Source organism: Ornithodoros turicata, unplaced genomic scaffold (genome assembly GCF_037126465.1).
Source record: "Ornithodoros turicata isolate Travis unplaced genomic scaffold, ASM3712646v1 Chromosome12, whole genome shotgun sequence".
In the NCBI taxonomy this organism is placed as follows: domain Eukaryota; kingdom Metazoa; phylum Arthropoda; class Arachnida; order Ixodida; family Argasidae; genus Ornithodoros; species Ornithodoros turicata.
In genome coordinates, this window is record NW_026999301.1 from 465,098 (window position 1) to 609,276 (window position 144,179).

Below are 144,179 nucleotides of genomic sequence, written 5' to 3' on the forward strand. Positions count from 1 at the left end.
TCAATCTCTTTCTATTTTATCAATGTAAATACCCAATAAGCAATAAACATCACATATACAGAACGGCATTTTCCTTGCTCACTGTCTAGCCTGTGTTTGTAATATACTTGAAACAAACGCAGACAATTTAAACAAAAGTACCTCGGTTGAGACTCTTTAGATGGCGACATGGACAGGAACCGTTTTATCATCTGCCGTGAATAAAACAATCATAGTTGTAAATCAACAGCTAACCTTTATCTCAGAGTCCGTGCGATATACGTGCATTATCTGACTGCATCGAACCCTTTGGGGCGTTACTTGAACGCAAGAAGTGCTGAAAGCAGCGGAAAGCACAATAAGATTTTGTAGAGGTACTGCTTTATACGGTACAAGTCACGGTACCTCATAAATTAACCATGTACCCCATAAATATGCTTTTGCCTCATACATACAAAGCGATATCCTTTGTCTAGCCCAGTACCTCTTAAAGCCACTGCGGTAAAGCACTGATGTACCTGATGTTTACCAGGTACAGCTCGATATAAGGTACGTTATAAAGTACCGATTTTGCAGTGTACGGGTTTTCCATTCACTTTTCAGTTCCCTTAAGGTCCAACCGCATGAGGCTTTTTTCGAGTGGCAGAACGCCGAGCTTTTGTCAGCGGGAAGCGGCGCTGTCGAAAATCGCCCGAAGCTAACCACACACAGTGTTTCCACAACGGCGGATGGACGGGGCGTCCCATACGAACGTTTTAGTACTCTCTCAAGAAAAGGAACCACACATAACTTGATAAACATTTCTATTACAAGTGACACTAAAAATTGAGTGATATATATATCAGCGAGCAGGATACAGCACTGCGCACTCATTGAGCCATTTGTTGTGAATGCCGGTTCCGTGCTATTCACAAGGCAGCCAAATACACGGAGCGAACTCAGCATTCCAGTTGACATATTCAGCAATCTGTTGCACACTTCTCTTTGCGTTCTGCATGCTGGACGATCACTCAGGTATTACTTTTTTAACATCCGCAACAATTTTCTGCCGAAGCATGCCGAGCGCGATCCACCAAAGCAATCTCAGCAATTCCACGTGCCGCCATCTATGTAGGTCTCCCAAAAACTGGAAGGAGCGGGTAATACGAGGGACGTTCAAGTCAAACCGGGACTTTTCATTTTTTCGCAAAAGTAAAATGAACTTACAGGCGAGAAATTAGTTTTATTTTTCAACGTAATCTCCAGCTGCACTAATGCACTTGTCCCAGCGTTTCACGAGGGCTTGGATGCCAGCAGCGTGGAAATCCTTACCGACGCGTAGCAGCCATGATCGGACCGCATTCTTGACCTCGTCGTCGTAGCTGAAGTGGCGGCCCCCAAGGAACGCCTTCAGTGGCCCTAAGAGATGGAAATCCCTGGGGGCGAGGTCTGGACTGTAAGGGGGATGTGGCAGCAACTACAAGCCAAGTTCCTGTAAGGTGCGTGTCGTGAGATGCGCGGTATGCGGGCGTGCATTGTCCTGTAGGAGGACTCCTTTGGTGATGAGGCCCGGCTTTCCGAAACTGGAGGTGTTCATGAATGATAGTGTTCAACGTTCTCACAGAAAGGTCCGTCTTTCGAGCCAGTTCGAGACATGTTATCCGTCGATCCTTGAGGATCAGGCGCTCCACAAGTTGGATGTTCTCAGGAACTCTGACACTGGACTCTGAGCCGCCCCGGCCGGGATCGTCCTGCACTGATGTACGGCCGTCTCGGAATCGTTTGCACCACTCAAACGCTTTACTGCGGCTAAGTGTATCGTGGCCATACTGAGCCTGAAGTCTTCTGTGAATTTCAGATGACTTTACGCCTTCATTGACGAGAAACTTCATGACAATTCGCTGTTCGATGTGCGCGCTCACCTCATTGTCTAGCACGTGTCTTCTGTTTTGCACAAACTTTGGACCACTACGTGGTGAACGCGGAGGCCTGTCGCGAGTGAAAATGATGTAAAAAAAGTAGCGGGAGCCATTTGTACACTCAGGATACAGAAAGTCCCGGTTTGACTTGCACGCCCCTCGTACATATGGCGGCCCGTACAAATTTGGCTCGTGTTTGTTATTGATTGATTGTTATTGATGATTATCGCCTTGGTGTTGGTGCACATAAAGAGAGGCTGAGAAATAGCAATACCACACAGTGCAAATACCGCAAATACATCAAAAACTCGCAACGTACAACAACACAACACAATACCGTTACATCGTGTAGTGTTGCTATGTTCCTTTAAGGGAGCTCTGAAAGCCATCTAAAAAAATTTCTGTTCCGAACGCGTTGTGGAAGCAGGTAACCTAACTTGATGATTAACACGAAAATTTTCTCTGTACGCGACGTTTTTCATAGAAAAAAAGACACTTGAACATCGCCGCGCGTGTACCCACTCGACTCGCTCCTCCAGGTCAAACGAGGAGGAGAATGAGAAAACGCCATTGGTGACGTAATAAAAGTTGAAAGCGGCGACCGCGCTTCAATCCGAGTCAGTGCTGGCTGGTTTACTTTTCTTTCTTTCCGTTTTCTGTCCCCCTGCTTTCTTCCTGTCAAGGGATGAATAAGGGAGGACCTCGATATTCCTGGTCGTTCTCGAAATTCATGTTCTGGAAACAAGGAAAACCAGGGGAAATGCCGCGATTAAGAACATAACATCACTATTTAACCACTAAAATTCAGGAGTTTTCTATATGTGTCCAAGTCGTCTTAGCGAACGAAAGACACACTTAGCAGCCATTTGGCTTAGCAGGGCGGCATGTTGGTAAGTTAGTTGTGTGCTTGCAATATTATGGCTGGGTTAGTCACAGTTTGCCGTTGGCAGTTTTCCGCGCGCGACATGTGCATTTTATAGTCGGCTAAAATTTACGCTAGTCACGTGTTGTTTCAGTGCACGCTGATATGTGGGCGGACGCAAACTTAACCGGCGTTGTCGGTCACTATATGGTGGCTAAAACTGATGCACTGTATGGTGACAAAACAAATGGCGCCGAGCACAGATGAATTCAAACTTGTGTGTCTGCGTCGTCCACATTTGTAGTCTGCATCGGCTAATTCTCGTTTAGCTCGATGATTGGTAAGTTGACCATAAATTGTGGTGGAATAAATGGGAATAAATGGGAATGTGGTGGTCTTATGTTCAACTCCTGATGCCACGATGTACCGGCGACGGCATATTGCGATATATTTCACTGGATTGTATCTGACAACGTATGGGCAAGAACACTCCACCAGCTCAATAAGGAATTAACTGAATGGCTAATAAAGTTGCTAGTCGAAGTGACGGGCACTAGTGATCATAGCGAATTAGTGATATAGCGAATATTAATATAGTGACATATAGCGAACGGAATTAGTGGTCATAGCGATGCAGCGATCATTTCATTCCCAGCTTTCGTGGACAGCGACGCCTTGCGCCCTCTCGCGACCATTGAGTGAAACCTGCCGCCAAGACAATAGAAAAGTGCTGTAGCAGCTGTTCTATCCAAGGTATCGTAATATTCCCGAGGATACACGTTCAGACATCTATTCTAAGCTTATACAGACGAAAAATATCGCTATACATGAAATACATTTGGTTCCCCAGACATCCCGCTTTTCGGACCATGAATACATGGGAGGTATAGGGATTTTCACGCAGGAAACGATTTCATCGCTTAATATCTCTGGTAATGTCTGATGCACTGTAATATTGCCGTGGATATGCGTTGTAGGGTACCTCTAGATTCAACATTTAGAAGAAGTTTCAGAGTTACTCAATCGTCTGCGGTTCCCCTGCATGGCAAACTTAACCCAAATGCCAAAATTCAGAAACAGTCAAAGTGGCTTCTCCGCGTTGCAGCGGTGTGTAGCAGGGAAGTTACCTTTACGCGTCAGTTGAACTTTTCTCTGCTTATTTAGATTTAGTAACTGCTTTTGACCTCATTTCTTGAGTTAGATATAATTTTGAGAGCAAGATTGGTACGTTATGCGCCCGCGGGTGGAACACGAATTTTGAAGCGTTATCTCTTGTCATATTAATTATTAAGATGTCGCTGTTCGATGAATTCGTTTGTGTTAACGCATTTGAGAAAATTTTAGCAGTGTACTTTTTGTGTGTCACCAATTGCCGTTCGGTTTTAAGAACATCTGACAACACAGCAGTGCATGCTATATTGCACACACTGATAATAACTTCCCAAAGCATTCCCATAAGTGCGGGACACAGCTTCTTAAAGTTGGCTTGACCGGCGTACTCGCTGCCCTCCATTGAAGCAATGCATCCCATCTGGTTTTGTTAGAATATCTGTTGACCCTGAGCTTTACAAAGGAATCCCACACATGGGTGTTGTTGTCAGAGGCCCTTCGATGGTGTACAAGTGGAATGGAAGCGCAAGAACGTCACAGTTTTGTTCCTGGAGGACTTATTTTCGCCGTGTTGGCTTCGTGGCAGAATGCATTGGTGTGCTATTTTTCTCGTACTTGGCCAAAACAATGGGTTCTGCAGAAAATGTTCATGTCGGACATGAAAGGTGAAGTTGTCTGTTACGCTTTGCAACTGTGTGCGCAACTGTGGGCCGCTCCAATGTTGTTCCCACGACAAAAGAAGTGTTGACAAGCTCAGTATGGCCTGCGAAGCGTCTGTATCTTCATTCCTGAAGGTGACAGCAACGGGCGGTGGTGGTCCACTGGTAACGATTTTGGTTATAGCTTTCGAGGACCGTGGTTCGATCCGCGGCCTGCTTAGTGTTTTTTTTTTATTATTATATTCATGTATTTTATATTTTTTATTTTTTTGTAGTGGGAGTTATGAGAGTATCGGCAGGGCAAGAGCGTCAGAGTTTTGGCTTAATGATGCCGTACTGGCTCTATGTCATACTGCATGCTGTTCGTTTTGACTTACTTCACCGTTACAGGAATCTCCGTTTTGCACAGTGCCGCGCGTTTTTGTTATAATGTAGATGATTGTCAATCCTCTAACATGAATTTCGAACTTTTGGCTTAAACTTGCTTTATTCCCCAACTCGCCAAAACTTTATTTCTCAGCATTGCGCAACGCCGTAATCTCCTTACGGGTTAACTCGTTCTAGGTACCAAAATAATGAATATGTTAAAAATACATGCGTGCTTATTGTCATATATACAGGGTACGTGACGCAAGACCGACTAAATTTCATTAAATCCGCGATTGACTTTTTTTTTCGCCAAAGTCGTTGAATATATCTATTCCCGACGGGATCTACTCAATGGTGGTGGTGTATCAGTAAATAGCGCAGCCGTTAATTAACTTACGTAATTAATCTTTGTAATTAATGAAAATACGTTGACTGCGTGATTGCAAAGATGTAGAGTAAAACTCTGGAGGGTGTACCCCACAAGAACCGACACGACAGCGCCTTTTGTGCTGTATTAAAAATATGCGAAAATACAAAATAATTGAACATTGTGCGGGTTTTGCGGCCAATTTCTCCTCTCCCTGTCTCGGTGTCACCCCTTTTCAACTGACACCAGGTTGTTCCTGAAATCATGGAACAGCCCGCTTTGTGTCCAGAAGTAAGCGTGATGGGAATTAGTGATGCCATTTCTCAGTCTACGTTATCATAAAACATGCCGTCTTTGATCTTCTTTCCGTCATTATCTCTTTTGGTCTGCTCAGCACCTTCCAAGGCAGTTCGCGATTTGATGTGACAACTGTCACGCAATAAAACTACCAATGTACCACAGAGATAACAAAAATAAAATCACCGATTCTGCTGCTCGATAAGTGTGTACGTTCTGCCAGAAAAGAAAAACGACGATATCGACCAGGTCGGTAGGAAGCGGGGGTGCCCCATGTTTTATGATGTCAGTGTTGTCAAAGGTTGACAGTGAGAGAACGACAGGAAAAAGCGGCCGCCGAACTCGCCCAACGCTCGACGATAGGGCATTTTCTCATAATCTTTAAAGGCACAGAAAAGTACTACTGTTTCGATTCTTGCTGACTAGACTTCTCAGGGTTGTGCTCTACAAATCTAGAATTGCGCGTTCAACTTGTTTTCAGGAATTGTGAAGATTCATTATAAAAGTAGTTTTTTTTATTTTTTTTACCCTTTCTTTTTTGACCCTTGTGGTTGTTTTTAGGTGCCCAAACAAAAATAAAGTTATTATTATTATTATTTACACGACGAAAGAAGTAACGGCTGCTGAGTGTGCGTTCCAAAGCGGTTGCGTCTTGGTCTCTCACGATGCCAACATTTTGGGCTGGTGGTTCAGTGATGCAGATGACGATTCTAGCTTTCATGTTCCCTTGTTCGATCTGAGGGTCATGCCTTTCTTCTTTTTTATAAAGATAGTTTTAAGATTACGGCAAGGCAAGATCATCACAATTTTTATCCTGGATGGCCTATTTATTAGGCACTATGACATAACATGACTAGTATGTGAAAGGTAGACCACTTTTCATTGCATCCGAACCTACTACAGTCGACCCGCGTTTATCCGGACGGCCTCCTTTCCTGTGAAAATGTCCGGATTCCGGGGGAACCGGATAAGTGAAACACGAAAATCAAGAGTGATCCTAAACGGACATTCACCATTGACACATCTTTATTGACCATTGCACAGAAAACTATCCATTGTCATCTGCTTCATTCTAATACACGCATTCATTACTTGCAAACCATTGCTAATGGCATTAACTTGCGAAATATTGTTTTCTTGCTCCGAAAATACTAGCGCTGTTCTCAGTGCCACCCGCGGAATTTCAACCGTCACAGCTGGTGCCCCCCGCCCCCACTTTCATCATCAGATTCTTCTTGAACACAATCGGAAGCGACAATACCGACGATGTCGTCATCTGCGATTGCGGCGCAGGGGTCCTCGTTGCGGACCTTCTCAGTCTGAAATGACCAGACTGCTCAGTGTAACGTACCAAGTCGGACAGGGAGAAAATTCTTCATAGCAACACCCTCTTTGTGTCAGTAAAAAGGAGGCCACGACCAGGGTCCTCAACCTCCCTTGACTAGGTGCGGGCCAAGTGTCCTTCCTGGACAATGACCGGAAAACTGAATCCGATTGTTGGGTAGTAGTTACTTCTGTTCCCTGGAATTCTACCCTGAGTCCGGAAGCTGAAGTCCGGATAAACGAGGGCGAAATACATGGGGGAAAATCTGTTCCATGCTTTTTTGTCCAGATAGCGCAGAATCCGGATAAACGAAGTCCGCATAAACGCGGGTCGACTATATATCGTTATAGGAAGTCCCCTCACGAAGAAATTACGAGTTGACCTTTCATGTCGTCACACTTCACCCACCTTCCGTATATCCCCCCTCACCCCCTCTGCAGAATGCCAAGGTGTTAACATTTCAGAACAGCAGCAGACAGAGCACCTTTAACCGCCATCGTTACAATAGCAAGGCGCGTGGGGTCGAAATTCTTGTTTCTCTTTTTAAATTGTATTTGTTCACCCTTAACAATGTGCTCTCGTGCGCACTCACAAGGCTTCCCATGCATTTTAACCAAACTGTCATGTCAAGTCATGCACGTCTCACGGAGAATGCGGATTAAGCATTACAGTGCTTCCGACGGGTGAGAAAACTTGTACTTGAATCCGCGTTTTTCCTTACCGCTTCTCGCATAATATAAAGTGTCTTCATATGGGACTGCGATAACTGTCGTTGCTTGCTAGTTGAAGTCTCTTATTTCAGGTTATTTAGGTTATCAATAGCAAGCGCATAAAAGCAGTTTTAGCAGACCATTTACAAGGTTATCATGCTTGTCGGTGCCAATTTGCAGTTATGTAGGACTCAGAATCTTATTCACTGGCAAGCCACGTTCAGGCAAGCCACATTATGAACGGTTTGCTAAAATTTCCTACCATGTTCACCCCATTCCACAATAAAGCGAGTAGGACGCCCACAAAAATTCCAGAAGAATATCGATTATCTGCGGGAAACATCACGGACGTTTGCGCGACTCTACTCTTGGTGCGGCGAAAGGAAACTTTGATATGACGTCTGTTGCTCCCTACCATCTTATCTCCACAGTTTGCGATTGCACCTTTCTTCCTTTTTCTCGGTTTCTCGTACTTATTGGAGCAGAACTTACCCAACACCTCCAAGATGAGGAGAAGGCCCGCGCCCTACGTCACACAGGAAGGCCGGCTGTTATTATTGTGGATGCTGCTATGAAGTAAATGAAAGAGCGAACGAGAAGAAAGCTCGAAGCAGATCGCAAAGTATAGGAAAGGCCTCCATAGGTGACGTAAGCGTGCAGCCCGACGCTATCTAGGAGCTGTTGGTTTACCAATCACTTTTTCTGTCGAACGTGACTCTGCTGCCACCTATATAGTTGTTCTGAAAATAAGCACTCTTCCGCTTGTTTCTTTGTTTATTTTCATTTTTTTAGGGGAGGGCGTTGGTAGCCGACAAGCCTTCTTGCTGGTGTCAGGAAGAGACTGTAACACGCAAAATTTGGAATTAAGCATTGAAAGGTCCTCATGATAAGGCCGAGAACAAACTGAAGTGTATGATACAGTGGTAACGGAGTAACAAGGTACAAGTAACAAAGTGAAGTGCAGTTACTGAATTCGTCTTAGTAGCCCATGGAGTTTTTTTTTTCATCATAATGTAGGGTAATTTCTGAGGTTTTCTTCAAAAATGTGTATTGACAAGCCTTACGAGTGCAGGTCATCCCGTTCCACACGCTACGAGTAGCAGCCCAGAATTATGAGCAGCAGTACAGCAAAGAAAGGATTGGCAAAAGTTATCAGAACTGATTATCACGTTTTCATTCTGCGTTAGGCAATTGCTGCTGATAGCCAGGCTCCGCGCGCGATATCTGATGTTCCCTTTCTCGTCTGCCCACGCCTCTTTCCATCTTCCTTCTTCCTCACCTCATACTTTTCTTTCAAGTTGGCTTTCCTACATGCTCTTCTGCTATCAGGCAGAACCTGCATCAAAGGAGGTGTCCCTGAATTCTGGTCATGTGAGGCGTGAACTGAAGCAGCGCTTAGTGCTGCACTGTGTTTACACGTATTGCGAGCAACAACACAACAAGAAACAGTCACCACGATAACGAACAGCATACAAAATACAGACACGGACAGAACAGCGTTCAACTGGAACCTGAAGTTTATTTTCATAATACATGTGCTCCGGAAGGTCGCTTTAGGGAAAGAAAGGTCAAGCGGGGAGAGATTGACCGATTTTTGGTTGACTTCGCTCGGGGAGTTCAATGAGGATGGCCTCTACAATCTCACGGCCACTACTTTGGCACCACGATCGCTTTAATGACCTGTGCTCTAGCCATCAGTGACATTGCAGGCTCGTCGTGATCGTTCATAATCTTTTCGACTGCTGCCTTCAAGCAATTCAGCTTGAAGCTGCCAATTCAGCTGCCAATTCTTGCAAGACGCTCCATGCTTATCAAATAGGATACCTAAAATTTTTACTTCATCGACAACCCTAAGCCCTAGATCTCTGCTTGGGTACTCGCCCCCCATGTACAACATTTTCGATTTCTCTTTGTTAATTTTCGCTCCACTTCTTGTCTCATAATCTTCTAAAACCCGCAATGTGTTCTCCACGTCCTTTTCACTCTGAACAATCATGGACAAGTCGTCTGCATAGGCGACTATTGTCTTTGTCTGTGCTGAGCCAGGTATTCCCACTCCCTTGTTTGATGAACACTGATAGAGCTCTCGCAAGAGGCGATCAAATACCAGTGCGTACAAAAGAGGAGAAAGAGGGCAACCCTGCCTTACACCTCTTCTAATAGTAAATTCCTTCCGTAGACAACCGTTGATGAGCAACCTGCTCTTGCATCCTCTATACATCGTTCCTATTGTGCTTACTATTTCATTTTCTGCTTCGACTTGTTCTAGCGTTTCCCTCGAAAACGCATGTTTCAACCTATCAAAAGCCTTTTCTTGATCAAATGCCATTAAAATACTTCGTACGTCCCTCTCCGCTAACCACTGTATTACATCCCTGATTTCCGAAAGTTTGTCCTGTATTTTTCGACCACCGACTGCTGCCCCCTGAAATGGCGATATCCAGTTTTCCATGTTTTTTTGTAGCCTCTTTACTAGAACCTTTGCTAGAATTTTGTAGTCTACGTTTAAAAGTGTTATCGGCCTCCAGGCTCCCAACTGCTCCTTTCGCTGGGGGTCCTTGCATAACAAAGTAACGGTTCCCTCCATAAACTCATCTGGTAGTGATCCCTGTTTTAGAGAGTTATTAAGCACCTTAACCAGAGAGGGACCCAGGAGGTTCCAATACTGCTTGTAGAACTCAGCAGGCAACCCATCGGGTCCTGGTTCTTTTCTGTTTTTCAGGCTACGGACAACCTGAACAACCTCCTCACAGTTCAGTTCAACACCCCTGTTGCGGGTGTAATCGGAACTGAAACGGTCCGACTCTGTGAGGTCTCCCCCGTACAAGTCTGAGAAGAACTCTCTGGCCATTTCAGCTATTTGTCTCTGACCAGTGATTCTGCTGCCGTTTTTCATTAGAGCCTCCATTGGTGGCTGAGCCGAAGAAAGATGTTTGGAGAGGAGCCTTCGGGAGCACCAGGCTTCCTTCTCAATTTTATTTTTCGCCGCCAGGTACCTTACTGCCTCCCACCGCTCCTTCCTCAGGAGTGCCAGGTGATCGTTGGCAGAAGCAAATGTCACACCGGAAAGAAAGCCAGTGCCGGTTTGTTGAAGTTGGCGCAGATGTGCCTGAAGTCTGCATGTCAAAGCACGCTTCTCATGGGCCTTTTTCCCGCCCCAGGCTCTCAGACAGTTCCTGATGTCATCTTTGAGTTTTACCCACCAAGCAAATGTACTGTCACTCTCCCGGACCGCTCTCTCAGTTAAGGTCTGTATGTCCGCATGAATTTCCGGACACTGCAGTAATTTGGTGTTCATGCGCCAGGGGTGTCGGGAGCCTGGAAAACCCACTTTTGTCAATTCAACTAAAACTCCCTTATGATCAGAGATGTCAATGGTCTCAATCGTCTGAATATTTTCTACGTTACACAACAAGTGACTGACACATAAATTCTGTCTAGTCTACTTCCCCCAATTTGTTGAGTCGTGTGGACCCATTTCCTCCTCCTCTAGCCAATGTCCAAGCGTCTGCCAACTTAAAAGCATCTATAGCCTGCCGCAACTCTGCAGCTCCAGAAACGTTGTTATGTACATCCGATGATGTATCTTTTGCATCAATTACACAGTTGAAATCACCTCCCACAATGAAACCGTAAGCTCCAATGAAATAGTAAGGAAGCTCATCTCTATAAAACTCCCCCGACTCATTTGCTTTATTTGGCCCATATATATTGATAAGTCTAAGCAACGTGCCATCGTTATCTATATCTACGGTTACTATTCTCCCGTGCAGGTCTTTCTCAAACTTGGTAACTTTGACCTCTCTTGGTTTTAAGAAGATAATGCCGACCCCTCGTGAGTTATGGGTTCCGTAGCTCCAATAAGACAATGTGTTGAAACATCTGCCAAATTATTTTGCCTCCAGCTGTTTGTGCCAATGCGATTCTTGAATGAATATACAATTCACGCCTAAAACCCTTGCTAGGTCTATGACTTCGTTTTGTTTCACTCTACTTCTGAATCCCCTTACATTAAACGTTAATAATTTGAAAGTCATTGACGAAGTCGGGGAAGGGTTCAAGAAAAACACGCCGGAGAACAGCAATATCATCTAGACACACACCTTAGACGCATTTACCCGCCCTATTCCTCCTCTTCGATATCCTCCTCCTTTTCAGAGTCATGCCCCTATCATTCCTGTTACTACTGTCACTCACACGCCCTTCACTTTCAGATACCAGGGGGCTTAATCGCTTCATCGTCGTTACGGTCGTTACAAGCTAACGAGTGGCGGGAAATTCAAAAAGGCGGGCGGGAAATTTAAAAAGGTGGGCACGTGATAAAACACGTGCATAGCGCTCTTCGCGCGATACGTGAAGGCCGTGGTATACGTCACGCGCAATGTGTCACGTGTCCACCTTTTTGAATTTCCCGCCACTCGTTAGCTTGTAACGACCGTAACGACGATGAAGCGATTAAACCCCCAGAGTAGCTACGCTCTCTCCACTGTGCGACGACTCGTTATTTGACCCAGGAGACGCACAAAGCGTTGCGGTGGTTGATGCGTCCGACACATTCCCTGGGTCATCACTAGAGCGATTTTCGAGCACCTCAACTTCCTTTATGTCCACCCTACTACACCCGTCTACATCCTCCGACTCCTCCGTACCCTGGCTTTCGTCATCCTCAGCATCTTGCTTGTTCTGATGCTGAAGCTGATGAACCACTGCACTTTCCTCCTGAAGTGCGCGCTGATTTTCTTTATCTTCTTTTCCCGCGATATTCTCCTGCATTTCTACCGAATTTTCACCACCATCATCCACATCTACGGAATTTTCCACATCCTGAGCGACACCATTGTTCCCCTCCATGTCCTTGTCCGTGTTTCCCAAACAAGGAAAATTCTCGTTGGAAATCCACGGAGTGTGAACAGGATCGGGAACTCCTCCCCACACCGAAACTCTAACGTCGGCTGGGACGTTCCGTTTCCTCTCCTTTCCTGCCTTACACTTCCCACATTCTCCTTCATAGTAGGAGCCACACCACCGGCGTCTAAGGGCCTTACAGTCACGAGCTAAATGGTCTGTCGCGTCACACTTAGCACACCTTCGTGTAACCCCGTGGTACAGACATTCAACACGGGTCCCTCTCACCGTCAAAAAGTTGGGAAGTTCCCCTCTAAGCTCCACGAGAGCGAAACGCGTACCCGTCTCGCAGTCCTCGTGGTCACCACCGTACTTCTCCCTCTGTGTCTTAATTACAACACCGTAGTTCCCCAGCTCCTTCTCTAAGTCTGTGTCAGGATAATCAATCGGGTAACTGAACACCGTGACCCTCCTCATCTTTGCTCCCAAATAAAACCCATCAACTTTTTCCCCCCAATCACAACCGATCCCTCCTCCTTAAGCAACCTCACTCCTTCCAAATCATTCATTACCACCTCATAATAACCTGGGGTCAAAGACCGAAGAATGGATGGCGCTGCGAGCGGCCCTTGGAACCCAGTCTCGCCGCATGTGGACTAAAAAAGTGGAAAGAGATGGACACGTGCTGTTTAAATTGCTGTCAAATTTGCATGTCTCTACCTCGCTCCCCCCCCCCCTCCCCTGCGGTGTAGAGTACAGCCATGCTCCCAAAAATGTTTTTATTCCGTTTCACAAAAACCCCACCTCCGATATCCTTCATATTTGGTAGTGACATAGCCCAGGCTATGACCTACATGTTTCCGCGAAACACAAGGTTCCCTTTCAGCACAATTCAGGGTAGCACGGAACAAACTCGGAATGCCGGGAAGCTTGATACCTTGAACTTTGACACCATCAAGATGTAAGAATCGTGTGCAGTAAAACAGAACTATACACGTTTTAAGCACTGAGTCGTCCAGAACTGGTTTCTTGTATACAATATCTTCCAAAAACGACAATACAGATCGCGTAACTTCTGAGGTATAATCTGGCTGGACGCCGCCATTAAGAAGGCATACCAGCTCTTCGTCCCAGTGTATTTCCTATGCTTTTTCTCGGTAACCACCGCGCAGATTTTGACGCGGGTGGTTTCATCATAATGAGGAAGACGAGATGAAGATATTTACGCTACTAGGTTTCTCATACATGTCGTATGTATTTTACGCCGACGTCACGAATGCGAAAAAAAATACATAATTTTTCTCCTCCCTCTTTGAACAGGTTTTATTAAACTTCTATAGCCATTTCAAAAAAAAAAAAACTTTCCATTTACTTTCTCTGGGAATATTTCAGGAATCGATAGACATCAAATTTATATGTCTACCACTTTCCGTTTTTATAAAAAAAGCATGAAACGTGAGTAAGGATAAATACCGTCTCTAAGCCCCGTAAACCGCGTCATTCTGTGTCGCCCTCTAGCCGTAGCACAGGAAAAGCCGCGCGGAACATTTTGACCATATTCATCCACCGACCATGCGGCGCGGACGCGCACCGTAGTGGTGGCTGTTACGAATGGTGTGGGAGTGTGGATGCTCATTTTGCAACCTATTTTCGAGTTAGGTTGTGCGCTTGGTCTCGCTGCGATGGCTCGAGGATTTGTGTACGGGAAGCATAAGCGGAAGAAGAGGTTCATGGCGGATTTGGGTCGCACAGGTATTCGTGTTCGACGGTATGGAAATTCATCTGTTGAAGGTTCAAATGAATTATGTAATGTCGCATGTTTGAGTGAAAGTCCTCCTGATACTAGCGCGTGTTCCGATTCGACGTGTTCGGATCTCGTATCTAGTCAGACTGCATCCATTGATGCTGACGATATAACACTTCCAGCTGTTGTTTCTGATCCGGTCCCTCCTGTTGATGTAGGCGATAAAACTCAAACTGGTAACTTCGTGCTTGACGGGCGACGTATTGTCGAGATTGAGCATTTCTTTTCATCTTTGCAAGCTTTGTCTGTACATAGTCCATTTGGCTGTGGCCTGGGTGATATGTACATCATATCGGAACAACGGCGAGGTCTCTGTAGTTTTTTTCTGGTTGAAGTGTAAGATGTGTCTCAGGGAAGATGTTGTCTCGACGGAGAAATCACCTGGACAGTGTGTCCAACGGCGCCTAGACGTGAATTCGGCCGCTGTAAACGAAATTGTGACCATTCAAGAAGGAAATTTCGCCATAGTATGAAATACAGATATTGTATTAACAGCCATATAAAACTTTAGTTCAATCTTGTATAGAGTGCGCATCTGCTCCAAACGAAGCAATAAAAAAATCAATCAAACGACCGCTGCCGTTTCGATCAAACGGTGTTCGATCAAATGGCTTTCGACCAAATGTCCCGCGTTCGATCAAACGGCTTTCGTTCTTGCGGAGGCGATTTCTCTGGGGGACATTTTTCTCTGGGGACGGTTCTTCCTGGGGACATTTTTTTCCGGGGAGGAAAATCCGGCATCTCGGGCGAAACTTGATTGTATGAAACGACTAATTGCATCTGGATTGCCCTTCAAGAATAGTGATTTTCCTAAATTCCGCATAAATTTGGCTGACATGGTGTCCAGTTCTTCAGCTTTTCCACGACCTAATTTCACGTTTTCAAGTTTGGATTGAATTAACTGAGACCTCAGCATCCAACACAACAAAATCTGGAGTAAAAATTTACACTTCAGAAGTTATTCTAAAAAAAGAAAAGCATATATTATCCTGTCCCACATAATAAGGAGGCCGAACTGCACTTTTTTGCAACACTCAAACAAGAACCTGTTATGTTGTCAGGTGACCATTGTTATTATTTTTCTACTCTGTGTCCTTCTATTTTTTGTCGAGTCGTTCCTCTTGGCGTCCAGAAAAAAAAAAAAAAGAAAAGAAGACTGCGTTGGGAATATCGCGACTCCCGCTGCGAGGCCTTGCCGCTAGACCATTCCATATCTTCTTTGGTTGGTTTCCGTGTGGAGCCGAAGCCTTTATCGCCCTTCACCTTCTTTGTACGGTTTTGCAAACTGGCCCACCAGAACAAAGAGAGTCCCCTGTCACTGAGGTTGTCGACTGACATCGCTTTTCTGAGCGGGTGTAAGGTGAAAGAAAAAGAAGGGAGAACATGGGGGAAAGGAGCCTTTCAAATATGTTATTGAAGTTTCCGGGTAATAATAAGAATTCTGTTCTACGACGGAAATTTTGAAAAGTCTTGCTTACTCACCAGAAATATACATATCAAAATGTCATTTTTGCATGAATAATAGAGTTATTATCAATGTAAATTGCAGGTAAGCGAGTGCAAAAAAAAAAGGACTATCGTTTCGAGCACTAGATTTTCCAGACTGGCACTGTAAGCGCTGTGTGTAGGCAATGTTTATCGCCTAATTTACAGCCGCTGGAAGGTCCAGATGAGAGCCTCCGAGATACCGGCATCCGTACTATCCCATCACACTTGTACGTCGGCATACAGTAAGTATGCACTAGTAAAACAATACGAAGAGCAACTAAAAATTCCATAATCAGTCAGTACCGGTGCCAGTAACTTTTGAAAACAATAATTGTAGCATGAATATATAAGAACAAAAAAATAAAAATAAAGTACTCATATAGCAATAGGAGACAAGCAAAAAGACGTGAATGTCTCGAATCGAACTGCGGATCTTTCGTGGCAAAGTCCGACACTATACCTCTAGACAAACAGCGCAGGAGGCGCGAGCCGCCTTATACTCGCGAGGTCAACCATGCACAATGGGGATTATTTCGAGAGTCGGAGGCGATCAGCGTGATATGGACGGCGAGCGTGGCGCCATCTAGAATCGTGAATCGGAGTTGCTCCCCGACTGGTTTGGCCTCTTAATGTTCCTTTTCCACTCTGGCTGATCCGCGGAAACTCTGGACACCTTGGCAGTGACGCGTCCATCTCCTTCCCCTTTTTTCTTCCACATGTGGCAAGACTGAATTCCGACGGCCGCGCGCACTGTCTTCCATTCTCCCTTTTTTTGAGGCGCGGTATGTTTCTAGGGAACTTACTTAGGGAACTTACTTAGGGAGCTTAGTTTGGCTACCGCATAGCCTACTGCATAGCCGGCAGTGTACACGCGATCCGCACTGTACTTAATGTCCAAGTCGTAAACACAAGCCACCGAATCAGAACGCCGCTGAACTGAACGTGCACGGAAGACTGTGGGAAAAACGAGTCAGAAAGTCTCAAAGTATATTGCTAGCACACGATTTGCGGTAGGCCGGCATTCTGACCTCTGTCATCCAAGGCAGGAGGTGTCGGCAATAGCGGACGCCAAAAATCCTGTTAACTCTCTGGCGTGGTTCTCCCGAACAAGATATATATCGTGTGCTCCGCACACCACATTTGTTGCGCGCTATTCCGAGTGCAATTGTGATAAGAGGGAACCTTTCATTTTGCGGACACATGTAGACCATAGCCTGGGCTATATAACTACATAATATGAAGGAAATCGGAGGTGGGTTTTTTGAGAAACGAGAGTAAAAAAGGAAGAAAATTGTGAGCATAGCTGTACTCTGCACCATCTCGCCGAAAGGGTGCAAGGTACAGACATGCAAATCTGATATCAGTTTAAAGAGCACGCTTCGACCTACACACCGCTACTTCATATATCTTGATGGCGTGCATAGAAGGAGCACAGCATAAAGACAAATATGACCAAAGTCTCAACTTTGCAGCAACTTTAGCGATTTTTAATTGAAGATCAAAATAGAAATGACTCCTTCTGTTTATGCAGCCTGAGAGCCGTTATACCTGACATATTGCTTAAAAAAATCGATAGTTTGGGACCGTCCGCAGGCGAGGAATAAAATGTCAAAATCGCTCCGTCAGAAAACTCCTCCGCCGAGACAATGTCTCTCGGATTTTTTTTTCCTTCTCGCGGAACACATTGGGCCAAAATATTTATTGCTCCTCTGTGCATGCGTGTTGCGGTACAACATATATTTTTTCAAGGGAAATCGGTGATGGTGTCCGGACCACCTTGCCTGAGATGAATAATACACAGTGCATAATTAGCCATGGCAGGTTTGCATTCGCGTACACTGTTAAAAGAAAAGGTTATAAAAGGGATAAAAAAGGTATAGATCAGGTCTAAAGTACGACATTTATACCTCATTACCACTGTCTATACCCTGTTTAAACCATGTGTAAGGTATAGATCACTCTGTCTATACTTTCCACGGCGGTTGAGGGTATAATAAAGTACTTCTCCATGGAGGAGGAGGAGGAGGAGGAGTGTCGTTGGGAGGAACCCGAGAGGTCTGCCTGCCTGATTAGGCGGCATGTTTCTCGGGAAGGGAAAGGTGGTGGAGAGGAAAGGGTGAAGTGGAAGACCGAGCGGAATCCGCTCGGGGGGAGGATAGCTGCGTCCATCGGCCGACTTCAGGGGAACTGTGCCGGCATACGCCTATTACACATCTGAGGGAAACCCAGGAAAAACCCCAGACGGCACAGCCGGCCCGCGGATTCGAACCGCGGACCTCCCAGTCTCCAAGCGCACGCGTTACCGCTGCGGCAGCTGAGGGTGTAACAAAGTACTTCTCCATTACGTTTATACCTTCAGCATTTTGTATACCTTTTCTTCCACAACATCTGGGATCACATTAATTTGTGACAGTGATTATATCATCTCAGTTAAACAATCAGTTAATTTAGAAACATAGCCACTAGTACAGTAGCATTCTAATTAAGTTGGGCAGTGACACCTGGAACCTATTATTTGTTCCCAAAATAAATAAATCTACACGCCCTCACTTCTTAAGTTGCTTCTCAGCGAATGATGGTCTCCATCATGCGGAGCAGCCGTGTGTTGCATATGTATCTGTTCTCCAGCTAATGCTAACTGCTCCTGGAAATATGTTTGCTAATATTTGCTGGTGTTACTTCTTGGTTTCCAATTTGATGCTAATTATTGCACCATTCTTTTGCTCTCCTATTAAAATCCATCCTTTGTGAGTTTGTGCGCGAGCGCCTCCACGTATTTTCTTGTTTTGTCATCGTTCCTTTGGTCCTTTTTTTTCAAAATTTGTGGAAAGATCGGCTGGGAAGCCGGCACTTGGATATGACGCTGAAATAAATCGAATATTACCGCTTTCGTCAATTATACCGCAAGGTCTTCAAAATATACCCTCTAGGAGGTATATGTTTATACCCTGAGGTGCAAATAATATACATTTAGGGAGGTATAAAAATAGTATACCTTGAGCAAGGTATAGCGTTTAGACCTCAAAAGGTATGCGCCCTGAGATTAAGCCGTTTATACCTCAAAAGGTATAAATTTTTCTAACAGTGTACTTCGCTTGCGTTGTATTCCCTTTCCCCTTTTCCTGACTGAACCATACTAATCACCGAGGGCAGCAATGCCAGACGAGAACAGAGAAATATAAATCATATCAGGTTTAATGACATATATCAGTTTGAAATACATATAGTTATCACAGGTTTTGACGAAGGGTACGTGATAACCACAAATAAATAGGGGTCAATGTCTAGTTTAGGTCCGCCACTCGATTTCACCCTTGAAATTTACATACCTGAATAAAATTATCCAAAGGTGCACCACATTCCATTAACAATAAGCGGCGCTCGGTTCCACAAATTCTTCCAGAGATCATTCCCTGACGCAAACTTTCGGCGTCGGAGGCACCTTGCATGTACATGCAGCCATCGTTTACAAATGTGTGCATTCGCACGTCTCCTCTCTTCTCCCTCGACTCCTCGCTCTCACTCTTTTCCAGGGAATTCGTCTGGCTACCGGCTGGGGAAGGAACGTGCGATAACAGATATCATGTTCGTTGATACACATTTTTCCAGATAGCTGTGAATCATGTTACTTTTCGGGGTGGTTTGGTGGCGCTGCTCGTCACACGTGTGCGGCCTTCCGAAGGGCATGAAGTGGTCGCTCCGTACCGAAAGCGCGCCCTTTTTGAACATCTTGCGAGTGCACATTCGAGGAGGAGGAGGGATTGTCACCGAAGACAATATGCGGTCGTGATAATAAATTAAGGTTACGGTTGCAACGAGTGAAGGTCGACTTTGCGGAACCGTGCCGCCTGCCTTTCAACACAAATATTTTCGCTTGCGTAGTTCGAACATGACATTCCACAAGAAGCTGTATCTTTGAAGTTAATCCTATCAGTTCATGGACATGGACTGGACAGTTCCGTCAGTTTTCAGACATTTTCCTTCATTATGCAATATCGCACGTCACTCACTGTGTATTTTCCTTACTGTTGTTTCAGAAGACTCGCATTTTTCGTTAACAGGAATGGCTATACTTGCACGTATTGCTGCATTCGAGGATGCACGGTTTATGTTGTGGGCGTTCGTTTGGCACTCTTGCATCAGGTCCCCGTTGTTATTTATTAATAAATTTGTCATCTGGTGACTAGGCTTCGTATGACTCTTTCATTAGTGCATCCATGCATTCTGCACGGACGAAACCGAATAGCGCATATACACGTGTGCACATGCGGATTTCATGTTACCGTTCACCCTGTGTGTGTGCGCTTCGTTACCCCGTTGTCTGTTTTTTTTTTTTTTTTGCGCTTTTCTGGTTTGCAATTATGGTATGGAACTGGCGAACGCTTGGATTTTTTTATAGCTTTTACTACGTTTTACTTTTGTTCGTATAGTTGTGATGTGCGTGCGTGTGCATGTGGTAGGAAGTACATTTCCGCGCACTCCTGCACGGCGCAAAAAACTTCCACATCATTTTTTTCTTTTTTTTTTTGTGAGGATGACATCTCACCCCACCGAGTACTGTGCAGTCCCATGGTGGACCACGAGGCGTGGAGCTTCCTCCCCCTGCACGTAGAAAGTAAGGAAAAGTACAACAACCTAATGGACGTTTTGGAATATTCAGAATGCTTTGAATACTGTAACACGCCGCTGGAGCGCATCAATTACTTTTTATTTCCTTCTTTTTGTTTCTTTTGTAGGTGGGGGGGGGGAGGTATCGGGAATGCTGATAAAATCGCTGTACAGTGCTATCAGCCGGTTGACTACGGGTGTGCACTATTACTGGAAGTACCGCATTATCTGCATTTTCTCACATACTGTATATAAGTTGCGTGTGTCAATAAAAATATTCACTCTCTCTCTCTCTGGTTCTCTTGGGTGAGGCTCACATTTCGAGCGAACATTGTTCTTTGCGCTCTGCGACCAGCTTGTCCTGCGCAATGAGTAGGTCGAGCACGTTGGAGTCTGGATTACCATATTGCAGATGAAGCTGGACATGTAGTGTGATGGCTTACTGTTGACGCACGATGAAACGATGTTCGTACGGGACGTGCGAGAAGACGTAGAGCATGTTGGTTCAGTAACAAACGCGAAGAAACACGGACGGACAGAGATCCTCAATTTGCATGTACAACAGTGTAATAAACAATTTGAGAACAGACCAATTCGCGTTTGAGTTTGATTATAGAAAACAAAAGGCCAACTCCCAATGCAATTTGCGTCATTGCGACGTTCACGACAGTGATATACATATCGCTGAAACAGATCAGTGAACAGATCGCTGAAACAGATTGTTGGACGTATAATCATTCTACGCGTCACTTTGTGCCGCCAAGATATGCACTCTAAAAAATGAACTTAACCACATAGCACGCTGGAAGCCGAGCATTGTTTCACAGTGATACCTCTATCACTCTAGATTTGTGGAAAGCTTGGGATGCACGCCTTTTTGTGACAATTAACATTTCTGCATAAGTGTCACAAAAAGGCGTACGCCTCCCGTTTACAACAAATCAGGGGAGACAACGATGTCATCCGGGGTGATGGTTGGCTGGGAACGTGCTATACAATGAGTTCATTTTTAAGATCAGCTATACGTAATAAGCGATGCTTCAACAGTAAAATAGTAGTGAGCTCTAGGAAAACGCAGAAGTTTCACGATAACGTTTCCGAAAACATGATAAGCCAATCCCCTGAATATTTTAGAGCGGCTGAAATCACGTTGTTGACACCTGACTGACTAAGACCGATACGGAGTTGGAACCGGAGGGCGCTTACGATTTTATAAAACTCCCTAGTGTATCAGGTCGGCGTCAACGAAATACTGATAAAATATATCGTATCGGAAGCAAGATCTTGCAGCCTCATATATATATATATATATATATATATATTTATTTATTTATTTTTCCGTTTACGCGTAAACTACGTCATCAATGCCACTGAAATGTGCTCATATCAAGTGGAAGGACTTATCAGTATACTTGCAGTTTGGGCCAATGTCTGCCTGTCATGCAAATCATAAAGATGTTATTTAAGCTAGTGTGACTGAGGCTAGCGTCACTCACTCTACGACGGATCTAACACGAAAGTGGACTAGCTTCGAGTTGTACGATTTAATGAAGAATGACCTGAAGACCATCCACCTTCTACAGAGTTTTGGACTACTAGCAAATTCACGAACGTGTCCACTATGCAACACCCCGATGAACCTCAACAGTGATACAAACAGTACTGATGGCTACACATGGAGATGCCCGACCTCCACCCAAGAGGAACGACCACGAAAAAAGGCCAGAAGAACACGATGCCAAGGGCAAACATATGTGCAGAAGTGGTCGTTCTTCAAAAGATCGCACCTCTCCCTTTGGTACAATAGCCTTGTTCGCCTACTTCTGGGGTTCAATTATCCAAGTCATATAATAGAGAGAGAGCTCAGAGTAGCACATCACATCAGACCATCCCCGATTGGGCTAGGGTCTACCGTGAAGTGGTTATCAATGCTATGATAACCCACAGCGAGCCCATAGGTGGCGAAGGCAAAGTGGTTGAACTAGATGAAAGCAAGTTCGGCCACAAGAAATACAACAAGGGGAGAGAAGTCGAGGGCCAGTGGGTCTTCGGTGGCATTGAGGGTGGCTCAAACAAGAGCTTCCTGGTGCCCGTGCCTTCACGCGGCTCCGATGTACTCATCCCCATCATCCAGCAATTGGTAAGCTCATTCACTCGCTCGTGTATAGTCTTCGTTGTGCTTGTGTAATGGGTTCCCCTACGTGCAGGTCCCGAGGGATACAGTGGTGATGACAGATTGTTGGGCGGCCTATAGAGAACTTGGCAGGTCGCCCGACTACACTCATCTTAAGCGTGAACCGCATGGCCCGAAAAGCGTCCGAATTCTTTCCGAATCGAATTCAGGACCGAACTTTTTTTTTAGAACAGAATTCCGGGCCGAATCCGTCCCGATCTGGCCAAGCCAGATTTCTCCTCCGAAATGGGAAGTGACGCCAACCGAAAAAGTAGAAGCATCCAGTGGCTGTTTAGCCGGAAGGAGAACCGTAGCAACGATGACGTAGCAATCGGGTCGACTGTTGCCGTGTGTGCAACTTCTGCCCCTATGAATCAAGGCATTATCTCATTGAGCTGGATGGTTGAAAGGCGATATTCGCCAAGGCCAGAAGTCTTTGGCCGAAACCCGGGGTGCATTTCGGTAGCATGCGGTGATGCACAGAAAAAAGTTCGGTCCCGATTTCGGCTCGGACAGTTTTCGGACAGTTTTTCGTGCCATGCGGTTCAGCCTTTACTGTCAATCACCGCATCCACTTCAAGAACCCAGAGACCGGAGCCTGCACAAATATCATTGAAGGCACATGGACACATGCAAAGCGCTATATCCCAGCAGGCAGGCATATAACTTTTTTTTTCTATATTTGAATAAACGTTTACTTTGCACATAGGTCGCACAAACAGAACATTTCGCTTGATACCTGGCAAAATGTTTGCCAGGTGAGCTGCTGCGCATCCTCGCTGGGACGAATTCAACGCCTTCGTCGCTGCTGCGGTTCAGCTGTACAACCCACAACGACCAGCTCAGCCGCCAATACAAGGAACAGACTCCGACAGCGATGAAGGCGAGGCCACGAGACCCACGAGAGCGCTGGAGAGGGCTTGTTTTTAGTATTTTACTCATAGGCGGTTTTTACCCTTTTTATTGATGTCTAGTACTGCCTTGGCAGTTTTTAATTCGTCTCATTGTTTTACGTAGTTTACTGGCTTCGCAGTTTTTGATTCTTTTTTTTTTCTCATGATTTACTCTTATTTTTATTTTAATCAATTTTAGTACTCCTATTTTAATTTAGTACTTTCTAGCCTCTGCAGCAATCTCCATGTGTAGCCGTCACCACTGTCAGCGTAATAATAACAATAATATTGTTTTATTGGTGCCCAAGAGCGGTCGTAACGACCCTAATATAAGTGTTGCAAAGTGAACATATTCGCGAACTTGCTAAGAGCCACAAAAACTGTAGAAGATGGATGGTTTCCAATTCATTCTTCATTAAATCGTACAACTCGAAGCTTGTCTATTTTCTTGCGGCTGCCATCGCAGAATGTGCAACACTACCTCCAGCAGCGTGAAACGTCACCCCAGACTTGATTTTGTGTCTTTAATCAACTTCGCTCGAAGACTTAGGCCCGATTTCACCACTGCCGATTAACATAGATCAACGGGCCCTTAACTTGAATTTAACGCTTCACTCTGCGTCATTAAAGGAACTTATTGTCAATGAAACATTCATCACACGTCATCAACAAACGTTTGTAAAATATAATTTAGTGTTCACTCGAAGTTTTAACAACCTTTGATCTCGGCTTAAAGCTAACCGGCGTTGGTGAATCAGGGCCTTACTACGTAACCTCCCCCCCCCCCCGCACACACACAACTCACAATAGTGCATCGCACGCTATCGCCCTTGCGTATATAAGCGATAGCGTTGGTGACTCTGCGCAGGCGCAATACATCAACAGAGATTTGCGCATTGTGCAGAACCACCACGCTTTCCCTTACGTACGCAAAGGCGACAGCGTACGATATACTGAAACTCACTAACATTACGTATAAAAGTAAAAGGCTGTTGAAACCATAAAAAAATCCAAGCGTTCGCCAGTTCCATACCATAATTGCAAACTAGAAAAACGCAAAAAAAAAAGGCAAGGGGGTAACGAAACACCCACACACAGGGTGAACGGTGACAAGAAATCCGCAATGCAGACGTGTATATGCGCTATTCGGTTTCGTCCGTGCAGAATGCAAGGGTGCACTAATGAAAGAGTCATACGCAGCCTAGTCACCAGATGACAAATTTATTAATAAATAACAACGGGGGCCTGATACAAGAGAGCCAAACGAATGCCCACAACATATCATAACCGTGCATCCTCGCATGCAGCAATACGTGCAAGTATAGCTTCTTGTGGAATGTCATATTCAAACTACGCAAGTGAAAATATTTGTATTGAAAGGCAGGCGGCACGGTTTCGCAAAATCGACTTTCACTCGTTGCAACCGTAACCTTAATTTATCATCACGGCCGCATATCGTCTTCGGAACAATCCCTCCTCCTCCTCGAATGTGCACTCACAAGATGTTCGAAAGGGCGCGCTTTCGGTACGGAGCGACCACTCCATGCCCTTCGGAAGGCCGCACACGTGTAACGAGCAGCGCCACCATAATCGCCCCGAAAAGTAACATGGTTCACAGCTATCTTGAAAAATGCGTATCAACGATGTTATCGCACGTTCCTCCCCTAGCCAGACGAATACCCTGAAAAAGAGTGAGAGCGAGAAGGCGAGGGAAAAGACAGGAGTCGTGCGAAGGCACACCTTTGTAAACAATGGGTGCATGTACATGCTAGGTGCCTCCGACGCCGAAAGTTTGCGTCAGGGAATTATCTCTGGAAGAATTTGTGGAACCGAGCGCCGCTTATTGTTAATGGATTGTGATGCACCTTTGGATAATTTTATTCAGGTATGTAAATTTCAAGGTTGAAATCGAGTGGCGGACCTAAACTAGACATTGACTCCTATTTATTTGTGGTTATCACGTACCCGTCGTCAAAACCTGTGATAACTGTATGTATTTCAAAGTGATATCTGTCATTAAACCTGGGGGGGGGGGCGCACTCATCTGTTCACACGTGTTAATCTTGGTCTACAGCTTCGAGATGTGAACATCGCTTCCAGCGTAATCCAAAAAGTACGAAGGTGTACGAAATCCGCATTACAGTGGACGGACACACGGCACGGATACAACGATGCACGGACAAACGAGCCTACTGTTACACATGCGCAGTGGAGCGGGATATGGAAACATACACGGGTGGTAGGTGATTTCGTATATGCGTACTACTGGGGCAACGGATAGCTTTTGCTCTATTGAAATTGCGCGCGCAGTAAATATTTTTTGTTTACGATCGTGCGTGTGCGACGAACACCCAGGATCACTGGAGTCACGGCAGGTGGGTCAAGCTGCGGTTGAATCTGCGTGAAACAGCGGAGGCTGCCATCTTGTGGAACGCAGTTGCCAGACCCAGAAATCCGACGTTCGCTATTTACGAGAGCACAAAACGTCGCTGTTGTACCTTTGTCATATTGACCTTAAATAAAATACTTCATTGAAAAATTATCAAATATAAACGAGTAAAAATTACTAATGACTAACATGTGGTGTCTTTGACATTTTTAGCGACTGTTAGCAGCCATCCCTACACTCGCATGGCCGCATTGTAACGCATGCACCGCTAGAATGACAGTTCCGGTTTCCTGATTGCGGATTTTGGTGCTACATATCTGTCATAAAATTTCCCCGATATGTTTTTTTAGCGTATTTGCCAGGGAGGGGAAGATAGAACGTTACACTCCCCCCACTAGAATTCTGCTATGAAACATAATTGATAAATGCAGATGTTCAAAGTTCACGAAATGTGCACCACACCTGGATGGCATAATCCTGATATAAAGCCTCCAAGGACCAGAGAGACATGCTGTCGTGTCTAGCTCGAACCACAGCACTTCCAGAACATTTTATTGATGACGATGGCATCCGTCCTTTACACATGCGCCATAGTGGCGACACCACATTTCCCACACGCGGAAAAACAGAGATGTAAGTAAAAGAAAAACAGTAAAATGTTAACGAATCAACAACTGTAGTCCTTTAACCGAGTTGGAAGTGCGCGTCCTCTGGTACTTCTATGAAGTTGAGGTGTGCAGTCTTCGTTGTTTTGTCGTGGTGGCTCAGGAGGATTTGGCTGGCGTACCTGTGCCCCGGCCATCTGGCCCTGGCATGGACGACGAGGTCTTCTCGGGTGGAGCTCTCCGGCTCCCAGTACAAGGCGACTGGCGTCGATTCCGTTTTGGGACTCCTTGATTGTAGTAACTTTGGTGCCACGTCCTTATGTACTTCGGAAAACCTGCTTGCGTTCCAAATTTTGTTATCGTCCAACAGGAAGGAGTTCGGTCCTCTCTTCTCGATGCTCTTCTTGGGCTGAGTTGACATTTCCGTTGATGACGGGGTAGTTTCACACGTACGAAATCTGGTTTGAAATCCGTTGGCTGCCCCCTTCTTTTGCTGTCAACGTATGTTTTTGTGCCCTTCTGTTTTTGCTCAACCTTCCGACGTAGCTGTTCCATCTCGTGAGCTGGATCTTCGAAAAACCTTGTTGCTGGAAAACCAACTATGTCGAGTTTTGTGCGAATGTTCCTTCGATGAAGCAAGTAGGCCGGTGCTAGCCCAGTCAATCCATGAAGTGTGGCTCGGTACACCAGTAAGTACTCTAAAACAGCTTTCTTGGTTGGACGTTGCTCAAAGCGTGATATTTGTCTGAAATTCTTCAACACTTGGTTGAACCGCTCGACCATACCGTTGCCCTGCGAGTGGTACACGGAGGAACAAGTGTGCCGAATTCCACATCCTTGAAGGAAACTTCCGAATTCTTGTGACACGAACTAAGGTCCGTTGTCCGTAATGATTTGGAGGGGCAGGTTTCCCGGCTGAAAACCTGTCGAAGAAACTTTATGACGGTCGTGCTGGTGACCGCACTTGAAAAGCAAATTTCAGGCCACCGACTGTAGTAATCTTTCAGTGTAATTATGTACCGACAGTAGTGTGGTGCTTCCACGTAAGGACCCATTATGCCCATTCCGACTTTTCCCACGGGGCGTTTGGGAGAGGTACCGGAGTAAGTGGGGCTGATACTGTTTTTGCACAATTGTCGGCCGTTTGACGCACGGCACATTCGCGAATGGCAGCTTCTTCGCTGCTGTCGATTGCAGGCCTCCAGTACAGCTGACAAAGACGTTTGTTGGTACGCACCATACCGGCATGCGCCACATGTGCCAGTGCAATTACCTTCAGTATCAACACGGAAGGTACAACAGTCCCTCCACGTAACAAAAGTTCATCGACTTGCGACAGTTTCGCTCGAAGGTTGAAAAACAGTGCTACTTTGTCTGAGAGGGTCCGTTTCGATGGCCACTGTTTTTACGTAACGCATTACATCCTGCAATGCCGTGTCAACAGCAGTGGCTCTCTGTAATTCGTGTTTCGAGATGCGTTCTGTAATTAGGCAGACAGTGTTGTCTTCAGGAATTCCGTCCTCAGCACTGCGAATTGGTAGCCGTGACAGCGCATCTGCAACCTGGTTCTCTGTTCCTTTCTTGTACACGACGCCGAAATTGTAATTAAGTAGTCGCGTTAACCACCGAGAAATTCTAAGTGGTCAATGTCCGGCTCTTTGGGTGCCCAAGAGAGTTCGCAACGCCTGATGATCTGCTTCCAGGTCAAAGGGGCGACCCCAAACACACCGAACATGGTGACACCGAACATGCATTTCTCGTTTAGCCGTGGACCTGCGTCCGAACGACGTCTGAAAACTTGACGAAAATTCCTTGCATGCTCATCTTCACTTTTCCCTTGAACTATGATGTCATCAAGGTAGTGTAGTACTCCACTACAGTCTTTGAGCACAGTAGCGAGGAGCTTCTGGAAGGCAGAGGGTGCTGACGCCAGGCCAAAACATACCCGTTTGTAACGGAACAATCCACCGTGCGTGATAAACGCAGTGATATCACGGCTCTCTTCTGCTAGCGGTAGCTGGTGGTATGCCGCAGTTATATCTAGTTTGGAGAAGACCTTCGCGCCGGCGAGTTTGTTAACAAGTCCCTCTATGTGTGGTAGAGGATAGCAATCCGGTATGACAGCTCTGTTCGGTGCTCGTAGGTCCACACAAAGTCGAGTACGGCCGTGACAATGGGCGATACCCGTGGGGACGCATCAATGGGTTCTATTATATCCAGTTCTCGTTCCTTGGAGACATCGCCCCTTACGTCTAACGGCAGTCTTCGAAGTTTAGCTACAGTGGGCTCCACTTCTGGTCTCAGTTTCCCTTTGTGTGCGTAACCTTTAGCAACGCCCAGTCCTGGAGCAAACAGTTGCGGAAATTCGCTCTTCGCAATGCGCTCGCAATCAGCGTCATGACCGTTGTCTCTAGGCATCGCAGTCGTCCTCCGTCAATGTGCAAATCCAGTGCTGCGACTGCATCAAGTCCTAACAGTGTAGTACCTTGCTGCGCTACGTAAAATAGAAGTCAAGCGCTCTGTGTGTTGTATTTCACAGGGATGTCAAAGCACCCTCGTACTGGTATCTGCTTTTTTGAATAATCATGAAGCTGAATCGAAGCTGGTCGAAGTGAAACATCTCTCGAGAAGGTGGACTGATAGACGTCCGAGGACAGTATGGAAACAGACGATGGTGTATCAGTTAAGAACTTGATGTTCTTGTCTGCAGCTTCCACTAAACCGTAGATGGAATATTCCTTGGTCGTATGCACCTGGAGAAGCATAGCACTTGTAGTATTCGGAGAACTGTTTCGTCCTCTGAGGTGTCTGTTACTACTTCACGAGTAGTACCATGGTGCTGTTTGCTTGAACCTTTGCACGTTGCTCCGAAGTGACCTACTTTCTTGCATTTAAAACATTCCTTATCCCGTGCAATACAGTTTTGACGAGTTAGCCAAATGGCGCGATGAGCCACAGCGATAGCAGACAGCTGATTTCTTTGTTTTCAGCTTGTCTTGGGGCTTGTTTGAGCTCTTCCTTCTATTGTAGGAGAGTCGTCCAACTGTTATGGTCTCCTCATGAAGCTGCTGTTGAGCTGCTCTCCGACTCTGTTCTACATGACCCGCTAGCTGAACCACTCTGTCCAGAGTAACTGCTGAGCCCTCTAGTAGTAAACGTTCCCGTACCTGCGGCAATGCAGCTTTATCGACAAGTTCGTCACGCAGAGTTTCGTCAAGCATCGGCCCGTAATTACAAGTAATGGCGAGTCCTCGAAGAGCTGTAACGTAGTCCTCGACGGTTTCATCGGGGAGCTGTGCTCGTCGTCGGAACTTACGACGTTCCACTATCACGTTGAAACTTTCGGCATACCTCTTTTCAAGCGTAGCTAAAGCTTGCACATAAACATTGGTCGTGTTTGTGGACGATGCTCCTTCGATCGTTTGTGTGGTAGGTACGTCAGCAGCTGACAACGTATAGAATATCCGTTGACCTTCTGTTCCCAAAGAGTGAAGTAATACAGCTTTCAGTCGTTCTGGGGTGTAGGATACGGCATCGATGGCAAGTATGTAATTTTCGTAGATAGGTCTCCATTGAGTCCATGGTATCGGTGGGTTGCCAGGTCGGTCGAGAAACGGCGGCACCGCAGCAGGAGCGCCGAAATTCATAACTATAATCTGAGTAACTGAATGCACACCTCTTTTCGATCGCCACGTAGGTCCGTCCGACGTCGCCAAAATGCCGTGTCTTGTTCGGACGACAGCCAGTTCCAGAACACGTTATTGATGACGATGGCACTCGTTCTTTACACATGCGTCATAGTGGCGACACCACAGCAACAAACAGAAAATAGCCATCAAAATCTTACTGATAAATGATACTTGACGGGGCTGCCTCTTAATTCTATCATGATTGCTCAAGCAACTCATTTCTAAAGTACCTTGATGAGCTCTCAGAGCATATTGGTCAGTAGCCTGCCCCCCCTCCCCTCCCCCCCCCCCCCTGCTGCAAAACGAATAGCTTGCACTGAGCGTATTGGTATTATGGTTGAGTACAGTGGGAACAGCATGCTTCCTTTTATGGAAGGCAGTTTTGATATAGCTTATCCCTCTTTGTTGGAGATAATCTTTGTCATGTGTTATGAGCGTACATACAGGAAGGATACACATGTTGCGTTCCACCCGCTTGCCCAGTGTATTTCAGATCTCTGGTCAGAGACAATGCCTTGGAAGTGCACATGATACATATTGTACAAAAGTGCAAGTGATTTCAAATTTCTTTCGAATGTCTACTTACCAGCAGTACACGGGTAACAATCATGGCACATGTCAGAGTTCGGACCACTTATATTGTAAACGTCCATATATGAACACATTTCCATATTTTACCGCGTTCCATATTTTACTTTTATCAAGTATGAGGCGTTTTTGTGGAAAATCTGACGAGCATATGCTTCTGTTGAACATGAATGCTACATATATTACAAGTACGTGTGTAATACAAACCCTTTACTCAACCTGTACTGCTGCACATATTTCTTAATCACATGCATGTCTCGGCTCATGTGAGAGCAAGTTCTTCAGGGTAACTATGCTCGTCATGTTTTCAAAGCACATTTTGCTAAGAAATCAATAACCAGTGATCTATACAGCAAAGTAACAACTCTGTATCTGCATATCTTTTGTGAACGTAATGAGTGTTTCACATCTTACGTCTATTAAGCTTGCATATGTGGAAAACTGAGAAGTATATGCTATGTTCGAATATCAATGCCAACAGCCTGGATGGTAGAAAATTAGTATGATACGGTATGCGGAACGGTATACGGTATGGACGGTAGAGCTTTTATGATAGAGGAGAACAGATTGCATTCATGCTTTCTCCACTTTCTTTGAGTGTGGAAGGGGATGACGTGAACGAGCGGGTTACAAAACTTTACTTCACAAATTCAGAACGAGGTCAAATGGACATACCAGTTTTTTTTAAGTTACTTGTTAATTAAGTAATTAGCTCAATTAAGTTGATTCATAAATCACTTGCGAGGGATTCGAAGTAATCATGCAACTTGCCTTTCAAATATATCTGGTATACCAAATATATATTTGATAGAAATAAATTCTACCACTATCATACACTCTGTTCAATTACTTCACAACCCACTCGCGAAATTATTTGCAATTACGAATAGAGTTTGTAACAAATTCGAATGGGAAACAACTTTGCAACGTGGTTCTCAGGGTGGTTTCAAGAGAAAATTATTTCATGGCGCACTGGTGAGAGCAAACATTTTTCACGTGGGAAAGCGAAGACAAAGCTGTACTTGAAGCACTGCTATTCATCGACAATCACAAAACACAATCTGTGTACTAACGAAGAAGTGTTTTATCCAACACACGCAGGACGACGAATACAAATGTAGTCATGTAGTCATTGAACTTTCTGTATTAAGTGTACTGGGGTAGCCAGTTTGACTTCGTCGAAACTTACATCCCCATTTTTTTCTTTATTCACATCACATCACATCACATCATGAAACAAGGAAAAGGGTTCTCGCGCGCGGTCTTCTTGATGGACAAATGTAGTCACTTCGTCGCACAATGTCGTCGTGGAATTATTCTGCATACCTTCTTCTACATCATCCAAAGCAGGCTGTGCTGCCTGGCAGGCATCACAATACTTAACGAACATCACAATCGACAGACACAACTGAACACAACACCACAGGATCGTACATCCGCAGTGATTGGAGATACCGTGAACAGACCCGCTGAGCAGAGACGGCAGCCATAGCTCACGCCGGATCGAATACGGATGAAGCGGCTATTCTGAGAATTAGCACGCTTGTTGCACATTGTTTGCAGATAATTTCTGCGTCGGTAAATCTAGGGGACAGATTTTGCGATGTTGGCAACAACCGTCACACAAGATGGCGATCCCCGTGATTTTACGCGGCGAATAGGCTGAAATGCATGGCAAGACGGCGATTTTGACCCATCTGACTCACGGAGATGGCAGAGTTGCCTGGTCAGATTTGTTTTTTTCCTCACCTTCGCTACCTGGCTAAATATACCTTGCCGTTCAGACAGTGCAGAGCCAACGCCACCTCGTCGCAGAGTACCTGCTTGATGCCTCCTCTCATTAATTGGCACGTGGACATACAAAGTCGGTGCGTCAGCCAATCACTGCACACGATTTCAAGCGCAGGTTTTCTATATCTACCAGTGGCTGCCACGTGGCGTGTCTCAATAGCTATGGCCTACGAGAATCGGTAGCCACCAGGGACTCCTAATTGTTACGTCACATAGCCTGTGCGATCAGGCTTTGTTTCTCGGTGCTGTTGTCAGAGCGTAGCGCTCGAGTTGGGAACAGGCGTTCAAAAACAACCCTGCAAATGTAATCCGAGCGCTTAGCTTCTACCAGATGTATACCCAGCCAACCAAAGTTAGTACGGGCGACGAACTCTGAATGAAGAATTGCGATGATGCGTTCATTCGGAGGACTTACGGGAATCTCCAGAAAACGCTCGAAAAACATTCTACGTGTCCGCACATGGTCAACCAAAGTTAGTACGTGGCACGAACGCTGCATGAAGAATTGCGACGATGCGTTCATTCGGGGGCGTACGTCTCGCCGGAGCGCTCGGAGACAAACGGTTGAAGACCCATCCATTCCATCCCATTAGTGCGGCGTCATACAGAAACAGCCGTGTATCCACGTGCGCATATATTCCACGTTCGCGTGCGGTGAACGTTTAAACTGTAGCGCGCCGGAGCATCTTCGAGCCCTTGCTGCCAGATGGCGGGGTAGTCGCGTTGGCTGCATAGCCGCTTCCTACACGCCCAACTTGCCTTCGGGCATATCTGGCATTAGTGAAGCAAGACAGCGTTTTCGTCCGTGAAATTTCCATAACATAGTGTGAACGCAGTTACGTCATTGAGGCCACCCATACTGCGGAGAGCAGCCGCTGCCATTACGCTCCTGCGTAAGCAATGAATTACTTTTTCTGTCTTACCACCAGCCAAAATCACACATTCTGAATGAACAACTTTACTGCACGTATCGACACTCTGTTTCAGGGGGCGTTGTTTCTCTAATTTGGGGGAGGCTGGACGTGTACTTTTCTGCAGGGGTGTCGGCGGTAGGAGCGGGAGGGGCGGTAATCTCCATGAGGCAGACCTGTGCGTATTTAAAGTATTCGATGCAAAATGATGAATTTTAAGTGCCTTTTTCGGCATTTAGTATCTTACTAGTTGCATTTTCGAAGGGGAATTTTGTACTCTATCTACAATACTTTTTTTTTTTTGTATTTTCAACTCATTACTTTAATTAATTTGTCAGTCGTTTTTGCACTGCTGCCAGCTTCTCGCATACTTCCACGGTCTTCTGTTCTTGTTTTTGTCCTCCTCCTGCTCCGGAGAAACTCGCTAGAACCCTCCGCCACGCGAGCTGCTCAGCTCCTCGGACACGACGAAATGTTGCACGTTAGGGGAACTATTCCCCTGGATCATCCTCTGTCTTCGACGCTCCCCTCCCCCTTTGTTGCGTTTCTCCCCGTCTTTTCTCTTACAAAAGTGGCCAATTCTCTCTGAGCCCGGATTTTTTTTGTTTTGTTTTTCATTCCTCTTCTCAACACAACACAACGCAGCTCCAACGACCCAAACACTGGAGAACGTTGGTTTTAAAGGGACTCTGACCACAAGATCGACAAATCTTTCGTTTGCATCTATCACGAATCGTGACCTCCAAGCCACACGCGAAATATTTTGGTAGCAAAGTTTGCCAAACGGGCAACTGAAAATAGGCTTGGCTTTTCCTCCTCAACTCGCGCAATTGGTGCCGAAATCTAGCCTCTCTGTAGGGGATATCTGCCAGTTTCCGTCTGCGTGAGGCTCATGTTTCCTTCGGCGCCCGGACGGGAAGTTCTGTGGTGAGTGAGTTTGTGAGAGCGGCTGCATCCGGAAAGCGATCTTCAAAATGGAAGTCAAAGTAAGAAATGCGGAGACTTCGAGCCCGGAACCTTTTTCTGACCTTTCTGCGGTGGAGAAGGAAATCCTGCGTGCTGAACAGTTCCTTCTCTTCGAAACTCCGCCGATGCCGCAAATTCGAGCCGAAGTGAAAGTTACACGAACATCGGCCACAGATAAGTAAACACCATCAGTCGCCTCTCTTCGACAGACAGGTAGGCGATTAGCTTTTTAGCGCACACTGTGATCGAACATGTAAACCTCTTGTGTAAATTTTGCGGCCTCGCATTTAATGCGCGCTTGTTGTTTAAGGTGCCGGTGGTGCTCGTGTGTCATAATGCCGAAGGAGATCGAATGCTTGTGCTGCAAGGAGCTCGAAGGCCCTGCCGAATGACTGCAGTATGAGTGCATTACAACCCACGAAGATTTCCAACTTCTATGCCTGAATAAGTCTTCCTTGAAGGTGGCATATTTTGAGGTCTGTGCGCAGCGCGAACCTATGAGCGACCACATTCACACGTAAGTCACATGTGTTCTTGTCCAACGATGTTCAAATTTGGGCGCTGAAAATTGGTTTGGTCCTGCATTAAAGTCGCTAAAAACTCCAGTTACACAGCGTAGTATATAAAAAGACGACACAATACACGACTCTGAACTGGGGAAAAGCAATACAGGCAACTGTGTAATTGTCAGTGTGCTGTGTCTTGAGTCATCATTTTGATGTATTGCCCTGCGCGTAGGCTTTTAGCGATATTGAGTGCTCAACTTGTCGATTCAGTGAAAAGTAAAAAAAAAAAGTTGGCTGCTAAAAGAATACAGCACGTGTAGTAGTATACAGGGCGTGTGCATATAAACTGCAGTGGCACTCATGTGCATGTGGAAATGCTACTGCCCACACCCTGTACTGTGACCGGTTACCTATTTGCCTAAACTATATTTTATGTGCATTTACAGATGTACACAACTATACAGATATTGTGCGTACAGATAGAGATACTCTGCGTATCTCCAGTTTGCACATTGGCACAAGCGTGGGAAATACAAGAGGATGGCCATCCCAGCTTGTGCAGTGCAACGGGATCTGGCAAGTCTTCCCAACAGGAACTGCCACAGGCTTCAAATACCCAAGATCCTAAGTGAATCCAAACTAACTCTTCGCACAGCTCGTCTATCGCGGTTACAATAATTCAGCATTTGGATTTAGGATGATTTATAGCTATGCAGGATGACGCATGGTTCATTCATGGGATCAATATGTTGTGTTGAAACACAGCACTAAAGTCCCTTTTAATGAGTCTTGGGGAACGATAGATAAGCACTCCTTTCGTGACATTGTGTACCGTTGTTACAATGAACAATTTGTTGAGCAAGAGTGATGAAAAAGCGAAAAGCAGAGTCTGCCTTCCAAATATGTATGTTACTTGTAACTTTTGTACTTGTTAAGTGACCCACACTCTAAGAAAAAAGGGTGTGAAAAGGTGGTAACTTCTATAGTTACCACCTAGGTAAACATAGCGTCTGATAAAGGGTGTAATAGGGTGGCAAAAGCAATTATCATATACCCAAATTGCCACAAAAAGGCGTACGCCCCCCCCCCCCCCCCGCTCACCGAATCAGAAGCGGTAACCCTATCATTTATGGCAGAGAGTGAGGTAGCAGGTAGAACTTTGCAACCTTTTAGGCATAACATATGCGACAACTATTACCTCCTAAAACGTGTAATAACTACTTCACGCTTTTTTTCTGAGAGTGCATGTTGATGTCGCTTCTCATGTAATGCCCGCAAGGGCCTTTGAGCTATATTCATAAATAAATAAATAAAAATCAAAACCAGAAAGAGGTGTAACTTCGCCAAGACTCTGTGAACGCTTGTAACCTACATGATAAATATGTTTCGTGTCGTCCTGCTTTTCATATTCCTTTACCATTAAAACAATTACGTATGCGATGAAAATTAGCCTGCCAGATAGGTGGCCATCAAAGTTGCACGTTGTCATATAGCAGGAGCCGTACTAGAAAATGCTACTGTTGCTTGAAGTCAATATGCCTTTGTTGCATGTGCTGGTTGTATGTATAGCTTTGTGTTCATATGTTCACTGTGCAACTGTTTGTGAAGAGAATATGTGCAATCTTTCATATGGCTGACAGTAGTAAACACACAAGCATAAGTTATGTAAGGGTGTAGTGGGACGAGGAAGAGGAGGAGAGAATCTCGAGCGTGGTGGACTGAGACTGAGAGATCTGGAATAAAGATTCTGTTCATGAGTTTTACAATTGGCGCAGTCGACAGCGGATATGTGAATAGAGCTCCAGGCGGAAATGGACTCAACCGCGAGCCTCCTTTTCACAAGATGTGCACCGGCGGAGGAAGATACCCTGGACCTTCCAAAAACGGTGAGCGATGATGCATTTCGTGCTGCTGTACTTTTCCAAGATGAGGAAAACAGCACAGGAAATGATCGATGAAGGCTCCGTTAAAATCAACATCAGAGTGGCTGATTAGGATCGCTACGTAGGAACTGTGCTCTACAGGTCCTGTGCAGTCCTCTGGGACCGACACGCTTCTGCGCTTGATTGAAGCGCAGGGGCAGCAGCTTTTGAAATGCCAAGAAACCCTTAAAATGGTCATACAGAACTTCTAATCGCCATCGCCTTGAGCTAGTGAAGGCAGACGTCTTTGACGGACAACAAGCCCGGAAGGGTGAATATCGTTTTATGAGTACGCATGCGAATCCAACCATTGGTTGACCGATAATGACAGGATAAAAAATTTGCGTCTATTTTTATCTGGGATGTCCAAAAAGTGGTATGAATTGCGCTTGGCGAAACACAGCGACGACAGTTAGTCGGAATGGAAGAAAAGTTTTTTGAAGTCGTTCCGGGAGAACCCGATTGAAAGCTGGGACAGAGCAATCTTTTTCAAGTTCAAGACAGGATCCATCCTGGAGTACTTTTATGAGAAGAATCGCTTACTTCACGTAGCCGAGCCAAACCTACCTGACACTGCAATCATCGACTTGATTATTCACGGTCTGCCAAAGGATACACAGTCTCAAGTGCTGGTGAGGGCACCAACACCATCGAGAGTCTTCTAGACTGTATGAAAGACATTAGCAGCGAAAGCTATTCGTCTCGACCTTTGGACAATGCATCCAGGCCCCGTTCCTTCGAAAAGTCATCACACTCAGTGCGGTAGATCAAATAGAGAAACTGCAACCCAAGATGTATTCTTCTACACGGCAGTCAAATGCAGCAACAACTGACACTCGCAACGTCTCAGAGACAACCAAGGACGATTTAAACGAATAAACGAGGGTGCAAAGTCCCACCTGATGACACCAAAGGAGACTATCTTAGTTATACATGCAAACTTAGTATTCGTTAATCATTAATGTCATTATAAATGATCAGTCGATCAAAGCATTTGTCGATACAGGTGCATCAATATCCGTAATCAATCGCAGCAGGCTTGATCCTGCCCAAGTTACTGTTGGCAGACCTGTACGTGTTATGGCCGCACTAAATCCCATAATACGTGGACTGAGGTCTCTTTTACATATCAAGAAACAAGCGTCACTGTTCATGCTTTGGTCATGTCACATGTTCAGCATGACGTTTTGCTCTCACAACCTGACATGAAGGCCCTCAAACTAAATCTATATTGGAATCACAAAGTGGACGTGGACCCACAACGAGAAGTCGTCAGTCCAGCATTCTGCATCCAAGACCCAGACGACATAATACGATTGTACCCAGACCTTGTATGCGCACAGGGCTACCCGCCAGCCGTCAAACACTTTGCGGTACCATTCAAACTCAACGACACTACAGACATCAAACAAAAGCCTTACCCTATGTCTAGAGACAAGAAAATGTGGCTCGCACAAGAAATTGACATGTTACAAGCGGGTGTCATAAGACCTTCTACTTCCTCTTTTGCACCCCCGGTAACAATTGTACCAAAAGAGGATGGATCCCTGCGTTTGTGCACAGACTACAGGAAAGTCAACAGCCAAACGGATCTCTTCCCTGATCAGATGCCACGAATCGATGACATCATCAATGAAACTGGTGGTTCAACATCGTTCTCTCCAATTGATTTGTGCAAAGGCTTTTGGCAAGTCCCGCTTGCGGAAGAAAGCATACAGCATTTACAGCTTTACACGGCCCGTATGAATATGACAGGTTACCATTCGGATGGAAAAATTGGCCTAGCTGGTTCCAAAATATCATGAGTGCAATACTGCAGCCTCTCCTAGGAAAAGTTTGCCAAGTATATCTTGATGACATACTGGTGTATTAGAGGTCAGCTCATGATCACAGCATCCATCTGCAACAAATACTCGAAGCACTACGTGCAGCATCTCTCAAAGTCATCTTCAAGAAGAGTGAGTTCTTTAAGGACCGGGTGACCTTCCTGGGACGAGTATTCGATGGACACACAAAAAGTACAAAGGCTGAATCCGTAACGCACATTAGTCAACTCGCAAAGCCACACAACTTACATTCATTCCGTGTTTTTTTTCGGGCTTGGCTGGACACTTTCGTGCTTATATAAAGGACTACGCGAGGAAAGCCAAGTGCCTCACTCTTCTGATACAGAAAGATGTACCATTTGTGTGGACACAACAGTGTGAAGCTGCTTACAAGAACTTAGTTACAGCGATTTCATCTGGCCCTGTCCTTACGCTACCGAACTTCCAACTTCCTTTCGAGTTGCACACTGACGCTTCATATTACGGAACCGGTGCCGTTCTTTGCCAGCGTCATCCTTTCGCATCAGCTCACCAGCAACTACGACTAATTGGATACCATTCGTATACTTTTAATAAACCAGAGGTTAACTATTCTGTAACCGAAAAAAAAAACACTAGCAGTGCTCGTGGCTCAAAGGTATTTCCAACCATATCTGGAGGGTAGAAAATTTCACCTCGTGACAGATAACACCGCTCTGACCCACTTGTTACAGACAGCTCGACCTAAAAATCGAATAGCGAGGTGGATACTGGAGCTTCAGCAATATGATTGTGAAGTCTCTCATCGTCCAGGTCGACAGCTGCAGGACGCCGATGCACTATCAAGACTGTCACATGGTCACTACGTGTGTGAGCTCACAATATGGGAGGGAACGGAACCCCACCAATTCAGAGATGGAAAATACCATGTCCCACCATCCCTTCAAACCAGAGTACTGAACCTTTATCATGACAGCCCGCACTCCGGTGGACATGATGGATCTCCCCGGACGCATAGAAAATTAAACGCTTCACGTGGCCAGGAATGAAGGAATATGTCCGTTCTTGCCACACGTGTCAGCTTGCAAAAGCAAAATTCATGCCACAACCAGATGTTGTGACGCTACCGAACCACTCCTCTATTCTGTTCGAGGTTGCCCACCTATATTTCGCTGAGGTCAAGAAGAAATCGGGCACAACAAAGAAAACACAGTCTTTCTTGCTGGCCATTGACCAATGCACACGGATGGTTGCTGCCCGAGTAGGGAAGGAAAATACCAAGACCATCGTCGCCCTGATGGATAGAGCCATGTTTCGTGACACCAAGGTCATTGTCAACGACAATGCACTTGCCTTCAAGACCAAGCTCCTACACGAATGGGCTGTACAGCGTTGTATCACGTTTAAATACACTTCCCCATACCATCCCGCAGCTAATGGCCTGGCCGACTGGCACATGACTCTGTACCGTACATTCCATGGAGGTTGGAAGTGTTCCCTGGAAGCAGCGGTCCACCACCGTGCACAATCGATCAGAAAAAACTGCACTCGGATGCTCTCCTAGTTTTGCAGCCACAGGTAGCCTGCGGACAGGCAGCTTGGCATCGACCTAAATATTCAGCTTCAAGAGGCACGCACCTCACTCAAGCAAGAACAGGATTACCGAGAGTCAATGAAAAGATCCTTCGACAAACGACATTCGTTGAAGGTCCCGAACATTCAACCGGGAGATCTTGTCATGGTTCGGAAAGGGTTACCTGGACCAGGTCGGCACATAGTGGGCCCCTTTGTCGTACATAAGACGGCTCACAAGAACGGAGTACTGAAAACCGTTGTTTACACTGGAGCTGGTGGAGACATTTAGTGTGCCGCTGCAAACAACTTCATTCCTTACAATGTCTGGAGAGAGGGCGCTCAACTGGGGGATAGATGTAAGGGTGTAGTGGACGAGGAAGAGGAGGAGAGAGTCTCAAGCGTGGAGGACTGAGAGATCTGGAATAAAGATTATGTTGTTGAGTCTTACAAGTTAAGCATTTATTACACACAGGTCTGTAGGTACACCCTGAAAGCATCCTTCACTCTAAAAAATAAAACTCCTTTTTAGGTGTAATTGGGGTGTATTTGGGGTGTATCAACTGTTTTACTCCCTTATTACACTCTGAGGAAAAAGAATACACCCTGTTTTTGGTCTGAAATGGGTGTAATATGTGTATGTCCCGCTCTGCAGGGTGTAATTTCGAGAATTGGTGTGAAAAAGGTGTAGTGGCCATCAAATTTAAAACGTTTCGCTACGACAGGTCTGGCAACAGTGTGCTGTTTACTCTGTGTTCTCCAGCTATGGCGGTTGGAGTTAGTTGTGGAAGTTTTCGTGTTCTTTTGGGAGGCCGTTTGGTGAACTACAGGTCATTTGACCATCTGAGTTTAGTATGACACTGCAAGGATTATGGTTCAGGGTCTCGAACGGATGCAAGCAACAGATGCGCCGCGCCCATCGGATCGAGTAACTTGTCCGAGCGTCTTGCTGAAGCGTGCTGTTTGGTAAGTGTTGTCGGTGTATTTTGTCTTGTCTGGTTGATTGAGGTGCCTTTGAAGCGGGTATTTTGAGATTATGTTTGAACCTTAAGTGAAATGCATGGATTAGGTCAGAGAACAGTGCGCGTCGTGTTGTGTTGTCGCGCGTCACATGTGGTCGTTAGGCAAAGTCAAGGGGTATACGTAACAAACGAAGTCGGTGCAATTTGTGGTAGCAAGTAAGGCAGCTGGCAAGAGTCACAACTCAAGAGGCGAGAGGTAGCGGGCAATGAAACCACGAGGCCACAACCCTCTGATTTCCGGTCAGATGTGCTGAGTCAATGGCTGTGCGCGTCTTCTGAACAAGGCCCTGGCAAGTTTGCGTGTTGGCGATGTCAGAATGGTGTAATTGGTAATACACTTGACCAGAAATCAGAGAGGTATGGGTTCGGGTCTCGCTACCGACACTTCGCTGACCCTTTACCGATTGCAGCTTTGTAGGGACATTGGTCTTTTAACTACACTATGATTGTCTGCTTCTTATTTTAGTATAATCATCTGATTTTTAACTAGTCACAATATTACCATGGTTTTGGCGTATTATAGCTTAAGTTGCTTTTGCGCCAATAAAATTCAATCATCATCATCATTTATCGATTGTCTTACTTTCTATCTTGAGCTGCTTGCACGTTGACGAGAGCTGTGTTTGTGTATACTCTTAATTCTTCTCTAGCCTCAGCCATCTGCGTAACTGTCATGTAATTTGTATTTCGCCCTTAATTTGATTAAGACATTTCACAGTTAATTTTTTCTTTCACTACAGAGGCAGGACTTCTCTTGGCCTCACCGTAATACCTTCATCTTGGTCGACATGTTGGTGGACACTTTTATGTTTTGTATTGTGCGGTGACTATTGGTGTTGTTATTGCAGTGCATGCAGTGTATTATAGGTAATCCGAATAAAGAATATGCCTGTTATTTTAACCGTTGTGTTTCTGTTGCCCTCGGCATAACACCCTTACTGAAGGGTGTTGTCTTGCTTGGGGGTGTAGACATACACCAAAAAGGGAGTCAGTTAGGGTACCGCTAGATTACACCAAAAGAGGTGTTCAGAGAACACCCTTTCTGAGGGGTGTAGTTTTGCTAGAGGGTGTATATATACACCGAAAAGGGAGTCAGTTAGGGTATCGTCAAATTACACCCAAAAAGGAGTTATATTTTTTAGAGTGTTCACCAGTAAAAACATGGGAAGTGCACCTTATGCATTGCACCGGGGATGTTGAACATGCGTGAAGTTAGAAATTTCCCTTCTGTGCCTGTTTCGACGTTAATCACTGAAAACCCTTTTCTTTTTTTGCAAAATTACATCGGTCAAAGCTAATGCCCAAATTAAGTCTTACTGTCGGTGGAGCCTGACTACTAGGGAGTGGGGAAGGACAGTAAATTCCAACAATTCACGCAATCACCTTAATCCTGTGTCTCCGCAGAATTGCGTATTATGTCGTCTGTCTCTTGGCTGCGAATTGCCCTCGGGGGGGGGGGGGGGGGCATTGCTTCCGTGACTGTGTGTTGGAAATTTGTGGGAAGCCAAACAAAGAAGGCTTAAACAATAGGGGTGAAACGCTGCCCTCAGGACAACAACAACTTTATTTTGACTTTGGAGAGTGAGGAGGTTCATCGCCAGGGGCGATACTCTACCCCATTGCTGGTGGGGATGTGGGGAATAAAATAACGAGCCCCTTCACAATAACAAACGAAGTCCGCCGGTGTCCAGAAATGTCAAAAGAGCTTTGAGCGCAGATCGTTGCTGGGCTGGATTGAGCCAGGGACCAAGCAATTTCGATAGGGAGAAGGGGCGAGAGTCCAGCTGATGAAGAGACAGGAGAACGTCTTCTAGTGACCAATCCGGAACTGGGCATTGTGAAACAGAAATTGTGCAGAACCTTGAAATTGCGATATCGTATCTGTAATGTGTGTTTGTAGTTTTTAGCTAGCTACCGAAGGTTGGATAGTGGTATCACAATGTCGAACCTCACACGGAACACACATGTTCCGGTATCAACTCTCAGTAACACTAGATGAATACAAGTATATATTTGAATACGGTTCGCTTTGAAATCCGTTCCCGATGTTTTCTTTTTTAACTTTTGCAGGTGGCTTACTAAACGTTAGCGTGGGTATAACCACGGTTCCTATTTTCTGTGTCTTGTGACTGCTTGTCATTGCCGTGTACATCACGGTTTCCGGATAGTTTCAAGCTGCAGATTGGCAGCTTTTTGTCTGGGGCTACTGCCGTCGCTATAGATGGAAATAATGAATGAATAATAAGAATTAAGGGAAAAAAAACTTTGTGGATACATTATTGTAGGCACTCTATTATGGGTACTCTCTATGTGTGAATGATACATAAACATTTTCAGAAGGAATGTTGTCACACTTTGTCTCGTTGTGTCTTACGCCTTGTCCCACCTCTTACATTATCTCCACATCATTAAGGCGGAATCACTTCTTCAGAAATCTATGGGCGATTTTCGTTCGCATAAGACACGTGAACACTCTAAACGATCATCATAACATTGGTACTGTTGTTTTAGCTTTTCTCTAGTCAATGACGTATTTTTTAGAGGACAAGTTTGGGCCGTTGATTTTTAATAAATTAAAGTTTGCGGCGTCTCAAACATGTGCTGCCATCTCGATAGAGTGTCGCACACTAAAATATTTGCGAATTCGGGCTCAATACAAATCAACGGATAGTCCTGGAATTCTACAAAATGTGTCATTGACAAGCGTAATACAAAGAGAACACGCCAGTACCTCTGTTTTGAGATATTTTACGCATTTTCTGAGCGCTGTGCGAACAAACTTTCCCTATTGTCTTGAGAAGAAGTGATTCTCCCTTAATCTCCAAAGCAGTACAAGGCTTAAGTAATCAGGTACTACATAAAAAAAGGAGGAAAGAGTAAACCAGAAGACGACTCATCTAAAATTCAAAGAAACCCTGGTGCTTTCCTGGGACCACTCATGGCTCAGTCCTGGATCAGATCCCCATAGAAAACAGCTTTTCTTAGCCTCAGTGATTGATTCCCTTGATTGCCCTGACTGTGGGGCACTACTCACTGGCTTGGTGGCAAGTGGGCTTGAGTCTGATAGTGTGGTATAGAATAAAGGGAGCAAGGAGCATCTCTCTACGGTCTCAAAAAGGATACCAACATAACCTGTCAAAGCACAGCATCTCATATTGCTTTCATTAAGTACACACTGGTCATAGAAGTTGCGACCATGCGAGTTGGGAAAGCATGCCGAAGTTACCTCAGGCAGTGCATCCAGGACTGGGAGTCAGGTTCACAGAGAGCATCTTGTGAAAGGGACAGCGACAGCGTCCAGTGAAGACACTTCAGTTTTGATAGAGAGCAGGGTGTAGGAAACACTGACCTCAGGTGTAAGAATTCTTGTTATTTATAACCAGGTACCCATGTTGTAGTAATCTGGAGATGCCTTAGCTGTCTGGCAGAGAACTGTTAATTAATCCGAGTGTCTTTTGTGGAAACAGGTTGTAACTGCCTTTCTATGCACCCTTCGTAGTTGCCCTAGCAAAAGCAAATATGTAATGCTGCACAGAATATCACGTAACATCACGCTATATCGCACACAATACCACACTAGCACACTAATTGCTCTGAATGCTCTAGGCTTCTGAAATGGAGATGCCTGGTGCATACGCTGTGCCATGTCTGCAAGGACATATTGCCCTTACTTTTGAAATTGGCCTTTCAGTGCTTCATGTGACTGCGAGAATGGTATACAATAGGCAGTAAGAACGATTTATGCAACATAATGAAGTTTGTAAAACAACAGCTTTATTGAAAATATATTCCAAATGCCGGGTGAGGATCTCATAATGTAACTCCTTTACTCCAAACACCGGCTTAACGCGATGAACGTAAACGTTTTGTCGCCTATCCGGGTGGCATCATCAGTACAACACAGCCAAAGACGTGCACATCAGCCTACTTATCTACGAGGGCATCATACATGTCCGAGAGGGGCCCATGGTTTGCATTACAGGCTGATGCGTCACGCCTGATAAACCAGGACTCTAAGAACTTTCTAGGGCCCCATTCATGTGCAAAGGTTACCGCACCGTCAAAATTAAATAGATGTCCCTCCGGTCAACAATGTTCCACTAATTCGCTCCTGGATCGAGTAGCATGCGTAGTCCGGCCAACGTCCCTTCTATGCTCCTTTAGTCTTGTCCCACGTCTTTTGTCTGTCTTGCCAGTGTAGGTTGCATCACGGTCTATGCACTCAACTTTATGTACAACACCGCTTTGTTCATGAGCCGGGGTGTGATCTTTAGGTTTTCTGAATGTGGCTGCCAATGTGTACATTGGTTTAAACAGAGTTTTAATGCCCGATGGGCGCAGAGCCCTTCGAATGGTGTATGAAACACCTTGGATGAGAGGAATGCACACCACTAATTTGACTCCTTCGATGTTGTTTTCGACTGTTGTCTGTTGTACCGACCATGCCACCAGAATAGGCAACGAAACGTTTACTCTGTTTGTTCTTAATCGTCGTGTTCAGTCAGTGTTTTCAGTAAACGATTTTACATTGTGAACTTTGTTTGAATCCTGACTAGTGGGGAGCCCAGGCATACACTGTGCCACTACTTTAACAATTGCTTGAGGTAGTGCGGTGAAATGGAATAATGAGCCTTGTGAGCAACTTACCTGGCAGTATATTTATTTATCTGTCATAGGCTGAAGAGCCCAGTGTGGTGTTACATAATGGAGGGGCGTGTAATTATACAAGACCGATCACCAAAAGGCCTTGCTTTTGACTAGATTAAAATGTGATGCGATTGTAACATGACAAATGCTGCATACGAATGCAAACAACTCAGGCAAAAGAGGTGCTGACGCCAGGAATCGAACCTGGGTCTTCTGATTTCCGGTCAGATATGCTAACCGCTACACCACACCAGCACGCCGTTTCCCTTGAGCCATTGAGTGCCTCAAGTACGGGGGGGACGGACAACCAACCACGCTATTCCCATTCTCTCTTACATCTTTCTCACTCACTCTCTCATTCAGACACGAGGCAGGGCGATTGTAAAGCACCTCTTTTCCCTGAGTTGTTTGCATTCGTTAATTTCTGGGCGTTTGAGGCTTACTTGTCTGTGTCGTCCCTAATTGTTGGTCTGCCTCGGCAAAATCTCGTTGTTTACGTCATTTACAAACGCCCTGCCTCGTGTCTGAATGAGAGAGTGAGTGAGAAAGATGTAAGAGAGAATGGGAATAGCGTGGTTGGTTGTCCGTCCCCCCGCCGTACTTGAGGCACTCAATGGCTCAAGGGAAACCGCGTGCTGGTGTGGTGTAGCGGTTAGCATATCTGACCGGAAATCAGAAGACCCAGGCTCGATTCCTGGCGTCAGCACCTCTTTTCCCTGAGTTGTTTGCATTCGTTAATTTCTGAGCGTTTGAGGCTTACTTGTCTGTGTCGTCCCTAATTGTTGGTCTGCCTCGGCCAAATCTCGTTGTTTACGTAAATGCTGCACGGTGGCGATGATAGGTTCTCCTGACGAGTTGTTGCACGGTTGCGGTTAATTCAGAAACCCTATACCCAGTTAATGGTAGCCGGACTAAATTTTGATTAGGCTAGTTTGGCCAACACGCGAACATACAGCGCAGTGTCAAAAGCCCTTATAAAAAAAAATACTGTATCTACGTGGACCCAGGAATCAAGACAGTTTAAAATGCCGTGAACGAATTCCAGTATGTTAGTTTTGCCTCAATATCCTTTTCTAAGGCCATGCTGGAAAAAAAAAAAAAAGAAACCGATAAACTCAAGATGGTTAACAACGCGCTAGTATATGATATGCTCCATTAGTTTTCAGGGAACTCTAAAAAGCGAAGCTGATTAGTAGATAGAAGAAGCATCGTTGTTACCTCTTCTGAAGACAGGAATTAGCTTGAGACCTATGTCCTTGACTCAGACACATACAAAGCACCTTTTACACATATTAACGCATCTTCGTTCCAGCACTTTCGCCTTCAAGTGTTCATTGGCCTGTCAGACTTGTAACATAGATCTTAATTGAAATGCAGGTGCATAAGGGATGTTCTGAAAGAAAAGCGTTTGGTTTTAGCCCTCTTAATATTTCCAAGAACGGAAATAAACTTCACAGTCACTATTCTTGTCAAATGACCAATTCCACAACGAAAGCAAAAAAAAAAAAAAAGAAAGAGAGGAAAAATACATATATATACAAGGTGTTCAAAATTACGCTTTCACGAGCGCTACGCAAACACAGCGATGAGAGGAAACCGGATGACAACTTTACGCTACTTGTGTAAGAAGCAGGTGCTGCTAATTATGTAGCACCTGTTTCTTACTCAAGGAACAGAAAAATAGCACCAGTTTTCTTTTGTTCGCCTATTTATAAAGTGCTAGTGAAATCTTAATTTTGAACACCCTGTATATCAGGCCATATCATAGTATCCAACCGAAACGTGGCACTTCGATTGAATAATGTCAGTTGAAGAGAAAACAGAAACAATGGCTGGCATTGTGTGGCTGGTGTCGAGTTTGCCACGCTACGTGTTCAATAATAATGTACGCTAGGTATGCTGTAAGTGTCATGCATATGACGTCACGTCATAGCTTTACCCATCATAGCTCTTCCCCTCTTTCTAGAGAACCAGCGCACCCTGCCCATACGGATGCTTCTTTTCACTCATGAAATAAGTCACTGAAAAGGTTAGCCAGCTGTAGGACTCGAACCCACATCTTCTGGATTACCGGTCCAGGGCTCTTACCAATTGAGCTAAAGTAACACAGATCCCCAGCGTGTGTCATCTGAAGGGACAAACCAACCACACTCTCACGCATCCCCCTTTCACTCTTACATGTTTTCTTACTCGTACACACATTCATACGATGGGATCGACGCAAGCGGGATCTTGTTGAACGCTTACGGCATCTTGACCGCGTTCTTTTCACTCTTTCTGGAGAACCGGCGCACGCCCACGCACCCCACCTATAGTATGAAAAGTACGATGATATACACACTCAATATGTGGTGAGGACATGTGAAACCAATATAACACATACCTACATTTCAAACTTTCGTGGAAAAGGCAGTCCAGGTCTGTCGGATCTGTCAGACTCGGTAGAAAGTCAGTAAACACAGTGTGATATGACTGTGTCATCTTTCGAAAGCAGAGGGCAGCCACCAGGACCATTCGTCATCTCGATGCTTCAGAGCGGCATTGTAAGAAGCCATCAGAAGGGTCGTATAAGGTATAACTCGGTTTGTGAAGCGGAGGGTTCTGTGGGATGCGTAAGAAAGCATACGTGTTACACAACAGCTACGAGAATAATCGGGTGCACTTGCGTGTTTTTCAGTGCGTAGACTTGAAACTGAAAAATAAATGTACTAACTGGAGCTACTTTTCCATCAAGACCGCACGAGAGCACACTTGGTTTCTTTAGGTTCAAAGAATTCAACCTCAGCATTTGCAAGACATCATCAGGCCCCGACGCTCCTTTGAGATGCAGCAGATACAGTTTCGCTAAGGCGAGTGACTGCCGTTGCGGTTCGTTGCTTCGCAGCCAGTGATGGGCAGTACTTGAAGTACCAAGCACTCAAGTAGTACTTGAAGTACATTTCTGCGTACTTGTACTTTACTTTAAGTACATTTTAAATCGTGTACTTTGTAGCGTACTTCAAGTACTTTTTCCCGAGTTCTTTCCCATCAAGTACTCAAGTATATACCCAAACTTGGACTCTTGACAAAAAAATCACCAAAAGGATCAATAATGCACCCTACTAAAAGCGCTAAAATGACAACAAAAAGACGAAAACACACAGATAGGGCTATCCCTGAGTTTACACCTTCTTGCCGTCATTTTAGCGCTTTGAGTGGGATGCAGTATACCAAGAGTCACAGTTTGACCTTTTACCATGCATAAACGATTTTTGTGCGTTTTAAAGCATATTTGTTGAAGTAAATCTATTGTTGAGAGGCTTGAAATGTTGAAAAGGTACCAACGCTTCTACGATTGTGTAAAACGAATGCAATGCAAAGACACGCACACATTATCACACTGCAACCGACGGCACAATGACTTGGTCTACTGTCATTTCAGTTCTTCTAATGCAGGGTTCTATGCTCTTTTATATTGTTTCCTTCATTGGCAATTTTATATCACATTATATGTGAGATTGCATTACATGATGACACACATGCTTTCATTTTTACATTTTACGTTTTATTACGTTTATTTATTGGTCAGGTGGATTACATTGCCGCAGATCACAGCGCATAAAAATGAAGGCATACATTGGGCATCATCCTTTTCTACTTGTTTCATTTTCTTTTTTTAAACATGTTGTATCTCAAAAAGCAGCAACGAATTCCCAGAAATAGATAATCTCTGTTGGCGTGTACTTCTTTCCCTTGAAATTTCCTGGCCTGTTATAGCAGAAGACTAGTACCGGAACACCACACTAGGCGGCTGATCTTGGATCGGTCCGGGTATAATACTATTGTGCATAATCACAGCACGTGACTGATTACCTCTCTACATATAACTGCTAATTATGACAAGTGACTAAGTTCACATTCGCGTATTAGCACTTAACCTAGGTCTTTATGGCTTCAGAGCATTTGTCAAGAATACTCGCTAAAGTTCTGCCAGAAAAGCAAGATAGAGATACCAAACAGTGCTAAGTGATACAAATTAAATTGGCGATGTACTTGATGAGTACTTGACGTACTTTGCCTAGTACTTTGTACTTTACTTGAAGTACATTTGGAATTGGGTACTTTGTTCTGTACTTGAAGTACTAATGACGCCAGGTACCTGGTACTTTACTTTAAAGGTCAGCTACGCCGATTTCCCGATGTGTTGAAACGGTTGTGATATTCAGAAGGATCACATCCTACTGCCCCCGAAACGCACCTTTGTTTCTCAATTTTGTCTCCCTATTACGAAAATTAATTAATCAAAGAAACCAAAACAAGCCATGGGCCCAGCCATTTTTGCGACGTGGGTGGGAAAAACCTGCTCCAACTACGTAGACAGAGAATCGTGTTTCTGATTGGATGAGAGCTGAGGCTTTCTCCGACTTCCCTGGCGTCTTCTCCCGTTTGCGAGGAAATCCAGTTACGGCGGCCGGCTACGATGAGCGTTTCGTCCGAGGTAATCCCGGGAACAATTGAACGATGGAAACAACAACTGCGAACTCACCTCAACAACATTTTCGACGTGAAATTGTGATTATGTGCTCGAGAACTTCGCAGTTCAACCGTTCAGCTGCCATTCACGTCGGCCCGTTAGGGTGACCGCAATGAACGACGTAGGAATGTATCGTGACCATTCGAAGTGCATTCGTTCAACCATTCGTCGGTTACATGAAAGTGGTCATTAGAGTTGCCTCGCACAAAAAGTGTTGGATGTAGTTTTGTGGTGTGTTGTTTATCTCGTAGAGCGCATCGCGGCATGTAGATCGAGAGCCCTTCTACGTATTTTTTGCATGTTTACTTGGCTGTGCGCATTGCTCTCTATACCACACAGGCCATATTTCATTCATAATAGTTCCGCAAATAAACACGTGCGGGTCGATCTCATACTGCTTTTGACTTAGGCATAGTGTCTTCAAATTAGGGCATATGTATCCTGTTTGCTGGGCCCAACAGATCCTATTAAGGGTACTGCAACATTTCCCACTTCTTGAACCATGCTAACATTGCCAGAATAAGGAACATTACACTGTGCTGTGTATTCTACACTCAGTTGTCTCGCGACGTAAACCCCCAATTATTATATTGTGTACTCTACAGGTTCAACCAGGTAGCACTTCCCATAGCCTAGTGTTTTTTAAATATGTGCTTAAAATTCCACAACTGCCACTCAAGTAACTTTGCCAGCAAATTAGTCAGTGACAAAAAGTATATGCACTTTATCACAGATTTAATAACCTTCGTGGAAATGGTTGGTGCTGTCCTCTGCCTTGTACGGTCACTTCGTAGCAAAATCCACAGAGTCCAAATGTTCTCCTTGTCCACAAATGCCCTGTCAAAGCTGAAAGGCACTTATCAAAATTGGAAAGTCGGGGCTTGCTCGTCCAGAGAAACAAATATGAAACTGCAGCGCTCAACGTAAATAACTGCATGCTCAGCAACTAAGGCTGGTGATGCCGAAGGCCGGAGTCACAGTGGTTATACATTATACACGAGCATCCCGTCATACATATATGACGAACGTGTATAACAAACAACCTTTAAACACGTATGATCATACAGTGCTGGTCACACTGCTTATACACCGGCAAAACATGTCTTAAAACATGTGTGTATAACCAGTGTGACCGTGCCATCATACAAGCAAGCGCTCTGACTATGTTTGACAACATGTTGTCAAACACACGACGATGTATTTGGGCACTGCCGAAAAACGGTGATGGACAAGTTGGATAAACGGGCGTATTCGCCACGCAAGTTTTCGTTCGCACGAGTCAGTGTCAACGACATCGTGATGCGCGTGAGTTATTTTGCACGAGTAAGTTGTACGTCAGTGTTCGCGACATTGTGTTGCACGTACGTTCAAAATGGCGAGATCGTTGCCTGCGCACATGGAGCATCAAACAATCGAAAATCAGCAAGTGCAGCCCCGTCTTCGTCGTCTTCGTACATTTTGAATAGCGATGTCCGCGAATGGAAGCTATATAAACTCCTCGGTTGGTTACTGTGACACTGACGTGTGCCATACATCACGGTTTAAGCCACTCCCACTGTTCCTCCGGTCAAGTTGTATAACCATGTGGCCGATGTTTGAACAAGATATGTTCGAGTCTACACTGTTAAAACAGAACTTCACTACATAGCACGCTCCTAACCAACCATCATACCAAATGATATCATTCAATGTCATGATTTGTTCAGAACAGGGGGGAGGAGCCTATCTGGGACAAGATAATCTGTCCCAGATAGGCGCCTCCTCTCATTTTCAACAAATCAGTGCACAGAGTGATATCATTCGGAATGAGGGATGGCTAGGAGCGTGCTATGTGGTGAAGTTCTGTTTTAACAGTGTATGTGTAATCATACAAGCGTTTGAACCAAACGATGTTGTCAAACAAGAATTGTATAACCAGTGTGACCGAGCATTATACATGCGCCGCCCATGTTCGAAGACATGTTGTCATACATGTTTGGAGCACGTGTATAACCAGTGTGACTCCGGCCGAAGACCTAATATTTCTACGTTAAAAGAAAAAAAGAAGAAATAAAAAGAGTACTGCGGCGTATTAATGTTGCTTCAAAAGTGTAGCACCACAAAATTTGTGAGAGTCAGTTGGTGTATTTAGTTATGTTGGACACCTCCTGCACCAATTTTTAATAAGGATCAATTGCGTTGCTACCAACCAGGACCTAAACATGGCCCATGATCTAATAATAATAATAATAGTATCTATCTATGACCTATATGGACCTTCAACACTAGTTTGGTCTGGGTTTCACACGTGGCTTTTAGTGAAATTCGAAGATGCTCTGTAGAGCTGACAAGAGACTTGCAGAGCAGAGAATCTATATATTTATATTTTCCAAAGAACATGTAAAAACAATGTGCTGTACCAAGTGTATTCAAACAAATACAAATATACTTTGTTTTAGCTATGTGCATGTTAGAAGGTTACAGGTGACCGATGACACACAATGGGCGTCAAGAGTGAAACCACAAGAATACTACCACTGCAGACACTGTCCTGAAATTCTAAGTCACCATTTGTCAGAAATGCAATGACCACGCACAGCCTAAGGATCATATTGAGCTCCTTCCATTATTCTTTTTATTGAAAGCACGTTAGCTGCCATCCAGTTCATGAAAGTGACCTTTATCGTTGAAAGAACGGTTCAACAGTAAGCGAGCTGGTGATAGTGTCCATGATGAAAGATGAAAGTCACTGAAAAGGTTAGCCAGCTGTAGGGATCGAACCGACATCTTCTGGATTACCGGTGTCCATGATGGCGTGATATGAAGAGGAGATACAAGAAGCGACATACACACACTATGTTGAGACATTGTGTATGTCCCTTCCTATCCCTCGTCTCATGGTTTTTGGTATGGACCTTCATCATGTTTCCTTCAGGTAACTTTACATAGTTTTATGTAGAATTGTGAAGGTACAGCCAGGCGCTGTTCGCAAATCACACAGTACTTTTCTTGAAACAAGAATGCATAGAAGGTACACAGCCATATTCAGCAGTGCACATATCTATGGGACATGTTAATCACCTTCGAATGTCACAGACTTGTCATGGAGGCCGGATGATTAGTGGTGTTGAACAGACAACTACTTATCATATTTTAGGCACAAAAAGCAGGTTTGGCACCTGTATGTTGAAGCAGAGGTATCTCTACATACTTTGCCACGACACAAATATATGAAGCAACAAATATACTCTACTTTATTATGGTTATTGGTCAACGCTGCCAAGAATGCGGGAACACAGTCTTGTACCACCTACACTCTTCAAAATGACCTTCACACACAAAACATTGTAGGTCAACGGGAGTCTAGAATGATGTCCACTCCCTCCCCATTGGCCGAAAACATTTTTCTACGACTTTGCATAAGGGGAAGTTAGTACAAGAAACGCACACATTCCTTTTTTGAGAAAATCAGCATTCAGAGCGTTACCATACTGTGGTGGGCCTGGAGTGCATTACGTGGTACAGCACACATTGTAAATCTTTACTGTAGTTTACCGGTTGTAGCAGAAAATATACCATTGTTTCCGATCACAGGACGCAAGCCATAAATGCTATACGGCAACAGTACATGATGTTCTCTAGCAGTTGTTCGTGTTTGGACATGGTACACCGTTAAAGCAGAACTTCACCACATAGCACGCTCCTAACCAACCATCATACCAAATGATATCATTCTGTGTCATGATTTGTTCAAAACGGGGGGAGGCGCCTATCTGGGACAAGATAATCTGTCCCAGATAGGCGCCTCCTCTCATTTTCAACAAATCAATGCACAGAATGATATCATTTGGAATGATGGTTGGCTAGGAGCGTGCTATGTGGTGAAGTTCTGTTTTAAACAGTGTATGGCGCATGCAGGGTAAATTCCATGGTTAAAATGTCAAAGCGTGAACAACTGTTAGGTTACATGATGTAGAATGGTGTAAAGTATTTATGTCCCGTAACATGTGACCAAAACCAATATGTGCTTTCGCTCATGCTGCACAGCACAGGCGAAATGAGCTGCATGTAAGGATAACAACATGAAACCCGAGGCACGTAGGAAAAGGCATGACTTTACGATCTCTGTGTCAATTGTTTCACATTGTAATTGCGTACCAGCTCGCCTGTACCTGAGAATAAGTTTGATGCATTGTACACGCACCTTAGACATGCAGTGTGTTGTGTGTTGTGATACTAATGCCACTGCCAATTGAAAAATAATGCTCCAGGTGGATTTTTTCGGTACAATCTTGAGCTAAGCATACCAAGGGTAGGCCATCTGCGTGACTAGGTTTACCTGGAAGTAAGAATGTGTTCGCTGAAGTCATTGAATAATTAACATTATCAATATACTGCTGCGGATCATACCATCAACAGCACACAAGATGTTCCGATATGTTCTGCAGGAATGCCTCTGTACTCACAGTAGTAGCACAGCAGCTACAGAAAGGCATAAAACAAGTTTTTGTATACATAATACCACTTGAATGCAACACAAGCTTCTGTTGCATTGCCAGAACACAACAGCGGTCAGATTTACATTACCTAAACCTGAGAAAAAGAATGTACTGTTGCACACATGATACTGTTTGAATGTAATCCTGAAAGGTCTCGAAAAACGTAATTTATGACTGAAACACATCAACTGCAAGATTTCGATTTACCTTATTCAAAACTGAGAAAAGGTATGTGCTGTGGAAAAGAATGTGCTGTTGTATGTGCTGTTGACGCATGAAACTGCTTGAATGTAATCCTTGAGGGCTCTGGAAGAACACCTTATTTGTGACCAAAATGCAACAGCTGAGCCAACATTTGAATTTATACCTTATTCAAAATACACAAGATATGCTGCCGTGCATATGATACGATGATACTGCTTAAATTTACTCTGAAAACGCTGGAGTAAGAACACAAACACCTCAGGCATGGTTGCTCTAAGCTAGCGAGCAACAGCAAGGGTATACGAATAAACGAAGTCGAGCACAAGTGATGCAATGCACTTTATTCATCAGAAAATGAAATGTCTTAGTACCAGGTGTCACGGTTCCGTCAACAAAAACAGATGAACTTTGAAGGGGCGTCTGGTTGGCACTGGTGACAGCCTTCAGCTTGAAATCCAGAAGGTGATAATTGAGACATGGAGTGCAAGCTTTTCGGTGGTGCCAGAATGCCTGCGAAATCTTTAACAAATAAGGCAATTCGAAATCTGTTCTGAGAATACACCCGTTGGGGCCTAATCTCTAAAGGATGAAGCAGTAACTGACAGACAGCGTATTTTTCTTTTCTATGTGATGACATTTGCACCGCATGACTGAGTTGTCTAACATTACGCGACTTACCTTTATCTGCTGCAAAGTCCTGCCTCTGCAATTTCCTGCTGCAGACAAGGTTGGCACAGCATGCCGGATGAGATATCTTCGGCTTCGTGTGAAACAAGTTGCTCATTGCTTCCGTAACATTTGTATGAGCGAAATGAACACATCAAATCGCTGCTTTCGAAGGTGGAACCCTGTCGGAGTTGCAACCGATTGTTGCAGTTAACAGCTTTTGATTTCGCCTTTCGGAAAGTTGTGGTTTGAAATATTGGAGCTGCATGCTGAAGTGTTCTTGCAATGCGTGAGCAAAAAGCTCACGCATTCTCGGCATGCAGCACAGTGCACGACACCAGGAAGTCTGTACTGGCCTAGCAAATACTTTGCAGTCGAAGGAAGCAAAACTCACGTTCTCGTGGGTTCAGTGAAGTTAAGAAATATATGAGCTCACTAACAGCGAACTGTTTATCACTTCCCCAATGTCAATCTGCACAGCAGACGGCTCAGCAACCGGCCGACTTGGCGGAAGAAACCAAGCCAAATGTCATGCCAAGCCGGAGCACGGGCAGACCACGAATGTGTCGTCGACACAGGGTTTGCGGGCCACAAGACGGAATGTCAGTGAAACTAAAAATCCACTTTTTCGAAAACCCGAGAGCAGTGTGAGATAACTATTTTGCACACATAATCATTGTTCCTTATGAACACATCGTATGAGTACCATTCCGTTCTGTAACACTCGAAAATCGGCGTAGTTGAGCTTTAAGTATAATTTTAGATGCGAAAATACTCCAAAAGCCGGGAGATGACATAACGAAAGAAAGAGAGGACTCCGACTTAACGTAACAAATAACAACTTTAATCAGACGTTTCGCCTGTCATACGAGTCTTAAGTCTGCCGAGTCAAGTCTGCCTTAAGTAGCGACTGGTTGTTGGCTCTCCCGCTCAGTCTTGCACTGATGATGCCCGTCGTATGACAGGCGAAACGTCTGCTTAAAGTTGTTATTTGTTACGTTAAGTCGGGGTCCTCTCTTTCTTTCGTTGTATAATTTTAGGTACTTTGCTCATCACTGTTCGCAGCAGGTCAAGAGCAGTGCGCCGCAATGATAGGTGAAACGTTTACAATATTGCGAACAACTCCAATACCAGCCCAATGACCCGAAAATGGCATGATGAGCCGGGAATCACACAAGCTCGCGAGCTTGTCATATGGCAGCCATTACAGCTGACCGGATAAAGAACCATGTGGAACGCCGTGCGCAGACAGTAAAGGAAATCGTAGAACCTAATGCAGCCATTAAATGCAGGGTATATTTTTCGTTTTGAGACTCTGTAATAAAAACATATTAACATATAAATGCCATTTCATGAAGAGAATTGACAGGGTATCGCATGACCCCTTGACGCATTTGAGCCAATTGTGGGTGTTGCAAGTGGCCCCCATCTTGACGTCATCTTGTTGGTGGGCCGGGATGGATATTCGATATAAACGTATATTTTATCGGTTTGACGCTAGGCGTGCTGCACTCGAATGAAGTCGAATGTTTAAAATTCTAACCGTAGGGTTTTAATGCCTGAAGTTTTGCAGAGTCCTTTCTGTGTGCTTTATCGACTGCAAGTACGAAAGCGCTCCCACAGCTTTTGGTCAGAATCCCTTTAAAAGAGAGTGTATACGCGAATATTTGTTGTACTGTGACAGCGCTGTGGTATGGGCGAGTGAGCGGTAGCGACTTCCTTCTCCATTTTCTTTTTGGATGATATAAGACACCGTCAGGCAGGGCCTTTGGAACCGTCTACATTGCCGGCGATTGTAGCATAGAGACTATCAAGCAGCCGCTTTACTTGGCGATATCTGAGGCCGTACTAAGAACGGGTTTCCGACACTCCAAACAATATTTTAGTGGAGCACAAAGTGTGCTTACAAGAGAATAACATTCTGCGGATGGGAAAATGTCGGTTTCCAATTAAAAACAAGAAACATGAAAATATGTCGAAATTCAAGCGTATATTCGGCCACATCCTATGGATTCTTCACTGGAGCAAGACGGGCTAGTTGATACTGGTTCGTACTTCGTATTTGTGCCGAGAGACACGGACAAGTGTTAGTATAAACGGAAAGAGACAAGGACACTGCATTTTTTTAATTCAAATTCCTTCGCAAGGGATCTTACGTATAAGTATCGAAACGACACTCACGGGTGTTCTTTACACACAAGTACTTGCGCTTTATGCTCAAGTATTTTAAAAAACCTAAATAATCTAATAAAAACGTTCTGGAATATTCGGTAATTCATTTTAAATTCCGTCTTGTCTGCCTTTCTTGCGTAAAAATTAACGCCATATCGAACTCCCGAAAGAAACAGTGGAAGAACAGTGGAAATATTATGTGAAGTGTTTTGGAAGTGGTTGTTCATTGCGCATCTTCGGAGACCCTTCTTTCCTTCACCCCCAATGTGAGAGGGGGAAAGAGCACACTGTCGCCTCTTGCGTCCTGAAAAAAGATTAACAGAAAATGCAGCCCAAGATAATGGCAGTTCCGATACCGTCACCCGATACATGTGTTTTTGTTTTGTTTCCGCAAGCTAAAGCTCTTCTTCGACGCATGAGGCGGCACCGTGGCGGCATCTTCGACGCACGAGGCTCCTTCACCATCTCACATTGCGGGTGAAGGAAAGACGCGTCTCGGACGATGCGCAATGAAGAAAATAAAGAAAAAAATGGTGTTCGTTCACGAATTTTTTGTGGACGATCTACCGAACGAATTTTTATTCTGAAAACGGCTACGATATCAGGTCATCGAAAGGAACAGACGTTCTCATTGGGATAACTTCGTAACTTTTATAATTAAAAAGTTAATTAACGATTTTTAGATAATTAGTGATTTGACGGTTGAGCAACATATGGCCAAGAACGTCCGCCGGCCCAGAGATGATAGAAGTGAAAACAGCATGTCTATAACCCTTATAATATTTTTATGAAAAATCTGTATCGCCTAAAAAAGACACCCTGTACTTCAGGTATGGCTATTAAATAACGGGAAAAAGTGTATTTATTACAAAAATATTCGAACTTAATTGGTGTCCCCTTGAACATGCTCCGCGTCCCCTATCTGTACAACGTCCGGCACGAGTTTGCCGTTGTTGGAAACAATGCTGGAAGTCATCAGGTGCTAGCCCCTTGAGTAGCGTTGACGTTCAGGCCTTCAGGTCGTCCAGAGTTTGGAAGTGTGTTCCCTTCAATGCGGATTTCACCTTTGGAAACAGGAAAAAGTCACACAGAGGTAAATCCGGCGAGTAAGGAGGGTGGCCTTGCACAGGGATCTTCTTGTCGTCCAGAAACTACGGCTGTTCCTTATCTTCCGTCAACCCCGTGTGCCAACCAGGCGGATGAACACGAAATTGACAGCCGGATAGCTGACCCAAAGAGCGCATTGGTGCACTGCTCCGCGCAAGAAATGTGTAAACCGAAACCGATTAATTACTCGGAAAAATCACTAAGTGTCGATGCGGTTTTTTTCTTGCAATGTTTTTCGCTGAAGGTCCCGATGCGTAAAACAGAGGTTCCATAAGCGTGCGAAGTAAAAGTTAAAAGTTAAGATGTTTATCTAATTATTGAGCATATCCAAATGAACCGCTCACTACTCAGTTCATGGTCGATGTCCCGAGGAACTTTACCAAAAAGAAATTTCGTCGACAGCGCCGCCTTTTCACGAATTATTCAGCCGGGGGAATTTTGTGAAATACCCTGTCTACAGTTGACGGGGGACTTTTTGCATGAGGGGGTAATAGGATGATGGGAAGGATGGAAATACAGGTAAAAATCAAAAGAACATAAATACAAAAGCAGGTGTATCAGAAGCGCAACATAACTAATTATATGAGCAAGTTTTTACTTAAAGGCTCGCAGAATAATACACACACATAGGAATAATAAACGCAGAATATACACGACAAATACATGGGACATAGCATTCATTGCGAAAAATAGAGACACACGCGATCGTGTAGCACTGCGTGTGTTTAACTTTCTGTGGACCAACTCAATGTCAACTGTAAGAAACACAGACATTATCTTGATGCTGATTCCATACTCCAAGCAATTCTTCGCTTCTGTGTTGTTCGTTTGCGTAAATTGAATAGTCGTTATGAATGCAGCAGCCTACACAGATGAGGCAAACAAACAGAACAGCCGAAGAACACCATACCTGGTTCTTTTTATCGCTTTATTAAGATTCACAAAAGTCACCACCCTGGCAGGCCTATAATTTCGGGTGTTAATACATCGACTGAGAAAATTACCCTTGTCTTAGGTCACTGAAGCATATTCCTCCCTAACTTCCCTCATATATAAAGGAACTAACGACTATGACTTCCTGGACATGACACTAACGACTTCCTGGCCCAAATAAAATTATACTAATAACCTTTCTCCTAACCTCAACAACGCTATACACTGGTAACTATGGACGTAACGTCATTATATACAAATATTCCCCATGATGAAGATATCAAAGCTGTAGAGCTTTCTCTTTCCTGTTTTCCGTTTGATCTTCTTCAAACTAAAACCATTATCTCTCTTCTTGGGTTAGTCTTGCAGTACAACAACTTTGTTTTTAATTACAAACATTATGTTGAAGTTCAGGGCCCAGCGATCGGTTCCCGTGTCTCACCTAATTACGCAAACCTCTTCATGGGGCTTTTTGAACAAAGAGCTCTGGAATCATTTCCAGTGAGACCATTAGTATTCCTGCGATACATTGATTGATTTTTGCCATCTGGACAGCCGACGAATCCTCTATCTCTCCTTTTCTGATCATTTCAACTCACCGCACAATTCTAGCAAATTCACGTGCAACTATGCTCAAAATTCAATCACCTTTCTAGACGTCACTGTTTCTCTTAAGTCGGGTAAACTTGTCACAGATCTATATAAGAAGCCGATTGACAAACGATAGAATCTTCATTTCAATAGCTATCACCCTAATATGCAAAAGCGAAACATTCCTTTTTGGTCAACCCCCACACCTGAAACGCATATGTTCCAATAAACAAGATTTTTTGCACCATGCAGGTGACATGTGTAATGACCAAAGAACGTAAATCTCCCGACGAACTCATCATCGATGCCCTAGACAGGGAAACTTTCTTTCTCGTGAACCCAATAAGGTACCAAATCTCAATAATTTTTCTTTCATTACACCTTACAACCGTACGTGTACTCCGTAATGTAGGGTCTGTCTTTAAACACCACCTAAACATACTCCATGCCAATGAATACCTCAAGGATATTTTCCCTAATCCTCCGGCTATTACATTTCGGAGATCACGTAACATGCACTGACTTCCTCCTGCTGTAATCAACACAGTTCCGGTTGCACTCCTTGCAACAATAACCGCTGCCAAACGTGCTTATATTGCACCATCTACCTAAACCCTCTCCACTGCTAATGGCTTCAGTTTCTCTATTCGACAGTCCCTTCACTGTAACTCATTCAAAGTCTGCTATCTGATTTCATGCAAAATGTACAATAAACAATACATAGGCGAAGCACGTTACAGCCTCCGTGAAATATTTTATGGCCATAAATCAGATTGTATTGTGAATAAACGTCCGGTCACCTGTATCGCTACATTTTAATCTTCCCGGACGTAACCTGTATACTCATTCACTTATCACCATTTTAGAATCCGGCCACGATAATGACATCAAACGCAAAAATCGAGAATCCTATCTCATTTGGAAATTTGCAACGTTGCAACCGCACGGCATCATCGTGTAATGCGGCCCATTACAGTCCTTTATACTGTGAGTTTATTTGCTCTTCTTTGTTTTTCTTGTACGAACTTTTTGTTTTTCTGCCGATTATTATTTGTCTGTCATTTTGCCATGCATATATGCATCAGCGCTATAGGAAGTGCCGAGCAGAATGTTCCTGTCGATCGTGCATACCGGAGGTTGTTAGCCATCCAGGTGCTCCATGTCCTCAATCCTTCGCCATTGAGCCCTAATTCCCCGAATACGGCTCTTTCCTGTCAACTGATCGCTGTGTCTGTTCATCTGATGTGCATTGGTTTCCTCCACGTGTACCTCCAACCCATCTGTATGTCTGTGCTACCTTGTCTAGCCACATCCTATGGGTTGCGTTTTGCTTTTGTTTATATATGTATTGCATTTGTTTGTATTTCTCTCAGCCCTCACCCTTTTCTCTTGTAGCATGTTACATGACCCCAATAATATCCTTCACCGCTTGTAACGACTGTACGCCGAAAGAAATCCTTTAAAATAAGACATTAAAGAATCCACGCTTAAAATTCCACCCTTCAAAATCAATTATCTGAAATAAACCGCTTAAAGATACACTCCCTCAAGACAAACGCCGATAAAATAAATCATGGTTAGGCTTAGCAAGGTAATGTTCCGTATGATAGTTTATGGGCAACACGATGTTCTTTTCGGCGGATGCTATTCTGGTGTTTCTTACTCATGTTCGTGCTGTTATCAAATTCATTTCTTCAAATAACAACTTTGGATTTCTAAATATTCAGTTTAAAAATTTTGAGGACGATGCACTTATGAATACAGGACACACAATCTTGTCCCTTGAACCAGCTGAGCTGTGAACGAGGATAACAGGCTTGGGGGGGGGGGGGAGATGGCTATGGCGATGTTGTGGACGGATTGCGAGGCGACACACACACACAGAGTGAAAGAGAGAGAGAGAAAAAAAAACAGAAGTAGAAGGAAATAACGTGTGGTGGGTGAAGCTGAAAAGAAAATAAATACAGGACGAAAAGCGACGATTTCCACTAGAAACGTGTGCCTTGCGTTGTTATTCCACTTCTTCGACATTCGCATAGGTTGTATTAACGTATGAACTGTGATTCGGTTACTTTGAATAAGCAAGATGGAAAAACGCGACATCTAGCCGACACTGCCAACTTGCGGCCGATATCACGCTGAAGTTGGCAGTGTCGGCACAGTGTTGACCGAAATAAGCGACATGTAGCACACAATGCCAACTTGCGACCGATATCACTTTGAAGTTGGCAATGTCGGCTTGATATTGACCGACAGCAGCGAGATGACGCTGAAATGTCAACTTACGATTAACACCCCACAGAGATTGACAATGTCGGCTTGATGATCATACAAACCAGAGACATGACGCCGACATTGCCAACTTTCGACCAACATATATATCACACTGAAGTTGGCAATGTCGGCTCGATGTTGACCGAAGCCAACGACATGACGCTGACACTGGCTTTCCATGGACTTACTTGGTGTCTCGCGCGAAAAGCAAGTAGGAAACACATTCGTTACGTTGATGTCGAGTTAATATTCGAAGCAATTCCTCACTTGAGCCTTGTTTGTATGCTTGAGCGAATTAAACTGAGACACGTCACCTCCACCATTTTCATTCCGAGACGAGCAGGGCTCTCGAATTTGCGGAAGCTGGTAAGACATTAAATATATAGTATCTGTTTTCGCTTTGAAAGGAATGCCGGTACCTTTTGAAAGCTTCTTGCACTTCGTGGTCCTAGGAGCATTTAAACTTCTTGTCGTCTTGCTTTTTGTAACGCCGCGCTCATTGCCCACCATGGGAAATACGAGGAACAAAGGAAACCATCCGAAAATGAAACGTTGTTGCCTCGCAAATAACAAGTCTAAAGTTGGTTTTGTAGTTACGATCGCGAACACGCGAATACAAATACAAAATTATGTTGGCGCAACATCAGTCACAAATCGGTAGCATGTCGGTAGCATATCGAAATGACATCGGCGGCATGTCCGAATGATATCGGACCAATATCCTGACCCGACATCGGCCCAACTCTGGGCGGTGTTGCAAAGTGTATGTTGGGCCGATATCGGGGGTGTCGGCAGGAGTACATCGGGCCGATGCCGGTCCGACATCGGGGTGCTGCTTGGGATCGAGGGCACAGGGCTGTATAACTCAGCCAACGTAGCAATTTTCCAACCACACAGATTAAGAAACAGTTAGCGCATCTTTCTTCCCAAATTGTGCCCTATGTATGGCGCAAGATTTTATATCGCTCAATAATCACGATTTGACGGTTTGCTTCAAAGTATTTACATGCATGCAGACGATTATGCACCTGGGACTCTTACAACAGCGCGTGAAATGCAGTCTCCACTCAGTGACATTCGTTTACTCCCGTGCATTTACTCCCAAAAGGGACTATTTTTTGTGGCAATGCATTTAGTCCCCAAAAGGAGTAAAATTACTCCTTTTTTTTCTTAGAGTGCAGTCTCGGCGTGAAAGCGGCGACCCTAACCAATGCGCCACGGGCTAGTACATTGTCATCAGCAGAAAGCTTTGTATTAGAAGTTGAAGAGGCTGGTGGGTCATTGATGTAGATCAGATAAAGTAATGGTGCTAAAACAGGTTATGGTATTGGGGTGTGACAGCGTTTGTGGCGACCCGTGGGCGACGATGAAGGACGTGCGTCTGCTGGCGCGCGCCCCTGCGCCTGGCAGTCAGTTTCTACCGGCACCGTCTTAGCGTGACGTCACGACCACCTGCCCGCATCGACATTCCATCATCGCCAGTCAGGACTCATGTAGTAGAGGAACACTACCTCCTCTACACGTTGATCGCACAAGGGAGCGATTTTTGACCTGTGGAGAATTCCGCTCTGGGGGGTGGGGATGGGGGAATTTGGGAGGGTCAAGTGGGAAATGACACCCTGTAACAACCGGCCCCAATCGGCCCTTACCCGCCCATTGTGCATGGATGGACGTCATCCACAGGACATTTCCTTAATCAGGAAAGCCTCAACGGTCTGCTATGATGGTTCCTGGGTGTGCATCATACTGGAAGGGCTATCTATGCAGTTAGGTCGCCCGTCACAAAGAATGCTTTCCAGAAACTTGGAAAAAGCAATAATAATACCTATAATAATATTCCAATAATAATATATATTACCTACAATTTTTATGTGTATGTTGTTTTATAAGTACTATCAGGGAGGGGGGGGGGCATAGCATTTTGATGAATGGCAAAAGAGGCGCATGGAGCAAAAGAGATTGCGAACCACTGGCATATGGGAAGGATGAGCTAGAGCGCGACAAAGACAAGTCCCCGCTCGGATCCGCACCCGGTAAAATGTATAGCTGGTGAATACGCGGCACGTTAGTTTTATAGAATTCGTGACTTCACGTCAGGGGTCAATCAGCAGCAGTTTAAAGGCATGAAACTGATAACGCGATAGTGCTCAGCGGGATACAATCCCTAGCACCTCAAGCTTGGGTAATGGTCTGCTTACCAGTCTCCTTACCTGTGATATTTTCGTTTCTTTTCTGTTGCATGCCATTTTAGTTGGCTGAGAATTATACGTTCTGTAGTCTCGCTCTGCAATGAGCAAGCCACACGTATGGAACAGATGTTCTTCTGAGACCTCGAGGCTCGAGTGGACCTTGGGAGACATGCGGGTTGATATACCGTTTGTTGCTGGTGAGTACAGTCAAACCTCGCTTTACGAACACCCTTCGTTTCTCAAAAAATCGTTCGTAAATCGAGGTATTCGTAAATCAAGGTCCGAGGAGTGCAGCGCACAAATACCTCACAAAAACACGGGAAATTAATTTGAATAAGTTTTATTTTGAAAATACTGCGTAATTGTGCTTTGCACCATACTTTCTGCAGGGTCTATCATGTTTAGAAGAGATGACAGAAGTCTGACACTTGACTCATCCACCCGGTCCTCAAAGTATCGTATCGCGCGCGGATGAGACTGTTTCCAACGGCAAATATTACGCTTGTCACCGGCTGTCAGGACTGAACGATGAAATGAAACTGAACGCCTTCTCTTGGAACGGCAAGATGTTTCCATCTCGGAGACCTGGTCCAAACACACAACCGTTCGGCTGTAAACGCCCGAATTATTCTTTCACGAAATGGTGAATCATGTTTGTGGAACGTAGCGACGTTGGGACATTGTATGCTTGACCTTGGCAGCATGTACTGAGGAACTTTCATTATCCTCCGGTCCATTGGCCTGGTCCTCTGTACGTTCATAACGCCCGTTCGTATATCGAGGTCAGAATGGCTTGGCTACTTTTGGTCCGTTCCCTAATAATCCGTTCACAGTTCGGATATCGAGGGTTCGTAAAACGAGGTCAAAATACACGGAAAAAGTTTGGTTCCCTGTGGAGCCGTTCGTAAGTTGAGGGAATTCGTATATCGAGGGTTCATCAAACGAGGTCCGACTGTAATGGGTTTTGCAGTCGTGCTACATATGTGAACCGGGAGGTCTGCTCTTGGAATTTGGATTGCGCTGCACTGCTTCAGCGCACGTGGGAATGAGCCTTTATAATTCATGGGAGTTGTTGTACGGTGAACCGCCCTGAGAAACATGCTGCGTCTGACAGGTCTCACCGCAACCTCAAATGTCTGCGAGCGCTTCCATAAAATCATATTTGAATCGCCTCATTCCAATATAGCTCAAGGCGACCATGGTGCAGTTACAAGCGCATTGACCTCGTAAAACACCGCTTACCAAGCAGCAAAGAGGGAGAGTAGGATGACCACTACGGGAATAGGAATCCTTTCTATGGGGCAATAACCGTTTCCCTGGTCTCAGGGGGGTGGGGTTGGGGGTATATTCAATGATGAGAAAAAACAACGACGCGAAGGGTAGGGCTTGCTATTCCCAAAAGCAAATACTAACAAAGAAATAGGGAGAAGAAGAAACAGAAAATTATGCTCTTGGGCTTAATGTAGCATATCTCTATCCCTACCCACACACAACCGCAACGCAATACATTGTGCACTGCGTTCAATCGCATCCAGACTGAGCCCAATTTTTCTCTCTTTTATTCCCGCGGCATCATATCTGTCGTTTAACGCTTCTTCTTTTTCTCACTCATTCTTAGGGCCATTTTACACCACCGTTTTTCTCTTCTGTATGCTTCAAAATTACTACGGAGAGGCAGTCGAGTCCCGTAGACTCCAATGGGCCCCAGTTGTCTTAGTGAAGAAAACGGACGAGAAAAACAGCAGTGTGAAACCGGCCTTAATGTAAAACCACCTTTCTTCTTTCGGTTGTCAGGTTGTCAGTGGCTCGAGGATCGAACAAATGAGAACAACACCGCAACATTTTCTTCTTTCTTTTTTACTTCTTTTTTTTTTTTTGCTGGAGCGTGCAGTAAAACATATGAGAGGCAGAATTGAAGGACGTGGATAGTAATAGGCTAAAACTGAGGGATCAGGATAGATACATAAATAACTGCGTACAACGTTCACTTGCTTCGGATGATTTATCACTGTTTGCCTACTCTCCTAATTGGCAGAAACAAATTTCGTGCAGAGGTATCCGACATCACACACAAACTTCTACCTCGTCGGCACAATAAAGTAGGACGTGTCACCAAAATATCTCTTGTGCAGCATGATACAGGGAGGTGTTTGTCAGCTACGAAGACGTCAGGCAGCGAGCGTATTTCAGTTAATGACGTTAGATGGTAAAGCGTTTCTTTACGTGTCCATTACCCGTTTTTTTCGTTCCCGTCAAAGCAGCGAATCTCCCTGGAAGTAGAACCGTGCCTTATTGTTCGCGTTCAACCCGTGTTTGCATCAAGGTCCATCCGATAAGGCACCCAGTCTGCGCGAGATATCTTGTTCAAACAATATAGAACGCAACACCGACACGCTGTTTCTCAGCTAGCACTTTAATTCCTTCTTTCGACAGTGAGTCCTGCCGTCTTCACCTGTGGACAAGCCAGCTCCGTCCAGGTGTCGTCTTTTCTACCACTCTCATTTCATTTCCCACGCAGGTAAGACGACTATTACTGACTATAGTGACAATAGCAGTAATAACAGGTTTTCTGTGGAATTATTCGAGATGTGTCTAATTTTCCTGGTGAGTTGGAAAATGTGTTCGGAAAACGTATGTATGCTATTGTATTTGATGTATGCTGTATTCTGAAACTGCACTAAGGTTGTCAGTATTATTATTTTTTAACACTTCAAGTTTCCCGTTTTGCGTTCCTCACATTTACGTCCCACATAGCCTTGTTGGCAGACTTGTACGTATTTGGAGTATTGTATTTAAAATACTGTATTTTAAATACAATTTGCGGTATTTTGGTACTCTACTCAATACTTTTTGTTTTGTGTATTTGTACTCTATTTAAAATACATTTTATGGTATTTTCTACTCAATACTCTAATTACATATTTTGGATCTCCCTCTCAAACTTTCTGTGTGTCGTCTTTCCATTATCTTGCTTGGTCAGTGGAAATTTCCTGAATTCTTCGGACTTGACCCGGACATTGCCCTTTCTTGGAAGTCTCCATTTATAGATCTTAGCCCGTGTGTACTAATCCTTTGCGAGTCAGGGTTCTATTATGTGTGCCCTGACGCGGTAACGCCGAATTCTCACCTCGCCGAGCAGGGACCTGCTAGAAGTTTGCTTTGTTCTGGGTCACATATACTTAGTGGAGTTATGTGGTGTCTCTTTGTCATCTTTTTGGGACTTTGTGTTTAGATGACTCCTATCACACAGGGACGGCTTGCGTAGTACGCGGGGTTTAGGTGATCCATGTCACATAGCGGCGACATGCCGCATTGACCAGTGACTGGTGACTTTTTGCGTTCAAGGATAAATAGTATCTTAATTGTATTTCAAATACTTTTCTAAGTATTTCGTACTCTATCTTAATTACTTTAATTTTCATGTATTTATACTCTATCTTAATTACATTCGAACCTCAGTATTTATTATCTTATCTTAAATACATTTTTGAGTATCTTGTACATGTCTGCTTGTTGGCTGCCACTCCGCCGTGTAGCGGTCACGTTCCTTACTTCGTCATGAATATGTCTTTAATCATCCAAGCAGTGTACATGCAATGAATTATACTTCATTGGTCGAGTCTGAAGTCTTCGGGAAATATTTTTTTTTTTTCCGAACAACAATAACTTTATTTTGAGATGGGGAGTTCCATCGTCAGGGGCGATACCCTACCCCGTTGTTGGTGGTGTTTTTTTTTTGTTTTTTTTTTTCAATTACTGGGATAAAAATCGGGGAAATCAGTATGTGCTCTATTTGCTCTATGTGCTCTAATTCCAGCAACTTCCAGTGTGCTAAATTCGGGTAGAAGTTTGGCACTATTACTTAAAGGAACTGCATTACTTTGGTACAAATGGTGGTGTAATTGTGTTTGCTGTCAAACGAGCTAGTGAGCATTCCTACGGACATTCCGGTGAGGGCAATCTGTGGCGTAAATACTGAATTTAACCGGAAGGGGCAACCTTCAATTCGTAGTGCAAATTCCGGAAATTCGCGAAAATTGGCTAAACCCTAAAACTTCAGTGTGTATACATTGGTAATGGCCCACGTCTGCCTAAACTTGTCTATGGCACTCGCAGTAAGCTGTGATCCACTTGGAATGTTACTCGCCTGTCGCAGTTACGTTCATCCTGGGGCAAGCACGTCTGGTGGTGGATAATCTAATACTATTTTTCATGCTGGTGCAAACTCGTATGTGTAAAATTATACACACAGCTTCAAACGTTACGTTGTTTTTCTGTTCAAAATGGGAGCAAGACGGTGGAGCGGCAATGCTGTTCTTAGGTTGAACACTGCCATCAATGTCTTTTTACTTTAATTCGCGATTCCAGCGAAGCCGTGGCCACCTGGCGACGATTTCGGAAAACTGCGAGTGGAGGTCCGGCAGCGGGTCCGGGCAGGGAAGCGGTACGGCGATACACGTTTCTCTTGCTTATGGACAGAATGCCGGCAACAAAGAATGTATCGACATCGAAAAGAGGAATGTTGCACTACTAATTTATTCTCAGCCTGTTGAAAATGCCCCACGCTTTCTTTTGTTTCCCCAATCAAGAAGAACGGAACGGAGGTCCCATGTGTAGACCGAGTTTCACGACCAACTCTGTTACCACGATACTATCTCAATATTAGTCTTATTAATACCAAACGAGGAATCCGCATTTCTTTGTCGTGTTGATATATATGCATTTTCAGACCTCATGCAAAGTAAACAATATCACCGTACTAATGCGGCGTAGACAAGCATCCACTATGGATGTTCTCTGGGATTGGAAGCTTCTGTCTAGTGCCGCACACGTATCAACGAATGACTCGCAAAGATAAAAATATCACACCAGGTTGTACGTAAATACAAAGAGCGGTAGAGAAAACGAATACTTCACTTTGCCAGAGCGTCTCTTCCAGCGCTCAGATGTTCACCGCACACATAATGCATGTTAAATAGCTGCACATGTATGGTGTAAAGTGAAGACAATGTGTCAGATATACGCGTGTACGCCAAGGGTTTTCAAAATATGTATTGTTCACGTATACGTTTGACATACAGTCACAGAGTTCTGAAAACATCAGGGTCAGAGCTAACGTCATATGAGCACGTTATCTTCACCACACGAAACAAAGAAAATAAGTGTGATCTTGAGCTGGTTGCAAGTGCCCGTGTGAACGTTAACTTGTGCATTACAATTTTATGATTACTTCTCTATGTTCCGACAAAAAGTATCAATTAATAGAGACACTACACTCCCAACGGAGCTGTTGTTCCCTTGATTGCAACACTCACACGTAAATACGAGGGACTATCGGAGGAGAAACTGAAACATGGTATTGCTTGCAGACTAGTAATCCATGAAAGAACTGATGTTCTGAGGCTGGAACAACATAGAAGGGACAAATACAATTTGCCTAAGAAATTTGCCTCAATTTGCCTCAATCAGCCTCAATTTGCCTCTTTCATCATTAGTAATCCACATTCGAAAACACATGAAATGTCACTCTTCTTGGAAACATATCCCTGCTTTGCCTTCTTAAATTATAAAATGCCTCCTTTGTTCACTCGCCTCCCAACGTTTATAAACAAACTTCGAGGATGGGAACTTTTTGCCTACTTTTCTGAGTTGAACTGCACAGTATGAGATGACCAGATGATAAAGTTAATTCCTTTTTCATGAAACATGCCCATTTGTGGGTATTAAAAACTGAAACAGATGAACATAATTACGCCGACGCCTTGCCGACTACGGTTGCTTCGCTCGGGACAGGTCCCCCAAGGTCGCCATTTTCCCATGTATTTGTTCCTATCCCGATGCGTGCAATGCCGGAGGGCGCCCTTAGATACCCCATTGTTACGAGACGTTGTCTTGCATTTGATTATAGCGCGCTAAAGATCCAGTTGAAGCACAATCCAAGCCAGGCCAAGTCACCGAAGGAGAAATGGACGACTGCGCCTGCAGCGCCTGGTACGACAGGTACGCTATGTGATGCACGCAGCCGTGCACTAGATCCTTCCGATCGCTCAACATGTTCAAAAACGGGACCAAAAAGTGAAACACGACACAGAAAGTTGTTATACGCGTTTTATTTGGACATATAAAGACTAGATTCATTCGCAGAAACAACAAAAACATTTTGCCGCTAAACTTAGCGCGCTGAAGTGATCCGGAACGGCAACAGAGGGGTATCTAGTGGCGGCCTTCTTCGTTGCACGCTTTTCCGAGGTGAGCTTGGGGGACCTGGCTCGGGAGACCTCCTTTCGTCCGCCATCTTGGAAGTTTGAGGCGCCACCTATAGTTCATTGGAATCGCGAATAGCCCCTGTTCTGAACCACAACTAGTGGACCATGCGGCCGATAGCAACCGCAGCGGTACCCGTCTCTCTCTCTCTTTCGTTTTCACGCGATTATTCCGTTCACATTTATTTTGCGGTGAGCACTGAATACGTGCGTCTTCAGAACAGACGGAAACAGAGAAGCGTGGAGAAGAATATCTGTGTTCCGTTTTTCTGTGTACGGTGTATATTATTGGTTCCTCTGAAATTCTGTGTTTCCGTTGAAATATTCCGAAATAATACAAAGCGCATAAACATTTGAGAATTTACTATATTTGTTAACATATGGTCGATTGGAATAAAATTGGAAATTGAGGGGCTAAAAAGTGTTACCTTTCGCTATATTTTCCTCCTTTGTTTCCACTCACTTCAAATCGCCCCTAGCTTAATATGACTCTACTGACGTCGCGAAAGTCGATTATGTCACGCTCGTTAGCAATGCACTTCAGTATTGTCTTGGGAAGAGCTACTTGAAAAGTAACTCAGTTACAGTTTCAGTTAGTACAAGAGCAAAGTAACTAAGTCACAGGTATAGATTTACCCTAAACAAAAAGCTACAGTTACAAGTAACAAGTAGCACTGAAATAATTTTTAATACCCTGTTTTCTTCCTATAAAACTGTTAAGTAGGTCAGTAAGATGCACCGTGAGAAGTAATTCACAGCGGGGAGTCATAATTATTGCAGAAATTAATCTTAGAGTACGCCGCAAAAAGCGACCGTGCGCAACAGCGGTAGGGAGCAGTGCCACTTGTGATCTGCCTGTGATCTTGCGCTGGCACAACAGTTGCCACGCTCGCTGATTCATCAAACGGAATGTTTTCTGCTGCTCAGCTGTCGTCTGCTACTCGGCTGTTCGGGGTTCAGCAAAAGCATTGCTCCTGCCTCGGTTATTATTCGGCCGTTCCTATCCCCACTGATCTCTACAGTAATAGGCTGGATAGCGGACTGAGGGTGCAGCCGTACGGTCACCGGCCGCCCATCTTGCGAAGCTCAAAACATTGCCGCCCGCGACTCAGCTGCATATTCTGCATGCGCCTTTGCGTAGCATTTTCGTTGTGTCATTCCCGCCTGCTGTGGTTATGGGTGTACCGCCCGTACTGGCAAGGCACCAGGGACGACATTTCACAAGTAAGTGACTTAGTTTTACAAATAAATGTGATTCATTAGTCCACGAACGAGGCGACAAAACGTTACTGTTGAAGCACGAGCGCGGCACTTTGTGACTCATATCTCAAGATCTACACGTTAAACTTTAAGCAGTACGTTATCTGGATAGAGTCATTGTGATAGTCCAGACTTCCTGCAGTTCACGGGTATGGTCTCGGCACGCAGCAGGCGTTGAAGTGCGTTTGTCAGGTGTAGGATCTACCGCCAAGTTTGTTGGCCGTACGATATCGCCGATTGCTTGCCTGGATCAGCCTTGTCATCCCTGCTGTAATCCTTGGGATAAATTGTTCAATGCAGTCTCCCTCACAGCCGCCCAGAACTTTTAAAAAAGTGTATGGTGAATGTCAGGCGAAAGGACTGGACGCCGTCGAGGACATCAGTGGTCTGCAGCAAACATTTTAAAGACAGGTGCTTCGGCAGAACCGGGCAGACCGTTCGTTTGAGGCCTGACGCTGTACCCACCAAGTTCGACTTCCCAGAGCACCTCCAAAGTAATAATGAATGAGTCATATGTAGACGCCGGATTTATATGCACGAAAAGCTGGTTGAATACACATGCACGAAAAATTCGTTAAACTTGCTCAAAATATGCACCTCTAGAAATTCACTTGCATGCATTTAAAACACGCAACAAATTCACTGGGGCAAAAGTATCTTACTTTATGCAGTGTACAAAAAGCATGCAGAGTTGAAAGTATGTAACTGCATGAAAATCTGGCCTCTATGAATCATGTTCCATAGTTAAGAGTTTCAAGCGATGGTTGATGATTGGAATCAGTACTGCATGAAGGGCACCTTACAGCTAGTCCAATATATGAAAACGCTCCTGAATTATGCATTCATATGCAGTTAAAAGCCACTCCATATTGCAGAGGACAATACTAAGGTGGGCAAAAGCATATAAAGAAAAAAGTATTGCCTGAAAATTTTGCCTTACAAACTCATATTAGTGGGATATACAAACACACCAGCCACATGTCTTTTTGGTGCGTTCCAGCATGTTTACTTAGAGACAATAAATAAGTTTTCAACCTCGAATGTCTACTCTTTTATTCTTCCTGCTTAAGTTGGCGAACACATATGTTTGAATGCAGCCCAAATGAAAACCATGTGATCCGTCTGATCAAAGAAGTTTCCCAGTGCTACAGCAGTATCTGACTGTACCACCTTGCCAAGGAATATACAGAGAAGGTGAACGCCAGACCTCACCTACGAAAGAAATTGTCAAGGTTGATCATATTCAACAACCAGTAATGCACTCTGCTCACTTACCTGGTTGACTGCTTCAAACTTGCCTTTCCAACTGGACTTGTGATACTTTGGCGTTGGAGCTTTCACCACGAGACCTCATTTTATGACATATTCACTCTACCCCTAGTAATTTTTAGCTGTCTTTACCGCCATTTACCTTCCTAGTACACATTTTTCTAGTCGATATGTTTTACCGTCATTTAGCCTATATATCACATACTTAATCTCATTCTAGTCATATCTGAACTTCCTGTGCAAAGCATAACGTTTATGCCCAAGCATTCATAGGCATATTAAGGTAGTTTCATAAACAAACGTGTTAAACATTGCTGAATACCACAACTCAATTCTGAGAATACCAGGACTACCTACATTCGAGACCCCTGAGCAGAAAGGAAATGGGATAAACACGCGAAGCAACACGCGCACACGCTGACAGACGACAAAGGAGACGTAACACAACAAATGCAACACCACAAAAACCCAGCAAATCACATAATAGAAGTTCAAAGTTCAAAATTAGAACGACACGCGCTCACACGAGTACAAAATAGACAGGAAATAACGTGTACATGACAGTATTTCACACAAAAAAACGTAAGAAACTCAATCACGAAGGATTTCTGGAGCAACCAATGGCAAAATTTTAGCGAAGCAGCAAGGGAAGCGCTCACAAACAGCAAAACATGTCACGACTTACACGCATTTCTATGGGCAGTAATCGCTCTTTTGAGCACCGCAATATGGCTGCCGACTGGCGTACCCTTTCCCGCGATATCCTCACCCATCCGCTATCCAGCCTTCTAAAGAGAGATCAGTGCCTGTCCCCAATTCTCCGCAGAACGTGGAACTAGCAAAGCTGGTCTACGCACTCTTAAAACTGAACTTCACCGCATAACACGCTCCTACCCAACCGTCATCTGAAATTATATCGTTATTTGCCTTGATTTGTTGAAAACGGGAGGCGATTTACTTTTTTATTACGCTTATGCTGTTCATTATTGTCACAAAAAAGGTGTACGCCTCCTGTTTTCAACAAACCAGGGCAAGTAACGATATTATTTGAGATGATGGTTGGCTAGGAGCATGAAATCCGGTTAACTTCATTTTTAAGAATGCGGCGGCAAAGGAACAGTGCACTTACTCCCATTAACCAGTGAGTGAACCAGAGCGAGTTATCTTGTAGCGTCATCGGCGACGTGGCATCATACCTTCTCCTCCTTGTTATACCCGGAGTGGCGAGTTAAGGGTGAACGCGAAACAAATCGCAAACATCGAAACCTTTCGCGCTATTCTGTAAAATGACAGACACACTTTCATCAGACGTTTTAATCTCACATTTTTTTGGATGGCCTTCTATACTCCTCTAATTAATTATCACATTGTTACTTTCTAAAATCGCAACGAACATGGATTCCGGTTCAAAAGCTCTTATGCTATATTCTTTACTGGTGCAAGGTGAACAACTTGTGCGAGTTGTACTGGAGCAACAGCTGCTGCTCCAAGTTTTTCTCTGTAAGCCTGCCCTCGTTATTTCAAAGCATCCCTACCAATACTGAACAGCTGCTCAACTGGAGCACTAAACGGGACCGACGCGTCTTCCATACTGCACTTAGATACACTGACCACAGAACTATTTCTTGTCATCAGAGTAATGGTAACGTTTTACATTCAAATAATACCAAAATCAACTTTAATTTGATCCCTTTACGAGGCTAGAGTTCCAGCGTTGTACTTTTGTGCGAGGACAGTATTGTATTCCAAAGGAATGGAAACTGTAAGGAATATACCCTCGAATGGCAATGACAATTTCAGTGTGGGCTCTAGGTTGTAGAGGTGAGCAATTGTCCAATGAGCATATGTCCGCGCCCCGGCTAGTATATTCTTGATTTGTTTCTACCCTGTGTGACGTAACACTGGCTTTTAGGAAAAATCTTCCCGGAAACAACACCGCACGCGATGCTGCCCCGACGACCGTTTTAGGGGCTGGCTGGCGTGGAATCAGAACGCGACAATTTCGTGGATGTGAAGCCTGATGATACAGACATAGGCCTTTGTGACAATTAAAACGATTGTGAAAGTGTCACAAAAAAGCATACACCGCCTTGTTTCAACAAATCAAGAGAGGCATTGGGAATGAGGGTTGGCTATAGGAGCCACTCATGTGGTGAAGTTATTTTGTAAGATTGCAGGGTGATAAGTGAAAAGAAAAATGAAATGCAAGGAAAAAACAGCAATATTACCAAAAAGATGTACTGAAACGTGTCCCCTGATGGAAACTGGATCTTTTTCTAAAACTGCCTGTATTAACCAAAGCCCAAATGTGGAGTGAGAACGCCTCGGGAGCCCCTTGACTGCACAGGTCGCTTTATCCCAGGAAACAACGAAGTAAATGCGCTCAAACTAACCTTGGTCACTCACAGTGACCCTGTAGGTAAAAACAGTGTGTGCGAATAGTCATTAACCCAAATTACCCAATACGAGTAGTCAAGCTACTCGTTGAATAACCGTGCATGATACACATACAACGCATGTTGAGATATAAGGATATCCGAATATGTACGTGGCATATTCGTATATACGGATAAGAATATTATGTAGTGCTCACTTTAATTTATGTCCTTTACATTGCCGGGCTTACGTGTGCAGCTTCGGAACTATTCAGATATATTAGGTGTGGACGGAACATCAATTCGATTCGAACGTTTTGGTTCAGAAATCGAATAAAATATACGATTGCTCGATGCGGTGTTCAAACAATTCGGTAATTCACCTTATTCACTGTTAGGAATAAACTTTACCGCATAACAGCGCTTGCGCTCCTCGCTCGTCGGTTACGGTAATGGCGGGAAATACGGTTGCGCTCCTCGCCAAACGGTGTCTCGAATGATAGCGTTATGTGCCCTGATTTGTTGAAAACGGGCCTCCCGTTTTCCACAAATCGGGGTAGATAACGATATCATTCCAGATGTTGGTTGGCTCGCAGCGTACTACGCAGTGAAATTAATTTTCAAGTATGTAACGGAAAAGCCAATATTTTTCCGGACATTTCTTCCAGGGACGTTTTTTCCTCGTCCCTGTGGTATACTCACCCGCTAACGCATTCTTGAAATATTCTTATGAGTTTCTGTTACCGCTCTTATGAATTTCTCGAGTTTCTTGTGTTATGCGATCGGGAAGAGATGTCGCCCCTGACGATGAAACTCCCCATTTGTCATCTCTCTAAAAAGTTGTTGTTGTTTTGTTATGGGCTTATTCTCCCCTTTCTTTTTGCAGTGCCGGGTGACAACAACACAATCACCGTGCACATTATTGACTTCTGCAATTTCACTATTGTGGTGCTTACTGCCGTGAATATCACCACGGTGTTGACGCAATAGTGATAACTGCTGCTTTTCCAGCCATCCTACCATTCCAGCATCTCGAAGGCATCGTAATGGCGGACGACAATGACGGCTGGAAACCAATGCACAGGTATGCCTACTTGGGCAATTTCAAAGAGGTGGAGGCGCTCTTGAGCAAGACATCCGGCAACACGAAGGATGAGAATGGCTTGACGGCGCTGCATGTGGCTGCGTACAGCGGTCATCGGCACATCGTCGGTTTGCTTCTTAAGCATTGTGATGCGAACGCTCAGGACGACAACGGTCGGACGGCGCTTCATTGGGCGGCGTTCATGGGACACGGTGCAGTAATCCGCCAGTTGCTTGAAGTGAAGGACATTAACGTCAACATACAGGCTAGAAACGGTTTGACGCCGCTTCACATGGGTGTCGCTAGCGAACAGAAGGACGACCCCCAAAAACAGTTTGACGTGGTGAAAGAGCTTGTTGGTTACAATGGCATAGACCTAAACATTCCGGATGAAAATGATTTCAGACCATTGCATTGGGCTGCACTTAGAGGATATGATAAGATTGCCAAACTTCTTGCTGAAGCCGACACCCGCGTCAGAGACAAGAATGGCTTGACGCCACTTCACTCAGCTGCCACGAACGGTCACTCAAATTTCATACAATGGCTGGTTCAAGAACGGTGCGCAGACGTGAACGCTCTCGATGGGAACGAACGCACAGCCATGTACTGGGCAGCGTACAATGGGTATGAGAGCTGTGTAGACCTCCTAATTAATTCGAACATCACGATACCGGACAACAAGGGATTGACACCTTTGCACGTGAGCGCTACGAATAATCACAAGGGGGTAGTGAAGAAGCTGCTTGACCGTTTGCAACGAACAGGGCATAAGGATCGCGTAAACGCTGAAGATGTGAACAAGAGAACGGCGTTGCACTGGAGCGCCTACATGGGACATCACGACATCGTAGATCTACTTGTACAATACCAAGCAAACGTTAATGCCCAGGATAAAGATGGCTACACAGCCCTGCACTGGGCGGCTATGGCAGGAGAGGTGAAAGTCGTGGAGCTGCTGCTACAGAAGGGGTCAGACCCCTCTACAGAAGACAATAGGGGTCGCACTGCGGAGAGGTTGGCTGACTCTCTTTCAAATACCGATGTGGTTGCTTGCTTCAGAAGGTAGCCTGCACAAAGAGTAGTGGTACAAGCAGGCCTTACGAATATTTGCTCACCGTCTGACATCAGTGAACGTGATTTAACGTGATTTCAAGGTCTAAAACAGGGAGAACTTCTTTAACAGTTCGTTCGTGTCAGGGTTTTCTCATGCAGGAGTGCATCTGCTGTTATTCGCTGTTATTCGTTGTACGTACACTGTCTAGCACTGTGTGTGAACTGCCTAGCGAAATGCGCGCAAAGAATACTACGAATCTTGCACTAGTCAGTTGGATGTTGTCTCATGTGGAAATTTCGCCTGAATCAAATAACTGACGAAAATAGAGGCACACAAATGTGCTTCATCTGGTTTGGTAGCATACAACGACTAACTTGATAAGCATAAGCAAACGTGCTGTGCATGCACTTGTGCATTGAACATTGCTGGAGCATGCATACATATGTGAATCATGAACAACTGCAATATACCCTTAAATGATCATGGAAGGGTTCAAAAAAGAATGTATGTATCGAGAAAATAGGATTACAAGCCACTGGGACACACATTCGCACAAAAAGGAAAACTGCATGAGAGAATGAGTTTTGAATTTCTGTGAACATCTTGTTGAGTTCCTTTTGAATCAACCCTCAATAGAATATCACTGTGAATTGAGTTAGCTAAAAAAAGTCAATAGAAATTTTATTGCAACAGGCTCAATAGTGACTCTATTGCTTGCAGAGTTGCTATTGATTTTCTCTTGAGCAAAAAGAAATGAATTGAATTTTTTTTCACGTAATGCTCAATAGAGACTGTATAACAGAGTTGTTATTGCTTTTCTGTTCAGCTTTAACAGTGTTGAGTTGGCCCGAAAAGAACTCAGTGGAATTTTTATTGCGCAGTACTCAATACATACTCTATTGCAGAGTTACTATCACATTTATGTTGAGCTTTAACATTGTTCAGTTGGCTCAAAAAAAAATACTGAACATAAACTTCATGGCGCAGTGCTCAATAGAAACTCTATTGCAGAGTTCCTATTGCTTTTCTGTTGAGGTTGAACAGTGCTGAGTTGGCTCATAAAGAACTCAATAGAATTTCTGTTGCCCTATTCTCAATAGACACTCTATTGGAGAGTTACTGCTGCTTTTATGTTGAGCTTTAGCAGTGTTGAGCTGGATAACTGTGACATATATATTCACTGTTCATTATAATATACGCGCACTGTACTGCGTAAATATTATCGATAAAAAGTATAAAAAGTACTGTTCATTGCTTGCGGCGTCTGTCCTTTACGTATTCATCCACACTTTTATGGTAAAATTTGCCATGTAGGTTCACATTGATGGAAATAGCCATATCATTGTGGTGGTCCTATACCGAGTGCCTCAAACGAAAAGCAGTTAGAAACGCAGACGTTACCTTGGTGATGAGTTACCACTGCAACCAATTCCCCACTTCAGTATTGTTTTTATTCGTAATCGAACTAAGCTGAGGCACCTCACACTCTATTCTGACTCAGAGGCGATCAGGACTCTCGAATTTGCAAAAGCTCGCAAGACAAGTAATATGTAGTATCTGTTTTCTCTTAGGACGGAAATGTCATTGTTGCATATGTCTTACAAACTGAGCTGTTTTGGGCTTGGGGGTCATGGACGCTTTTATATTTCTCTCTTTTTGCTTTTTTTAAAACCGCTGCGCACATTGCTTGATATGGGGAAATATGCCAAACTAAGAAGAGGAAGAACAGAAAATGAAATATGAGGTGGCCGACGTTCAAAAAAATAACAACAACTTTATTTTGGCTTTGGAGAGTGGGGAGGTTCATCGCCACAGGCGATATTCTACCCCATTGCTGGTGGGAATGTGGGGAATAAAATAACGAGCCCCTTCACAATAACGATCGAAGTCCGATGGTGTGCAGAAACGTCAGAAGAGCTTTGAGCGCAGAACGTTGCTGGGCTGGATTAGGCCAGGGACCAAGCAATTTCGATAGGGAGAATGGGCGAGAGTCCAGCTGACGAAGAGACTCGGAGAGTGTGGTTCGGGAAGGTTGGTAGTGGGAGCAGTGAAGAAGAATATGCTCCAGATCCTACAGCACACCACAGTGGCAGCAGGTGGGAGAGTCAACTTGTCTCAAGCGGTAACGCCACTGAGCTGTAAAGGCCACATCGAGGCGCATTCGGTGGATTAATGCAGCATCTTGACGAGAGGTGTTTCGTGGCATGCGGAATTGAATGCGTGGCATGCGGGTCGGAGAATTGAACGGCGGTCTCTTCTCAGCAGAACAATACTGGTCCGTTTCCGATACGAGAGTGCTGCTTCTGCGGCGCTGTCGGTCTGCTCGTTCCCCACGACACCACAATAGGCTGGAACCCACTGGAGAACTAGCCTGTGGCCTGCGGCGTAGATAGTGTGGTAAGCCATTAACACATCTGTGACTAGGGGTGCGGATGGGCCTCGTACACCGGAATTTTCAATTGCTTGAAGTGCAGATTTAGAGTCTGTGAAGACTGCCCATTCCCGCGGTGTAAAATCAGCGATGTGTTGTAGAAAGAAAAGGATGGCATACAGTTCCGCAGCTGTGGAGGAGGTTGGATGTGAAAGGCGTCTTCCGTGCTCTACGCCTTCGGATGGTATGACAAATGCTGAGGCGGACTTGTTGTTTCGGGATGCGCCATCGGCATATGCTGCCGTAAACGTAGAAAACTTCTCGTCTACCAGAGCATGAAAATGGGCTCCGAGGACTTGAGGGGGACCTGATCTCTTCGTTCCAGAAGGGTATCCCTTACAAAAACGAGCTTTGAACTTCTATTGATGGCTTGTTGAAATCCTTCTGTGTCAACAAAGACTCAGTTGCTTTTCAAGGTCTACTGAGTTCCTTCAAAAGGACGTCATCAGACATTTTGTTGAACAAGTTCAACAGAGATTCCACTGCAGAATTTCTGTTGTTTTTCTGATGAGATCACGGGAAAACGTGAAACACCGATTCCCAACGTGCGCCAACGTAAAGGCTTCGGGCTTGACTTGGCTTCTTCCGGCTTGAGTGCTACGCCTATGCCTAATCCAATATGAAATCCGCAGCCTCGCATTTGTCGTTGTGTTGTGTAAATGGAAGGTTGATGATCGGCGGCGTCTTCAATCTGCGGAAATCTGGTAATCTACGTCCTGTCGAACGGTTCGCTAACCGGCATCATGTCGCATGTGTTGATCAAATGGCTTTCTGAGAACAAGTGGGACGTCTACCCCGTACGGTCCATTACTGATCCCGCAATTGGGATACGTCTCCTAACCGAACCGAATGCAATTCGTGAGCTACGCGGGACCATTGTGGAGGTGTGCTGAAAAGACGGGCAAAAACCTGAACAAGCAGAGCTTCTTCATTTTGGTGAGTGTCGATATTGGTGATATTGTATATAGCTGTCGTTCCTATACGTAATTCGAAAACACCCGGCGTCCGAAGTGACGGGTCTCGACGCGCTAAGTTTCAGATTATACCTACCATCAGTAATCGCATTAATGTGTAAACTAACGTAAACAGGACGGTTGTACCTGAACGCTGTGCTCACCGAGTCCTTCTTGAACTGGCGTACTAATATTTGGCATCTTTGACGCCTCTGTTCTCCCTTATAAAAATTGCAGTTGAGTGTCAACTGAAACTCTATCGACTTCACATGAACTGGAAGACAGGAACTGCTGCGTACCTGCAGCAGTTCCTGTCTTCCAGTTCATATCCAGATGAATGTCAACAGAAATTCACTCATCTCGAGCTCAACAGAATTTCTAGAAGCACACGGTGGCCACTTTTCAATACCACACAGTAAGAACTCAACAGCTCCATCGTTAGGAACTCAGTTGCTTTTCATCTGAAACTATGTATGGTACATTGAGTGAAGTCGATAGAGTTTCAGTTGACACTCAACTGCAATTTTTATAAGGGTAGGAAGGCGTACAAAAGTAGGCGGTACCGGTAGAGACCAGAGGGCTTCAGGCGGTATAGTGTTCTTAGTTATGAAGCCAGTGAGAGTCTGGCGTGTCCTCTGCGCTACTCGATAGAAGTCGCTTTCAGGGCGGTATCGAATTTTCCTGAGAAGGGGGTGGCGGGGAATGTGAGCACGCAAACGGAGGAAGTGCCTAGCCGTTTCACGTTCACGGAGAACCTCAATCGGGAGCTCACCAGCTTCAGCCAGTACTTGCCGTGTTTCAGCCATTCTTGGAACCCCGAGGCATCGACGAAGGCTTCGAGCAAACAGGGACCGCAGTGTATTTAATGAAGTTGTTGATATCTTGTGCAGAATAGGTAGGCTGTAAGCACAGTCGCCCTCACCAATGCCGCGTGAACCGCGAGCAGGAAACGGTGATCACAGCCCCATCCTGAGCCAGAAAGATGTTGGATTGCGGGGAGCCATCGCTGCACTTTAGTTTCAAGGTGTTTAATGTGCCGAGCCCAGCGCAAGTCCGAGTCGATTACCACGCCAAGGAAGCGGTGGAAGCGTACCGGCTCAAGCTTCTTTGTACCAAGCCAAAGAAGGAAATTGGCCATAGCATTGTGCGTGAAAGGGATCTCGACACACTTTTCGGGTGAAAGGTCCATCCCAAGGTGCGTGAGGTACGTATGGATATTATTTCAAGCGAGCTGCAAGCGGCGTTGTATGGCTGGGCGTGATTTTCCTACTGTCCAAAGGGCGACGTCATCTGCATACACGGAAAACGACACTTTACGAGGAATTACTGATTATAGGCCGGCCATCACCACGTTAAAGAGTGTCGGGTTGAGAATGCTTCCTTGGGGGACTCCTTGTGGAACAGGATGCTGAGGGCTTTTGCCTTGGGACGTACGGACAGCGACAGTTCGGTCCGTCAGGAAGTCTTGGAGTCAGATGAAGAGCCGACCGGATACCCCAAACGAGCGCAAAGCGTGCAGCACACAAATGTGCGAGACGGTATCATATGCGCGCTTGATGTCGAAGACAACCGATAGGACGATCCGTCGATGGGCACGAGCATGTTGAACTGTAGAGACTAGGTCGAGAACTGGATCCACGGAGCTTCGGTGGCGACGAAATCCAGCCATTTCGTGAGGGAACGCAAGTTGTTTTTCGAGCTACCAGTCGAGGCGATGCAAAACCATTCTCTCCATCGGTTTCCCCATACAGCTCGTCAGGCTCACAGAGCGAAAGGAGGATAGCGCATTTGGGGGCTTGCCTGGTTTCAGGATGGGAACAACCAATGCCTCCTTCCATGTATGTGGTAAAAATTCTTGTTGCCAAGACGTATTATACACACGAAGGAGAGCTTGGAGTGACCGCCCGTCAAGGTTTCGCAGGGCGGCATAGGTGATTTTATCGGGTCCAGGGGACGAGCCGGTGTTCACAAGCTGCAACGCTGCCTTTAGTTCGACTAGTGTGAAGTCGCGGTCCATAACTTCCGGGGAACAAGGCCAGTCTTGGTGAAGTTCAGCTGTCAAACTGTGGACAAAACTGAGGTGTACTGGCGTGGCCGAAGCAGCCGCCGGAGTCGTTAGTACCACACAAAAGTCCGTCGCTAGCGTGTTTTCGTCTACACCCTTAACGATAGCCAAGGCCGCGAGAGGATTCTTTTGAGGGGGCGCCTCCTTCAGAGATCGGATTGTCCGCCAGATCTTCGTGGCCGGATCAAACGGTGAAAGGTGGTGGCAAAACTTACGCCAACGCTTCCTGTCCTCTTTTTTAAGTTCTCGTGTTACTTTAGCTTTCATCCGGCGGTATTCCACAATGTCCGTAAGTTGCCCTGTCCGACGAGCCGTTCTCTCTGCTCGGCGACGTAATGCTCTAAGGTGGTTAATTGCTGGGGATGACCGACATGGCCTCATACCCTTTTAGACATGACCACCGCTTCCTGAACACCGCGGGTAATTGCTTGAGAAAGAGCCTCTGGGGCATACCGGTGTCCACAGATGTTCTGAGGCCCGCACGAAAAAGTCTCCAGTTTGTGAAAGAAATCAGTCCAGTAGTTGCTGAGACGGGCAGTCTGTCGTGCGAAATATATAGAGGGAAATGATCGCTAATTCTAGCGTCGACGTCCGTAGCGCACGACAAGTGGCGAATTATGTCGGTTAATTGAGCACCACGAGAGGTCCAATACATCGAGTGACGTTGGGGATCGCATGTAAGTGGGCTCGCGGCTGTTCAGCAGGCACATGTTATTATTCTCCATTGCCTACAACAACCTCCTTCCCCTACCGTCCGTCCTTCGGCTTCCCCAGGCCGAGTTATGTGCATTGAAGTCACCCAGCACAAGCGCCGGGGCTTCCAGAGAACCAAGTAAGCGTTCGAGGTCACTCCACGGGACCTGTACCGCGGCCCGGATATAGATACTGACGACCGTTAACAGCATGGGGCCAAGGCGGATCCTGCAGGTGACGTAATTGTCGGAGAAAGAGGTAGACTAGACACAGGTTGCCGTGAGAGCCAGGCCAGTCGAACTAGAGCCCGAGCTGGCCGAGGCAAAGGTTTTTATTACCCGCGCGCCTAGGTTATTGGTGCGCGGGAATGGTAATGGCGATGCCGCTACAGGGCTCCCCCCCCTAGTGAGGCGTCGGAAGATGTCGAGCGATACATAGCTGGGGGGCCCAGGTGACGTGTCGGCGGCGGGGGGGAGGCGATGAAGTCGAGGGTGGAGAGTGAAGTGCGGACGAAGTGGCAGGAAGAATTGGCGTCGGCCCTGTGTCGGAGTTAACGGCGCTGGGGGACGTCGCAGGAACGTCGAGGAAGGCGGGCTTCAATCGCTGCAGGGCGACAGTCTCCTCTCGGTTCTTTACCAGGATGGTGTAATGCGTAGGAGATCTTCGAACGACAGCGTACGGGCCGGAGTATGGGTGCTGAAGGGGCCTCTTGACTGCGTCGCACCTGAGGAAGACGTGTGAGCACGTTTCGAGTTCGGGGTGCTGGTACGTCGCAGCAGAGCGTGGCACACGCGGGGGGATCGGGTGGAGGGCGGCCATTGTTTGGCGAAGGCGGGACACGTAGTCGGCTGGTGATGGAGACGGGAAGTCGGGAGGTGGGTCGATGATATCGCCAGGCAAGCGAAGAGACGTCCCGAAAACTAATTCCGCCGATGTGCAGCCTAAGTCTGGCTTATAAGCCGACCGAACTCCCAGCAGAGCTAGGGGCAGGACTTCTGTCCAAGGAAGGTCAGATGAGGTCCGGAGGGCGGCTTTCAGCTGCCGGTGAAAGCGCTCAACGAGGCCGTTGGAAGCCGGGTGGTAGGCGGTTGTTCGAATACGTTTGGTGCCAAGGGCTTGCGTGAGGTTGGAAAACAGGTTGGACTCGAACTGCGCGCCCCGGTCTGTGGTGATGATTGACGGAACACCGAACCGCGATACCCAGGTGGAGATGAAGGCTGAGGCGACGGTGGCGGCGGTAGCGTCGTGAATGGGAATGGCTTCGGGCCACCGGGTGAAGCGATCGACGATGGTCAGAATATACCGGTGGCCAGCACATACCGGAAGCGGTCCAACCAGATCAATGTGGAGATGCGCGAAACGGTCGTCGGGGGGCAAGAACCTTTCTGGTGCTCTGCGGACGTGCCGTTGCACTTTGCTGCGCTGACAGGGAAGGCAAACGCGCACCCAGTTCTTGACGTCCTTGTTCATGTGCGGCCAGACATACCGTTGGGAAATCAAGCGCAGAGAAGCGCGGGCGCCGGGGTGAGAGAGCGCATGGTAAGTCTCGAAGATGCGACGTCGCAGGGAAGAGGGGACGAAAGGTCGGGGCCGTCCCTGAGAAGTGTCGCAGGCAACCAGAGTGGAGGAACCGGGTAAGGCGACATCTTCGATGGTCAAAGAAGCCGCGCGAGAACGGTACTGAGCCAGCTCGGCGTCGGAAGACTGTGCTTGGGCCAGGGCGTCGAGAGAGAGTGCAGGCAGCGATCCGAGAGCGTTCACGCGACTGAGAGCATCCGCTGCTGCATTGTCAGCACCGCTGACGTGTTGAATGTCGGTGGTGAATTCCGCGACGAACGCAAGGTGACGGGTTTCGCGAGGACTGTATTTGGTACCTGATGCAGAGAAGGCATATACAAGGGGCTTGTGGTCAGTAAGCACTGTAAATGCACGGCCTTCCAAGAAAGGTCGGAAGTGCTTTATCGTGAGGTAGATGGCTAAAAGTTCTCGTCCAAAGGTGCTGTACCTCGTCTCTGGCGGTTTGAGCTTGCGAGAGAAGAACGCCAAGGGGCGCCACACTCCTCTGATACGCTGTTGAAGCACGGCGCCGACGGCTGTGCTGGAGGCGTCAACCATAATGGACGTTTCGGCGTCATGGCAGGGGTGGAAAAGGAGCGATGCGCTCGCAAGTTCTTCCTTAATGGCCTTGAACGCGGCAGTGGCTTCTTCGGTCCATGATAGAGGCGGTGGGGACATAGTACGTTTAGAAGTAAGCATGGCTTCGAGTGGAATAAGCTTGGCCGCGCACGACGGAACGAAGCGCCGGAAAAAATTGATTAACCCAAGGAACTGGCGCAGCTTGGTCAAGGAAGTGGGAAGCGGGAAGTCCTGGATGGCCACAACTCTGGAAGGCAAAGGCAGGATTCCCTGGCTGTTGACACGGTGCCCGAGGAAATCGAGTTCCGGAACGCCGAACTCGCTCTTCGCTGCGTTAATGATGATTCCATAGTCGTGAAGACGGGAGAACAGCGCACGAAGGTGTTGCTCGTGTTCGGCCGGCGAACGACTTGCGACGAGGATATCATCAATATACGCATAGACGAAGGGGAGGCCGCGGATGATGTTGTCCACAAGCCGCTGGAACGTCTGAGCGGCGTTCCGCAACCCGAAGGGCATCCGCAGAAACTCGAATAATCCGAAAGGTGTTGTGATCGCGGTTTTGGCTATGTCCTCCTCGGCCATCGGGATCTGGTGGTACGCACGGACAAGATCTATTTTGGAGAATACTGTGGCGCCGTCCAGCTGTGCAGCAAAATCCAAGATGTGCGGTATGGGGTATCTGTCCGGGATAGTGGCTTGATTCAAAGCGCGATAGTCGCCGCACGGTCTCCAATCTCCGGTCTTTTTGGGCACCATGTGCAATGGCGACGACCAGGTGCTTGATGACGGCCGGACGATTCCGAGCTCAAGCATGTGGTCGAATTCTGCTTTGGCTACCCGGAACTTCTCGGGTGCCAGACGACGCGGGCGAAAGTGGGCCGGTGGGCCACGGGTGGTGATGTGGTGGACCACGTCGTGCTGCACAGGCCTGTTCCAGTCAGGTGGCTGGGTGAGTGCCGGGAATTCCTTCAGTATGGCGGCGAAGGGTGATTCAGCTGGTGATTCAGGCACGGCACAGGCTAAGACACGCAACGGTGGAGTCGATAGACGTAGTCCGTGCACTGACAAGGAAGTAGTCCTGTCGATCAGACGCTTCCCGTGAACGTCTACCAGCAACTTGAAGTGATTTAAAAAGTCGGATCCGAGGATGGCTTGTGTGACGTCTGCAAGCAGGAAAAGCCATCGGAAGTCTCTTCTGAGCCCAATGTTGAGAGTGAGCGACTGCTGGCCATAAACCGGGATAATGGAACCGTTGGCGGCCTTGAGTGTGGAGCAAGGTTGTCGGGAACGGGAATAGCGCGCACCGGCGGGGATGACGCTGACCTCGGCGCCCGTATCGACCAGGAGCCTTAAGCCAGATACACGGTCTACGATACGAAAGAGGCGGCTGTCGCCGAGGCCGAATCCACTTGCCGCCATTAGTGGGGGGCCGGCGGGTTTCCCGTCCAAGAACAGGGGAGCAAGCAGTGGTGGGCTTCGGCACCGAAGCGATGGTGGTACCAACAGAGGCCATCCTGATTCGCAGAACGAGATCGCGATCGCCGTGGCGACGGGGAACCTCTGCGGAACCTTGGGCGACGGGGGCTCGGGGATCGTGGGCGAGCAACCAGCGTCGCAACCAATTGCGTAAGGCTATTAACCTGCTGGAGTATAGCTTCGGTGGCTGGAGTGGGTTGGGAAACCGAAGGACAAGCTTCTGGGATGGGCGGAATGGCTGGGGGAACCGCTCGCCCTCTTGTCTGGGTAGCCGGTTGCTCGAGAACGGAAAGAGAAGGAGATGAGGCAACCTCCATGACAGCATCCGCGAGGGTGGCGAGCTCGTCGATGGGAAGATTCGCGGCTGCTGCCAAGACCATCTGCACATTATTGGGTAAGCGCTGCATGAACAGCTGACGCAAGAATTTGTCGCCGGCCTGCGGAGCGTCATCTCCCAAGAGCTGCTTCATGCGGCGCAAGAGCTGGGTAGGCCGCCTGTCACCGAGCTCTTCCGCCGATAAGAGCTGCCTCAGACGGTCACGGTCGGAGGCGGACGTACGCTTCAGCAGGGCAGACTTGAGTTGGTCATACGCGTTCTGCGTTGGGGGAGAGATTATCAGATCTTGTACTTCCTCGGCGGCCGCGGGAGACAGGGCGGAGATGACATGATAGAAACGAGTGGTCTGAGCAGTCACACCGGCCAGATGGAACTGGGCGTCCGCCTGGGCGAACCAGATAGCTGGATTGCGATCCCAGTAGGCTGGAAGTTTAACGGCGATGGCTCCTACATGGTGCTGTTGTCCGTCAGAGTTGGGCTGTAGGGAACCTGTGCTAGACGACGACGGAGGTGGGTCGCCTTGATGCATCGCCGACGGAAAAGGGAAAGTAGCGTCGTTCCAGAAAGGAACGTCCGGGTCACCAATGTCGGAGAAAGAGGTAGACTAGACACAGGTTGCCGTGAGAGCCAGGCCAGTCGAACTAGAGCCCGAGCTGGCCGAGGCAAAGGTTTTTATTACCCGCGCGCCTAGGTTATTGGTGCGCGGGAATGGTAATGGCGATGCCGCTACATAATCATAAGAGTGATGACAAACTGACCCGATTTGCGCAGCAACGAGGTCATTGCGAACGTATAGCTCTGTTCTGCTCTCAGGGGATTGATGAGATCGATAGATTGTGTATCCATTGAGCCATGTGTAGTATCCATGCCGTGTTCGCATATAGCTATAAAAGGGAACTTGTACTGTTGTAGATGTAATTTAAAATCAGGGAGCTTGTTACGCAGGCTTCGAGGGTTCCACTGCATTGCCATGGCCTTTCTATACAATGCCGTCATGCTGATGCGAAGATAATGCCTCCAGTGCCAGAAGCGCTTGGACCTGGGGCAGTTGCGACGCACCAGGAAAAACGGAGACAATCGCCTTAAGGGCAGCGAGTACCGCTGAGAAGAGTCCCAGAGAAGGCATATCTTCACAGGCTGATGAAAGTAACTGTCTCCTCATGCCTGCTGGTTCCGTCACCCTGGCGTAAGTGTTTGTAATCTGCCTTGATGGACGAGGAGGCGGTGGGTGGCTGCTTGTGATAGGCTTAGCCGCGATTGTGTTCAGCGACCCTCGTTCACCTGGTGCAGATCGAGGGGGTAGTGCAGGAAATTCTTGTGCATTTGTACGAGACGGGAGTGTGGCACTACCACCGCTATGAGCGTCATACGGAAGTCGTAGTGTCCGGTCTTGGTGCCTTTTGGTAGGGCGGTCTTGACAGGACATAAAGAAAATGATGCGGGATGCCTGGATTTGCAGTTAGCACACTTTGGCCCTCTTTTATTGTTGCAGTCTGATCTCCGGTGAGGCCCGGCGCAGATGCCGCACTGTGCAGAACCTCGGCAATTTCGTGCAATATGGCCAAATCGTTGGCAGTTATAACACTGTATGCGGCCTTCTATGTACTCTTGGACTATGAAGGTCTGAAACCCACGGGCAATTCGGTGGGGAAGACGGATTGTAGGTTCAAAAGTCAGGATAACGCTAGTAGTGCTAGAACTCTACACTGGGAGCTATGACGTAACTATATCGACACGCGACACTACACTTGGAGCTCTACACTGGGAGCAGTACGTAGTTAGCACTGAGATACCTAGCTAGACGCTGGGAGCAATCACGTAATTCTAGCAACACGTTGCTCTACACTGGGAGCAGTGCGTAGTTAGCAATGACATACCTAGCCAGACGTTGTTAGCAGGACGCTGGGAGCATGCAGTACGTAGTTAGCACTGAGATAGCCAGCCAGACGCTGGGAGCAGTAGACGCTGGGAGCAATCACGTAATTCTAGCAACACATTGCTCTACGCTGGGGCCGACGGAGTACGGTAGCCACAGTACGTAGTTAGCAAATGACATAGCTAGCCAGACGTTGTTAGCAGGACGCTGGGAGCTCTCCAGACGTTGCCGTGCGTATTTAGCAGTGACATAACTAGCCAGGCGCTGTTAGCAGTACGCTGAGAGCAAGATAGCCCAAACCAATCTCGCGCCGGCCCCGCCCCGGCTCATGCAAGTGATTGATAACCAAACATATGTCTCGTTTTTTATATTTTATTTTCATTGTAAGACGATTGCATGAAGCACAGCAGTTTGGAGCATGGACACGACATTTTGAATGGACATGGGGGTGATCCTAGAAAAAATTATGCTCAGGTGAGTAAATTATTTGAATTGTTCTACAAAGACACATACCCGTGGAAGACTACATGGTTGCCTGATGCACGCACACTCGAAGCATGGGCGCAACAATTTGACGAAAAATGGACCTGGATGGCGATCCTAGAAAAAGTGTGTACGCTCCACTGAGTCGAGAGAGCTTTGCAAAGACCACACCTACCCTTAGGGGACTGCATGGATGTCTGAAGCACAGCTGCACAGCAACTCAAAATCATGGACATGACTATTTGGACCGGAGGGATACTCCTAGAAAGTGTGCGTTTCCAGTGAGTTGAAAAAACTTTTTGGAAAGGTCCTACAAAACACCTACTCATAGAGGACTACATGGATGCATGAAGCACAGCAACTCCGAGCAAGTCACAGACCTCAAAGATATGTCTTTCCTAGAAAGTGGAACCCTCTTTCAGTCATTTTTTCGAAAAGCTTCCCAAATATATTATTCGATATATCATACTTCTCGTGCTATATACATAAGTGATTTTCTCTTATGCTAACAAGTCATAGTGACCCGAAAAGGCGACACTAGTACGTAAGGAAGAATACTTACGAGACATGCCGGCGGTCACTGAAGACGTACACTGACACACGGCATGTGGCTATCAAGTAACCTTATATAGTCAACTATGACTGACTAATCTCTCTCGTTCTTTCGTTGTTCTTTGTAGCAATTAAGCATATCGCCTTTTCCTTACACTCTTGATCGTGTAACCCATATGAATTAGTTACTCTTTGCATGTTTTCGTACAAAGTATCTTGTTGAGGATGTAGATAACAACCCCCCCGTGGCGACTTGATCAACGAATAACCTCTTTTTCTCCTTGATCGCTATCTCGAATGCGTGTCTGGCATTGGTTTTTCCCCATACGACTGTACCTGGCTGCTTTGCATCTTTTATAAATTACATTCACTTGACAGTTTTTTTCTTGACTTGCGAAGACGTACGTGTAGATAATGGAGTCTTATTTAGTCTTTCTTAAGTAGTGAATAGTTTCTTTTCGCCAAACGTGACTCCAGTATTGGTGTTCCTCATGCTTGCAATGCAACTCGTGTAAATTAGCTTCTCTTTGTTTTTCTCCAGAATCCCTATTACGCATTTCACAAGCGATTCCTACCTGATTGCTAACCAGCCTTGAGACTTGTTATCCGTTGGGAGGGGGAAGGCATGCGAATCACACCATCTTTCACTTTTTTCCTGAGAGCCGATACTAATCGATCCTCGCGTGGTTACATAAGAAGAAATTCCTGAGGAGGAAAAATGAAAATCCCCCCCCAGCTGACGCTGTGAGGATTACGAACATGGTAAGCTTTAGAGACATACTTTTTCAAGACATAACACTTTTATTATTCAGATATAAGGACAGTGAAGTGATGGCTTTTTTCGACAGGGAAATTCCATAGCCGGAAGGTTGTCTGCCAACCATTCGACTCAGAGAGTACATGTTGCCAGGACACCGACGGAGTGTCAACGTGCGTTCATCACATAGACAACACACTTGCAAACACTCATGCTGGTAATGAAATGTTTCATTAACATTGATTCGATGGAGACATTCATCCAACTGACGCGTCTCGTTTTGTGTCAGTGTAACACCATAGCGCTTCGCTCGACCATCTTTATCCCACATTCTAATGGAGAGCAAGTCCGAGGGGCACCTGTGCACATAAACGTATTCCTCCAGTTCTACCTCCAGGCTACAGTTGCCTTGTTGAAGTACAGTGGAAAATTGTGGCTTTTTAAACTGTAATATCAGTACTATTGCTAGACATATATGGAATCCAAGAGAAGTGACAAGCCACCCGCACTTATCCATGTCACACAGTGAAATGACAAGAACGAGGCTTTAAAGAGAATTTTTGTTTCGCTTTTGCTACATGGAATTTTTTTTAGGCAACAGTCTATTTTTAAGAAGGTCAATGGTCATCATACTAATGTAGCCTGCCACAAAATGAAGTTTTGAGCGGACGGCATACTCCATGAAACATAGACTCTCTTCAGCAATTCGTATAGCATCCACTTCATCCACGTAAAGCAACAGACTGTCAATTGTGCATGCCCAGTCTTGGATTACTTTCAAACCTCCTGGGGACGACCTCAGTGAACAGCCACTGTGGACTCCAGCATAGATTTTCTTTGCAATCTTCCAAACATCCCTACTTGGAGGGGGATCTGGCATCGTTTGAAATAGCACCATGTCTGTGACTACCTTAAAGGCTTCCACTATCACTGGGTCGGATCCCTCTGTCAAACTGCAGTCCATCATTTCTTTCCACGTTGCATGAGGCTTTCCACACAGATCTTGCACTCGAAAATCGAGGTATTCGATAGTCCTGCCTCCCTCAGGTACATCCGAAGTCTGTGAACAGTCCATATTCAGCCAGTCAATCAAAAAGATAATTTCCCGGTACCCACTTCGAGCTGTCACCAGAGTGAATCAAGTACTGAAGCTCGCCATTCTTGACTCGTCTTTTTATAATCTTTTCTACTGTTGGAATTTGTCGCACTCGTACAAGTTCGCTCTCATAAAAACCACCAATGATATCCTCATTGTTCAGGTCACGTAATAGGTAGGTATTGGGATAACCCAGTTTGATAGCTCGCACAATAAACAATTCTGTTGTTGCAGAACTTAAGTACTTCTTTACCAACTGATGTCTGTATTTAGCAATACGCACGATATTTCCAACGTTGTATCGTGGTTGCTTTGGTGGTCCAGCTGGGGTGGGGTAGAGTCTCGCTCGAAAAATGTGTTCATTTCCTTTGTTTACATCCACGGGTCTAGCAGAAAGAGATCTATGTATTCGATTGTTGTATGCTTTTACTACGAGAGGTAGGATGTCTAGATATCGTTTGTGACCCTGATATGTAAAGATACGATATAGTGTAGACATTATAGTCCTTTGAAGTCTCTCGACGTGCGCTGCTTTGTACTGGCTATGTGAGCTATACCAATGAATACCCTTTTTCTTTAAAAACGTTTGCACTAAACTGTTGACGAACTCGCCACCGCGATCCGTATGCAGAAGACGGGGTGTTCCGATTCGTCTGAAGGCAAGCGTTAAAGCACGTACTATCTCAGGAGGTCTTTTATTACGAATGGGCTCAACTGCAAGAAGGCGAGAAAAAACGTCAATGCAGAATAGCAAATAGCGAAAGCCGCTGTTATGATGTTTAAGTTTCTGTACATCCTTCAGGTCGCTTTGGAAGGTTTCCTTCACACCAAGAGCTACTATTTTACGGAACACCGAAGGTCTCTTGAACTCTTTGTGCAGACTGTAAGGGTCACTCGTCTCCAGAAACTTGACAACTTTGCTCTTCTTTACACGAATGCCTTGCGCAAGTCTCTGTATTCCGCCAAAACTGGCAACATGTTGTGGATCGTAGTAGGCAGCCATCAACACTTTCGCTTCCTGCCGTGCACTCGAAGAGCGTCGAGAGTCAGATATGCATTAATCGTAGCTGAAACGTCACCTCTCATCCAAGCGGGCTGCTTATTGTGAAGTTCGTACTGCAATAACTCCACAATAGACGATTGGGGAATCACTCTGCCGTGACAGATAACTCTTCCACTCTCGTCGTACGCCAGTACAGTTGTTATTAGTTGAAGCATTGCCAATACCTTTTTATGATGTCTTGAGGGGAAGTGAGACAGTATCTTTGCATCTTCAAAGTAACTCTTTTCATCTTGAGCTAGAAGAGAATCCATTGTTGATGGCGAGCGCGTTTTGCAGCACGTGTAAGCGGTGGCGATGTTTCAGTAGCGAGAGTTGGTGAGCGTCTGCTTGAAGTCGATACTGTGACACCCTTTTGAAGACGCGATGAGGGTACAATGAGTGACGGCAAATTCAATTTCTCCAGATGAGGTAACATGCGATCAAGATATGGAGGTCTCGGAGTACTACGAGCTCTGGATACGAGATAATAAACGAGGTCAATTATATTGGTATCCTCTTGTGGCTGTCCATCAATAATGATCTGATAGGTTTTCGGATCCCAGGAAATGGTTTGCTGCAGTATATGCAAAAGTTGTTTGGCTTTGACCTTATAACCACTGCTCATAAAAGCAGCGACAGCATCACTTCTCTCATCTTCTGTCGTCTGTGCGCTCTCTTCTCTCCTTGTAGCTGTCGTAGTCCTATCCGTCGTCACATTGGGATGCAGCAAAGAGTGGAGATATTGAATTATCTCTTTTGCTTTGATGTCATCCGGTTCATTCTTGTGCAGTATTTCAGGAATAGGAGATTCGCGATATGGAACAAGCTCGTACTTCTGCATGAGTTATACACCGATTGCTTTTGCAATCGCTCTGCCACCTAGCGATGAGATGAGACCGAGTAGTGGTGGCAAGAGGAACTGCAAAAACCCACCAGTTTGTTGCAATACTCTGCGAACTTTCTGTACACTGCTGCCGTCTCGTTTTGCCAATGCTCGAATTGGGGTTGCATAAGGTTTCAGTTTTTTTCGCACACTCGGAGTCACTTGGATGTTCCCTTTACAGAGATTTATACAAATCTCTCTAATAGCTGTTAACTGATTCTTTGTAGCATGTTCCAGGAGATGGTAACGTTGTTCGGGTGACTTTGTTTCGGCCAGCAAGTGCAGGAAATGAATATTGTTCCGCACACGCTTCATGTTTTATATACTATCTGCCGTCGGTCGTCGGGGAAAATATTTGTCCACACTCGTAGGTGGTCCGGACACTTTTGAGACAAATCGATTACTACGTATGAATATGGTTCCTTGCATGCATCTTTATATATGGTGGAGAGCAAATCACCTTTACCTCGACCAAACAACTGTCGTGAAAGTAACTGCATCTGATCCGCTATACGCGCAGAACGACACAAAATCAGAGCGCTGCTATTAAACTGAATGCACCGATATAGGGGCTCGTTGACGAATAAATATTGTGTAATAAAAATACATGAACAATTTAGATGGTGACAGCCGGCAACGTAGAAATTACAGATTTCTTTAAGTCGACCTTTGTCGGCCAGACAGTCGTCAAATATGATTAAAGAATTTCTGACATTCTCCAAGTTATCTGGTATATCTCGCGTAAATGTGACCTCGGGGAATTTGTCAAAGATTGGTTGCTTGTATAAGTATATGTAAAATATACGATCAAATGGTTTGTCAAAAACGGATGCTCTGTGAGTCAAAAGTCTTGTTACCAACGTTGTTTTTCCACTCTGACTTTGCCCCGAAATGGTTATCGAAGCAGGAGTAATGAAGCGGTACGATTCAACCTCGGTCATCTTTTTTTTCACAGTGAAATACTATACAGTATGATGTTATGTGAAGTTTCAGAAACTCGCAGCGCATGTAGGAGAGAGACACCGCTCCAATCTACTTGCTAGTGGCAACTGAGAAAGTTTTTTCATAGAATCTGAATTTATTTGACAGTTGCTATACATTAGTTTTCAAGTCGACAATTGAGAAAGTCAATCACGAGCAGCATGATGAACTTTGCTGTTGAGTGGTATCCCAACTTCACAGCGATTTCGATAAAACATATGCTTTCTGTTGAAAGCAACAGAGGATCGATTTGTTGTTTGTAGTCCATCAAATCATCGATTTTGTGTGACCAGTTGGTTAACAAACCGAATGGTGTGTCGTATGAAACGAAACGCTCTCTATTGAGACTCGCATACATGGTTTTGGCAGTCTCCCAGACGCCAATGTTTGGAAGACTTTTGGGGAGTTCTTGAAAGAGGACTATATTGGTGACAATCTTGAAAGCCTCCGCCAAAGACATTCGTTTCGTCTCCATTAGACCACACCTGGAAAGTTCTTTCCACGATCTGTGCTGCTGGCGACATGGTGCTAGCATACGAAAGACACTTTTGTTCGATTTGTCGCACTCATCTCCGTCTGGTGTTTCTTCATCACTGTCTGATGAGGACCACGAATCACCGGGTTGAGTTTCAATATCGGACCACCTTGAGCTCTCCTTTGCCATGGCACTCTGGTGTCACCGTCAAGAGCTACTGCACATTTTACTATTTCAAACTCGCTTTTATAACTGTCTCTTTCGTAACTTCATAAATATATTTCTTTTAAAGACTCCACATAATAAAAAAAAGAAAACGTGTTGCAGCAACTGCTTAAGAGGAAATAATATAAGAAAATGTGGAGATTACGTTCGGGTTTGCAGACGACTATACAAGGTCTTAAAGATCTGGCAAGACATAACATGTCTATGCAGGTTAGAAAAAAAGATGCAGACAGCAGGTTCAAGGCTGTAGCACATGTCCATGCAAGATGTTTCAAGAACTAACAAGATATAACATGTCTACACAAGTTCGTTCACCATGTGGTGTGAGGAGGATGCAGACTTTCAAAAGGCCTGACAAGATATAACGTGACTATATGCATGTTTGTTCACTGTTCAGACATTCAAGGTCATGATTTGCGAAAAAAATGTTGAGTTGTCTTTCGTATATAAGCCGTCACACACATTGGGTTTTCTTCAGTGAGAATCTGAGCGTGAAGAGGTATGCCGCCCTCTGGGTACATGTTGAGTCAACTAACTTTTCCCCCATGCGTTTTTTCAGTTTTCCGAGGAAAGCATGTCATCGATTTTGGAGAAACTCAACAAACTGAAAAAGTCGGGAGATGGAGAAATTCAAAAGATGAGTATGTTATCGAAGAATCAAAAATTTGATGTTCTGGATATTCGCAGAATTGAGACAATGTATGGAGACACTGTCTACGTAGAATTACTGACAGATAATGAGACCAAGGTGAAAGTCTACCTTCCGAATAGATTCAAGCGACTTTCGGACGAAGACCTGGAAGAGATGAGACAGTTACCAAACCTCCAAATGGAGAAGAAGGATGGATACCGCAATGGCAAGAAGTTGGCGTATCCAGACATCATTTTCACTAATGGGAAGAAAAAGTAACTTCGGAAATCATGGTCACCTGTCACTTGTGTGCTCCACATGAGCGACAGTTCTACGCAACACCGGTAGGACTCCAAATTCATCTGGCAAACGTACACCAACTGGAGACACCATGCATCCCATTCTGTGAGACTTTATGCACACTTCGAAATTACACAAGACGCTTCGAGCTGCACTTGCATGACAGAGACGAGGCTGGACATGATGTGACAACGTTCTTTCATCTATACGGACAGTATATTGGTAGTGTGTTGCGATACTTTGGTTTCCCATTACGTTTTTACATCCTTCTCAAAGCAGAACTTGGACGACATACAGTGGATGATGATGAGATACGACTTGATACACGATTCGTGCCTTCCAAGGTGAGGACAGTATGGTCGGAAGTTGACATAGAACCCGCTATTATTCAGTCAGGCAGCGAAATTGCGCACAACTTGGAAAGTCTCGAAATCGAAGGCTCTGGTTTTTTCCTCTTTCGTATTCTCACATGCATTATCAATGTTGGACGTCTACTGCCTGAACTAATCGGTTGTAGTGACTTTGAGCTGCCTGCAGAGTTGAAACGAAAGAATAGGTCTTTACTGAATGTGGATTACGGTCTGCACGAGGGTGAGCAAAATATGTGTTTTGCATTTTCCGTGATAGCAGGATTGCATCCTGCTGATCGATTTCGAAGACATAGAGCATCCTCGTATCGGTCATACTTATCTCAGTATGTGCTCCCAGAGTCATTTCCCATCGCGTATCCCAAAGATGTAGAAATGTTTGAAAAGCAAAATGGCATCACCATTAATGTCTATGCATATGAAAGGGAAGAGAAATTTGTCTATCCTATAAAAGTTGTGAACGAGGAATGCGAAAAACATGTGGATCTACTCATGATTGACTCTCATTTTGTGGTCATCACAAATTTCAATGGTTTGTTTCAAAAACGTGGACGTTTCCATTGCAAGCGATGTACCATGGGTTTCACTACACAAGCTGTCCTGAGTAATCATATAAACATGTGCAAACTTCAGAAAGTAGGCAAGACAGTTTATCCAAAGAAAGGAGACACTTTAGAGTTCGCTGGTGAGCGTCTTTTGGCTGAAGTACCTTTCTACTGTGTGTATGACTTTGAGAGTGTCCTGTCACCATGTCTTGATGGAGGAAATGTGTATGAAGATCATATCCCCTCCTCCTTCTGCCTCTTAGTTATACGAGCGTCAGATTCAAATGTTCTCCAGAAACACCTTTTTCGTGGACCAAATTGTGTTGCTGTGTTCATGAGTCTACTGCACAGATTACATGACGAAATTTTGGAGTGGATACAGCAGATTGCACCTCTGGAAATGAGCGAAGAGAACGAACGCCAGCACGCCGCCGCCACCCACTGTAACTTTTGCAAAGAGTCGTTTGCAAAGAAACAGAAAGTGCGCGACCATGACCATGTAAGTGGAACGTTTCGACAATCCTTGTGTCAATCGTGCAACCTCAATTTCAGAACACCTCAGATGATTCCAATCATTGCTCACAATGCTAACTATGATATGAGTTTCCTTGTGTCTCATTTGCATTTGCTCAAAAAATCGAAATAAGAGTGATTGCCAGCAGCTGTCAAAAATTCAAATCTATTGACGTTGGGTCCTTTAGATTCATGGACAGTTTGAGTTTCCTAAATGCAAGTCTTGAAATGTTGGTGAAAAATCTGCGTGAGAAGGGGGTGGAAAACTTTCATTGTCTGCGGCAGTTTTCTCAAACGAAGAACACTTTGGACTTGTCGTTAGCAAGGAGTCTTTTGCTACAGCCATATCACTGACTTCGATGTCTATGATGAGCCTTGTTTACCACCTCGTGAGAAATTCTTCAATACACTCAATGGAGTGGAAGTAAGTGAAGAAGACTACAACCATGCGCAGAATGTCTTCGAAAAATTCCAAATGACAAGTCTAGGCGAATATTCAGATTTGTACCTGCTCACTGACACACTGCTTTTAGCAGACGTGTTTCAAAACTTTCGCAAATGGACACTTGATGTGCACAAAATTGAACCCCTGCATTTCGTATCTCTCCCAGGGTTAAGCATGTCCTGCGCACTAAAAATGAGTGAGATACAACTAGAACTCATTCACGACCCTGATGCGTACCTGCTAATTGAGAATGGCTTGCGAGGAGGTGTAACACAATGCTCTCTTCGAAAAGCGACCGCAAATATTCCGGGAACAGAGCAGTTTGATCCAACACAACCGACAAGAATAATTAACTACATTGACGTTAACGGTCTGTATGGATCAGTAATGCGGGAGGTCGCTACCCTATGGAGGGTTTCAGTGGTTGACAAAGGAAGAAATTGAGAACCTAGACATAACTCGCATTCCACATGATGCATCTATTGGTTACTTTCTCGAAGTGGATCTGTTGTATGATCAAGAAATTCATGATCGTCATAGTGATCTTCCAGTTGCACCAGAGAAAATGTCCATTCCCTACGACCTATTGTCAGACTACCAGAAACAGTTGATGGAAAAGTTTGGGCTTCCGTCGAAAGCTATCGAGCCAAAGCTGCTGCTAACATTGTTCAACAAAGAGAAGTACTTTCTTCACTATCGCAATTTGCAGTTGTATATGCAATTGGGGTTGCAAGTCACAAAGGTTCACAGAGTTCTAAAATTCAACCAGAAACCTTTTCTTCGTGGACTATGTGGATTTCAATCACGAACTGCGAAAAAATGCCACTAATACATTCGAGCGTCAGAAAAGTAAGTATATGATAAATGCTGTTTTCGGCAGATTTTGTATGCAAGTGAGGAAATTTGTAGTCTGTCGCCTCACAGTGACAGACGAGCAAGTTTTGAAACTCTTGCGTAAGCCAAACCTCAAACAGTTTCGAGCATTAAAGTGCTCATGTAATCCTGTTTCAGTTCTCCCAGCAGTGCTTCAGATGAAACAACCACTATACTTGGGTTTCACAATACTGGAACTCTCAAAGCTTAAGATGTTTGACTTCTATCACAATCATCTGATGCGTGTAGCTCCCGATACTAGACTGTTGTACATGGACACAGATTCCTATATAATATTGCTGAGCGATGAAAAGACACTGCTTGAACTAGCTGACGATCACTTGGACAACTCAGCCTATGAGCAAGACAACCCTTTGTATTCGACGAAAAACAAAATGGTACTGGGCAAGTTTAAGAATGAGATGCCTCGTGATCATATACTTGGTTTTTGTTGCTTAAAACCCAAGCTATATGCACTAGATCTCTGTAGCAAGAAACAGTACAACCGTGCCAAAGGTGTAAAGCTGTGTGAAGCACGAAAACTTCACTTTTCCATGTACACAGATGCTCTTGAACATGGCACAATACACAGGGTTAAACAGAACCTCATCGTGCAGAAGGACAACGTAAACAAAAGCGTGACCGTGAGAAAAATAGCTCTCAACCCTCTGGACACAAAGCGATATATTTGCTCGGATGGAGTAGAGACATTACCTTTTGGTATGACAGTGTTGTGATTAGCTACTGTAATGAAAGAGTGGTGACTGTATCGTAGCCTTTGTTATGGAGTTCACATGTTGAATAATACAAAGGGAAGTCAATGCTTTTCTCAAGCAACACAAGTGACGAACCTTTTTTGTATCCCACAGGTACTTGTAATTGTAATTAAAAGTCCAGTGTCTCACAAATGGTTGTAGTTGTGTTATCCCTATTCTAATAATTGTATGCTTGATTTAGAGAGTGATGACTATAAGCATGCATCATCTTGTATTAACATTCCCGAAAAAAAAATGCTTTTTTGGAGTAATGGCTCTCAACGTCCTTGTACTCGCACAAAAGTTTTGTATGTAGCTTATCTTGTAATATTGTTATAATGTTGTGCACGCATCTCAGAGTCTCAAAATGAAATTGTATACTTGATTTAGGCAGCAGATGCCTGTAAGCAGCATGTCTTGTATTATTCTGAAAAAAGTAACTTTTGGAGCGATACTCTCAATGTTCTTGTACTCACACAAACTTTTTACGTAGCTATCTTGTAATAATGTTTACAATGTTGTGTATCTCAGAGTCTGAATAATGCTTTATTGTATACCCTTTTGTTGACATAAGTAAATAAAATCAGTTTGTTTGGAAAACAACAAACATATTTTTATTGATCTCTTAGAGCACACTGCAGCATGACAGCATCTTCCCTTTCTGGAATTGTTTACGCACAAGGGTTGGTATAAGCCTGTCGTTGAGCTTGAAATTTGTTGGTGAGAACCTTCGAGTACACTCTTGTAGTGGAAATCCACAACAGAGAAGTGCACCTACATAGAGACAGTAGAGTCCACAGGTTGCAGATTCATATCCCTGGAGTCGTTTCGATTATAGTGAAACGATTTCGTGTGATCAATGAATGTGTAAAATTCCTTGTACACTGGAGGGGTACCATAACTGTCGAAATAAGAGATGCTTCCATTCCGGGCAATATGACATAGTGCCAGTGTTTCTCCATGTGAAGATCTGGAGCGTGTCACCACGTAAAGACCAGGCTCGGCTTTTTGCTGCGCAATTTCGTCACATGCAAATGTCCCACGGAAGCAAGACCTTGTGCAATGGTGCGGGAAAACGTTGCATAGAACCCCACTCTTCCTCTTCTCTAGACGAATTTCACTCGCCGTCTTGTTGATTTCCAGAACACGAGGAGTCGTCCGAAATAAAAAGTACAGTCACAGCTTCCGTAAGGTTTGCAGCAAATGTCAGTGTAAGACGAACGTTGGCTTGCACTATTGGACTGAGTGAGTTGCACCTCCACGTCTGGTGTGAGGTGGTAATAGAGCATAAATTTTTCTTTTTGATAGGCCTCTGGAGGTAGGGGGATGTCTTGTGCCTTCAGTTTTGTGAAGCAAGTTCATGTAACCCTTTGTGTAAATATCCCGTGGAAAGTCAAAGTCATCCGTGTACTGTTGACCACCAACATCGAGCACTGCTCTCTTTAGTTTAAAATGCTCCAGTTTGAAAGGGTTTCGCTGCAAGTTGCCTGGTATGCAACACTCTTGACCATCTAACACCGTCAATTTTGATGGAACTCTTTCACTGTAGAGGTCGTCGAATATCGCCTGAGACTGGTTTGGTGCAATCGTTCTGTACTTAATTTCCAAACCTCGGAGGAGATACGAGGCAGGTGTCGTTTGAAGTCTTCGCTCAATGCCGACAAGTACGCTGGGTGATACCTGCACTCGTCGAAGGTAGAGGACAATGCGTGCAAACTCACTGTATGTTTTTCATTCTCAGCGGGGCCAGAGAGAAGTCTAAATTCGTCAGTCGTTTGCCTCAGCACAACCCTGAGATCGTTCCATTAAGCAAAAATTTTTCCTGCTGGCAGATGTCACTGAAGATTGGTGCATAAAGATCACATAGTGGCAGATCCTTTAGTACGTTTGTAACGAGCAAACATCCCCTTTTGCTTCAGCAGGCACGGCCAAAATTTTCTGACTCTCCCAATGGATCTGGTTCGTATAACATTGGCGACAGTGTGTGAGTTTGGAGTAAACATTGTTCTGCATTGGTAATGAATCCAGGTAGGAGCGATATGCATAGTGCTTCGAAATTAGAAACCAGTGTCGAATTTAGATAAATATGCACTTGTTGAAAGAGGGAAGAGGCAAAACTCTGAACGGGGATCACGTTGTCTGGTGTCACAGTCGTGCCTACCGTGGCGGATGCCACGTCCCCATTTTTGCGAACAATCTTGCATTGAATGTGTAAGAAAACTCGACTGTAGATCGTAGAAGGCACCTCCAAGACCGGGAACATTATACTCAATCACACCACTACGATGTTGGTGCTGAAACAGGAAAGAACTCCACGTATTCCGACTTCTCCAAGGAAAAGTTGGTTGGAGGCAATGAAAAGAGCTCCAGTTGATTTGTTGTGCAGAGGCAGGAATTCTTGTGTACAATAGCAATGCTAGACATGTTTCTCAGGTGTGAAAAAGTCAACCTTTCTTCGTTTCTTCACCACTTTCACTGACCGGCCAACCCTTCTTGCGTTTGCTTTTATTGCTTTTTCTTCCTTTTCCTTAAGTTTGCGAAGCAAATCGTCATGGGTTGAGTGGATCGTGCGTCAACACCTCTCTTTACAGCCTCTCCAAATGTTGTTCCTTGTTGAACTTCTTCAGCTATATGACGTCCCGTGTCGAGGAGTTTTCGTCCCACATATGGTGCCACTTGTTTAGTTAGTATAGGCATGAACTGCTGCACCAGGTCTGAGAAAAAGCCTGATCCAACTTGATAAAGCGGTCCCCGAATAATGTGGAAGATCACGCTTACCGCCACCAAAATGTGCGACGCAACAAGGTGACTGCAATATATGCATTTTTTTCTTAGACTTTCTAAAGTGTAATGTGACACCGACACGTCCTGAGCCTGCAATGAATGGAATGAAATCACCTATCTCGTTTGCCAACTCGATTTGAATGGTAGTTAATTCCTTTGCTACTACATATTTATAGTACAGGTTTGTAAAAGAATAAGAAATGACTTCGTTACGATTCTGTACCCTGAATGGAAGTAGACGTAAAAGTGGTGCAGTTATATCTCCTACAGCTTCACTCCCGATGATGTCTGTGTAAACGAAGATGTAATTTTGTGCCGGGAAAAAGACATATATCACGCTCTGCCACAGCAAAGTTGGAGAAAGTTGTTCTCGCTCCAAATCCCAACATTAGAGCTAAATATGGATGAAAGGTGGTGTAGCCATCGTTATGACGTTCCAGCTGACAGACATTGTTGTAGGAATTGTAGAATAAAAGACGAGCATCCTGAGGTAGCTGTAACTGTGTCCGATATGCATGATTTATTGCATCTACGAGATCCTGTCCTGAGCTGTAGTAGCCTTCTGGAATTTCATATTTTTTCGTGCGCGACTGATAAACAATTAGGGTGATTTCCTCTTCGGTATCCACTTGATACTTGAGTACCTTCACAGACCGGCCTTTATCAATCTCCGAGCGACCAATAATCTTCTGAGTAAAGCCAAGTTTAGTCGCCAGCGTGGAACTGAATTCCAGGCCGGCATTCAGCGGAAGCTGTATTTCATAATGACCAGTTGCACGTATTATTCGTGCCTGTGTCCTGTAATGCTTTGCGAGCAACTGTTTGATGGGTGGGAGAATGTTTTCTCCCGCCTGAAACTTGATCTTCTCCTTTGTAGTTGTAGCACCGAACATGCTTGTCTCTGTTATCTCATTAACATCATCTGTGACATTCTTGATTGCAAAAGGAATATTTACCTCTGTCAGGGCAACTTCCCACATACCATCTAGACTTATGGGTTGAGAGAGCTTAACACGAAACTTGCTCATCGTGTTATTGGGAAATTCATTAGTGGAAGCATTCGAGAGCAGATTTACATAAAACTGGCTCGCCATTTTCCTCCTTTCTGGTAAACGTTAAGTTGCACGCACTACTTTTATATGCAACTGGCGTGCCACTTGTTTTCTAAGTCGAGGAAAATCTCGAGAGATGTGGTTCGAGATAGTCACTCTGAAAGAGCTTCACTTTTCCACTTCAGACGTTACACACTCACCTTACAACAACAACAAAAATCACCAGATCCACGCTGAAGATATAATGTTATGCGAGAAAAGAAAAGCTGTTTGTTGCTCAAGTTGCAACAGAGAGATACACGAGTCAAGATAATTGATCCGAAAACTTGTTTTGCGAAAGGGGTACTTAAGCGAAGTTTTTTCCCGGCGACCACAATGTGGTATGCTTTTCCTCAAGATTGGCGTGAGTTCTGAGGAGAACACTTTGATGGCAAAGTGGTGCGTCCTACTGCCGTCTTTAAATCTTGTTACAGTCTCTATTCTTTTCAGTGATGTTGTGTGGATTGTGTCGTATATGCATGGATGCATGAGGCGCAGCATATCGGAGGACTACATGGATGTATGAAGCACAGCCGTTCAGAGGACTACATTGATGCATGAAGCACAGCAGTTCAGAGTCCTTCACCACTAAAGGTCAGTCCGTTATAACTCTATATACTATATGGTTGCGCGTGAGCATACATTGTGTGCCCTCCCGTAAAAGTTCTTAACAATGTTTGTGTAAGGTGTGTTCTTAGAAATATCATTATGTGACAGTTTGTGTGCTGCATAGTGTAGCAGATGTGACGCATCCTTACGTATGTGTCACCGTGTAGTAATTGCAATACTTTGTGTGTTGCAGGTGATGCAGCTCAAATTGATTCAAATAAAATATAAAAAACGAGACATATGTTTGGTTATCAATCACTTGCATGAGCCGGGGCGGGGCCGGCGCGAGATTGGTTTGGGCTATCTTGCTCTCAGCGTACTGCTAACAGCGCCTGGCTAGTTATGTCACTGCTAAATACGCACGGCAACGTCTGGAGAGCTCCCAGCGTCCTGCTAACAACGTCTGGCTAGCTATGTCATTTGCTAACTACGTACTGTGGCTACCGTACTCCGTCGGCCCCAGCGTAGAGCAATGTGTTGCTAGAATTACGTGATTGCTCCCAGCGTCTACTGCTCCCAGCGTCTGGCTGGCTATCTCAGTGCTAACTACGTACTGCATGCTCCCAGCGTCCTGCTAACAACGTCTGGCTAGGTATGTCATTGCTAACTACGCACTGCTCCCAGTGTAGAGCAACGTGTTGCTAGAATTACGTGATTGCTCCCAGCGTCTAGCTAGGTATCTCAGTGCTAACTACGTACTGCTCCCAGTGTAGAGCTCCAAGTGTAGTGTCGCGTGTCGATATAGTTACGTCATAGCTCCCAGTGTAGAGTTCTAGCACTACTAACGCTCCGTAACGGTGTAAACACATCACTGCCATCTTCTGCCATGGAATGCCGAACCTGTCGCCGTGCAGATAAAACCCCTGCGTCTTTGAGGTAGAGCACGAGGTCATCGTTCGAATACTCTCTTGGGACATTATATATCTTGCCCATATTTCTGGCGTACGATTGGGGTATTGATGGTATCACCGGAATCCCAGCTAAGCACTTACCTCACAAAAGGCTGCGGGCAGCTGCTTCGGACCGTACGGAGACGAAGAGAGAACCATCTCGGTGGAAACGGTGGTGCATAACCTGTTGTTGGGCTAGCAGGCGTATCTCACTAGCGACCGCATTAGGATTCACTTTCCAGAAGGAGTAGTCACCAGTTGCTGGACGAAACAGTATGGGAATACCGCCAGCTCAGTTCTTCCTGTAGGTGACCGTGGTGAACGGGTCATGCAGAGAAGTGGCAAGGTTGCCATCGTTCATCTCATCTGTCTGCTGAGGAGCTGGCGGTACCGAAGTGTCCATGGTGTTATCGGGAACATTCACGGTCTGTGGATTGTCGGGATCACCAGAGGAAGGGCTCCCTACCCGTTGTCATTTGGCAGGGCTGACGGGGACCTGTTGACCTGTGGTAAGTGTCATACAGACGTTGGACCTCCCGTCCAGATTACGGCGGGAGGTCCGTGAAGGTTAGATTGTTTCTTTCAAAAAGCTCTGAAAAAGCCTAAGGGCTGCTCCACTTGACAACGGGTATCCTCGTTGCTGCTTATCCTTCAAAAAAAAAATGAAAGAACGGCAAAAATAACGGCAGAAAGAAAAATGCTGATTTCGATTGAAGACATGCGCTACCTAAAAGCCAAAACTACTATTTGTGATGTCAGCGGCACACCCACAATACACACTCTACCAGCATGCTTACATGCACTGAGCACAGGTAGATGGACGTGGTCTGATTCACACAAATGAAGACTTTTCCAAACGTTCTTGACTTCGTATGTAAAATAATCGTGTTCTCTATATAAAGCAAATGTGCTATCCGTAAATTATCTGTCATCTCTTCAGAGGGTTACTGACAGCAACAGTTTTCCTTTCAATTAAGAGACAACTCAGAAACATGTAATACAGAGTAAACGGAACTTCAATAGAAACGCAACGGCCAATATTTCATTACCTCTCAATAGCCAAGAAAATTACGACTAAATGAATTTGCAATAAAAACTTTGCAGTGCCTGTTGAGGAAGTCCAAGTCAGTTTCAATGGAATCTTAATGACCATTTTTGTAAGGGGTACCGAAAAGTGAAAATAATCTCACGTTGTTGTCCACCATTTTACACAACATTGTTGAGTGATAACACACACGGAGCTTTACTTCTCAGTTCGGCGTATTTTTTAAGTACAAATATTTTGATGATTGTCAGAATCTGGACAGTGCTGCCAACGAACGGCAAAAACGAGCAACTTGAGTTGCGGATGCAGGATGGGGCGACTAGTACCACGTGATCGTTAATTTGTACACAAGAAAGGTTATGCAGAATTGATGTTGCGCTTAACCGTCGTTTTAAAAAGGACGTTGATTTCTTACTATTTTAAACAGAATAGTTCCTGCACATAGTTAAATCCTTAAAAATTCAGCTACTCCGCTGCTACTCAGTCTTGTCGTGTTTGAATGACGTTGGTACACACACACGGCTCACCGTGGTCAGATTCGTGGTTACATCAGTCGCGCGAAGCGGGACGTAAAGGTAAAGGTTAGTGAAATGAATCAGATAACTTGTTAGTCGCTCCAATGTCGTGATGCAGGAACCGTCCATCTTTGACGACGGACGTTTTCTTGCGCAGATTCCAAACGATTGTAAACGAAAGTGGTGTGAAGCACTTGGCCATCATAATCGGACATCACTCAGGCCGCGTTTGCTCCGCACAATTTGCTGCTGTTGAAACCATTAGACTGCAGGACAACCGCTCAATATGATGTTTAATTGCAGAATGAAATTGCTCGCGATTGCTCGAGATGCGAGATGATGATATGCGTGATGATGCGCCAACGCGCAGTCTTCTTCAGTCCTTCATGGCTAATCTGTTGCGTTTGCAACAGCTGCTGATACATGCGAAGGTGCCGAAAAGGTGCCAGGAAAAGTGCAAAAGCCTCTGAAGCAAGCTACGGTTTCACCCAGAAGAAGGCCGAGGTATGCCTTGCATTTCCCGCCTCTCCCCACGCCCACTACGCTCGCGCCAGTTTAACACGGTTCAATCATGTCCAAGAGAGCCAATGTTAATGAACTAATGTTAAAATTACAAATTTAGACTGGGGTAAGTACACACAGTACAAATTTCGCTCCATGGAGTCGCCCATTCCGCACAAATCTGCAGGAGGACATTCTGGCTGAAAATGACTTTGCCGAACAACGACTTTTCCCTTTTATTCGTCCTCTGTGAAGAGCACACGCGGCAGGACCCTTGTGAACTTGGTGGGCTGCCGAGAGTATCTGCTCTTCAAGTACGCTAGATGGTTGCTTCCAACAAGTATGCCTCCACAAATATCCACCTACAAAGTACGCATAGATTCATGCTGTACGCTCCACGGTTTTATCATAGAAGTAACAAAATTTCTTTAGTGGCTAAAGTAAATATATATGGGAACTGTTATTTTCATATACAATTTGCTATCACAATCATGATAAGTCAGCAGAGACTTAGTAGCTGCAGATGCTGAACAAACAACTACGACAAAAACAATATTTGAGCCTCATCAACGGGAGGAAGAGGGGGAGTTGGTGATAGTTGGTGATAATGGTGACATGAGCCTCATCAACGCCCAAGCAATGACCTGGAAGATGGCGGTTGACGAATAGTCAGCGAGTGCGTGTGGCCCGTGCGGTGTACCAGCTGTGCATCCAAATATCAAGACAGAAAGAAGTAAGGGGATGTTGTAAGGGGTTAGATACACTACATATGCACAGAATCAAGCTAAGGGAAAAAGGCACATTGAACATAACGGACAGCATAGTATTATTGTAGAGAAGAATACAGAATCCCCAAAAGTTTGTTAGAAACGTTGGCTTTGAAGATGGTGAGGACTGTGTTACCTGAGGCTCAGACACAACGCATGATGGCAGGTGGTGCTCTCCCTATAAATCCATTTCGGTCATTCCTTTCAACTTTTTGCCATTTTTGCAAAGTCTCGCAGATTAGAAAAAAATAGCGTAAACGTCATAGTAGAGTGAAGTATAGCGCGTGTAGTAGTCATGAGAAGTAGCCGGACGGCAGGACAAAACACAGGGTGCAGGCCCACGCAGGACTCTGCTTGTTTAGAGCTCGCCCTACGTACTTCCTGGTCTTGTGTTTCATGATGCTGCCAAGTCGCTTTGCCGTCCAGCAGAAGAGAGAACATTCTCCGAAGACATTGCACACATGAACAAAATAGTATTACCCCTTAAATTAGGAACCACTATAAGATACATCGAGACATCCCGGTAGACTCTTCTGCCTTTAAAGTTTTATTTCAAATTTATGACCTCTTTCATTGAGTGCTCCAAGCTCTGCTTCATATTGACAGCGTGGTCCCTCGGAGAAAACACTCAGTTCGCAATGCGAAGAAAGAAAGACTGGACAATTCTGAGACGGGCTGTCACAGCGTCTAATGGTTCGCCGTCTTATGCAAGACCAGCCTTTCTGACGTTTCTGGTTCGCCTCTTCTCCGTGAAATCTCTGATCCTGCGACGGAAGCCAATGCAACAGGTTACGTAAAAAGAAAAGAGCTGGACGGGTATGCCACGATACCCAAGCGTTCAGAATCCCAGATATCAGAATCCACTATACAACAATGTCAAAATACCATCTTAAAGCTTATATATACGAGTTGTAAGAGCTACCGTATTTGAAAACAGAATATCTGTGAACACTCTGTCAGGTTGGTATAGCTAGGGACGCCGTGCCAACGCCAGGGAAGTATGGAGGTTTTTTTTACTAATTCCGCAAAGTATGGTAAGAGCAAGATTTTTGAAAGAAGAAAGAAAGGTACTTACCAACAGCCAAGACATACGCCATTGATGGTGTGGCGCCCTCCTTCCTATTTATAAGAACCTTTTATTTCCTCACAGTTTTCACTTTTCACGTGGGCAGGAACAAGGCATCGAGTTGTTATACATTCCATTTCTCAAAGCCGGCCACTTTACTAAAACGTGCGTCTTTGCAAGAAGAAGAAGAAAAAAAGAAAAGAAAAGCAGCATGGAGACGTGCACCAAAAGCGAGCTATAGTTCTGTAGTTATTGCAGACAATATGGCGGGCGGCGAAAGAATGGTATAGCCAGTATGGCGCAAAAGCGTTCGATGATTGCATTGGACTACGTGTTACCTTGTTGGTATTGCAGTCCCAGTACAGCACCGCTACACCGCGACATAGCGCACGACTACACCGATTCGTGCAGTAGCCTGAGTTAAAATCGGCTGAGAGATGCATAGAGTCGTCTTCGTGTCGTCGAAGCGCGCAACTTGGACAGCTTTAAGGGTCAGTGAATTTTTTTATCTTGCTACGCCAGACTCAGACGGAAGCAATGGGCACGAAAAAGGTCCTAACCCAAATGGACAACCTCATTCAGTGTGATCAATGCTGTTGATCGATACATGATGATGGAAGACGCTTCCATACCTTCGACGAAGCACAGCAATCTTAACACAACTTCATCTGTTTAGCATCTGCGAGAGGTTCGAGAGCCTTTAGCTGACCATAAATGAGCACCGCGCAAATTACGAAGAAGCTAGAAATCAAAATGCTAGAAGAAAAATCCAAAGCTGTTGTAGACCGAAACATGAAGCAGTTCGAATTGATTGAAAAGTTGACATCAAAAGAAAATGTAGTTGAGAAGGGCAGCGGCAAATTAAGAGCAGCCATCCGAGCAATTGCAAAAGTAACAGACCTCTACCTGTTTGTAAACAAAGGACGTCATCGTGTTCGACAGCGTTACGAATTTGGTAGAGTCGAACTACGTTCAAAGCTAGTGGCGAACAAGGTCGCGCCCGAGAGCCACGGTCTCCAGGGGACTACAGTGGTCTCTAAAAGGGACGCGACCTTTGGTCCTGCTTTTTTTTTTCAATAGGAAGCAGCGAACAATTGCCCATTCGTGGAACCCAGCTCTCCCCTTCCGATCTGTTTCGGTTTCGCTCTGTCTACCAACGTCATCATGAAGTTTGTCGGGTAGAGATTTACTGGCGAACTGTGTGTGTTCTGAAAATGTTGCTCCACAGGGGGCCCGGTACCGGCTGTGCCGTCTGGGGTTTTTCCTGGGTTTTCCTGAGGCGCTTTCAGACATATGTCGGCACAGATGCCTTAGAAGTCGGCCCAGGACGCACATTCCCCCAGGTCGTAAGTCGTGACGTTGCGCACCTCAGTGAGGCCGACAACGGCAAGCCGTTTCACCATCACCACCACCACCTGCTCCACAGGCACATATGTACCAGGAGCCACATGCCCTGCGACCATGATCTTTTCCCCCACCAGCTGCCTTCTACAATTTACGTCCACCTGAATTGAAAAAAAAGAGGTACATGAGGTGCTGTATGGAACGACATATGCTCTTACTTGATGATAACCATAAAACATATCCGTTTACCGTATGTTTTTTTTTTTTCTATTTGAACACGAAAATTCTGTGAAAGTCGTTTGGTGTCCCATTGGCCAATTTTGCGGTATCATTCCTTTGATCGGATCCTAATCCTGTAGAACCCAAGCATGGCGTCCAGTCGGTCAACGCCGCCCATGTACATGTTGTAGATTTTCCCGCAGTGCGGGCATGTTAACTTCAGTCGTTCCTGTTCCTTCCTTTCGAATCATCTCCGACTGGCTCCGCTCCGACGTACGTGCACACTGTACTGACCACTTTGTTGTCGAACCATAGTGCGACCGACACATCAACATTGTCCACCTTCGCAGTTTTCTCAACCATAGCCCCTCGCCCCTTCTTTCTCATTTCATTTTCTTTCGGCACTGTGCATCCTGGAATCCAATTCTGCCTCACTGTTCCCAAAGGAAGCAGGCCGTTCTGTGCGAGATAGACCTGAAGTGGCAAACTGTTGAACTAGTTATCAAAAAACACTTTGTAGTTTTTAGGACGTGGTACAGTCGTGCACAAACGCGTGACAACGTTGCTGCTGGCACCGAGGTCAGGGCATCCTTGAGGAACTGTCTTGCTCTGCGCCCCAGCAAAAATCTCTATCTCGTAGCTGAAGCCTGACACGCCGCTCACTACAAGTGCTTTGTATCCCCACTTGTGAGGTTTTTTAGGATTGTACTGTTTGCGAGAAGGTCGAGATTTCGTGGGGATTACCTGCTCATCAATCGCTAGGTGCTCCTCCTAGGGAATGAGACGCAGCCTGTCGTTCAGCATGGTCAAAAGCGGACGTATCTTGTGAAGCCTGCCATGACCACGTTCACCACTCGGGACAAACGTTGCATTATCATTGAAATGTAACAACCGTTTGAACTCTTCCCATCGGTTTCAGGAAAGCACGTCTAGCACAGCTGCAGGTCCCACGTACGTGTTCCAATACAATCTGGTTCTCGTAGCCAGTAACTGCACAGCTGACATAAACAGCGCAGTTCCAAAAAACTCAATTTCTTCCGCGCAAATTGCGGCAGGCTTATTTGGGCGAGACAGCACGGAGTATAGGTTTGTTTGTGCAGTGATGTGCTCTAGAATATCTTTATTCATGAAAAATCTTTAAAAAACTGCAGTGGAGTGTCCAGATCCTGTATCTCAGAAGGAAGGGTGACATCTCCAGAGAATTTGATGGCATCGTTGTCCCGTTGCAGTATCCCGGTCGATCACTTCGGCGTTTTTTCTTGGGGGCGGGCCAACGTGTGCTCAGATCGTCTTCATCAATCTCTGTGCCTGAAGATGAGCTTACGCAGTCATTAGGTTTTTCATTTGATTCTGGGTGATAGCTTTCATTATTGTCATCTGAAAGTTCATTGTCTTCGCTGTCAGCACCATCGCCAGGTGTATCTCTTGAGCGCGGTCTCCTCCCTCCATAGAAGACTCGAGTGTCCTTCACAGTAAAAGTTCACAAAAAACGATATATTCGCAATAAAGAAAAAAGAATAAGCAGTCCACCAGCCATTCGAAGGACAATTTGCCCTACTAGCAAAACAAAAGCGTGGTCCGGGTGTTTCCTGCCTAAAGATTCAAAACTTTCAGGTAAACACGAAATGGGCGGGCTGTCCAATGCCGTGCAGCTTCGAAATACCTGCTGTTCCCCTCTACCGCGGTAGACGGCAGCGTATGTCTGTCAATGGAAAGAGGAAAGTGTACTTGATATGGCAGACTGCGGGGATTGAAAGAGACGCCTCATTTTGGCGGGAAAAAGTCAATTTAAACGGTGCGTTTAGTATATGACCCACGATGCGGTAAAGGGCTAAGTTTTTCAACCAGGCTTTTTTTTTTCGATATACTTAAACCATATTCACGAACTTACGGACAACAATGACAATTATACCATAATGATGTAGTTGCTTTGCGAGAAAAAAATATTTCAGGAGGTGTTTGATGAAACCTTTACGTGGGGTGGAGGAGTCCGCCTCGTTCGTTTTGAGAAGCACTACATTAGCGGCTATGCCACTGCACTGGTGTCACAATGTTGTAAGCGTGTCTCATCTCTGGCATTGGGAACTACTCTTACCTACAAGTTGTAAATTCAGAATCAGTATGTCAGAAGGGTAAGCAGCAGAAATTCCATGCAGGCTTCATGCTGAAGCGCGTGTGCGCGAAACACCTCCGCTGTGGTGGGCAACGTCGTTGCCATACAATCATACAACCATAATCATACACGCAGGACAATTGCGGGCACATAGAACATGGAGCAGGGTCAGCAACCTGAAAACAAAACATTTTCCCGTTACATATGAGTAATCAAAAACAGACCGCTATACCTTTCCGCATCTTTGAATTTGTCGTTTGAAGGAAGCACTAGTAGGGGCACAGCACTTAATTAGTCGCATCTAAGTCACAACGACAGAGGTGCCGATATCCCGATTACAGCATCGAAGATAGAAAGTCTCGAACCATGCACACTTCCCCATGCGAATACATCAGCATTGCGAGACACCATGCCCATGTATCCACGTAAAATATAATGTGAAATCATGTGTAGGAATGAAAAATGATGCCCACATATACCTGTAGTCAAGTTTCTCATAAGTTCGCTACGATTTTCTGACAGCTCAGATGAGGGACAACCGCAAGTTTCGTTTCGCCGTTCCCATTTCTGCGCATTTCGCAAGCGTCATGCAATCCCACGTGACCTCCTTTTGATCACTGAAATTAACCCCGGTCATGGACATATATGTTCATCTCAGCTCTAAGCACGTTTTGCATGCTATAGAAGGAGAAGGTACCAATACGCTTCCTTTCGTGTTTTGATATCTTGTTCTCTTGCTACTCTCACTTCGGATGGCGTCTGGCAGCGTTGGGTATCTCGTTTCCTGTGCCAGTGAGCAGTTGCGGTTTACGACGTGTTTCCTACCTATCTTTGTTGCTATAATATGCAGATTAGCGGACCTTAGCATGCTCTTTATTTTCCGCCGTTGTCTTTCGAGCGGCGCGTGTTGTTCCAGTGGATATTTAGTTGAATAAATCGTCACAGTCCCAACGTACATCGCGCAGTGTTGTCCAAGGCCAAGTAAACCAAGAATTCTAGTGTGTTATGCTTTCGTAGACTGTCTGTCTTAGGAATGTGCTATCTACACATAGTTGCATTCCCATACGAGTAATTTGACTGAATCAAAACAACCAGAAGTGTCTGTAATAGATGCAGCTCGGTATGTATTAGTAGGTTTGTGCCGTTAGTAGTTCGTGACGCGTTTATGAGCAACAAATTTATTCTAGGTTAAGATACCGATAATGCATCACCGTACAGCAGCATTTATCTTTGTAAGCCATATTTCATTTGTTAAAATGTGTCCTCATATTAAAAAATAGAAGCGTGAGTCGGCGTACTTGAATTGATCTCACTGAATTGCTTAGAGAGAACAGACGGTTGCACTGTTGTTGACTGTAGCACTGCGAATGTTGTGCTTATGTGCCTTCGCGCACCGTACCACTCGCAAAAGCATATCTGATTAGAATAAATATTTCAATAGGAAGTCATTTAATTTTGTCATTTTTTGACATTACCCATTTTTCGTTTCGAAAAATCTTCACCATCAGCACGACACCACAAATTGGATTGGTTGGTTTGGTTATGGTTATGGTTATGGTTGGGTTGGGTTGGGTTGGGTTGGGTTGGGTTGGGTTGGGTTGGGTTGGGTTAGGTTAGGTTCGGTTCGGTTCGAGGTTAGGCTACCTTACGTCAGCTAAATAGTTGCGGAGAGATGATGATTGGATGATGTTGCTCAAATCCCTTTGGGATTTCGGCAAGTACTCAGCTCGAAAAGTTTGAAGCGCCAGGAGCACGAGAGTATATAAGGCCTCAGTCTCTACAACTCTATAAAAACTCTACAACTCTACAACTCTATAACTCTAAAACTCTATAACAACTCTATAACTCTATAACTCAGCAAGTCAGCAAGTCACCATAGCAACAGTCATCATTGACGACTGGATGTAGTGGACCACACCTTACATTTAATAAAAGGTATATATATATAAATTCTTTAAGGTCTGGAAATCAACACAATCAAGTCGGCATAGCAACAGTCAGTGTTGACGACTAGATGTAGTCGACCACACGTTACATTTAATAAAAGGTATATATATATATAAATTATTTAAGCTCTGGAACTCAACACCAGCACGTCGACATAATAACAGTCAACTTCATTGTCTGGCAACATGCTTTCACAGGAAATGCGCACATCCTTTCCCAGGAAACGAGCGGTGCCTCGTTAAAGACATCCTTCTATTGTCTCGCATTTCCCAGGAAAGCTTTAACGAGCGTTAGACTTCCTTCTATTGTCTCGCATTTCACAGGAAATGCCCACAACCATTCACACAATAACGGGATGTCTAGCACACTTCCATTCCATTGCCTGACGTCCTCTCAAGTACTTGCTTTTGCAATAACACTGGTGGGACACCGTTTAAAGCAGTAATAGCGCGTTCACCATGTAGAACACCTTGTGTAGAATACTACATGTCCAACTTTTTGGCGAGAATCATTGTAGGAGCTTGGAACTCCGTGTGCGATTTTAAAGCGCTCCACGATTATAAGATTGAATAAAGTGATCTCGAATATGTCTACTACCTGCTTTCAAACTTTCCGAGCTGAGTACTTGCCCATTTTTCGTTTCGAAAAATCTTCACCATCAGCACGACACCACAAATTGGATTGGTTGGTTTGGTTATGGTTGGGTTGGGTTAGGTTCGAGGTGAGGTGAGGTGAGGTGAGGTTGGGTTGGGTTGGGTTGGGTTGGGTTGGGTTGGGTTAGGTTAGGTTAGGTTAGGTTGGGTTAGGTTCGAGGTTAGGTTGGGTTGGGTTAGGTTCGAGGTTAGGTTAGGTTAGGTTAGAATAGGTTAGGTTAGGTTAGGTTAGGTTAGGTTAGGTTAGGTTAGGTTCGGTTCGGTTTGGTTCGGTTCGGTTCGAGGTTAGGCTATCCTACGTCAGCTAAATAGGGGCGGAGAGATGATGATTGGATGATGTTGCTCAAATCCCTTTGGGATTTCGGCAAGTACTCAGCCTGAAAAGTTTGAAGCGCCAGGAGCACGAGAGTATATAAGGCCTCAGTCTCTACAACTCTATAAGAACTCTACAACTCTACAACTCTGTGAAAACTCTACACCTCTACAACTCTATAACAACTCTATAACTCTATAACTCAGCAAGTCACCATAGCAACAGTCATCATTGACGACTGGATGTAGTGGACCACACCTTACATTTAATAAAAGGTATATATATATAAATTCTTTAAGGTCTGGAAATCAACACAATCAAGTCGGCATAGCAACAGTCAGTGTTGACGACTAGATGTAGTCGACCACACCTTACATTTAATAAAAGGTATATATATATAAATTATTTAAGCTCTGGAACTCAACACCAGCACGTCGACATAATAACAGTCAACTTCATTGTCTGGCAACATGCTTTCACAGGAAATGCGCACATCCTTTCCCAGGAAACGAGCGGTGCATCGTTAAAGACTTCCTTCTATTGTCTCGCATTTCCCAGGAAAGCTTTAACGAGCGTTAGACTTCCTTCTGTTGTCTCGCATTTCACAGGAAATACCCACATCCATTCACACAATAACGGGATGTCTAGCACACTTCCATTCCATTGCCTGACGTCCTCTCAAGTACTTGCTTTTGCAATAACATTGGTGGGACACCGTTTAAAGCAGTAATAGCGCGTTCACCATGTAGAACACCTTGTGTAGAATACTACATGTCCAACTTTTTGGCGAGAATCATTGTAGGAGCTTGGAACTCCGTGTGCGATTTTAAAGCGCTCCCATTTATAACATTGAATAAAGTGATCTCGAATATGTCTACTACCTGCTTTCAAACTTTCCGAGCTGAGTACTTGCCCATTTTTCGTTTCGAAAAATCTTCACCATCAGCACGACACCACAAATTGGATTGGTTGGTTTGGTTATGGTTGGGTTGGGTTAGGTTAGGTTCGAGGTGAGGTGAGGTGAGGTGAGGTGAGGTGAGGTGAGGTTGGGTTGGGTTGGGTTAGGTTAGGTTAGGTTAGGTTGGGTTGGGTTAGGTTCGAGGTTAGGTTAGGTTAGGTTAGGCTAGGCTAGGTTAGGTTAGGTTATGTTAGGTTCGGTTCGGTTCGGTTCGGTTCGGTTCGGTTCGAGGTTAGGCTATCTTACGTCAGCTAAATAGGGGCGGAGAGATGATGATTGGATGATGTTGCTCAAATCCCTTTGGGATTTCGGCAAGTACTCAGCCTGAAAAGTTTGAAGCGCCAGGAGCACGAGAGTATATAAGGCCTCAGTCTCTACAACTCTATAAAAACTCTACAACTCTACAACTCTGTGAAAACTCTACACCTCTACAACTCTACAACTCTATAACAACTCTATAACTCAGCAAGTCAGCAAGTCACCATAGCAACAGTCATCATTGACGACTGGATGTAGTGGACCACACCTTACATTTAATAAAAGGTATATATATATAAATTCTTTAAGGTCTGGAAATCAACACAATCAAGTCGGCATAGCAACAGTCACTGTTGACGACTAGATGTAGTCGACCACACCTTACATTTAATAAAAGGTATATATATATAAATTATTTAAGCTCTGGAACTCAACACCAGCACGTCGACATAATAACAGTCAACTTCATTGTCTGGCAACATGCTTTCACAGGAAATGCGCACATCCTTTCCCAGGAAACGAGCGGTGCATCGTTAAAGACTTCCTTCTATTGTCTCGCATTTCCCAGGAAAGCTTTAACGAGCGTTAGACTTCCTTCTATTGTCTCGCATTTCACAGGAAATGCCCACATCCATTCACACAATAACGGGATGTCTAGCACACTTCCATTCCATTGCCTGACGTCCTCTCAAGTACTTGCTTTTGCAATAACATTGGTGGGACACCGTTTAAAGCAGTAATAGCGCGTTCACCATGTAGAACACCTTGTGTAGAATACTACATGTCCAACTTTTTGGCGAGAATCATTGTAGGAGCTTGGAACTCCGTGTGCGATTTTAAGCGCTCCACGATTATAACATTGAATAAAGTGATCTCGAATATGTCTACTACCTGCTTTCAAACTTTCCGAGCTGAGTACTTGCCCATTTTTCGTTTCGAAAAATCTTCACCATCAGCACGACACCACAAATTGGATTGGTTGGTTTGGTTATGGTTGGGTTGGGTTAGGTTAGGTTCGAGGTGAGGTGAGGTGAGGTGAGGTGAGGTGAGGTGAGGTTGGGTTGGGTTGGGTTGGGTTAGGTTAGGTTAGGTTAGGTTGGGTTAGGTTCGAGGTTAGGTTGGGTTGGGTTAGGTTCGAGGTTAGGTTAGGTTAGGTTAGAATAGGTTAGGTTAGGTTAGGTTAGGTTAGGTTAGGTTCGGTTCGAGGTTAGGCTATCTTACGTCAGCTAAATAGGGGCGGAGAGATGATGATTGGATGATGTTGCTCAAATCCCTTTGGGATTTCGGCAAGTACTCAGCTCGAAAAGTTTGAAGCGCCAGGAGCACGAGAGTATATAAGGCCTCAGTCTCTACAACTCTATAAAAACTCTACAACTCTACAACTCTATAAAAACTCTACACCTCTACAACTCTATAACTCTACAACTCTATAACAACTCTATAACTCTATAACTCAGCAAGTCAGCAAGTCACCATAGCAACAGTCATCATTGACGACTGGATGTAGTGGACCACACCTTACATTTAATAAAAGGTATATATATATAAATTCTTTAAGGTCTGGAAATCAACACCATCAAGTCGGCATAGCAACAGTCAGTGTTGACGACTAGATGTAGTCGACCACACCTTACATTTAATAAAAGGTATATATATATAAATTATTTAAGCTCTGGAACTCAACACCAGCACGTCGACATAATAACAGTCAACTTCATTGTCTGGCAACATGCTTTCACAGGAAATGCGCACATCCTTTCCCAGGAAACGAGCGGTGCATCGTTAAAGACTTCCTTCTATTGTCTCGCATTTCCCAGGAAAGCTTTAACGAGCGTTAGACTTCCTTCTATTGTCTCGCATTTCACAGGAAATGCCCACATCCATTCACACAATAACGGGATGTCTAGCACACTTCCATTCCATTGCCTGACGTCCTCTCAAGTACTTGCTTTTGCAATAACACTGGTGGGACACCGTTTAAAGCAGTAATAGCGCGTTCACCATGTAGAATACCTTGTGTAGAATACTACATGTCCAACTTTTTGGCGAGAATCATTGTAGGAGCTTGGAACTCCGTGTGCGATTTTAAAGCGCTCCACGATTATAAGATTGAATAAAGTGATCTCGAATATGTCTACTACCTGCTTTCAAACTTTCCGAGCTGAGTACTTGCCCATTTTTCGTTTCGAAAAATCTTCACCATCAGCACGACACCACAAATTGGATTGGTTGGTTTGGTTATGGTTGGGTTGGGTTAGGTTAGAGGTTAGAGGTTAGGTTAGGTTAGGTTGGGTTGGGTTGGGTTCGAGGTTAGGTTAGGTTAGCCTAGTTTAGGTTAGGTTAGGTTAGGTTAGGTTAGGTTAGGTTAGGTTAGGTTAGGTTAGGTTGGTTCGAGGTTAGGCTATCTTACGTCAGCTAAATAGGGGCGGAGAGATGATGATTGGATGATGTTGCTCAAATCCCTTTGGGATTTCGGCAAGTACTCAGCTCGAAACGTATGAAGCGCCAGGAGCACGAGAGTATATAAGGCCTCAGTCTCTACAACTCTATAAAAACTCTACAACTCTATAAAAACTCTACACCTCTACAACTCTATAACTCTACAACTCTATAACTCAGCAAGTCAGCAAGTCACCATAGCAACAGTCATCATTGACGACTGGATGTAGTGGACCACACCTTACATTTAATAAAAGGTATATATATATATAAATTCTTTAAGGTCTGGAAATCAACACCATCAAGTCGGCATAGCAACAGTCAGTGTTGACGACTAGATGTAGTCGACCACACCTTACATTTAATAAAAGGTATATATATGTAACACTCGCGTGGCGGTGGCTTGGTGTGGAAGGGGTGAGATGATGAGTGATTGGATGATGAGGGCACTACAGGTTTATTTACATTACTATTTACAATGGATAGAAGCTATAACGGACATGAACTGGCTGGGACGATGGCTGAGTCCGGACTGCTTGGGACAGTCGAAGCGTCGCTCCCAAATTGTTCTTGGAAGGAGTCCTCTCCCCCATTTCTTGGAACTGAGGGGTCGCCCTTCGTGTGACACAGCTGTGGGGTGGAGATGATGAGGTTTTGGGGATGGCTATGTTACACGTCCCCCGCCGCCAAACTGCAGTTACGGGGGTCGAAGTACCGTCGAAGCTTGCCAATATGCACTATGTCCGTTGAGCGGTTGAGGGGAAGCACAGGTCGGTCAATCTCGTAATTGACGTTTGACACTTTCCGTAGGATTGTAAAAGGGCCCTCCATGACAGGGGAGAGCTTCCCTTTATTGGGGTGCCACATTGTCTCGAGAAGAACTCGCTCGCCGGGGGAAAATTCTCCTTGCACAAATCTTTTGTCGTAGGCGATCTTGTTTTTGGTGTGGTAGCTCTCTGTGTTTTCAAGCGCTTCCCGTCGTGCTTCTTCTAGGCTGGGTCTCGGGTTGTTAATCAGGTCTGGATATGGAAGTTTCCCAAAGAGGAGAAACGATGGAGAATAGCCGGTAACTTCATGGGGTGTGTTGTTGTACTCACACACAACTTGTTCCAAAAGTTTTGGCCATGGAGTTCGAGGATTTTCATTCATTTTGCATTTTAGTCTGGTCATGATGGTCTGATTGGTTCTTTCGTTCATTCCGTTGCACTGTGGTCGTTGTGTGGACGTTGTCAGTTGATGAATGCCGTTGTTTTTCAAAAATCGTTTGAATCTACTGCCAAGGAATCCGGTACCTCTGTCTGATAGAAACTTGTTTGGTTTCCCGACTGTCATTATTTGTTGGATGCATGACACGTATGCGTCCGATGTTTCGCTCTTGTGACTGAAGGCCCATACGTATCTTGTTGCGTGGTCGATTGCCAGGTGAATGAAACGCTTCGCAGAATTGTAGCCTGCGAGACCCCCAATGGTGTCCATTGCGACAAGGTCGAAGGGTTCCGCTGCGGGAGGAAGTGACTCGAGGAGGCCAAACCTTTTCTTCTTTGATTTTTTACAACGTTGGCAAATGTCGCAGTGTTTAACGTAGTTGGAAACGTCCGCCATAATACTTTTCCAATAATACTGTGGAGAGAGGAGGCTGAGCGTCTTTTTGACTCCGACATGGCCGTAATTTTCGTGCGCATTCTTTATCGCTTCTTTGCGCAAGGATGGTGGAACAAGGATTTTACGTAATCCCCCTTTGCGCACAACAGTGATTCCTTGCTCAAGGGTTCCATTTCTCTCTCTGTTTTCTAGTTCGGACTGTGCTTGCCGAATGTCTTCAATATGAAGAAGGTTGATAACAGGTGTTCTGGATAACGTGTCCGCTTCGTTGTTTTCGCTACCTTTCTGGTGTTCAATATCCATATCGTAGACAGAAAGCTTGAGTGACCAGCGGAAAAGCCTTCCTGTCGGTTTTTTGATGGTCTTCAGCCACTTGAGTGCGGCGTGGTCTGTCACTACACGGAAACGGTGTCCATGAAGGTAGCAATGCCATTTGTCAATAGCGTCGACTATAGCCAGGCACTCCAGTTCCGTGATGGCATAGTTCCTTTCGTGGTCGTGAAGCTTGCGGGAGTGAAAGGCCACAGGATGTTCAAGGTTGTCGTCGCCTATCTGTTTTAGTACTGCTCCAATACCTTCGTTGGAGGCGTCACAGTAGACCGTACAGGGCTTGGCTGGGTCGTGAATTGCCAAGATCGGTCGTTTCACCAAAGCATCTTTGAAGCGCTGGAAGGAAGCAGCACAGTCTGACGTCCAATCCCATTTAGCACCTTTCTTCAAAAGCTTCGTTAGAGGTAAGGCTGTTTCTGTAAATTTATCGATGTACCTCCGATAGACGTTTACAGCGCCAAGGAATCGTTGAACGTCTTTGACGTTCCTCGGTGTCGGGTACCGTGTGATTGCGGTAACGTTTTCAGTTCGTGGTTGCAGCTTCCCCGCGCAGATGGTATGCCCGAGGAAGTCGATACTTGTAGTGGCAAATTTGCATTTCTTCCTTTTGAGTTTGACATTCTCGGATTCCAGGGCTTTTAGGACCGCCGCAAGATGCTCGAGATGTTGTTCTTTTGTCTCAGAGTGGATGATGATGTCGTCGAAATAGTTAAGTACATTTTTGAGACGATGTTTCTCAATGAGAGTCCGAATTACACGTTGAAATGTAGCTGGAGCATTCCGTAAGCCAAAAGGCATAACAAGCCATTCGTAGTGACCGTTATGAGTTACGAAAGCTGTTTTTTGAATGTCCTCTTCTGTCATATGCACATGCCAGTACCCTGACGTGACGTCTAGTGTGGTGAATATCCTGGAATTACCCAAGGCGTCCAACAAGTCGTCAATTCTGGGAATTGGCTGGTGATCAGGTTGCGTGATTGCATTGAGTTTGCGGTAGTCTACACAGAGTCTTGTCTTCCCTTCGTCCTTTTTTTTCGCAAGCACAGCAGGGGAGGCGTAGGGTGATTGGGATGGTCGAATCAAGTTTTCATTTAGCAGCGATTCCACCTGTCTGCTTATCTCCCCTTTGTCGGCCAATGATGTACGGTAGGGCACATAACGAATAGGAGCGTTGTTCGTCAGACTGATGGAATGCTTCTCGAGAGATATTGATCCGATATCCGTTTGGAATTTTGAGAATAGTGACGAGTGTTTTTCCAGGATGTCAGCGATAAGTGGGTCGCTATGTGATTGAAGTGGTGACTTGGACTCACCGGTGGGTTGATCTTGGTTTGGTGTGGTGACAGTGGCGAGCTGTTCACATAACTTCTCCGGTCGTGAGGTCAACTTGAGCGTTGATAAGTCCAGAGAAAGATTGAAAAGCACCGCACTGTCCAATCCAAGCAAAAGCTGGTGTTGCATGTTTTGAAGAACATGGGCGGTCACAGTCTTGGTTGTGTTTCCAATGGTTAAGTGGATGGTGGTGCGACCCAAGGTGGTGGTTGTTGTGTTCACTTGTCGTACACTGATCTTCGAGTTATTGACGAGTTGTAGCTTGAGCCGGCGGAAAACAGATTCGTTGACACAGGTGATGGTGGCTCCTGTGTCGAGAACAGCGTCAACCGGATGCCCGTTGATCAGCGCACGGAAGTGAATTAGTGATGCCTTGGGCCGCTTTCCTCGTTTCCCGAATCCACCTCAGTGTTTGAAACTTGTGCCTTGCTAGGACACTCGCTGTGCCAATGCATTCGTCCGTGGACACCCCTTGCAGCACAAATGCGGCACTCGCTTGTCGGCGTTGCCCGGGGTTGCTTTGTCAATCTCGCCCCATCATTTTCACGTCTTGGCCTCTCTTGGGCACGAGGTGTTAATCCGACTCTCCGCTGAGATGCCTCGATGCGTTGGGCAATTGTTAGCCATTCCAACGGGGTTTCGACACAAGTACTTGCAAATGCGATCTCCATGTGCTGAGGAAGTCCATCAATGAGACCGGAAATGATGTGACGGTCCTTAAGCTCTGCAGCCTTGCCTAATTTATATTTCGCATCATAATACTCTTTGATGCTCTGATCTTTCTTCAGTTTCATGTGAATAAACTCACGGAAAGGGTCTGTCACCACAGCTCCGAAACGATGCGTCATGTATTTTTCGATGTCCTTCCATGTTTCACCAGTGTCGAAGACGTCGGACAAGTAGCATTTGAAAGCTTCCCCTTCAAGGTATTCATGAAAGTAGCTCACCCTGTCTTGTTGTGACCACTCGAGCTCTGCTGTCATCTTGTGAAATAAACGAAGCCATTTTTCGATTGGGACGTCGTCCGGTGATCCAGAGAACTTGGCGATGTGGAGATGCTTCTTTCCCGGCATTGCGGCACTGATTGAAGGTATATCCTGTCGACTCGTGTAACACTCGCGTGGCGGTGGCTTGGTGTGGAAGGGGTGAGATGATGAGTGATTGGATGATGAGGGCACTACAGGTTTATTTACATTACTATTTACAATGGATAGAAGCTATAACGGACATGAACTGGCTGGGACGATGGCTGAGTCCGGACTGCTTGGGACAGTCGAAGCGTCGCTCCCAAATTGTTCTTGGAAGGAGTCCTCTCCCCCATTTCTTGGAACTGAGGGGTCGCCCTTCGTGTGACACAGCTGTGGGGTGGAGATGATGAGGTTTTGGGGATGGCTATGTTACATATATATAAATTATTTAAGCTCTGGAACTCAACACCAGCACGTCGACATAATAACAGTCAACTTCATTGTCTGGCAACATGCTTTCACAGGAAATGCGCACATCCTTTCCCAGGAAACGAGCGGTGCATCGTTAAAGACTTCCTTCTATTGTCTCGCATTTCCCAGGAAAGCTTTAACGAGCGTTAGACTTCCTTCTATTGTCTCGCATTTCACAGGAAATGCCCACATCCATTCACACAATAACGGGATGTCTAGCACACTTCCATTCCATTGCCTGACGTCCTCTCAAGTACTTGCTTTTGCAATAACACTGGTGGGACACCGTTTAAAGCAGTAATAGCGCGTTCACCATGTAGAACACCTTGTGTAGAATACTACATGTCCAACTTTTTGGCGAGAATCATTGTAGGAGCTTGGAACTCCGTGTGCGATTTTAAAGCGCTCCACGATTATAAGATTGAATAAAGTGATCTCGAATATGTCTACTACCTGCTTTCAAACTTTCCGAGCTGAGTACTTGCCCATTTTTCGTTTCGAAAAATCTTCACCATCAGCACGACACCACAAATTGGATTGGTTGGTTTGGTTATGGTTGGGTTGGGTTAGGTTCGAGGTGAGGTGAGGTGAGGTGAGGTGAGGTGAGGTGAGGTGAGGTTGGGTTGGGTTGGGTTGGGTTAGGTTAGGTTAGGTTGGGTTAGGTTTGAGGTTAGGTTGGGTTGGGTTAGGTTCGAGGTTAGGTTAGGTTAGGTTAGGTTAGGTTAGGTTAGGTTAGGTTGGGGTGGGGTGGGTTGGGTTAGGTTGGGTTAGGTTAGGTTAGGTTGGGTTGGGTTAGGTTAGGTTAGGTTGGGTTAGGTTAGGTTAGGTTAGGTTGGGTTGGGTTAGGTTGGGTTAGGTTCGAGGTTAGGTTGGGTTAGGTTCGAGGTTAGGTTAGGTTAGGTTAGGTTAGGTTCGGTTCGAGGTTAGGCTATCTTACGTCAGCTAAATAGGGGCGGAGAGATGATGATTGGATGATGTTGCTCAAATCCCTTTGGGATTTCGGCAAGTACTCAGCTCGAAAAGTTTGAAGCGCCAGGAGCACGAGAGTATATAAGGCCTCAGTCTCTACAACTCTATAAAAACTCTACAACTCTATAAAAACTCTACACCTCTACAACTCTATAACTCTACAACTCTATAACAACTCTATAACTCAGCAAGTCAGCAAGTCACCATAACAACAGTCATCATTGACGACTGGATGTAGTGGATCACACCTTACATTTAATAAAAGGTATATATATATAAATTCTTTAAGGTCTGGAAATCAACACCATCAAGTCGGCATAGCAACAGTCAGTGTTGACGACTAGATGTAGTCGACCACACCTTACATTTAATAAAAGGTATATATATATAAATTATTTAACCTCTGGAACTCAACACCAGCACGTCGACATAATAACAGTCAACTTCATTGTCTGGCAACATGCTTTCACAGGAAATGCGCACATCCTTTCCCAGGAAACGAGCGGTGCATCGTTAAAGACTTCCTTCTATTGTCTCGCATTTCCCAGGAAAGCTTTAACGAGCGTTAGACTTCCTTCTATTGTCTCGCATTTCACAGGAAATGCCCACATCCATTCACACAATAACGGGATGTCTAGCACACTTCCATTCCATTGCCTGACGTCCTCTCAAGTACTTGCTTTTGCAATAACACTGGTGGGACACCGTTTAAAGCAGTAATAGCGCGTTCACCATGTAGAACACCTTGTGTAGAATACTACATGTCCAACTTTTTGGCGAGAATCATTGTAGGAGCTTGGAACTCCGTGTGCGATTTTAAAGCGCTCCACGATTATAAGATTGAATAAAGTGATCTCGAATATGTCTACTACCTGCTTTCAAACTTTCCGAGCTGAGTACTTGCCCATTTTTCGTTTCGAAAAATCTTCACCATCAGCACGACACCACAAATTGGATTGGTTGGTTTGGTTGGGTTGGGTTAGGTTCGAGGTGAGGTGAGGTGAGGTGAGGTGAGGTGAGGTGAGGTTGGGTTGGGTTGGGTTGGGTTAGGTTAGGTTAGGTTGGGTTAGGTTTGAGGTTAGGTTGGGTTGGGTTAGGTTCGAGGTTAGGTTAGGTTAGGTTAGGTTAGGTTAGGTTAGGTTAGGTTGGGGTGGGGTGGGTTGGGTTAGGTTGGGTTAGGTTAGGTTAGGTTGGGTTGGGTTAGGTTAGGTTAGGTTGGGTTAGGTTAGGTTAGGTTAGGTTGGGTTGGGTTGGGTTAGGTTAGGTTGGGTTAGGTTCGAGGTTAGGTTGGGTTAGGTTCGAGGTTAGGTTAGGTTAGGTTAGGTTAGGTTCGGTTCGAGGTTAGGCTATCTTACGTCAGCTAAATAGGGGCGGAGAGATGATGATTGGATGATGTTGCTCAAATCCCTTTGGGATTTCGGCAAGTACTCAGCTCGAAAAGTTTGAAGCGCCAGGAGCACGAGAGTATATAAGGCCTCAGTCTCTACAACTCTATAAAAACTCTACAACTCTATAAAAACTCTACACCTCTACAACTCTATAACTCTACAACTCTATAACAACTCTATAACTCAGCAAGTCAGCAAGTCACCATAACAACAGTCATCATTGACGACTGGATGTAGTGGATCACACCTTACATTTAATAAAAGGTATATATATATAAATTCTTTAAGGTCTGGAAATCAACACCATCAAGTCGGCATAGCAACAGTCAGTGTTGACGACTAGATGTAGTCGACCACACCTTACATTTAATAAAAGGTATATATATATAAATTATTTAACCTCTGGAACTCAACACCAGCACGTCGACATAATAACAGTCAACTTCATTGTCTGGCAACATGCTTTCACAGGAAATGCGCACATCCTTTCCCAGGAAACGAGCGGTGCATCGTTAAAGACTTCCTTCTATTGTCTCGCATTTCCCAGGAAAGCTTTAACGAGCGTTAGACTTCCTTCTATTGTCTCGCATTTCACAGGAAATGCCCACATCCATTCACACAATAACGGGATGTCTAGCACACTTCCATTCCATTGCCTGACGTCCTCTCAAGTACTTGCTTTTGCAATAACACTGGTGGGACACCGTTTAAAGCAGTAATAGCGCGTTCACCATGTAGAACACCTTGTGTAGAATACTACATGTCCAACTTTTTGGCGAGAATCATTGTAGGAGCTTGGAACTCCGTGTGCGATTTTAAAGCGCTCCACGATTATAAGATTGAATAAAGTGATCTCGAATATGTCTACTACCTGCTTTCAAACTTTCCGAGCTGAGTACTTGCCCATTTTTCGTTTCGAAAAATCTTCACCATCAGCACGACACCACAAATTGGATTGGTTGGTTTCGTTATGGTTGGGTTGGGTTAGGTTCGAGGTGAGGTGAGGTGACGTGAGGTGAGGTGAGGTGAGGTGTGAGGTGAGGTGAGGTGAGGTGAGGTGAGGTGAGGTGAGGTTAGGTTAGGTTGGGTTGGGTTGGGTTAGGTTGGGTTAGGTTAGGTTAGGTTAGGTTAGGTTGGGTTAGGTTCGAGGTTAGGTTGGGTTGGGTTAGGTTCGAGGTTAGGTTAGGTTAGGTTCGGTTCGAGGTTAGGCTATCTTACGTCAGCTAAATAGGGGCAGAGAGATGATGATTGGATGATGTTGCTCAAATCCCTTTGGGATTTCGGCAAGTACTCAGCTCGAAAAGTTTGAAGCGCCAGGAGCACGAGAGTATATAAGGCCTCAGTCTCTACAACTCTATAAAAACTCTACACCTCTACAACTCTATAACTCTACAACTCTATAACTCAGCAAGTCACCATAGCAACAGTCATCATTGACGACTGGATGTAGTGGACCACACCTTACATTTAATAAAAGGTATATATATATAAATTCTTTAAGGTCTGGAAATCAACACCATCAAGTCGGCATAGCAACAGTCAGTGTTGATGACTAGATGTAGTCGACCACACCTTACATTTAATAAAAGGTATATATATATAAATTATTTAAGCTCTGGAACTCAACACCAGCACGTCGACATAATAACAGTCAACTTCATTGTCTGGCAACATGCTTTCACAGGAAATGCGCACATCCTTTCCCAGGAAACGAGCGGTGCATCGTTAAAGACTTCCTTCTATTGTCTCGCATTTCACAGGAAATGCCCACATCCATTCACACAATAACGGGATGTCTAGCACACTTCCATTCCATTGCCTGACGTCCTCTCAAGTACTTGCTTTTGCAATAACACTGGTGGGACACCGTTTAAAGCAGTAATAGCGCGTTCACCATGTACAACACCTTGTGTAGAATACTACATGTCCAACTTTTTGGCGAGAATCATTGTAGGAGCTTGGAACTCCGTGTGCGATTTTAAAGCGCTCCACGATTATAAGATTGAATAAAGTGATCTCGAATATGTCTACTACCTGCTTTCAAACTTTCCGAGCTGAGTACTTGCCCATTTTTCGTTTCGAAAAATCTTCACCATCAGCACGACACCACAAATTAGATTGGTTGGTTTGGTTATGGTTGGGTTGGGTTAGGTTCGAGGTTAGGTTAGGTTAGGTTAGGTTAGGTTAGGTTAGGTTGGGTTGGGTTGGGTTGGGTTAGGTTAGGTTACGTTAGGTTACCTTGGGTTAGGTTCGAGGTTAGGTTAGGTTCGAGGTTAGGTTAGGTTAGGTTCGGTTCGGTTCGAGGTTAGGCTATCTTACGTCACCTAAATAGGGGCGGAGAGATGATGATTGGATGATGTTGCTCAAATCCCTTTGGGATTTCGGCAAGTACTGAGCTCGAAAAGTTTGAAGCGCCAGGAGCACGAGAGTATATAAGGCCTCAGTCTCTACAACTCTATAAAAACTCTACAACTCTATAAAAGCTCTATAACTCTATAACTCAGCAAGTCAGCAAGTCACCATAGCAACAGTCATCATTGACGACTGGATGTAGTGGACCACACCTTACATTTAATAAAAGGTATATATATATAAATTCTTTAAGCTCTGGAAATCAACACCATCAAGTCGAAATAGCAACAGTCAGTGTTGACGACTAGATGTAGTCGACCACACCTTACATTTAATAAAAGGTATATATATAAATTATTTAAGCTCTGAAACTCAACACCAGCACGTCGACATAATAACAGTCAACTTCATTGTCTGGCAACATGCTTTCACAGGAAATGCGCACATCCTTTCCCAGGAAACGAGCGGTGCATCGTTAAAGACTTCCTTCTATTGTCTCGCATTTCCCAGGAAAGCTTTAACGAGCGTTAGACTTCCTTCTATTGTCTCGCATTTCACAGGAAATGCCCACGTCCATTCACACAATAACGGGATGTCTAGCACACTTCCATTCCATTGCCTGACGTCCTCTCGAGTACTTCCTTTTGCAATGACACTGGTGGGACACCGTTTAAAGCAGTAATAGCGCGTTCACCATGTAGAACACCTTGTGTAGAATACTACATGTCCAACTTTTTGGCGAGAATCATTGTAGGAGCTTGGAACTCCGTGTGCAATTTTAAAGCGCTCCACGATTATAAGATTGAATAAGGTGATCTCGAATATGTCTACTACCGGCTTTCAAACTTTCCGAGCTGAGTACTTGCCCATTTTTCGTTTCGAAAAATCTTCACCATCAGCACGACACCACAAATTAGATTGGTTGGTTTGGTTATGGTTGGGTTGGGTTAGGTTCGAGGTTAGGTTAGGTTAGGTTAGGTTAGGTTAGGTTGGGTTGGGTTGGGTTGGGTTAGGTTAGGTTACGTTAGGTTACGTTGGGTTAGGTTCGAGGTTAGGTTAGGTTCGAGGTTAGGTTAGGTTAGGTTAGGTTAGGTTAGGTTGGGGTGGGGTGGGTTGGGTTAGGTTGGGTTAGGTTAGGTTAGGTTGGGTTGGGTTAGGTTAGGTTGGGTTAGGTTAGGTTGGGTTAGGTTAGGTTGGGTTGGGTTGGGTTAGGTTAGGTTGGGTTAGGTTCGAGGTTAGGTTGGGTTAGGTTCGAGGTTAGGTTAGGTTAGGTTAGGTTCGGTTCGGTTCGAGGTTAGGCTATCTTACGTCAGCTAAATAGGGGCGGAGAGATGATGATTGGATGATGTTGCTCAAATCCCTTTGGGATTTCGGCAAGTACTCAGCTCGAAAAGTTTGAAGCGCCAGGAGCACGAGAGTATATAAGGCCTCAGTCTCTACGACTCTATAAAAACTCTACAACTCTACAACTCTATAAAAACTCTACACCTCTACAACTCTATAACAACTCTATAACTCTATAACTCAGCAAGTCAGCAAGTCACCATAGCAACAGTCATCATTCACGACTGGATGTAGTGGACCACACCTTACATTTAATAAAAGGTATATATATATAAATTCTTTAAGGTCTGGAAATCAACACCATCAAGTCGGCATAGCAACAGTCAGTGTTGACGACTAGATGTAGTCGACCACACCTTACATTTAATAAAAGGTATATATATATAAATTATTTAAGCTCTGGAACTCAACACCAGCACGTCGACATAATAACAGTCAACTTCATTGTCTGGCAACATGCTTTCACAGGAAATGCGCACATCCTTTCCCAGGAAACTTGCGGTGCATCGTTAAAGACTTCCTTCTATTGTCTCGCATTTCCCAGGAAAGCTTTAACGAGCGTTAGACTTCCTTCTATTGTCTCGCATTTCACAGGAAATGCCCACATCCATTCACACAATAACGGGATGTCTAGCACACTTCCATTCCATTGCCTGACGTCCTCTCAAGTACTTGCTTTTGCAATGACACTGGTGGGACACCGTTTAAAGCAGTAATAGCGCGTTCACCATGTAGAACACCTTGTGTAGAATACTACATGTCCAACTTTTTGGCGAGAATCATTGTAGGAGCTTGGAACTCCGTGTGCAATTTTAAAGCGCTCCACGATTATAAGATTGAATAAAGTGATCTCGAATATGTCTACTACCGGCTTTCAAACTTTCCGAGCTGAGTACTTGCCCATTTTTCGTTTCGAAAAATCTTCACCATCAGCACGACACCACAAATTGGATTGGTTGGTTTGGTTATGGTTGGGTTGGGTTAGGTTCGAGGTTAGGTTAGGTTAGGTTAGGTTAGGTTAGGTAGGTTAGGTTAGGTTAGGTTAGGTTGGGTTGGGTTGGGTTAGGTTAGGTTGGGTTAGGTTCGAGGTTAGGTTGGGTTGGGTTAGGTTCGAGGTTAGGTTAGGTTAGGTTAGGTTGGGTTGGGTTAGGTTGGGTTGGGTTGGGTTAGGTTAGGTTGGGTTAGGTTAGGTTAGGTTGGGTTAGGTTCGAGGTTAGGTTGGGTTGGGTTAGGTTCGAGGTTAGGTTAGGTTCGGTTCGGTTCGGTTCGGTTCGAGGTTAGGCTATCTTACGTCAGCTAAATAGGGGCGGAGAGATGATGATTGGATGATGTCGCTCAAATCCCTTTGGGATTTCGGCAAGTACTCAGCTCGAAAAGTTTGAAGCGCCAGGAGCACGAGAGTATATAAGGCCTCAGTCTCTACAACTCTATAAAAACTCTACAACTCTATAAAAACTCTACAACTCTATAACTCTACAACTCTATAACAATTCTATAACTCTATAACTCAGCAAGTCAGCAAGTCACCATAGCAACAGTCATCATTGACGACTGGATGTAGTGGACCACACCTTACATTTAATAAAAGGTATATATATATAAATTCTTTAAGGTCTGGAAATCAACACCATCAAGTCGGCATAGCAACAGTCAGTGTTGGCGACTAGATGTAGTCGACCACACCTTACATTTAATAAAAGGTATATATATATAAATTATTTAAGCTCTGGAACTCAACACCAGCACGTCGACATAACAACAGTCAACTTCATTGTCTGGCAACATGCTTTCACAGGAAATGCGCACATCCTTTCCCAGGAAACTTGCGGTGCATCGTTAAAGACTTCCTTCTATTGTCTCGCATTTCCCAGGAAAGCTTTAACGAGCGTTAGACTTCCTTCTATTGTCTCGCATTTCACAGGAAATGCCCACATCCATTCACACAATAACGGGATGTCTAGCACACTTCCATTCCATTGCCTGACGTCCTCTCAAGTACTTGCTTTTGCAATAACACTGGTGGGACACCGTTTAAAGCAGTAATAGCGCGCTCACCATGTAGAATACCTTGTGTAGAATACTACATGTCCAACTTTTTGGCGAGAATCATTGTAGGAGCTTGGAACTCCGTGTGCGATTTTAAAGCGCTCCACGATTATAAGATCGACAGTAATGTCATTTGTTATTTATAGCTATCTTTTCATTCCAGTCATGTTATGTGGCTACACGAAGGATTCCGGAAAAGCAAAGCAAACAAACAACTTTATTACGGGATTTTTTTTTATTTATTTCAGAATACCTCCAAAGGTCCCTTGGGGACATTACATGGGGGAGTGGGTTACAATATTAAACAGCATCACGAGTATATGTAAATCACATTTAGTACAGAAAAATAGTGAAAATACGACGCCGTGATAATGTGAGATAATAATATGATATACAACGAAGTTTATGCATGAAGAAACAACAACGTCATAAGCTACAATGAAAAATGGATCATGTGATATACGTCAATAGTATGTTAAAAAGTACTGTACGCAAGCAAAACACTTAGAAAGGTAACCGAATAATAACTATGAGAACAGAACAGAGATGGCATTACAAAATTCTTGAGTTTGTGTTATTGTAGCGATGTTGCTCGGAAGGCCGTTCCATTCTAGGACGGTGCTACAAAAGAATGATTTTGAAAAAACATTAGCATGACATAAAAAGCGGTCAACTTTATTTGGGTGATCAAGACGGGGAAATATGACAGCGGATCGGCGAATCGGACACTGTTGTGAGTGAATGTTGTGCAAGAATTTATGAAAGAGAGATAGACGTGAGATAAGACGGCGCTGTTTTAACGACGACAGGTTAAGTTCGCGTTTCAAAGCAGTGACTGATGTATTAGGAGAAAAATCGTCACAGATGAATCGTGCTGCTCTGTTTTGAATGAATTCTATGTTACATATTAAGTACCTCTGGTGAGGATCCCATATTGATGATGCATATTCTAGTTTAGGACGAACTAATGTTAGGTACGTGAGTCGTTTTAAGTTAGGTGAGGCCGATTTAAGATTACGTCGGATGAAGGCTAGGGTGTGATTATCATTTGAGATTATTTTATCAATGTGGTTATTCCAGGTTAAATCCGCTGAAAGATGTACGCCGAGGTACTTGTAAGTACTAGAGGGCGTTATGGGGGTATTGCTAAGGGTATACTGGAAGTGATGCGAGGTTTTACGGCGTTGGAAACTTCCAAGTGAGCATTTGCTTAGGTTCAGTGGCATCTGCCAAGTGTGCACCAGGATTGGATTGAGGATAAGTCAGTCTGTAAGGTTATTTCATTATCAGAGGAACAAATTTTACGGTATAGCACACAGTCATCGGCGAAGAGGCGGATTTTCGAACATATGTTATCTGAAAGATCATTGATGTATACGGAAAACAGAATGGGGCCTAGTACAGATCCTTGGTGCCATCCAGATGCCGGGTGTGGATGAGGAATCGTGACCATTGCAACTGACGAAGAGAAGACGTTGCGAGAGAAAATTACATAGCCAGTGAATTACATTGCTATCGAGATTCAGAGCAGAAAGCTTAAGAAGGAGTGTGTCGTGTGGTACCCTATCGAAAGCTTTGTAAAAATCAAGAAAAAGCGCATCGGTACGATATCCACTGTCTGAGTTAGATGTTATGTCATGTATGAAGCCTGCTAGATGGGTTTCACAAGACAGATGCTTGCGAAAACCGTGCTGATAGGGGAAGAAGAAGTTGTTGCTCTCAAGGAAGTTAACTACGTGTGAGTAAAGTATGTGCTCGAGGATCTTACATGGAATGCTAGTTAAGGATATAGGACGATAGTTACTTGGGGATGACCGGTCACCGGACTTGTGGATAGGATGACCTTTGCTAGCTTCCAGTCCGCAGGCAGGGTCCCTTCGTTTAATGATTGAGTAAATATGCAGGACAAAATGATGCTCGAGATGTTCTTTGTACCAGAGAGGATTTTAGCATTAATGGAGTCTGCCCCACCGCTCGTGGAGAGTTTTAAAGAGCCAATGACCTTAGTAATTCCGTTGGGCGTGATGGTTATCCTGGTCATAGGAGCATAGTTCTTTGGCGACGTGCTGGGATGGATAGCTGAGCAACGCGTGGAGAAAACTGATGGGATGATGGCTTTATCTCCGCATGATGGAAATGTATAGAAAGGCCAGCGCGATGCAGTGGAATCCTCGCAGCATACGTAACAAGCTGCGTGATTTTAAATCTCATCTCCACCGGTACAAGTTCCCTTTCATAGCTGCGTTTTCAAAAAGAAAAGCGACAACAACGTGGCTAATAGGATGTTGCTGCCCAGGAAGTGGTGACCGAAGAGGTGAGCTGTTAAGATTACAAATGTATTATGCGATTTTCTTTTAAAGCGAGAACTTGTAAAGTAGTGCACGAATGTTAATTCGTCCACTACTTTTATAAAAAGGAAAAGAGAAAAGGACAGCGATGCGCGCATCATTTCATGATTTCATGAATTGTAATATTTCATTGTTAAGGTTTCTGCATCACTATTTGATATTTCCATGTTTCCATATAAGTGAATGAACTAATGAAGCTAAATTTATTACATGGTGGGGGGGGGGGATATGTTTATTGAAGAAGCATGGTCATCCTGTGTGATTACCTGGAAGTCATATTTTTAAGCCAGCTCATTTTCGTGGTCCAGATCAAGGATTCTGTTAGCCTTGTGTGAAATAACGGACACATAAGAACACGTATGCAGCTTGTGCACATTCAAACCAGTCATTTAGAGTGAAATGCCTGTTTTTTTTTTTTTTTTAGTATTGTAGCCTATTCATTGTTGCTCATTGCTTCTTGCAGGTGTACTCTCAGAAGAAAAAAAAAGACAGAAAGAACGGATAGCAAGCGTCAAAAAGCACATTCCCGTCACCGTTACGGTGGTGAAGATGAAATCTGCTCGCCGTGGTTGGCCACGCTGGAAGCGGGCAACGTCACAACTAAGTCGCAGGGGAAAAAAAACAGTCACCGTTACAAACGTTTCCCGCGCCACCAAACGTAACGAACGTGCGCCAACAAATTGTATTTCAGTATATGATCCATTCGACACGCCAATATAGGCTAGTGAGGGTGCCCGAGGTCTCTTCAAGCCTCGGCATTCACGTTGGTCCCATAGTGTTAGCAAGCTAACGAGGCGTGCCTGCGACGCATTGCGCTCCGCTTTAGGTTCTACGAACCACGGCTGGAAGTCTGTCGTGTTCAGGGTGGTGCTTGCCATAGAAACAAGAACGTCGAACTGTATGTCTCGGCCACTGGTCTCGGCATGCTGCAGCAGAAGCTTCTATTACACTAGCTATTTGCGAGGGAATATTTGCTAGCAAACAATTTCATCATAAAAGGTGTTTTCAATAGAATACACCCCTTCTAATGGTGTTTTTATTTTTAAACGCCCATTATAACAGTGTTTTATTAGGAATACATTTAAGTAAACGGTGCATTAGAAAACAGCCATCATTTGAGTGTAAAGGCAACACCAAAAAGGTGTGCGTCATGGGACAAGTCATTTACACCAAAAAAGTGTAAGAAAGTTTACCGTGTGGTGTTGGACGATGCATGATTGAGGCCATGAGACGCCACACGCCAAGAAAGTGTCTATCCCAGCAAACGGCTGGCAGTTTGCACACGACACCACAAACATGCACGCGCTCTCAGATATCAGGGCCCGCATAACATTTGAAGAAAAATATGCGTCAATATAGCCGTAATGGACTGATATTGCAACGCAAAGCATGAGTTTATCCGTCAAAGCGAAATCTTATGCGTCATAATACAAGAGTAAATCGTGTTCCCCGTGCCATTTACACATAAAACTTTGACCTTTACGGTTACAGGGGACACGCTGGCGAGCACCATGAATAAAACCCAGCTTGACGGATAGGCGTCAGCCGCTTTGTCGAAATTTACGCTTAGTAAGGGTAAAATATGATGTAAGCGTAAATTTATCCGTTTCTTTTCTGAGAGTGTAGACAGCCATCAGATGTAACGATACCGTTATTTGACCTGATTTGAAAACTGGAGCCGTACGGCTTTTTATGAGACTTATGCTGTTCATAATTGTCACAGAAAAAGCGTATGCCTCCCGGTTTCAACAAATCGGGTCAGATAACGATATCATTAAAGATGATGCTTGACCAGGAGCGTGCCACTCGCGGCTGGTCTCGGCTAAGCGGAAAAGGACGTAATTGTTGGACTGAACCTTTGTGCGTCGAGCGCAAATCTTGTTACTTTCACTTTCGGTTTCGAGTGGACAAAATAAAATGATCCTGGCAGCGCGTGGCAAGGGAAGGTGAAGTTACCTTGCGCGCGTGCTCGACACTTCTGCAGGACGAACGACGAAGACAGGTGGTTGTCTCATAATCTCCTGGGGGTTTCGCTGAAACTGTCGCGCATCACCCACTGTGCCGTCAAGACCACTCCGAAGGTCAACAAAGGTTATGGGCCCAGAAGGTCTCTAGTTGTCCAGAAGGTTTCAAGCCGCAAACTGCATCGAATGCTACTAAGGCAAGTCGCGAGGAGCAGCACTCAAGGTAGCGCAAGAAACACCCGGAACATTGAATCACCTGGAGAAGCTCGAGGGTAACAACTACCGGACCTGGCGCTTCAAAGTCACGGTTCTTCTCAAGACAAAGGGCCTTTGGTCTCCCCTTGAAAGTGACCCTCCCCTTGACGCAACCGAACGACAGCAATGGGACAAGAACGACATGAAGGCAACCAACATAATTGTCCAGACATTGTCCAGCGCCCAAACGAGCTATGTGATCAACCAGACGTCTGCAAAGGAAATCTGGAAGAAATTGGCACAAGTCAACAGGGGGCGCATATTGGAAAAGAGGATCGTGTTGAAACGAAAGCTGAATGGTATCAACTGGTCGAAAGAAGAGAGCGCAGCGCAGTACATGCACCGAGTCGAATCCATATGCCAACAGCTTCGAGCCTTAGGCAAACACTTGGACGATGCAGAGGTGTCCGCTATTGCAATCCAAGGTCTACCCCCGTCCTATTACGGAGTGGCTAGAGGGTTTGATATTTGCGCCTTGGCAGATGTCACCCTCGAAAAGGTTAAATACGCTATTATCCAAGAAGAACGGCGTCAGAAGAAACAACCTGCCGAAGCTGAAGCTGCATATAGAGCGGGGAGCGAACCCAAAACATTGCAAGGGCACCCGCAATCGGCGAAGGATTCGAGGGCTTTAGAATGCTACGACTGCGGGAAGCCCGGTCATTTCGCTCGAAACTGCAGGTCCCGTCGCAAGGATCGCCGCGGAAAGCCATCACAGCAGCAATATCGCAGCGATGGTATTGGCTCAAACCACGGTTCAAAGCAAGGAGCGAGAATAGTGAAGTCGTCGAGACAGCATGGAGATACCTACCCGCGGGAACGCGAATTTGCTCTTGGAGCCCAAGAAGATAATCCCTCTCAGTGTTGGACTATAGACTCAGGCGCCATAAGTCACATGACTGGTTGCTTGGATGTTCTCACGCATTTTACAGATGAGAGCTACAAGCAGGTGAACTTAGCCGATGGGAAAACGACTGAGGCTGCAGGCTCAGGCACCGTTCACTTTTCGACTCCATGACAATGTTGTAAGCAACAAGCTTAAAGCCAAGGATGTACTGTACGTGTCCGGAATCGCCGACAATCTGATTTCAGTTTCGAAGCTCACCGACCGCGGAATGACGGTCACGTTCAACGGGGACCGTTGTAACGTGTTCTAGGATGAATCTTCTGTTTTCTCTGGTGTAAAGATCGACGGCATATCTACAAAATGCAGGCAGAAGTCATACGAGCTGACCATGCCAAGGCACCCGGCACATCTGAACTCTGGCACCGTCGCATGGGCCATCTGAATATGGACGCACTCGTCAAGATGTCGACTGCCAAAATCGTAGCAGGACTTCCGCCTCTAGCAGGCTCACACAAAGTCTGCACGAACTGCCTGACGGGGAAGCATACCCGGGACCCTTTCACAGCACGAAACGGAAATGCTACGGAAGAAGTATTGGCCTTGCTCCACGTGGACCTATGCGGTCCTTTTCCAGTGAATTCTGTTGGTGGCAGCAAGTATTGTTTAGTCGTCGTGGATGACTACAGCAGACAAGTAAGCGTCCACTTCTTAAAGTATAAGAATGACGCAGCCACCGCGTTAGAAGACTACATCCGTGCAGCGGAAACACAAACAGCCCACCGTGTTAAGAGTATTCAAACAGATAATGATGGCGAGTTCATTAACACTCGCTTGGAGCAATTCCTCCGACGAAAAGGAATTTTGCACGAAAAGACTGTCCCATACTCGCCGGCTCAAAATGGGGTTGCGGAACGTACGAACCGCATACTTGTAGAGACGGCGAGAACACTCCTGCATGAAGCTCAGCTTCCTTCAGTGCTTTGGGCAGAAGCCGTAAACACTGCTGGCTATGTTAGAAATCGCTGCATCAAACGCATCCTTAACGAAAATATTCCAGAAGAGGCTTATACACACTCTAAAAAATACTGTGATCTCTACGGGCGTTTAATAGTGTCTGACGACGGCGTGTTACCGTAATCACAAATACTGCGAAAACTACTTAAAACGGTGGCGCCATCATCACGCGCCAGCCAAAAACTTCAATGCGGAGGCAAGGCCAAGCCAAGTACGGGGTATGGCGCGTTGCCGTCATTCGCACTTGGCCTTCGGGAGCATGGAGGAAGGAAACACAGGAGCGGCCCTTCTAATTTTTTGCCATTGGGACGGGCGTGCCAACTTCGCACTGCATGCTGGGATGCTCCTGTCTACCATGTGACCGCACACGTGACCCCAGAACACGCGCAGGCCAGCTCCCAGAGCAGACGACGTGGAGTCGTGGTTGTCTTGCAGTCCAGATATCTCCATTGTGATGAACGCCGCGCGTCCATCATCTATATTAGTGTGTGTTCGGAGGTTTACTCTTGGTTTACCCTTTCACTACAAGACCGGTCAGGTTCTGCAGGACAACCACGCAGGACTAGAAACATCATTCGCGGTAGCTATGTTTGTGTGACGACGTGGCCGCGTGTTGTGTGTTGCTGAAGTGGTAAAGCATGTCAGTAATCAAATTTGTACAACGATGGAGGAAATCAATTGAATCTGCAGCTGTAGCACAGCGCCAGCTTGCAAAGGAAGGGTTCAAGATGACTCTCTCACAGACAGAGGTACGCCTGTACGCCGAAACAGCCGGTCAAGTACGTGCTTGCAGGAGACGTTATTCCCGTGACAGAGCTGCTTTCTGTTGAACGACAGCCGCAACCGCGGTTCGCACACGTTAACAAAACGTTGTTTCCGCAGTTGTGCTCACATTTTAAGAGTAAAGGACTTAGGAAAAGCGTAAAAGCACGAAAAGCAGCGAGAGTAACAAAGCGTTGCCAAACCGAAACTTTAGAGAGGATCACGTGGTGGACAGGAAGTAATGGCGGTTTTGACAGGAGCGACCGCCAGAGGGGTCCCACGGAAATCTGCTCGCCGCTCCTGTGTTTCCATTCCTCCATGTTCGGGAGAGGAAGATCAGTTGCGCTGCGCATGCGCTAGAAGTGATGTCACGTGTCTTTCTTAGCCGCCGCCTTGCAGTCTGCTCGCTTCGCGTACGCATGCGCTAGCAGACAGCGGTTTGTTTGCTTGAGCTGCTTGAGCATGGCTTGAGGATGAGATTTGTGGTAGCGGTGAAGCAGGTTTGCCAAATATTCCGTTCAAGTTCCTCACTGGATGTCCCGGTCGTCCGTCGATGTTCAACAGGTGAGGGAACGTTTCAGCAACGCCTGCGAGTTTCATGCTCGCGGTTCAAAAGGTGAGGGCGTCTGTACAAAATTGCGCTCTGTTACTACAGATGCAACAAGTGCCAGTCCACTTTTTCTCAGCTGCACCTTCTCAGTCCAGGCAGCAGCAGCACCAGGTGAATGTAGGTACACAACTTCCAAGTGAATTAAGACGCACGAGTGCAATTCTGAAGCTGGTAAGTACGTCTCATGCTACACACCATTCGCATTCAACGCTCTTATTTTGCATGTGTTGTAACAAATGATTCAGTGGCATAAACCGGCAGACTGGTGCGTAATGTACAGCCATAGGGCCAAGTTGGACTAATTCTCGTGACGTGTTCGTAAAATCTGTGTAATCGGACTGTCTAAATTTCACCTGATCTATCTTAACACCGAAGTCGGTATATAAGTAAGAAATATCGTGGCTTCGGCAATTATCAGTAATCTTTCGTTGTGCTTAATGATTCCTATTGTTTTGTATTTGTGTTTTTACTCAGAATTATCATTCTTAACTGGAGCAACAAAATTACGAAACACATGAGGATTGTGTTGAAACTGAGGACATTCCTTATTTTTACTGATTTCAGATTTTCAGGCATGGAGAGAAGAAATGCGCAGAAGGCAGCCAAGAGTCACTAAAGGCACAGGGGTAAAAAGATTGAAAGATGGAGGTTTAAAGTGTTATTATATTTGTAACTGATCGGGTGCTTTTACAGAGAAGAACATCAAAGGAAAAAGATCCATAAAATCATAAGGTTCCGGCAGGCGTGGGGTAACCTGCATTGATGATTCATCTGCAACATTCCAGACTGGCAAGGTTCCAGGACATAACGGGACGTATGCTCCGGGGCCCCCTGCCATCTCGCTCATGATCAGAGCTGACAATTAAGGCATAATGGTTTCAAATTTCCAAAGATTCTCTAAGAAGTGGCATGCAGTTCAGAATTTGTATGAGTACAACACAACATCGTGTACAGCCTGAGACGGCACTGTTCACGGCACTGCGCTTTTCTTCATCGGAGCGGTCCCCTGCCAGCTACCAGCAAAAGATCGAATAAGAAACGGGTCTATCTCTCAGTATGTGTGTCCGCTCTTGTTTGATGCTAGGGTGTCACTCCAATGGAGAAATGTGACACCATGGTGGTCCGTAAAGATTTGTACCAAGCTGTACATTGTACTCCGACAACTAACAAACACTGTTCGGTAAGGTCAGTGTTCCAATTTGAGATTTTGCTGCCTATTTCTTCCCAAAAGGTTGCTCTTGTAAAAATGCTGAAGAAAGTCATTTGGGTGAACTCCGGTTTATCAAGACAAGTGCAGAACATGACAAAATTTATTGTTCGACTTTGAAGGCAGTAGTCAACATAAATAAGTTTTACTTCTAAGCGATGATTGCCCATTCAAGGCAACAACAAACTCGTAGGTTCACCACACTTCCTCTGCCTGTTACAGCTTGTTTCTATTCACAACGACATCTTCAAGGTGCATATCCTGTGCCACGCAACCAGAGGAGTGGTTACATGAACTATCATTCATCGAGCATTTATGAGGAGATTATTAGAGGAATCAGTCAGAGAGATGCGTTTCAGATTATTTTTTTTTTCAGTTTTCAGGTTTTTATTGTTATTCCATGACAGTATACTCTGATACTGATACTGGGCAAGCCCTGTTGAACAGTCCAAGACACATTCAATGCAAACGTACACACAATTTCAGGGGAACAGAAATACCAAGAACGCATGACAAATATAAGAAACAAATAGCAAAGATATTGCACAGCTGAGAAATGCACATAATCAAAAAGTAATTGCATGTCATCCTACGTATCAGCAGAAAAGTCCTGTTTGATGGTGTTTTTGAAGGATGCCAGATTATTGTTGGAACGAATGCGTAGAGAAGTGTTTCTCAAACTGTGGGTCATGAGCTGTTGAAAAATTCATTGTTTCACGCCCAACCAGAGGGTAAAGCTCAATGCATGTTCAAAGCATTAATGGACTGTCATGTGTTGTCACCTGACAGTGCTGCATTCATGAGTAAATGATGTAGATGTGAAGGTCCTTAAGCATGAATTCAACAGAAATCCTATGGCTGGGTGTATTTCCTGCTATCTTGCACACTCTTGGAATCTGGTTGCAAAGCTGCTTCTGAAAACTGCCCTGCTGCTATGGCTTTGTTCACACCATCTGTGCATCAATATTCGAACAGATTGGGACAAAAGTTTATGGAGCACCAGGGTGTTGCATTTCCTCATGGGAGTGACACCCTAGCAGCAAACAGACGCGGCCACACATACTGAGAGGTGCACAGAACAGCCAGTCACCTGTTTCTTATTCGATATCTTCCTGCTAGCCAGCAGGGGGCCGCTCCGATGAAGTGCAAGGCAACAGGCTCATTGATATGGTGTCCAGCTGGAATTTGTGGTATTTTGGAACAATGTATTGCCAACGAGACCAGTAAAAATATCCAAAACTGGACCTGGACTGCGTGTTTGGCTCACTGAAGTTACCAAAGAGCGTTTCCTTGAGGTGTGAAACAAAGCTTGATAAAATGAATCAACCAAGTTGTGTGATCTAACTGGCCAATACTGAGTAGATTTACAATATAGATTTGCAATATCTTGAAGACTTTTACCTCTCATGAAACAAAAGCTAAATAAATGCAATCAAGCATACATTGGAACTCAGTTGCTGAGGCAAAACGCATGAACATACAAACATATGTGATTGTGCTAGTTATTTTAGTATAGTATGATCTTCTGAATTCCCAGTAGCTGTTCGAACATCAGGTTCCAGAACTGTTCTTATTTGCGTATCTGCAGTGGTTGGCTTTCACACAGCTGCACCCGTTTTAACTCCTTGCATCTTTGTTGAGACAAAGCGGAGTTGTTTGGCATTTTTGTTCAGTAGTGTCAAAGCAGGTTTAGCATAGCATAGCCAACAGGGGCATAGCCAGACGGGTTC

At 45.1% G+C, this 144,179-nt stretch overlaps 2 protein-coding genes, 2 long non-coding RNA genes and 2 other non-coding genes across 9 annotated transcripts; 3 read left to right on the forward strand and 3 right to left on the reverse strand.

Moving 5' to 3' along the window:
* The first annotated feature begins 33,213 nt into the window (after positions 1 to 33,213).
* On the forward strand, positions 33,214 to 79,490 carry LOC135371654 (inversin-like). Of its 4 annotated transcripts, XM_064605637.1 has the most exons (4): positions 33,214 to 33,341; positions 67,360 to 67,444; positions 70,835 to 70,926; positions 76,980 to 79,490. In XM_064605637.1, exon 4 carries the CDS (start codon positions 77,140 to 77,142, stop codon positions 78,244 to 78,246), a length of 1,107 nt encoding a protein of 368 aa, XP_064461707.1. In that variant the 5' UTR covers positions 33,214 to 33,341; positions 67,360 to 67,444; positions 70,835 to 70,926; positions 76,980 to 77,139; the 3' UTR covers positions 78,247 to 79,490. The 4 variants fall into 4 exon arrangements, with proteins under 4 accessions (XP_064461707.1, XP_064461705.1, XP_064461709.1 ...); XM_064605635.1 differs by lacking the exon at positions 70,835 to 70,926; XM_064605639.1 differs by lacking the exon at positions 70,835 to 70,926 and having other exon boundaries at positions 77,105 to 79,490.
* Trnas-gga (transfer RNA serine (anticodon GGA)) lies at positions 45,983 to 46,054 on the reverse strand. The gene has a single exon. It is a non-coding gene; the product is annotated as a tRNA-Ser (tRNA).
* Trnas-gga (transfer RNA serine (anticodon GGA)) lies at positions 46,434 to 46,505 on the forward strand. The gene has a single exon. It is a non-coding gene; the product is annotated as a tRNA-Ser (tRNA).
* Positions 79,491 to 87,933: 8,443 nt separating the features above from the next.
* Positions 87,934 to 88,857, reverse strand: LOC135371695 (uncharacterized). Its single transcript, XM_064605668.1, has one exon. The coding sequence runs from the start codon at positions 88,855 to 88,857 to the stop codon at positions 87,934 to 87,936; it is 924 nt and encodes a 307-aa protein (XP_064461738.1).
* Positions 88,858 to 90,540: 1,683 nt separating this feature from the next.
* On the reverse strand, positions 90,541 to 91,087 carry LOC135371655 (uncharacterized). The gene is made up of 4 exons (XR_010415678.1): positions 91,013 to 91,087; positions 90,863 to 90,948; positions 90,718 to 90,804; positions 90,541 to 90,658 (listed from the first exon to the last, which is right to left on the reverse strand). It is a non-coding gene; the product is annotated as an uncharacterized LOC135371655 (long non-coding RNA).
* Positions 91,088 to 91,166: 79 nt separating this feature from the next.
* LOC135371750 (uncharacterized) lies at positions 91,167 to 99,170 on the forward strand. Its single transcript, XR_010415713.1, has 3 exons — positions 91,167 to 92,001; positions 92,088 to 92,213; positions 97,258 to 99,170. It is a non-coding gene; the product is annotated as an uncharacterized LOC135371750 (long non-coding RNA).
* Positions 99,171 to 144,179: the final 45,009 nt, after the last annotated feature.

Excerpts from the sequence above, each read along its gene's own strand:
- LOC135371695 (XM_064605668.1), bottom strand. The coding sequence starts at position 88,857 with ATGCATCAAGGCGACCCACCTCCGTCGTCGTCTAGCACAGGTTCCCTA.
- LOC135371654 (XM_064605637.1), top strand. The coding sequence starts at position 77,140 with ATGGCGGACGACAATGACGGCTGGAAACCAATGCACAGGTATGCCTAC.